The following is a 144,179-nucleotide window of genomic DNA, read 5'->3' as shown; positions in this document are numbered from 1 at the left end:
TATTTATGTTAATAATCTTTATTGTGCTTGTTTATGTTATCACTCATGATTGTGGAACCCCCACTTGTTCTTTAATTATAAATGGGAATCACCAGGACATTCTGCTGGTTCCTCATGGGGTTCACAGCGGTTGTGTTTCCTCCTTCACCAGAGTTCCTGTTAGAATCATCCACTGTGTAGGTGTCAATTCCCTAAAGCTGAGTGAAGCTTCTTGCCTCCACTCTGGCACCCTCTGCTAAGCTGTTTCTCACTGTGGCTCTGAGGTCCCTGCAGTCTCTATCACCACCCATCACAGGAGCCTCTGCCAGTGCTACCCCACCTGCTATTCAGTATTTGTCTGTGTCTCACTCGAGTTCATATGTTGAAATCCTAATCCGCAGTGTGATGGCAAATGGTGTTGGGGTTATTGGTTAATTAGGCCACGTGGGTAGACGCCCTATGATGGGATCAGTGTCCTTGTAAGAAGAGACCGAAGAGCTCATTTCCTCTCTCTCCACCATGTGATGAATAACAAGGAAGAGGGCTCTCACCAGGAGCCGAATCCACCAGCACTCTGATTTTGGGCTTCTAACCTCCAGAATTGTGAGATTTAAGTCCCTTTGGGTTAAGCCACCCAGTCTGTGGTATTTTGCTACAGCAAACTGAGTCTGCAGGGCTGCTGCAAGGAAAAGAGGAGGCTGGGCCCACTCAGAAAGGGCCCTGCGAACAGCAGAGTATTCCCCTGGGGTAAGCCCGGAGAATGTTGAGATCTCACCTGTGTCTTTGTCTACATGTTACCCAGTACTTCCTTTCACTTCCTAGTTCTTCCTTTCTTAACCATGTAGCCTTTCTCTGCTTGTCAAAAAATAAGTTAGAAGAAGAACAAAAAAGCATGATGAAGCTACAACTAACCTACTGGTCTAATGGCTAATAGTGGCCTTTTTTTGAAGTTAGTTATAGATTTCCATCATCAATGTTTTTTCTAACCCTCTTTTTACAAGAAAAACAATAAAGTTGGTTTTATTCTTTTCCACACAAAGCATATGTAATACAGCAGAAGTAGAATTTTAAATGATAATTTCACCATGGAGGTCTCTCTGATGTTTAGTTCTTCTGGAAAAACCCACTGAAGGCAAGGCACATGAGGGCTTAGATATATACAAATTGCCAGCATCAAGAGAGAACCTAGAGGCTCATATGATCTTGCTTATTTGTGGTATTATATAATTTATTGTACTTTTCAAAAATGTGCCAGCCTTTTAGATTATCTTCATTTCACTGTAGAAGCTGCACTGTCACTTGCTCTCTTGTACATAATTCTCTTTTCTGTTTTCATATTTATGAATTTGTCCTCCTGAAAAATATCAAGGTCAAGTTCTGCCATTTTTTGCAAAATGCAGAAGGTTTAACTGAAGGTGATGTTTATTATGCATGAATCCAAACATAGATCTGGGTAATAAATATTTATTTAAAAACTGAAAACACTTAGATGGGAATACATATAAAGGCACAAAGTAAACAAATAAAACAAAAAAAGTTAAATGAAATATGTTTTATTAATTCTCGGTGTCAGGCTGTGAGAGACACAATTAAGTAGTCCCTGCAAAGACTTGACTTTTGGTTAATAATAACAGTTTACAATGAAAATTCGAATGTAATACATAATAGCTAACAAATTAAGTTTTCAAGCAAATAAGAGTTTTTATTTACTTGATGTTTTGCTCTTCTGGGGATGTACATTTTATTTTCTAAGAATAAAAATAATGAATCTAATTCCAAAGCAATTTTGAAATGAAGCTAAAAAACAAAACAAAGAAAAACAGTGAAAACTAAAGATAATGAACAATTTCCTGAGCTCTTTTTTATGCAGTCAGATTATAGTTCTGGAGTTCCAACAATTTCCTGGGAACAGCAAAGAGCAAAGGATCAAACTAGCAGACTAGCAAGGGTAAAAGCATCAGTGGATGGTATTCACCAATGGGATTATTAATTTTACAAATATAGTGGAGCCTCAATTCTCAAACTTAATTTCATTCTGGAAGGCATCTCAGAAGTAATTTGTTTGAAAACTGAATCATTTCTTCCTATTATATATTGTGTAAAATGAATTAATCTGTTTCAGACCCCCAAATGATTCCCTGTTTTAACCTTTTTTATATATAATGAATGTCTAATGTATTGTTTATAAATAAACAATTATTTTCTTAAAGTTATCAAACCACTCCCTACTGTCATTAAAAGAATCACTTTCAGACTCATTCCAGGGGTATCTTTCCGGTCAGCATACAGCATTTTTGCTTATTCATAAATCAATGCCTCTGAAATGCTGCCACTGGTTGGTTGTTTTTCACTTATCCAAATTAACAGGTTTTTCTACCTCTTCAATTGCCTGTGATCATTATTTTTTTTACAACCTTAGCAACAGTAGCATTCTTGATGGCCTTGTTATGTTTTAAAATTATGCTAATCATTGATTTCTCCAGCAATAAAAGCATTCCCTCCTTTGTTTGTTGCCTGAGAGATGCTTTTTGTCATGCTGCATGACAAGAAGTATCAGCATGACGGAGATGGGTTGTTCCAGATGGAAGAGGTTCGAGAAATGAGGTTTGACTGTATATGTATATGGAGACAATCTTCAAGTTAGAAATCAAATCAATAAAACCTGAGAGACAGAGATCATATATAGAAGCTGAGGTGTGATGAATCAACTGGAAAGCATTGACTTGGATGTCAGAAGCAAATGGAGAAATGCCTAAATGTCTTAAGGAAAACTAAACTGCAATTCAGTGAAGGGCAAAATAAAGACATGTTGGAACATGGCAAGGAATCATAAGATTTAATACTTACATATCTTTTCATAAATAATATTACCCACCAAAACAAGGGAGTAACTCCAAACATACATTAAGAAAGGAGTGGCTCTAATAATAGAGCTGGAAAGGGAAGTCCTTGGATGACACTGTGTCCCTGGAGATAAGTACAGCCACATTAGAGAAGAGGAAGGGGGACCCAGGAGCAAGATTTCATGAAAAAGGAGGACATGGGAGGGTCACATAACTTAAACAATTTTTTAAAGATTTGACTCATTTTGGTGGCACTATTATTTTTGTGGTAAAATATACACAGCATAAATGTAGCATTTTAATTATTTTTAAGTGCACAGTTCTGTGGCATTAAGAACCTCATTGTTGTACAGCCACCAATTACCATATATCTCCAAAACTTTTCCATCTTCTCCAACAAAAACTTTCTTCACTATACATACTACATAAGGCCACCCAACCGATATTGGAAGACAGAAGATCTACCTAATACATACAAATGAACAAGAAGTGGCAGCCCTAAAGGAAAACAAATAAACAGGCCCCAAATGGAAGAAGAGGAGGAATATCCAGAAAAAGAGAAAATGAAATGGAGACAAGCAAATTATCAGATATAGATTTAAAAAAAAAAAAAAGATTATGAAGATGCTCAAGGAACTTAGTGAGAACTACAAAAGCATAAAAAATATATAGAACCAATGAAAAAGAAGAGTCAGAAATGAAGAATACTATATCTAAAATGAAGAATATACTGGGAGAAATAGAAGTAGGTTGGGTGAAGTAGGTTGGGTGAAGTAGGTTGAGTCAACAAAGTGAGATGTCTGTCTGGATGGGTAGAGTAGTAGATATGTCATAAAATTAGAGTAGTAAATGTTATTGGTAGACTTTATGAGATGAGTAAACCTATATATTTCCTGTAAAACTGTTTCAACTGTGCTCTATGTTTAACATTTGCCACAATATAATGGTGGAAAAATGTTTCTCAAGAAGCTAGAAAGTAGGTGACAAAGGTAAAGCAATAAGGAAATTTGGTAAGTATTATATTGAAATTGATCATTTCAAAACAGAAAAATAATAAAGTTAACAAATTCAAAAGTTACATATTAAAAAGTAATAAAGTATATACATAATTACCTAATTTAATAAAGAAAATAAGTATTAAGGAGAAATACATAAAATAAAAATGTGATAGAAAATAAGTATAAATATAAAGGCTTCCACAGAATCATAGAAGAATATTTCAATTATCTGAAATAAATCTGGAAACTGAAATGTAATGTATGATTTTTTATTAAAATAAAAATTTATGTAAATAACACCAGAGGAGACAGAAAACAATGAATTTTTAAATGTTTCTATTATTTCACTCAACATTTTTATGTATCTGTAATGAGAAGATATTTTCAGAGATATAATTACCATATTTTCATAAATAAAAGCTTGTGAAAGTTTCTTAAAAGTTAAACTATGAAAATTTCACATATATAACATATGAAAAAAGAAAAACTACAGGCTTTGCTAATTTATGAATATCGACTAAAAATCTTAAATGAAATATCAGCAGACTCTTCCAATAATGGCCAAATCATTCAATATTTTTTTTAAAAATCTATTACTATATCACTATAGATCATCATATTACTTAAAATAGAAAACATATTATCATATTCACAGATGTTCTAAGACCTTCAATAAAATATAATATCTGTTCAGATAAAATAGTTAAATACTAAATATATCTTCTTCACATGAATTACACCAAAAATATAATATCTAGCTAGTATATATTTAGATACAGAGATATACAATTAGACAATAGAGAGGGGGGGAAAATAGAGGTGCCTTGGCAGGTTTGGCTCAGTGATTAGAGCATTGGCCAGCAGACCAGAGGATCATAGGTTCAGTTCCTGGGCTAAGCACATGTGCCTCGGTTGCAGGTTTGATCAGGGTATATGGGGGAGGCAAACAGTTACCTCTCTCTCTCTCCCTCTCTCTCTCCTTATCTCTTTTTCTCATTGTCTCCTTTCCTCTGTCCCTTTCACTCTCAATTAAAATCAGTGGGAAAAAATATCTTCAGGTGAGGATTAAAAAAAATAATAATAATAGAGGCATAAAACTTAAAGAGGGAATATTATTTCTGCAAGTGATATGATTATTTTTCTGAAAATAATTGTTTGCTCTGAAAAACCCAAGAGAATCATCTAAAAAAGAGAAAATAAATAATAAGAGAATCCAGTAAAAATAGATACAAGCAATAACCTAGTAGATGATGTATTAATGAAAAATAGGAATAAGCCTATTACAAAAACCTTAAAATGCTGCTAAGGGGCATAAACAAAGGCTAAAACATGCATACAATCAAATCTTGAATAAGAAGATTCAATATTATAAAGATGTCAGTCTCCCTAAGTCAATATATTCTAATGTAATTTATCCCCAACAAAAATGCAAACAATATTTAAACTATATAAGCTGATTTTTAGTTCATGAGAAATTCCTGAAAGACATAAGTAGTGAGGAAAGACAGAACCTTGCAGATATTAAAACATATTAAAAACCTACATTAATTAATTCATGCATACTAGATTCATGATTCGTGAAGAGTAAAAAAAGCAATGGGAAAATATTGCAAAGGCCAGAAATACTAATAAGTAGAGAAACAATCATAGCTAATGTTATTTAGACTTTATTATATACATCAGCCTTGCACATCTGAAGATTCCATATCAGCAAATTCAACCAACTGGGGATCAAAAATAAATTTTTAAAAGTTACATTGTCGCTGATGTGTACTATGTAGTTAGGTCTAGTTTTGATTTGTCTGTACTGAACATGTACAGCCTTTTTTGGTCATTATTCCCTCAACAATACAGTGTAAGAACCATTTAGATAGCACTTACATTATACCAGATGTTGTAAGTAATCTATAATTAAAAATAAAGATGATTTAAAGTATATGGGAGGAGCCTGGCTGGTGTGGGTCAGTGATTGAGCGCTGACCTATAAAACAGAAGGTCATGGTTCGATTCCTGGTCAGGGCACATGCCCAGCTTGCAAGAGGCAGTCGGTCAATGATTCTCTCTCATTATTCATGTTTCTATCTCTCTCCCTTCATCCCTGAAATCACTAAAAATATATTTTTTTAATAAATAAATAAAGTGTATGGGAGGAAGTGTACAGATTATAAGCAAAAACAGTGGCACTTTTAGATAAGGCACTTGAGCATTCATAAGTTTTGGTATCCATGGGGGTCCTGGAACCAATCTCCTGGGAATACCAAGGGATTACTGTATCAGGCGATATGTTAAGCATTGTACAATATTTGCCTTTCATTGTGCTATCAGTAATATAGTGGAACTGTTACTATCTTTATTCTTACTTATTAGATGAGAAAATCGAAGCAAAGAGATTTAAAAAATTTTATTCAAATGGAAATCATTAGTTAGTGGAGGAGCTAAATTTCAAATCCAGATTGCACCCTAAAATCTATGATTTACTGTCTGAATACATGAGATAATTGAGTATATGATAATAATATATTTCAAATTATTGGAAAATTTTACATTATTCAACACATTATAACTAGTTATAAAATAAGGTTGGGTCCCTGCCTCATATCCATTACAAATATCGATACCAGGTAGATAAAATATTTAATATTTAAATAACCAAAAATTAGAAGCAAAGAACAAGTATATCATTGCAGCATTATTTGTGACAACAAAATCAAAATATCCATTAATTAAGGACTGGACTATAAATTAGAGTGAATCCATACTATGGAATACTATACAGTCATTTAAAATATTGGACATTGTTTTACCTCAGCTATGGAATATTACACATCATTGAGTATAGAAATGAAGGAACAGAGCACTGTAAATAGTATGCTATAGTTTCTTTTCAGCATAAGTGTGAGTAGTCTGAGTGTATAGGCATGAATTCTATCTGAAGCATGCACAAGAAACAAGTAACAGGGATTGCCTCCTGGGAAGAAAAATTGGAAGACTAAGGTCCAGGGTGATAAGGAGACTAAATTTTCACTATATACTCTCTTGTACCCTTTGGATTTTTTACAGTATACATGTTATCACCTATTCACAAATAAAATTTAAAACCAACAACACAAGTAAGGATATTTTAATCAATATCTGCATAATACTAAGCAACTTCTGTGAAAATACAAAGTGGAACTATAAAGTTTAAGAGAAAAGGAATTAGGTGAGAAAAAAAAAGTGGTTCAATAAATGTATCTTTAGGGTTTAATTTTCTTCAGGTTATTCTATCTTTAGACAATCTACAAACACTAAAGTCACTTAGAAAATACACATTTAAAACAAGAACATGAATAATAATACCAACCACAACAACAATTGCTAATATGTGTACTTACAGTTTGTCAGACATTTTGAGTATATTTATCAGATTAGCCGGTAGAGCAATCTTGTGTGTTCTGTGTACGTATTATTATCTGTATTTTTCCAAAGAGTACATCTGAGTTTCCATTTGGTGAATACCTCACACTTCCATTAAGAGTTATAGAGTATAGTGTACACAAAGGCAGATGACAAAACCATCTGTCTATGTTTCTACAAGCCAGGCAGAATTTTCTGAGGTATCACCACCTCCCACACCTGAAATCCAGAGCCACAAGGTCCTGCATATGTCACAAGATGATGATGATGATGATGATGATGATGATGATGGCCCCTAGGGTGGCCTGACCTTGAGCAAGTGTCAATATTCAAAGACAATGGTGCTGATGGTGCAATTTCCTGCTTTGAATGCTCCACATTCCTGAGCATTCCCAGTGAGGGCTAGTATAAAGATTTATCCAGGATCATCTACTGCGCATCATGTGGTGACTGACTTGTGACAATAAAGAAGGCAACTGGACAGTCTGCCTAGAGCTGATTATTGCTCAGTGGTGACAGTTGTCACAAGGGGAAAGCTTTCAGTATGGCATTTTGTGAAAATCTTACTGCATAGTATCTTTTCTGCACACCTCTGTCCTAAGTGCCTGAAATTCCACAAGGAAGCATTTCTGTCTTCACTTTTTCTATGAAATAATGCATGTATAAATATATAAGTAAATATGGAGAGAGAGCTTGCACTAAGTAGAAGAGTGAATTATTTTAAAAGAAGAAAAGCACAGAAGTTAGTGTCAGATATTTGTTCTAAACTTTAATGTACCTCTTAATAAGTCTGTGCCACCAGGCAAGTTTACTTAACCTGAGTTTGCTTCCTCTTCTTTTCAATAGAGCTACTAATTCCCATCTCAGAGGGTTGTTGGTAAAATTAAATACGGACACACATACATTCCACATGATAAAGACCAGTTAAATGTTCCACTAACAGCAGTTTCCTTCTACACTTTCCTACCCAATTAACCCCGTCTTCTTGGCAGGCGATTCAAGAGCACTTTGCTGGAACCAACTTGAACACTGTGCCTAAAACTGCCTTTTGTGCAGGGACCACCCACAGTTTTTTGTTCATTCCACTCCCCTGATCCTTGACCCGATCTACTCACTAAAGTTCACAGCCTGGTAAGCCAATCTCACAATGAAAGGAACATTTCCTACCTTTGAAAACATGGGCAGAGAACCAGCAGACTTGTGGTGCCTTTCATTTCCCATCTGTAAATTTCTCAAAATAGTTTCCTGTAAGCAATCTCTAGGGCCCATAATGTAATTAATAATAATGTGTCTCCATCACCTTTACTAGTTCGGATAAAATATTATAGTATCTTAAGAACAAACAGTAGTTGAATTATGAATGGGAAGGAGGTAAAATGTCTGCCTTCTTTCTATCCACCTGCATGCTAGACTCTTTGAGAGTCAAACACTTTTGCCTGAATCCAGCAATGAATGAACGGTGCTGCCATAGGTAAAATCCAATGTTACCTCTAAAATTAGGAGGCTTTGATTCAGCAGGCTTAAAGAGAATGGGCATCACAGAGTGCTTTTCCTGGGAGCACTTTAAAACATGACTCAGTTTCACGTTTGTCCAAAATTTTGTAACTGTAAAGTCGAATTTTAAAAGTGCGAGTATATGTAAGTACAATATTCTCTTTGCAAAACCTCTTTCAACATCACCCTATTGGGGCAGCTGTGATTTATCCAGAGATGTGATTTTTAAACTGTGCCTCCTCCCCTCCCCCTTCCCCATCAAACACTGCAGGCTGCCACTGTCATCATCAGCGCCACAGGCCTTTTTAAGCCCCACTATTCTCCCGCCCCATGGCAGGCACATTAAAGCAGGCAGGGCCAGTGCTCCAGCCGCCCTCTTTATCGGCCTTCACAATCCTTCCTCTGCCATCACGCCACTGCAGAGGTCTGGACCAGTTTCCGGTAATCTGGGAAGGGAAAATGTCTCCCTTATGAGCCTAGCTGTTTTGGGTAAGCGATTTCCTCCTCTCTTCTACCAGGAGTTCATACAGCTTTCTTTGCTCAGCCTGCTGACCCTCCTGCAGCAGTAAGGACTCTCTCTGCGCCCCAGGATTTCAGCCTGCTTCTCCTTTTCCTGCTGTCAGAGCGCAGGATTTCCTGAGCCAGGGATGTAAACAGAGTTCAGGCACTGCTGAGCCCTACCCTGACCACACCTCCCAGGGATCATCCTCCTCTCTGTTCAACACATTGTGTTTATAACCCAGGCACTGAGGTCAGTCCCTACTTTGATATATTATTTCCTTTATCCTCCAGTACAAGAACTGATTTAATTTGAGGGTGGTCTTATTACCTCAATCCCTATGTTGAAGAATTTAGTATTAAGGATAAACCAATAGCTAGCAAAATGTTGCATGAGATATACTATTCCAGCTGAAATCTCTTCTGAGCACACTTAACATTTAAAACATTGAACAATTTGAAAATAAAAGGATTCATACATATAACTGATTAGGATCGCTCTCTGATCCTTTTTGTTTCTGGTAGAGGGCTGTAAGTAGACAATTCTAACAATTTGAAGTATGTATTGCATATATGATAAAACTCCCAAACAGTAACTAGAAAATGACTATGGAGATAAGTCCATTTTAAATCTGAGAAGGTGACATTTACCAGTGGAGACCTAAAATAAAATACTAAATTTATCAGGTGGTCCAATAGCAAGAAATCCAGTCCCTTTAGTTCCTACCATCCCACTTCCAGTCCCCACCCCTGCTCCCTACCATATATCCTGATATAGCCCAGGATTCCCAAGTGCTTACTAGAATTCAAAGGAATTTCTCAGCTCCCCAGCCTTACCACGGGACGAAACTCAGGTGCACCCTTTCCAGCCACCTTTAGTGCTGCTGCAAGCAACCATGCTGCCACCGGATGATCCAAAGAGGTCCTCGGGTGGCCATGCATGGCCAGGATGCTGAAGCACATTGTAGCTGGTCACGACCAAAGCTGTGTGTGGCCTGAGACTGGAAGTGGGATGATAGGAACTAAAGTTTATTTATTTATTTATTTATTTATTTATTTATTTATTTATTTTTAGGTGATACTTATTTTATTTTATATTTTTTACATTTTTTAAATTAAATTATGTTAAAATATGTACACAGATAATAAAGTTTATTTATTTTTTTAAATATATTTTTAAATATATTTAAAATATATAACTCCAAGTTCTCCCCAGTCCATGGCAGTTCATCAAGTTCAACTCCTTCTTCCCAGTATGATGTTCATACAGGGGTGCCCACAACCAAATGAGACTGAGTACAACATGTTAGCATTTTCACATTCATTTTCTCAGGCACTTCCTGGGGCCATCAGACACCCCCAGGGGTACACCCCACCTCTCACACTCTGGGGGCTCCCAAAGCACCATCCCCCCTTCAAAAGCTAGTTCAGGGTAGAAGGAAGCCCACAGTTTCCTCCATTTCTACCTTCTTGAAAATTTTATTTGGAAAAACTCGCTGTTCCCTCCTGTCCCTAGGCTGTGGTTAAGGACACCATCTTTTTTCAGACAGGTTTCCTTAACTTTGAATCTTTGAAAGAAAAGGAGTTGGAAATCTTGTAGGCATGTGGACAACTGCTATATAAATTATTCACTCTCTCACAGTAAACTTAAAATTCTTATTATTTAGTGAAGAGTCTATTGTGTTCTATACTGTGCACTCCCCGAAAGCAGTCTTCTTGACTTCTATGTGCAATGCTTACAGCCCCTACAGCAAACCACATGCTCAGTAAATCCTAGTTGGTTGGCTGTGGTGCCCAGAGGCCACCTTCTCCTTGCAGGGGGCTGTGCTCTCCCCCAGCACTCTGCGAGGGTCTCCCAGCTAATCCACGCATCTACTTCTCTGGATTCAAAAACCCATTTCTCACAGCTGTTCTAAGCAGCACCTTTCCCTTTCAAAGCATGTTTTCCTGAAGGTCCCACATCTGCATCATTATTTGCAGGTGAGGTCAGCTGGCCTAGGCAGAGGGATGCTTACAGGTATCTCCTAAGAATTCCATGAATACAAGCTCCTGGTTGACCATAAAGGTACCAGCAGCTTTTCCACACGTAGCCTGCTCTTCGCCATTCTTCACGCTAGAAGCCCAACCTGAAATGAACCAAATTGCACCAGTGAAGTCACTGAAACCAGCCTCCTCCCTGACCACCAGTGTCATTCCTCACACTTCATGCTGTTTGGGGCCACCTCCAGCCCAGCTTCTACTTCCTCTAGGCTGGTAAGAAAAATGATCTCACTTTTTTACCTTTATTTCCAAAGGTTTTCAACAAAAAAAGGAGTGAAAAATTCCTCTCAGTAAACTCAGAAGTTGACCTTGTATATGACAAATGTATTACTATTGTGTGTGGCTACTCCTAGCTCGAGGGAAACCTGGATGAACAGATAAACAGGGGTCAGATGTTGTGGAATTAAACAGAGATATATATATTGGGTCATTTGCTGGTTTGAAGTCAGAGTCCAAATTGGGAACCATATTTCATATGTGGATGAAAAGGGGCCACATGCTAACCAAACTAGCTCAAGGAAGGCCTGCATGGCAGCCTTGCAAACTCAGAGACCTAAAAGTAACCATATAGAATGGTCTGTAATTAAAACTTTGTAAAGTGAAAAGCAGTTTATGGTGAGTAGTCATGTCCTAGGCCAATATCTTCCCTGACAAAGATCAATCTTTAATTTAAAATTGTCTCTTTGGAATGTCAAAGTAACGTTTCTTTTTCCCAGACCCTTGAAAGCACAGGCACTGCTCTGCAGAGACCACAAGTTCCCTCGTTGTTATTATATTAAGTTAATCATTGACTGTTAACTATCTTTCACCCACCTGTGTAAAAGAAGTGTGTGTCTACCATTTTACTTTTTATCCAGTTCCAGAGGTTTTCCTGCTTTTTCTTTCTCCCACCTCCCTAATCTGTTACCAGTGGATTTCATGTAACCCACTTACATCTCCTCTTTTGATTGTAATGTATAAGACACAGCTCAAAACTGCCATTCTCCCGAGCATTATCTCTGCCAATTGAGATTCTGCTTCCCAGCATTTGCCAACAGATTGGGTCATATAAACTCACAGCCCTAACCGGTTTGGCCTCAGTGGATAGAGCGTCAGCCTGTGGACTGAAAGGTCCCAGGTTCAATTCTGGTCAAGGGCATGTACCTTGGTTACACCACACCAGTCGGAGGTGTGCAGGAGACAGCTGAATGATGTTTCTCTCTCATAATGATTCTAACTCTCTATCCTTATCCCTTCCTCTCTGTAAAAAATAAATAAAACCAATAAAATATATTTTTTAAAATAAAATAAATTCACAGAAATTCTTCCCAGGTTTGAATGTTTCTTATGTTAACACATGATATCAGGTATTTGGTCCGTCAGCGTAGTTTGAGTTGGTCTGTAGTCTAAGAAGACCTCTAGAAAGTTTTGTTCTTTCAATATCACAAGCACATGCAGAGCACTGCTCACTGTAACATTATTTTAAAACAGAAAAGACAGTTTCTGACTCTAAGAATTTCACAGGAAACAGAAAAGAAAGTAAAACGGTTTCGGAAATAAGTTATTAGGTTCACTCATGACATTAAGAGTAAAAAAAAAAAAAAAAGAAAACTAAAATTAAAAAATAAACAAATATTATTTACACAATAATTGAAAAAGCCAGGTTTTTATATTGCTGAGCATAAGTAAGTTTCTTTCAAAATGCCACCCTACTAATTCAGTGACCGCCATGCTTTTGTCAATGAGAATATTTATTTCTAATGTAGAAGTAAAGGTTTCCTAACAATGGGCACAGGTTTCAATGATAAAGCTTTGTCTCCACCTGCAGGAATGAAGAGACTGAATTCTTTCTTGTTATTTGAAAATATGTAAGGCTTCCAGTATCACCATTAAAAATATTAAGTATAGTCAGTATTCAAGCTTTACTTCTATAATAAAGTAATAATTGAATAAAAACAATATTGATTTTTATTAAAAGGCATAATATGTTAATTTTTATAACTCCTATTGAGCAACATATATAATAGAAAATGTCTCAATCATTAATTTACATCTTGATAAACTATCACAAAATAAACAAACTGGAAACCATCATCCAGATCAAGAAACAAGACATTGGCACATCCTAGAAGCTTCCTCATAAATTGCACATATTTTTAAAACTCGGATTCAAACCCTAGTCTTTTATCTATCCATCATTATATTCCAAAACAGAAAGGAAGCCCTAGCCGATTTGCTCAGTGGATAGAGTGTTGGCCTGTAGACCAAAGGGTCCCAGGTTCTATTCCAGTCAAGGGCATGTACCTTGGTTGCATACTCCTCCCCCCATCTGGACCCTGGTCAGGGTGCGTGCAGGAGGCAACCAATCGATGTGTTTCTCTTACATGGATGTTTCTATCTGTCTTTCCCTCTTCCACTCTCTCTCTCTCAAAATCAATGGAAAAAATATCCTTGGGTCAATATTTTAAAAAAGAAAGAAAAAAGCAGAAAAAGAAAAAGAAAGGAAGCCACAGGCTGCAGACAGATGCTTGCCCTATAAGCATTCTGGCCCAGGAGCTGCCCCCAAAAAGGTCATTGCCAGCCCTGCTGTGATAGAGAGGGGGAAGCAGCTCTCTGACTTCCTATGGCTTCTGTCTCTCTTACATGGCTACAAACATGATCAGCTCACGTTCATGTTGAAGGATAGATCTAGCACTCATCTTCATTAAGCTAAGATCTATAATAATAAAAATGTAATGTGCAAATTGACTGAGTGACCAAACAGCAGAATGACCATCCAGACAACCTTCCTGACAACCATGCTATGACACCTACTGGCACCATCCAACCAAAGCAGGTGCGATGTGATTGGGGGCTAGTCATCACCCCTGATTGTCCTGCAGAGGGAGGCCCAAGACACCAGCCAGTGTGGGGCCATCAATCAATCAGGGGGCTCCAAGATTTCCCCAAAGAGGGAGACACAGGCCACTGACCAGAGAGCTGCAGGGGGTGGGCAGAGCTTCCCTCTGCTGGGTGATCCATTGTGGAGTCCTGGCCAGGTGGGCAGGGCCTACCTCTTTGGGGCAATTGATTGCAAAGCTTCCAGACTGTGAGAGGGTATAGGCAGACTGAGGGACCACCCCCACCACCACCACCGAGTGCACAAATTTTGTGCCCCGGGCCTCTAGTTCTATCATAAGGCTCAATACAGATGAAAATAAAGAATATTGAGGTTTGGCTTCAACAAACCTATTTCTCATGTAGTTCTTACAAAATGAAGTATTTAGGGAGAACTCTTATTTTATCTGACCCAGATAAGAATGGGGATACCCACAGGTTACACAATAGTCATGTCAAACATTCTATATCCACACCATGTAAGAAATTACATAAGGACTAAAACCAAGCTGGCAGCAAAGGTAAACATTTGAACTGACTTTGCACCTCTTTAGAGATCCAAAAGCCAGTGTGCCCAGTAATCAGAGTGAGACCATCCAAATTACAACTCTTCGGATTCATAAGAGACACACTTAGGGAGCAGAATCAGTGAGCGTCAAAGCCCCACTGAAACAAGTCTTGTCTCATAAGGGTGTCTCCAGCACAGAAGTTCTTCCATCATAGATACAACTGATCCTCACTGCCAATTGACCTGGAGATCAATTTCTCCCAGTGATACCAACAACAATCAAGGCTTAACTACAATAAGACTGTACACACATCCCACAAAGGGGTGAACCAAAAGTGTCCACATCAGGTAATTAGGGAGGCTGAGTCACTGGGCCCTATAGGACACCTATCACACAAAGCCACTCTATCAACACAGAGAAGCAGCCAAAATGTGGAGACAAAGAAATAGGTCACAAATGAAAGAAATTGAGGAAAGCAAACTACTAGATATAGAATTCAAAACCATGGTTATAAGGTTACTCAAGGATCTTCTAGAAACCTTTGAGAAATTGAGACCCTCAAGGATAGAAAAAAGAACCAATTAGAAATTAAGCATACACTCACTGAATTAAGAAAAATATACATAGACCCAACAGCAGACTAGAGCACATGTGTCAAACACAAGGCCCGCGGGCCAAATCCGTCCCGCCAGGCCTTGCAATGTGGCCCGCACCGCGCTGTCATCACTGCACTCCGCTGTGTTTCCATCACAATGACAGTTTATGACTGTTCAGTAAACCATTCGGCCCGTGATTTAGGCTGGATTTTAGATTTTGGCCCCTTCTCTGATTGAGTTCGACACCCCTAGACTAGAGGATCGCAAGAATTAAGTAAAAAAATTGAAATATGAAGAAGCAAAAAACACACAACTGGAAAAGCAAAAAAGAAAATTAATCCAAAAATAAGAAGATAGTGTAAGGAGCCTCTGGGACAATTTCAAGCATACCAATATCTGAATTATGGATGTGCCAGAAGAAGAGAGAGAACAAGATACTGATAACCTATTTGAAGAAATAATAACAGAAAACATCCCTTACCTGGTAAAAGAAATAAACTTACAAGTCCAGGAAGTGCAGAGAACCCTAAACAAAAGGAACCCAAAGAGGACCCCACCAAGACATATCATAATTAAAATGCCAAGAACAAAAAACAAAGAGAGAATTTTAAAAGCAGCTAGAAAAAAACAAAACAAAAACAATTACCTACAAGAGAGTACCCATATGATTGTCGGCTGGTTTCTCCACAGAAACTATGCAGGCCAGATGGGAATGGCAAGAAATATTCAAAGTGATGAATAGCAAGAACCTATAACCAAGATTACTCTACCCAGTAAAGCTATCATTCAGAATTGAAGGTCAGATAAAGAGCTTCAGAGATAAGAAAAAGCTAAAGAATTTCATCACCACCAAACCAGTATTATATGAAATGCTGAGTGTATTCTTTAATAAGAGGAAGAGGAAGAAGAGGAAGAAGAAGAAGAAGAAGAAGAAGAAGAAGAAGAAGAAGAAGAAGAAGAAGAAGAAGAAGAAGAAGAAGAAGAAGGAGAAGAAGAAAAAGAAGAAGAAAAAGAAGAAGAAGAAGAAGAAGAAGAAGAAGAAGAAGAAGAAGAAGAAGAAGAAGAAGAAGAAAAAGGTAAAGATAAAAATTATGAACAACAAAGTGACAGCAAATACAAACCTATCAACAAATGAATCTAAAATCAAGTGAATAAAAAATCTCATGAACAGAATAAACTGGTGAATATAGTAGAATCAGGGGCATAGAAAGGGAGTGGACTGACAATTCTTGGGGGAAGGAGGTGTGGAGGGTGTGGGAAGAAACTGGTCAAAAATATGATCATATCCCTATGGATAAGGACGGGGTGGGGAGGGGACGGGCATAAGGACAGAGGTGGGGTGGGAACTGGGTGGAGAGGAGCTGTGGGGGGCGAGAGGAAAGAGGAACAACTGTAATAATATGAACAACAAAGATTTATTTAAAAAAATAATAAAATAAAATAAAGAAATTACATATGGCCCAAACTACAACTTCTAACTAAAATAAAGTTACATCCTAACCTTCCTATTGTTCAGTGTCTTAAAATTGTTTCATATAGTGTGTGTGTGTTTAAGTTGGGCTGTTTCAAACAGGAGAGTATATACAGTCCTTATTACTCTATCAAGGCTGGAAGCAGAAATCTAACAACTTACATGCTGACCTGAAACAGTAATGGTCACTTGGAGGTTTCTATTTCTAGAAATACAAAGCATTTATTTGAGAGTAATATGAACCCCTGACCTGAAACAGTAATGGTCACTCTGGAGGTTTCTATTTCTAGAAATACAAAGCATTTGATTATTTTTATGCTTTGCTATATAATGGGTTCTAATTTTTCTTTAAAAATGTATTTGGACATTTGTCACTAAAGAGTTAAACCAGACTCCATGGGGGTGGGGAGAGCTGAGGTTGGCTGCTGACCCTGCCAGGTGCCTTTGGTAAAAAGGGAGGTAACAATGTGTATCCAGTACAAACACACTGTGGGCACATTTCAGCTACTCAAACCACACAGAGGAAATGGGGGAAGGGAGGCAGAGAAGGGATGGAGTTCAGAGAATGAATAAAAGGAGAAAATAGCCCAAAACTCTGCTATGGCTCTTCATGGGATGAATGCCTCCATTGTATGAAGCTGTGAGTCAAAATAAGGTTATTCAGTTATTTCAGTCCACATATTAAATATGAAATAGTTCTATTCCAGCTGTTTAACTTCTCACATTACAAAAAAAAAGTCCTCTGCATTAGCTATCATTTTTTTTCTATGGTACAACTTCATTTCATACTTTTAGAGGAGGGAGAAATAACTTTTCAAAGCTTCTCTAACCTCACATGAATTGGCATGTTCCAGTGAATTAGAGTGTTTTCACCTAATTTTATGTTTGCCATAAATCCACCAACCCTCTAATAGGTGTCCACACATTATGTGGAAGCAGCCCTCATCTCTCCTTCCCTTCTCTAAAACAGCTCCTCTCTGTGTCCCTATCCCCACTCCTGGGTCCTTCACTGCCATCTATTTTCCTTGGATGAGAGCCTCACAGTGAATAGAAAACATTTTTGAGAAGGGAGAAGGGGTTGTGAAAAAGACTTGGAAGCCAAACGGGGCCCTTGGAGGAAAATTAACTCAGAGTGTCTGATATAACTCAAGTGCAGTCAGTGTTGCAGAAAGCAATGAACATTTCATTTAGCAGCAGCTCATCTAGTGTTCCAGTCTAATCGAAGATCATTTTCCAAGAAGATAAGAAGGGTGTGTGGTTTACAGCAACCATCTGTATACGGTGGCTTTTCCTATGTAGGCTTTTGTGCAAGGAAAAGACTCATCTTTGTTTCTCTGTCTGATTCCTGGTGTGGCATTCTTTCATAGGAATAACAGAAAGGGGAAATAGATGACTTGCAATCCACTTTAAAAAGGTAAATTTTGAGAGAAAAATATGTGCTATACTTGATCATAATATTCTGTAACTAAATATCCTCAGATCTGCCTATGTAACTGAATATATATAAAATATACAAATATTGATCTGTAAGCTGAGTCTTCTATCAAATTAGCTGAAAATGTAATACCTTGAGAAACCACAGAGTCTATTTTTTCATTTATTTGAGAGTAATATGAACCCCTGACCTGAAACAGTAATGGTCACTTGTTGTATTAAAATATAAATAAAATAAAACTTATAAATTACTTCTCCCTGGATACTGCCTTTGAATAGAATGGGCCTTTCTTTCCAGGAAGGGTCGGCCCCTAGGCCTTGGTTGACAGAGGGGTCTCATTCTTCCTGGTGGTCTTGCCTTCCATGGAGCCAGTCATCGTATTGCTTTATGCATTTAAAAGCAAAGTACTGAACTGTTAACATAATTTGGTTAAATTTCAGGAATAAGGATATTTGGCTACCATATGGGAGGACCAACAACTAGCACCATGTGCCCCCAGGTAAGTCAGCCAACCTGGAATGGGTCCTCCTGCTCCAGTCAAGCCTGAAGATGAAGGCATCCTCATGATAGACTGTGAGCTAGCTAAGCCACTTCTAAATCTCTGACCTACAGAGATTTAGAAGTTTTATATATATAGGTTTATATATGTATATATAGGTTTATATGTGTATATATAGGTTTATACACATATATACATATATATAGTTTTATATATATAGTTTTATATATGTATATACATAGTTTTATATATATATATATAAAAGCCTAAGCAACCGTTAAGGACAGTCGACCACCCAACTAGTCAACTGGTCGCTATGACTCCCACTGACCACTACGGAGATGATGCTCAATGGAGGAGCTGCTCCCTGGTGGTCAGTACACTCCCACAGTCAACCTCCCATGACTGGCCAACCTCCCGCAGTCCCTCCCCAAGCTGGCTGGGTGGTCAGTGCACTCTCACAACCTCCCATGGTCCCTCCCCCAAGCCAGCCAGCCTTGCCCCAATAAGGACTGGGCAAGAAGGCCCCAACTGCCCTGATTGCCAGCCAGGCTGTGCATGAATTTTTGAACCAGGCCTCTAGTCTATATAAAAGGCTAATATGCTAAATGTCTAACCATCTGACTGGTCACTATGATGCACACTGACTACCAAGGGGAAGATGCTCAAGGCAGAAGCTGCTGTGACACACTGGTCATTTACAGAGAAACAGCACCACGGACCTGGTGCCCACAAAGCAACACTTGGCTTCCCCCAAATGGGACACAGGCCCCACCACCACCCCAGAGTGACACCCCACCAAACTGTAGCCAATGCTGCTGAGACCCCCGTGGTGCAAAATGTGGACCGCAGCCCAGTCCAGCCTGGAAAAGGTCGCTGTGGGCACCAGATAATGATGTCACGTAGCAACAGCCGGCTTTCTTTCCATAGGGATGATTAGCCTCCTTACAGTTTCTTCAGCCCAGGAACATGACTTGCTTTATAGCCAGATGCAAACATTTCACACTTTAATCAAATGTCTGTGAAGAATTTTCACGTGCCTCATCTCATTTAATGCTCACAAAAATCCTGGAGTAGGTAGATAGGAGAATTAGTGCAATCCTATTTTCTTTCATTAGCCGGAAAATGAAGATTTAGAAAGCTTAGAAACTTGACCCAACTGAAAAGAAGTAAGATATTAGTGGACCTTGAATGACTTCAGGTTTTCTCAGTGTGCAGAATATAGTCAAACACTACTGTAGTTAAATATTTTACTCTGTGTGATCTACAATAATAATCTGCTTTGTGTTGATATTTACTGCTGTGTTCCTGACAATTACTTGAAAGAGAAGTTGGAGTGCTTCACTGGGCTGGAAAAAGTTTGGCTAAGTCAGAAAGCAGGTCTAATTAAACAAGTTTATTCTATATCTATAAAAGGCTAAGTTGACTCACACAGATGTGATAAATATAAAGCTCTCACTGCTGCCAATCGCAGGGGTGTGTTTCAATCTGTCACTGTTGATTGTGAATTTGATTAGCACTTCTATTATAGAGAAAGGATGAATAGCAATATTAAAATATTTCTTCTAATTAATTTCCTTTCAATGTGCACAAATCCATGCACCAGGCCACTAGTGAGATAACAAATGTTTATTGTTCTGAACTGCTAGGTTTAGGGTAATTTGTTATATATCAATATATGACTAATTCACATAGCTTTTAAGTGTCAGAGCCAAGATACCAATCCAAGGGTCTGAAATCAGAGCCAAATTTTCCACTATACAATTCTGCCTTTACTAATTAAAAGGATATATTTGATGAGCTCAGATTATTTTTTAAAAAGATGTTCAGTAATTGGAAGAACTCTTTCATTCAAGCTGCAGAAAATTCTGAGGTACTTTAGATCAGTGTTTCCCAACCTTCTCTCATGATGAGAATCACCTGGTGGAGTTGTTAAAACACAGATTCCTGAATCCCAACTAAGAAGTGCTAAACTAGAATTTTTGGGAACATATAGGTAAAATTGTATACTTAACTAGTGCTCTAAGACAGATTTTATATACAGAGCACTAAGTTAGGTATGCAATTTTACCTATATGTTCTCAAAAATTCTAGTTTAGCACTTCTTAGTTGGGACTCAGGAATCTGTGTTTTAACAACCCCACCAGGTGATTCTCAACATGAGAGAAGGTTGGGGAACACTGCTTTAGACACTTAGAAATCCAATGATGGCAATGTACATGTTAGCATACAATCATTCCTTTCCTTGGATGTTCTGAATGAATGAATGCTGGTCAAGGTCTTTGGTCCTATCCTAATTTTTCTGGACTCCAGGCAGACAATACATTGAAGTAATGAGCACATTACTTCAGACCTTTCTGTTACAATATCATTCATCAGATTATAGCTTCCTGTAATGACATTTCTATCCTGAGAATACATCATAATCATCTTAACCAAATTGGATCAGTATCAAATCTATCAGCCTATTGTGTTTTAGCCCTTTTTAATAATCTAGTTCTTTTAGTCTTGGAGGAAAAAATAAACATTTAGATAAACTCACTTCTGCAAATTTACCATTACATGCTGATTAGGACAGCTTAACCCTCAGAAGATTGAATCTCTGCTGCCACCTTGTTGAAACAATAAAATGTTAATGTCCATAGCATCGGGCTTTACACAGAGTGGATACTCATTGGTGATTCTTGTCTCTTTCCCATCACTCCCCACATATATTATTAAAAGAATGTTAGTCTTTCTCAAAAATTGTTAGATATTTGTCAGCAAATAATTATCATTTGACATAACCCCACAGGCTGTGGTATACATGTGTTCCTGCTGTTCAGTACCAAGGTACCTAGAACATCCATTCAGATATTCAGGAATATACTTAGTAAGGAATTGAATAATTATTTAGAATCAAGAGAGACAGATGACCTTAAAGATATTCCAAACAATAAGAGCTAACCTGATTCAGGAATCTCAACACATTGTCTCTCATCTGGAGAAGTGCCACAGTTACAATCACTCTGCCATTATTCCTGTATGTTTTCTACAAAGCAACCATATCAATCCTCTGCCTAAGATCCATTACAAAACCCAAGTTTCCCACCACAATAGAACTTCCCACAATCTGACATTGGCCTATCTTATTTCCCAAAAATCCTCATATTTTTCAACTTAATAACATTGAACTATATAGAATTTCTTGAGCAACTATCCCCTTCAACTGCAACCCCGTTTATATATCCTTCAAGTCTTGGCCTAGAATTTATCTCATCTAGGATATCATCCACCCCTTCCACCTGGCCTCTGCCCTTGAGCCTTCCTCTCCACTGCTGAAGTGGAGCTTTATCCTCCATGCTCCAACAATACTCTGAAGATAGCGCCATGCACTCAATAAGCTATGTTGACATTATCTATTTGAATGCTTGTCTCATAAGCTCTTTGACAACTGCAGGATCATATTTAACTTTACATTCCTGATAACTGGGAAATAGTAGGTGCTTAATAAAAGGGGTAATGTATACAAAACATGCAGCTCAACACCTTACATAGTAAGTGATCCATTCGTATTGTTATTGTTAATTTGTTGAATGAATTCAGTGATCTCTGCTCACATATCTACAAGCAAAAATTTGTTTGCTTTCTTCCTGGCAAAACTAAACAGACGAAGCTTCAACGAAGGAAAGAGAAGGGGAGGCGAGAGAAAGGAAGAAGAGGGAAGGAGAAGGGAGAGAAGGGGAGGGAAAGGAAGGGACCCCTTAGGGAATGTCCAGCTGCCAACAGTCAGATATCTCTCTCACTAACCAGGACTGCTGACTCCTAATCACTTGCCTGACTGCCATCCTGATCATCCCCTAACTGCTCCCTGCCAGCCCGATCTCCCCCAACTTTCCTCTCCTGCTGGCCTTATTGCCTCCAACTGCCCTCCTCTGCCGGCCATCTTGTGGCAGCCATCTTGTGATGACATGGGGGCACAAGGACCGCCTAGGCTTTTATTAGTATAGATTATTTACTTCGTGTGTTTCCAAATTGGCACCCAGAGAGAAATATGAGCAGAACTGTGTTGGCACCCATTGTAGTTGTTCATGTCTGTGAAAGTGAACCTGTTATTGAGAAAGGTGTTGGTGGTCTTTCCTCGTTGCCAGTGGGAGTGGAGTTTTTGGGGTACCATTGGAATAGGCATTTCCAGAGGCCTCCATGAGAGGATGAAATGTGGTAGGAAGCTTTATTTCTATGAAATTACATTACTGGGTTTCCAAGGTCCCATCCTTTTAGTCCAGTTTTAGAAGTGTTTCAGTAAAGCTAGAAGCATAGTCAGAGTCCAGAGTTTTCTTTTCATAGTGGTGCTGAGTCCAGTTCAGCATCCGGCTAGTTACAGTCCATTAGTACATTGTGTATGGGATCCACATGGTTGCAGACCACTTGGACAAATGCAGGGGAGTGCATCCCAAGAGCATAAGAGGAACCAAGAGAGTGGATTCCTTTGTTTAGGGACTTAAATAATATCTCAAATTTCACTCCCTTGCAGTGGCCACACCCATTCTAACCAATGACCTGTTCCCAGGTGTCATTGACAATACGCACCTTTGCTAGTCCCCCCAAATTTACTGGGCATGCATCTACCTTCCCTTTATTTCCTGTTTTTAATAACTAAGTTAAATACAACAGTATCAAAATTGAAGAGGAAGAGAAAACAAAAACAACAGAAAATTACCCAGACAGGATGCCCTGAACTTCCAACCCCAGACCTTGATTGCCAGGTGCAAGCCACCTGCCATCCTGGGCCTCAGAAGGAGCCTGGTGTCCACCGCTGCTGGTGCATTGTTGAGAACAGTGTAGGGAGAGGAGGAGGGAAGTAGAAGTAGTGTGGAGACCAAACCTGCACTGTGGACATGGTAATATGAAACAGAGGCTGATTTTACCTGGTCAAAATTTTAACTGTTATTCTCAACAGCACTTTAAAGGATTTTAGCCCCCAACATGTGGCACCTCAACCATTTTTAAACAGTAGCAAATTAGCAAATTAGGAAAAATGGCTCCCTCCAACAATATGTATTTCCATGATTCCGTGTAGTATGGTGTACCCAAAAAACTAAAACTGTAATTAACAAGTGCAATTGCATTTTTATGAATTTAAAAGTAGTGTTAGAATTGTACTAGTCTAGTGCTGGTATTTTTGTGCTACTATGATACCTCCTAACTAAAACTCTTGATCAAAGATTAATTGCTATTCTGTATACATGAAATGTTTTGCATGAAAATAAACCTGAAATACAGATTAATTCATAAAAAGTATTTTTTCCAAGTAATTTTTTCTTTGGCATTTGGGAAGAAATGTCAGGTTCACTTTTGACTATCAGAATCAAATAACACAAATCTGTGTGCATGTGTTCTTTCACTTGGAAGTCAGAGGGAAGTGAATCACACATTACTGTCCTCATGCGTCGTCACTCACAGAGAAAGAACTACTAGTCCTATATTGAAAAGGGGACATGTGGCCAGTGAGTCTGACTGATGATGGCTAGGTGGCTACAGCAATCTGCCATTTGTGACCATGTTGTAGCCTGTAGCATACAGAACTGTCTTCAGTCACTGGTTGAGTTTTTCTATGCTATACATATTTGTGTGTGTCATCTGCAGACTTTATATTAGAAAAGATAATATTATTTTATGAAGATCATTTTAAAATTCTTCATTTAAACATTTTCACCTTGCTTTGAGAGGAAAGTCAGATATCCTCCACTTCTGTGAATTAGGGAAAGGTGGGGGAGATATTTAGGTAGTCAGACATTTTTGGTGAAAATTTTCACCCTGGTTTCACAATAGGCGTTTTCCCTAAAACAGAATTGCTTCTTGCTTACATTTCAGAGTGTATAGTTGAACCTCATGAAATAGAAGCAAACATCTTTAACAATTTGGGATCTATTGAGACATTAAAGTCCTTTTTATAGAAAAGTCTCATACCTAAATGCTTTGTTTTTGGTCTGGTGGCTGTGCTGATTCTCTGCTCACTCTGCTGCTTTCTTACTATGGCAAATGTCTGGAGTTCCTGGTGTATATGGGAAGGGGTTACACATATGACCTAAGGGAGTTTGGACTAATAAAGAAAGGAAAATGCAGAAATTCAGGCCATGGTGCCTCTACATTTTTTGGTAACATGTTTTTGTGGTTTAGATGTTCTTATTGTGGTAGAATTTATTTCTGAGGACTTACACTATATTGCAAAAAAACAAATCTTGTGTATTTTCCTTGTTCTGAAATACTCTAAAGTGATAAACCATTCTATTTGTATGTATCTACTACTGCTAAGCCTCAATGGAAACTCAGTTAATAAGCAATTTATTCAATTTAAATCATCATTTGACAATTTAACTGATAGCCATTAAAGTCAGCATTTTGCCAGTTTTTTATCTTATCTTGTTTCATTAATTTATCATTGCAGAATGGATCCTGTAAGCCAGGAAATCTACATACTTTCAACAGTTGGGGGGTTTTAAATTTCCTTTTAGGAATAGTTATTCGCTGTAATTTCCTAAGTGGGGAAAAAAACATGATATTTTATTATTTGACTTTACTTTCATTCTCTACCTTCCAGTTAAATAATATTCTATTCCTAACATAAAGTTAAACTTACTTTAAAGGTCAACCAGTGTGACTTACTTTTTTAAAAGAGAGAGCATTGAATAAATTAGTTTAAAAAAAAAAACTTAAAAAAATACTAGACCAGACACTCCACTTAATAGTGTACATCAGTAGACAGTCAGGGTACTGGCTGGTTACTGCTTTTTTTTTCATCTTTAATTTCTCTGATTTATAAAATATTAATGGAAGGCTGCACATTAGTTATATTTTTCCTCATTTGTTGGTCTTCATTTTTCTGAGGGAAAGTGCACACTATTAATATTTACTTAGTTCACATTACCAAGCAAGTAGACTGTGCAAGCCCAGAGTGGCTTATATTTAACAAAATAAAATAACATTGGAAAAGATAAAGAGTGGCATTTTTCTGCAATTTTTTTTAACACAACTTGATTAGGTCTATGTTAGGAAAAAGTTCTTGTGGCAGATTGCTACTGGATATTTTATTTGCTTGTTATTTGACTAAAATTAATCAGAATACATTTTCTTAAAATAACAGCCATGGAGACATACAAGTTGTACTTTATTTCTCTTGCTCCCTCACCACCTCCTTTTCCTCCTGCCTCTTCCTGTGCCCCTCTTTTCATCTAACATTATAGTTCCTAGAAACAAAGCCAGACTCCAGGATAAAATAACTGATATTATTATTCTTTTAAATTTTGTTTGTTTGTTTGTTTTTAGCTTTTGAAATATAGTCGTATTTTTCCAGTTCTTTGTTGATCAGACTTTTGCTGAAAAACACCTTTCAGAAGTATCTCTAAAAGATTATTTTAGAGTAATTCCAAGTTTCACTTTAACTGGCATTTGGATGCTTTGTCTTTGTTTAGATATATTAAAATGTAATACTGCATTAAAAATAGTTCAGTTATTATGATTTTGAAACACTTTAGCATGATCTTAGGATATTAGAGGTGAATGAAAACAGGGAGTGTCCAACACAGCATTCTCATTTTAGTGATGAGGAATCCTAGTCCCCAGATGTACCGTAGGGTGACAAAGCTAGTAAGTCAAGTCCAGGACAAAAATCAGATGTCCTCATTCTCTGTTTAGAACTTTTCCCATTATAACTAGACTAGAGGCCCAGTGCACAAAATTTGTGCGTGGGGGTGGGTGTTCCACAGCCCAGCCTGCACTCTCTTGAATCTGGGACCCCTGTCTGACTCACAATCCCGGTCCACTGGCTCCCAATGGCTCACCTGCCTGCCTGCCTGATTGCCCCTAACCGCTTCTGCTGCCAGCCTTATCGATCTCTAACCACTCCCCTGCCAGCCTGATAGACACCTAACTGCTCACCTGCCTGCCTGATTGCTCCTTACTGCCCTCCCCTGCCAGCCTGGTCTCCTCCTTCCCAACTGCCCTCCCCTGAAGACCTTGTCCCTCCTAACTGCCCTCCCCTGCAGACCTGGTCACACCTAATTTCCCTCCCCTGCTGGCCATTTGTGGTGGCCATCTTGTGTCCACATGGAGGCGGCCATCTTTGACTACATGGGGGTGGCCATCTTGTGTGTTGGAGTGATGGTATATAGGATTAAGTGAGTAGTGACAATTGATTTGTATCTTTTTCTTCTTTTATTCCAATATAAATTTGCTATTATAACTATAATAAAAATAAGAACAGCTAACATCTAATGAATACTTTTTGGGGTCCTGCATTATTCTATGCTTTTTACGTCTCTTAATTATGAATCACAAAATCATTATCCCCACCTTACAGGTACTTGAAGCACAAAAATACTTTGCTACTTTCCCAAGGTAACCTACTTTAGATAACATATGACAGAGGCAAAAAGGGACTCAAAGCCGGGAAGCCTTTTCACCAAATGGCCTTACAGAAAAGTAGTCTTCTTCCTTTGTCTGAGTTTGATTTTTCATTGATATCAATATCATTTTTCTGCTTTGCATCTTAATAGCCCCTGTTCTACATAATCATTAATAATGAATTAACAATCTCCCTCAGAATTTTTTTTAATATAATCACATTGATTTTGCAATAATGTGAAAATATGAACTTTGCAAATTTTGCATCTTTGTAAACTACCTAGATGTAAAAATATTAACATTTTTACCCCAAACTACTGATATAAGTAAAATAATTATAAACAAGATTTACAAAGGAATCAGGATCAGAAGTGAAAATTTTTTTCTTATAATTCAAAACCACATCAAATAAGAGCTTGGAAGTTGAACGAAACACTAAATGAAGTTCTCAGATTTTTTTCAAAACTACATTAAATGAGTATCTTCTATTCTGTTCTAAACAGCAGAAACAACTATTCTAACAATTCATTAAAAAATGGCTTTCTATTAGCAAAAAGAAGCCTTCAAAATGTACATTATATTTATAAAGTTTAAAATTGTATGAAGTTTGGGAAAGAAAAGATCAGGTGAAATATTTTAAAAGTCACCACTGAGGTTCCCTTTGGAAAATGAACTTGGGGCTTACTGGTGAGCATTGTACAGACAGTGTGCTCTGATTTGCCCTGTTAATAGAGTCAGGGAAGCAGTTAGCTGGACCCTTTCCTACAATTAAACAATCCTGCTCTGAATGAGGGGACTGTTCGAAGCTTGTGCAGTCAACACACACACACACACACACACACAACACACTCATACACACTCCACCCATCTAGTTTACACTAATCTACCTAACTTAATCTTTTGTTTGCGTGGTTAATTTTTAGATTCATTACAACCAATAGATAGAAATCATGTAACAAACAGAATTGTCAATAGATTTATGATCGCCATTTCCATCTGGACTATAATAATTAGTAAACATGATGTTATACACAGGCTAACACAGCATTTCTTATTCTAGAGAATGCATTTATTTTTAAGTAACATGTAGCTGATTATTAGATGATGGAACTTAAGTCATAGGAAATAATTAACTTATTTACATAAAACTAATAGCCTTAAAAGACTCCTTATTGCAGTAAGTCTGAGGCAGAATTTGTACATTCCATTACTATTCTACTCTACGTATCTGGTAAGTGATAGTGGCCCAGCTCTTTTACTGACTGGGCACTGTCACTCTAAAATGAGACAATCTTCAATTCAGAGTTTCTGTGCTGTTTTTTCTCCTATTCTAACCAAAGCAGAGGTAGTAACAGGTAATTTAATTATTAAAAATCATGGTGTCTGGCCTTTTTCATTATTAGTAGAAAACTCTGTCTATTAGGAGTCTCACAAACTATTTTTAGTGCTACAGGGGAATCTCACCTTTGGGGGAATCTAGATCACATGAAGATCTCTCCCTTCAAACAGTCATGGTAGACCATTTGGAAAACGCTCACTGCTGCTTCAATCTAGCCTTAAGCCTCTTTCCAAGAAATAAGTACAGCTGATTCTTGAACAATATGGGTTTGAATGGTGTAGAACCACTTATTGAAGATTTTTTTCAATTAATATATATATGTAGTACAGTGATTGTATTTTCTCTTTCTAATGATTTACTTAATAACTCTTTTCTCAATAGCTTTTTTCTCTAGCTTACTTTATTATATGAATACAGTATATAATATATATATCATATAAAATACTAGAGGCCCAATGCATGAAGATTCATGCAAGAATGGGCCTTCCTTCCCCTGGCTGCTGACTCCACCCTTGCTCCTGTCACTCTGGTCTGAAGCCTTTCTGCCTTCCTACATTGCCCAGAGTCCTGGAGCAGCTGGGGTGGTGCAGAACTCTTGCAGCATTGCCATGGAGACAATGCAAGCATCCCACCCCACCTTGGCTGCTCAGAACCTGTGTATGCAAATTAAACCTCCATTTTTGTTAGGTTAATTTGCATACTCACTCCTTATTGGCTGGTGGGCATCACAAAGATAGTCAATTTGCATCTTACTCTTTTATTACTGTAGATGTGTTGATTATAGGTAAGTTTTGGGGGAGTTAGAAGTTATACGTGAATTTTTGACTGTGCATTATCCCTACCCATGCTTTGTTCAAGGGTCAACTGTATATGTAAATATCCCAAATAAGCTGTACCCAAGGAAGATTAGTCTCCTTCCTCTGGTTGCCTTGGAGATGGGTTTGCTATTTTGCCCTTCCTGACATCAGGATGGAGAGAGAATGGATAGGTAAGAAAAACATGGAGTGGACAGAACTGGTTATAATCTCTGCTCTGCTGCTGGGGAAAGTCTCTCAATCTCTCAGACCCTTTAGATTCTTATAAAAATAAAAAATTAAAATTAAAAATTAAAAATTAAAAAAAATAGTGGCCCAGTGCACAAAATTCATGCACATTAAAAGGGAATTAATTAGAGGAAATATTTTAATATTGCTATTTGCCCAATCTCTATAATGGAAGTGTCAGAGATGAAAGAAAATTAGTAAAACGTATATGAAAATCTTGCTGTCAGAGTCTGTGGCACACTGCAGGACCCAGAGTCAAGTCCCTGCCCACCCACGTGCTCCTCAAAATCGCACCAGATGGAGACCTGGCTGGCCCCACCCCATTGGGCAAGACCCAGACCCAACCACCTGACCCCATCAAGCCCTGCCAGGTGGGGGGCACAGCCTCAGGTTTCCTGTCAAGCCCCACTAGGTGTGTGTGTGGGGGGGGGGGAGACGCACGGTCCCTCATCAAGCCCTGCTGGGGTGGGGAGCATGGCTTTAGGTTTCCCAGCCCAGCACCAGGGCAGGGGATATGGGCTCAGGTCTCCTGTCAAGTCTCACCAGGGCGGGAGGCAAGGCCCCATTTCTCTGATGATCAGTCGCCATGGTGTCATGACAATTTGCATATTAGCCTTTTATTATGATGATGATAGCAATGCCAATGTCTGCCTTGTCAGACCGATGTGAAGATAAGACAAAACATATACAGTGTCTGGCCTCAAATGGATGATCCAAAATGATAGGTGTATGGAAGGGACAGTGACAGGAGTGCTAGTAGTGACTGCTCTGAGACTAGAATCTCTACCTAGAGTACTTTAATGCTTCGGGAAACCTTTTATTTCCTCAACAGAGGAAAAAGAGCTCAAAGTAATTAAAAGAAGGACATTTTTCTATTTTCTAAAGAGATCAGAAGGTGAGTCAGGTTAAGAACTGCACTGCTTTACTTGATCCTTCTGTAAGAGGTCAGAAAGAGGAATCTTAGGAGGGTCCCTGAGTCAGGAAATAACTGTAACATCACATATCATTTATTTATCGTGCATATTGAGAATGCCCAAGACTTTTAACAACTAAATCAGTTTAATATTCAGGGGCTGATGTACATGGAGAGAACACAAACTAAGGCCTAGCTCTTGCCTTCAAACAATGGAGAGTCGAGGACATAAGAACTACAAGCTCCTGAGGGCAGGAATCATGTCTGTAAAGAAAGAAAGAGCCTGTGAGGTTGAATTTACCCCCTTGAGGGAGTGAAATCATTATGACTGTCCTGCACTCACAAAAACCTGGGCCAGTGCACTTCCTCCACACCTGCTGCAGGGTCCAGCCACAAGCTCACTGTGATGCCAAGTGTAAGGACAGGGCAGCAGGACAGGCTCTCACTGAGGAGATAGGGGGAAAGGCTGGGGCTCATCCTCACACTATCGCCCCACCTGGGCACCTCTGGAACAAATGTACCTGGCTGATTTTATCTAAATCAATTCAGTGTACAAAGAAGTGCTTGGAAATCTTGAAGTATGACTTGAGTGGGGCAAGTGCCTTATGATATTTATTGAAAATAAGCCAGAAAAACTGTTGGATCTGTTTCCTGCTGACTGATAGTAAAGGATGAGCTCACAACTGCCCTCCTTTGCAGGCCGGGTCCCTCCCAACTGTCCTCCCAAGCTGGCTATCTTGTGGCAGTCATCTTGTATCTACATAGGGGCAGCTATCTGTGACCACATGGGGGCAGCCATCTTGTGTTGCAGTGATGGTCAATTGCATATTACTCTTTTATTAGATAGGATAGAGGCCTGATGCACAGGTGGGAGCCAGCTGGTTTGCCCTGAAGGGTGTCCCAGATCAAGGTGAGGGGGTCCCTTGGGGCATTTGTAGCCTTGAGCAAGGCCAAGGCAGGCCTGGGGTTGGGAAGCTTGGCATCCTACATTGCCATGGGGCAACCCAAGCCTCCTGCTTGCTCCAGCTCCCTGGCTGCTGCCATCTTGGTTAGGTTAATTTGCATACTCACTCCTGATTGGCTGGTGGCATGACTTGTGGGTATAGCAAAGGTATGGTCAATTTGCATAATTTTATTTTATTAGTATAGATAAAAGGCTAATATGCTAAGTTTCTAACCATCTGACTGGTCGCTATCATGTGCACAGACCGCCAGAGGGCAGACACTCAATGCAGGAACTGCCAAGCTGCAGTGACTTGGCAGCAGCGGTTCTCAGGTGACGCACTCAGAAACCAGAGAGGAGGGAGCCCAATTCTTCATGGGGCTGCGCAATTTCACCTTCAGCCATAACCCATGTGTTTGTCCTGAATCTGTGTTTTCTTATGGTCTTAGGCTCTACAGCAATGGTTCTCAACCTGTTGGTCCTGAATCTGGTTTACTGCACAGTTGCATTTGCATTCCACATCCTGTATGACAGCAACTTTGCAGAGTGCTCTCTCCCACTCCAGGACCCCTCAGGGAATGTCAGAAAGCCATTTTTGGCCTGATCCCTGCAGGCCAGGCAGAGACCCCACCTGCCAGAAGAACCTTTCTGACTGCATAGATGCTGGAAGGGACTTTGGGAGGTTGGTTCCAGGGCGTGTTTGGCTCATCTCACCCAGTCCTGACCCACCTTCTAATTAATTTCCTTTTAGTGTGCATGAATCCGTGCACTGGGTCATTAGTAAATATATAAGTTTTTTGATTTATCTCTTCTTGTCACCCTAACCCCACATCGATGTATATCAATCTATTCCATGTCTCCCTGTTTCAGGTCTTATTTTGTTGGTCAATTCCTTTTGTTCATTAGATTCCACAAATAAGTGAGATCATGTGATATTTGGCTTTCTTGGTTTGGCTTATTTTACCTAGCCTAATACTTTCTAGCTCCATCCATGCTGTCCCAAAGGGTAAGATAGCCCTTCTTTTTACAGCTGCATAGTATTCCATAGTGTAAATGTCCCAGCTTTTTTACCCATTCATCTTATGATGGGTACTTGGGTTGTTTCCAAATCTTAGCTATTGTAAATAATACTGCTATGAACATAGTGGCACATATATTCTTTCTGATTGGTGTTTTGGAGTTTTTAGGATATATTCCCAGATATGGGATATCTGGGTCAAATGAAAGTTCCATTTTTAATTTTTTGAGGGAACTCCATATTGTTTTCCATAGTGGCTGCATCAGTCTGCATTACCACCAGCAGTGAGCTAGTATTCCCTTTTCCACATCCTCGTCAGCACTACTTGTCTATTGTGGTTTTTTGTGGTTTTTTTTTAAATGATAGCCATCTGACAAGTGTGAGATGATATTTCATTGTGGTATTAATTTGCATTTCTCTGATGGTTAGTAACTTTGAGCATTTTTTTCATTTGTTTCTTGGCTATTTGTTTTCCTTTGGAGAAATGTCTATTCAGGTCTTTTGCCCATTTTTTAATTGGATTAATTTGTCTTCTTTTTGGTGAGGTTTATGAGTACTTTATGTATTTTGTATATTAAGCCCTTATTGGATGTATCATTGGCAAATACGTTCTTACATATACTGGGTTCCCTTTTCAATTTGATGATTGTTTATCTTGCTGTTCAGAAGCTTTATATTTTTATGTAGCCCCATTTGTTTATTTTCTCCTTAAGTTTCCTTTGCCCTAGGACAGTGGTTCTCAACCTTCCTAATGCCATGACCCTTTAATACAGTTGCTCATGTTGTAGTGACCCCCAACCATAAAATTATTTTGGTTGCTACTTCCTAACTGTAACTTTGCTATTGTTATGAATCATAATGTAAATATCTCTGTTTTCTGATGGTCTTAGGCAACCCTGCTAGCAATTCTCAACCTGTGGGTCAGGTTGAGAACCATTGCTGTAGAGCCTAAGACCATAAGAAAACACAGATATTTACATTATGATTCATAACAGTAACAACAAAAATAATTTTATGGTTGGGGGTCACTACAACATGAGGAACTGTATTAAAGGGCCGAGGCATTAGGAAGGTTGAGAAACACTGCCCTAGGAGATGTATCCATAAACATATTGCTATGGCTCTGATTATCCCAGTTTGTCTTTCTGGCCTCTCCAAGTTACAGGGATACCTGGGGCTCTGGGGCCCAAATAAGCAAGCCATTATAGCAAAGCAGATGAGGAAGATCTAGGCTGCCCACACAGCGATCAAGAGCTTCATTGCATGAGCCAGAGATTGCAATTCTCCCTGGACTGTTGCAACACTAAGCCACCTGTGGAGAGCAGCAAGGGCAGGAGTGCCAGTGGTTCAATGTCCAGGCCCAGTGCCTAGCTGCCTCAGGGGCCAGAATGTGAGTGCCAGTGAGACATCAACACCAGGCACTCCAGCTGAAGCAATTTATGTGAGTGGATAATGGCATATAATAGAGTTAAAATATAATTGCCTCATTAAAGTGGGTCACTAAATCTCACTGTATGTGAGTATGAAAGAGATAGAGATGTGTGTTATATTTCAAGAGAATGAAATTGCATACATGAGTGTAAGTGGGAGTGACCTGAGAGCTCCCTGCTGCACCACCATAGTGGAGGAGACCTTGGTGACTGAAGGAGTCTTCTGAACGACTTGTGGATCCCACCATTTTCGGCTGCTCTCACACAATGATGGCTCAGAGTTGAGGCTGACTAAAGGTAACCAGGTTTCACCTCCTGCTGAGGAGTCTCCATTTTGGAAGATAAAACTCTAGTCTTGTATCAGAAGGCTCTTTTTCTGTCCCTTCACTGTCTCCAGTGTTCACCCTAGCAAGACTACTGAAGCAAGCTGGCATGTCTGGTTGCTCTCATGGCAGAATTCAGAGTTGGAATTGGAGATGCCTAAAAATCAGAGAATAACTACATGTCCCAAACAACAGCACAAGTCCTTGCCATTCTGTAAGGAAGCCCATCCAAGTGACATCTCCCGCTGCTCCCCTGGACTGGAAGTATACACACAACCAGGCTTCTGTTAGTTCAGAAATGTCTCCCACCATTAACACACAGTGAAATAATTGCATCAACTACAATGCTTCCTTCTGCTGCCACCCCCAAATCACCAATTCCCCATTTAAGAGCTCTAAAGGGAGAAAATCACAGTTTTAAGAAAAAACAATTTCTCCTGAAAATAACTGAGCTCTTATTAAACCCAAGAGTCACAAGTAGTCATGCCTCACTATGGTCTCAGTTCCTAACATGCACTCAATCTTGCAATTAGCATAACACAGTCTGGAAGAAACAAAGTTAAGTTTTGTGTCAGAACCCTCACACATTAAAATGTCAAGACCAATGAGGTATTTTCTTTTCAGTATTAAAAAGTAGGTAAACGTTAATAATCTGGTGTCAGTGTCACTAACAAGACTCAAAACCTGTGTGAGAACCCCCAAGTCTAGGAGTGGTTACTGTAGGCACAGCTTAGGTAGTGGTGGAGAAAGGAAATAGAGGAGGGAAAGGAGAGATAAATGGGTTCAAATGTCAGCCCTCACCTGTGTGCAGAATACGATGCCCTATGGCCTGCACCAGTATATATGATGCACTCTGCTGATAAGCTCCTGAATTCAAATTCAGATTCACGTCCATGGCAGATTTGTTTTTATGTATGATTAAATATATTCTTGATTCCTCAGCTAAGTTCAGAAGTGAAAAAGGAGGAGGATAAGCTTTTTAATTACAAGAAGTTCAGCCTGGCAAATAGAACTCTCAACCTGTCCAAGTCCTGGACTTTTGAACCTTGCCAAGATTCCCATCTGCTTCTTCTGTGGGGATTAGAAGGAGGTGCTGATTCAAGTTCCCACAGAATTAGAAAATCTTGGACCAAATTCTTAGCTGTAACAAATAAAGAGCCTCAGTTCTGGATAAGAGTTGCTAAGATATTCCACTATTCTAGTGTTTTGTTTTGTTGGGGGATAGGGGCAGGTTGTGGGACCAGAGGGATGGGGGCAGGTTGTGGGACCAGAGGGGAAATTCATAGCTCTAGTCTATAGAACCAGATTTCAGCTCATCTTGATTATAAAGGCTACTCCTGTTTTCCCAGATATTTTTAGGTGCAGGTCTGGGGAGCCTGGACGTCCATAGTCCCTTGAGTGGCTCTCCCTGTCCCACGCTCATGCCCTGTTTTCTTGAGTGCCAGTTTTTTTCAGAAGCCTCTGAATGGAGCCCCTGAAATGTTATGAAACAGGCATTGGCAACACTTTCCTTTCAAACTGCCAGTCTGGAGAAGGGGCTGTATATGTGTGCTGCGGGGGGTGGGTAGGGGAAGCGGCGGCACTGTAAAGAAGAATTCAGTGTGTCAGATGGATGTTGTCAAGACTCAACCTGTGTGGTGCCCCCAACTGTGCACCCACTGCTCAAGTGGCAGGCAGATGGAGGGCGGATGGGCAAGAAGGGTGAGGGCAGAGGCAGCTTTGAGGAGAGGACCCAGAAGCTAGCAGTGACCAGGTGGCAGCTGCTGAGACTCAGCCAGGCTGGCACACATGTCAGAAGCCTGTAGTGCCACTCTCTGGTAAGTGAGCCAGAGGCCCGTGGCTAAATCCTGTAACAGAACCCTCCCTACAGGCACTTGGCATTTGAGCTATAATGGTTTGGCACTTGGCCTAATTGCTCTGTTAGAGAGCAATTCCTTCATCACATTCAGTACGTATATGCACACAGCCCAGAAACTGTGATATTTTTATTCCAATAATTCGACCACCAAAATTCTATGAAAAGTTCTCAGAAGCTACTGAGTATAAACCAAACTGAGTTTTGCATTACATTTATACTTTAAGTTATAGTTTTATAAACAGCAGAATAACCACTAAACAAGAAAAATGCCTCCTTGAAGGAATGTTGCAACATTCAGTGATAAAAAGGATTCACATTTTTCTGCCTCAGAAACTGGAAGCTGGAAAGCAATGTGACATACTTGCTAATGCTTGTTATCCTGATTACATACATAATTCACTTTGAGATAAGGCCATTTCAGTTAATGAAATCAGATTATTTCTAGTACCTAAGATACCAACATCTCCTAGAGATTAAAGTCATTAAAGCATTTACAACAAAAACAAAAACAGAGCCAAAAGAATCCAAGTCACCCCACCCAGAACTTGAGAGAGTCTAGAAGTGCTAGAAGTGAAGAATGTGAATGCTGTCTCAATATGCTGTGAGGGTTTAGCTGAATTTATCATGGGACCAAAGCAATTGATGCTGCCAATACCTCACATATCAGTGACTGGATTAATTGGTAAGTCTATGGTTTATTTTTATAACTAGAGTAGGAAAGAGAAAAAGGTATATTAAAGGGGCATGTATAGCAGAAGGAAATCTACCCTTATAACTGAGTACTCACTTGCTAAACACCTTAATAGAAAATAATATACTTCTTTAAGTGGATAATGCTTCAAAAAAATGTCACAATTAATAAAATTTAAATATCTAAAAATAGCCTTAAAACATATAAAACAAAGACTGACAGAACTGAAAATAGATATTTAAAAAATCCACAATCAGCACTGGTTGGGTGGCTCAGTTTGTTGGAGTATAATTCTGGTAAACATATATGCACCCAATACAGGAGCACCCAAAAACATTTGAAAAAAAGAAAAAAAAAAGAAAAAAACAAAACACTTCTGGAAGATATCAAGGGAGAGATCAAGAGCAATACAGTCATAGTAGAGGACTTTAATACCCCATTGACACCACTGGATAGATCCTTTACACAAAAATCAGCAAAGAAACATCAATCCTAGATGACTCACTAGATCAGATGGAATTAATTGACATATTGAGAACCTTTCACCCCAAAGATACAGAATATATATTCTTCTCAAGTACACATGAGACATTTTCAAAAATAGGCAAAGTCTCTTCAAACTCATAAAGATAGAAATCATAGCAAACATCTTCTCAGATTACAATGGCATAAAATTAGAAATCAACTATAATAAAAAATAATGAAAAAAAATCAAACACTTGGAGGCTGCATAGCATGCCATTAGACAATGATTGGATTACCAAAAGAGACCAAAGAAAACAAAAAGCATCCAGGTAACAAATGACAATGAAAATTCAACAATCCATAATCTATGGTGAATTTCAGTGAAAGCAGTCTTCTGGGGGAAGTTCATAGCTCTACAGGCCTACCTCAGAAAACAAGAAAAAATGGTAATAAATTATCTAAACCTACAACTCAAAGAATTAGAAAAAGAGCAACAAAAAAAGCCCAGATTAAGCAGAAAGTAAGAAATAATAAAAGATCAGAGTGGAAATAAATAACAGAGACCAAAACAAACAAACAAACAAAAAAACACAATACAAAGTATCAATAAAACCAAGAGCTGGTTCTTTGAAAAGAAAAACAAGATTGATGAACCTCTAGCCAGGCTCACCAAGAAGCAAAGAGAGAGGACCCAAATAAACAAAATCAGAAATGAAGAGGTGAAGTAACAACAGACACCACAGAAATACAAAGGATTATGAAAAAGTACTATGAAAAACTCTATTCCAACAAACTGGACAACCTAGATGAAATGGACATATTCTTAGAAAAAATACAAGCTTCCAAAACTCAATCAGAAAGAGAGGGAAGAAAAAACCCTGAATAGGTTGATAATTACTGAAAAAATTGAAGCAGTAATCAAAAATCTTCCAGCAAACAAAAGCCCTGTTCTGGACAGCTTTATAGGGGAGTTCTACCAAGCATTCAAAGAACTAACACCTATCCTCCTCAGTCTATTCCAAAAATAATCAAGAAGAAGGCACTCTTCTGAGCTCTTTCTATGAAGCCAGCATTACCCTAATTCCAAAATCAAATAAAGACACCACAAAAAAAGAGAACTATAGGCCAATATCCTTGATGAACACAGATGCTAAAATCCTCAACAAAATTCTATCAAATGGGACCCAGCATTCATTAGAGAGATCATACTCCATGACCAGGTGGGATTTATTACAGTGATGCAAGAATGGTACAATATATGCAAATCAATAAATGTGATACACATCATATAAACAAATTGAGAGACAAAAATCACATATCAATCAATGCAAGAAAAGCATTTAACACCCTTTCTTGATAAAACTCTCAGCAAAATGGGAATAAAGGGATAAAACCTCAGCATAATAAAAGCCCTATATGCAACCCTACAGCCAACATCATACTCAATGGGTAAAAACTAAATCTATTTCCCCTAAGAACAGTAACAAGACAGGGATGCTCACTCTCACCACTCCTGTCGGACATAGTACTGGAAATGCTAGCCATAGAAATAAGACAAGAAGAAATAAAAGGCATCCAAATCAAGAAAAAAAAAAGAGAAAGGATGCAAATAAATGAAATCAGAAATGAAAAAGAAGTAACAACTGATAATACAGAAATACAAAGGATTCTAAAAAAAAAATAATAACAAATCTATGTATACAAAAGCCAGTGACCATGATGACCAGAACAACTGAAATGACCAGTCAATCAGTCACTATGACATGCACTGACTACCAGGGGATAGATGCTCAACACAGGAGCTGCCCCTTGGTGGTCAGAGCACTCCCACAGAGGGAGCGCTGCTCAGTCAGAAGTTGGGCTCATGGCCACAGAGTGCAGCTGTGGTGGTGGGAGCAGCACTACTGAGCACTGGTGGCCAGGGTGGGGATGAGCTGTGGCACAGCATCTGGCCCTGGCTTTGGCTCCTCCCTGGCTGCCTGCTGCTTCAGCACTGCTACATCCCTCAGGGGATGTCAACTGGGCCCTGCAGGGATCAGGCCAAAACTGGCAGTCTGACATCTGAAGGGTCTCAGATTTTGAGAGGGCGCAGGCCAGTCTAAGGGAGCCCACCTGTGCACAAATATCATGAACAAGTATGTGCCAAGAAATTGGACAACCAGAGAGAAATGGATAAATTCCTAGAAAAATATTACAATCTTTCAAAACTGAATCAGGAAGAATCAGAGAACCATCTTTTGTAGCAATATTTTTGCTAATGTATCTCCTCGAGCAAGAGAAACAAAGGAAAAAACAAACAAATGGGACTCTTCAAACTAAAAAGCTTCTGCACAGCAAAAGAAACAATCAACAAAATGAAAAAATCCAGATTAGTCAATGATACATCTGATAAGATGTTAATTTCTAAAACATATAAAACTTATATAAAACCAGGAAGAAAAACAACCCAATTAAAAAATGGCACAGGACCTGATATACATTTTCCCAAAGATTACATACAAATGGACAATAGGCATATGAAAAAAATTGTCCAAGGTCACTAGTCATCAGAGAGATGAAAATTAAAACCACCTGCCTGAATGGGTATCATCAAAAAATAAACATACTGCCTTCACCAGTTCGGCTCAGTGGATAGAGCATCAGCCTGCAGACTAAAAAGTCTTGGGTTCAGTTCAGGTCAAGGGCACATGCCCAGGTTGCAGACTCGATCCCCAGTGAGGGGCATGCAGGAGGCAGCCAATTGATGATTCTCTCATCACTGATGTTTCTATCTTTCTCTCCCTCTTCCTTCCTCTCTGAAGTCAATAAAAATATATTAAAAATAAATAAAAAACAATCAAGTGCTGGCAAAGATGTTGAGGAAAGGGAACGCTTGTGCATTGTTGGTGAGAAGGTAGACTGGTGCAGGCACTGAGGAAAACAGTATGGAGATGTCTCAAAAAATTAAAAATAGAACTGCCTTATGACCCAGTAATCCTACTTATTGGAATATATCTTAATAAACCCAAAACACTAATTTGAAGGAATACATGCATTCCTATATTCACAGCAATATTATTTATAATAACCAAGATCTGCCATCAACAGATGAGTGGAATAAATACTAGTAATTGTGATACACAAAGAACATATATGCATATATGCATAACTCATGGACACAGACAATACTGTGGGGGATGGCCTGGTGTAGGGTGCAGGATGGGTGGAAAGGGACAAGAGAGGGTTGGGGGCATCTATAATATTATAACAATAAAAAAAAACTGGTACATTTACACAATGTAATTTTATGCGGCCATTAAAAAGAAGGCAATCTTACCTTTTGTGACAGCATGGATAACCTTAGAGATTATTATGCTAAGTGAAATAAGCCAGTCAGAGAAAGACAAATACCATTTGATTTCACTTATATGTGTGATCTAATGAACAAAATAAAGTAACAAACGAAATAGAAACAGAGGTATGGATATATGGAGTAGACTGACAACTGTCAGATGGGAGGGAGTACTGGATAAAAGGTAAAGGGATTAGCCAAAAAACATATATACATAACACATTAGACACAGAAAACCTTGTGGTGATAGCGACAGGGAAAGGTGGGTGGGGGCTGGGTGGAAGTCGGCAGAGATGGAGGTGTTAAGGATGGAAGAGATTTTGCTTGGGGCAATGAGTGCCTGATGCAGTATGTAGATGATGTTTTATTGAGTTGTACATTTAAAACCTGTATGGTTCTGTGAACCAGTCATCCCAATAAAATCAATAAAGAAAAAAAAAGAATCATTCTAGGGAACAAAGTTTAACTTTGTGAGGTAATGGATGTTAACTAAACTTATTTGATATATATCAAGTCATCATGTTTTAACCTTAAACTAATATGTGATATGTCAATAATCCTATATAATAAAGAGATAATATGTAAATTGACCCTCACACCCTCACAAGATGGCTGCCTACAACCAGGTTGGCAGGGGGTTTAGTGAGGGATAACCAAATGACTGAACAGAAAGCTTTGTGAGGCGACCAGTTCAGCAGGAGCAACAGTAAGAAGTGAGCAGACTGGCAGCAGGGGCGGAAGTTAGGGGCGATCAAGCCAGCAGAAGGGGACAGTTGGGGGTGACCTGGCCAGCAGCAGAGGGCAGTTAAGGGTGACCAGGCTGGCATGGAGGGCAGTGAGGAGCAATCAGGTCGGCACACAGAGGCAGTGAGGGGCGATCAGGCTGGCAGGCAGGTGAGCAATTAGGAGCCAGCAATCCAGGATTGTGAGAGGGATGTCCAATTGTTTCAGGGGTCCTCAAACTTTTTAAAGTGGGGGCCAGATCACGGTCCCTCAGAGAGCTGGAGGGCCGGACTATATGAACTACTAATTCCTACTGTAACACCTCGGCTGCGCTCACTGCCCAAAAAACCTGGCGGGCCGGATCACACTCCTCTGCGGGCCGCATGTGGCCCACAGGCCGTAGTTTGAAGACGCCTGGAGGATCAGGCCTAAACCAGCAGTCAGACATCCTCCAAGGGGTCCCAGACTGGAGAGGGTGCAGGCTGGGCTGACATCCCCCTAACCGCCCCCCCCCATGCATGAATTTCATGCACTGGGTCTCTAGTATATCAATAAAACTGGAAAAAAAGGGAAAGTAACATGAAAAGTGGGAAAAACTCTCAGATAAAGAAATGGAGCATATGATTAGGGCTATATTGAGTTTAAAAATTGAATCTGTAATTTAAATCTTTCCCATAGTCATCTCTAGGTAAATTGGCATCACTTGGAATTCTTCCAAATGTTTAAGGAAGAAGTAACAACAATCTTATGTGAAACTCAGATAATAGAAAAGTAGAGAATATGACCTATGAGGCCAGTATAACCTTGTTACCAGTATCAGACAGGGGCATTAAAAGAAAGGAAAATTACAGGGCAATCTCTCTCATGAACACAGATGAAAAAATTCTGAATAAAATATTGGTAAATCATATGATGAGATATATATAAAATTTATTTCAAGAGCTGGGACCGGTTTGGCTCAGTGGATAGAGCGTTGGCCTGCGGACTGAAAGGTCCCAGGTTCGATTCCGGACAAGGGCATGTATCTTGGTTGCGGGCACATCCCCGTTGGAGAGTGTGCAAGAGGCAGCTGATCGATGATTCTCTCTCATCGATGTTTCTAACTCTCTATCCCTCTCTCTCCTCTCTGTGAAAAATCAATAAAATATATTTAAAAAAATTATTTCAAGAATGCAAGGTTGTTTTGCCATTTGAAATTTTCCAAATCTATATTAATAATAGATGAATATGCAAATTGGATGGGATGATGTCACATAATGACCAATCAGGATGAGAGTGGGGCCACAGCAGAGAGCTTTCAGCACGCCTGCGCAGGGGTCCGAAGGGCACAGAGAGGGAGAGCAGATAGGCAGTTAGGGGGACCAGACCAGGAGGTAAGAGCAGAAAGGCAGTTAGGGGGATCAGGCTGGGAGTGGAGAGCAGATAGGTAGGTAGCAGGGGAGGGCAATTAGGGAATCAGGCCGGCAGGGGGGAGCAGTTAGGCAGTTAGGGCAATCAGGCCAGGAAAGGAGAGCAGTTAGGGCTATGGGGCTGGCAGGCGAGCAGATAGGGGCATCAGGTAGGCAGGCAGGTGAGCGATTAGGAGCCAGTGGTTCTGGATTGAGAGAGGGAACTCAGATTGAAGAGGGTGCAGGCCGGGCTAAGGGACCTCTACCCATGCACAAATTTCATGTACTGGGTCTCTATTTAAAGAAATAAGGGGGAGGGAGACTATATGGTTATCTAAATAGATGTCTATGTTATAAAAACCCAGTGGCCGTAAAGCCATAAGGACCAAAGACCGGTCACCAGGAGGCTGTGTGTGCGGTGAGACATACGTGGGTGGGCGGTGCTGCATGTGCAGCGGGTGCAGGCATGTGGGCGGGGACTTGATGCTGTGTTTTGTGGCTCTGGCAGGCCTTGACGCTGGGTCCCACAGTGTCGGCAGGACTTGATGCTTGGTCCTGTGGCATGCCATGTCTGGGTCTCATGTGATTTCTCGTGCTGGGCCACTAGTAGAAAATAGTTTTGATAAAATTCAATACTCATTCATAATTTAAAGCAGAGGTGGGGAATTTCCAGCCAGCAGACCTGTGAAATCATTTGGTCTGTTAAGGGGCAAGTTAAATGTTTGACCAAGAGGGTGATGCAGGCTCATGTTTTAGAGGAGTAGGTGATTTCTCCCCAGAACCTGTGGATGCTAGATTGGATTCTGAAGAACAGGTAAGATGGATGGACTGAGAATGAAGCATTCAGAGGTGGACGGAGCACCCATAGTTTCCATCAGAGCCACTGGAAACCATCACAAAGAAACCTTCAAGCTAAAGGAAAAAAACTTGACACCCTTGGCAAATGTAGCAGCTTCAAGCATTTTACAGGCTTGTGTCAAACAAGATAGTCTGGGCCAAGCATTTTAAGATGCTTTTGGCATACTGAGGCAACATTCTACTGGTGATCTTCAGTACCCGCCAGATTGCAAACACTGCGTGAATTTCATCAACCGCTATTCTCATGTCAGAGGACATGCGAGCTACTATGGTATGCTGCCTCCAGAGCAACCTGTCTGTAACTGGAAAACAGTAATAAAAATCCTGTGGACCTCTGTCTTGAAGGGAATATTCATCAATCTCTGCAGAACATCCCTATATACCAGGTGGCACAACCTCCTATTCTCCAGCAAAAGGGAGGAAAAGGCAGGAAGAAGCTCTGTTTGAATACATTCATGAATTTCTGTGTAATCCCAGATGACATCTTGTATTCAGTGGATAGATAAAACCAAAGGCTTTTGGTTTGTATCAAAAAACAAAGAAAGCCGAAATCGGTTTGGCTCAGTGATAGAGCATCGGTCTGCGGACTGAAAGGTCCCAGGTTCGATTCCGGTCAAGGGCATGTACCTGGGTTACGGGCACATCCCCAGTGGGCGGTGTGCAAGAGGCAGCTGGTCGATGTTTCTCTCTCATTGACATTTCTAGCTCTCTCTCTCCCTTCCTCTCTGTAAAAAAGTCAATAAAATATATATTTTTAAAAAAACACACACAAAAAAAAACAAAGAAAAACTTGCCCAACTTTGGGGCAAAAGAAAAGGCAATTCAAGATTATCTGAGGAATACAAGAGTGATTTATCATCAGAAAAACTATAAATGTAATTTACCACATTAACAAATAAAAGAGGAAAACCACATGATCATCTCAATAGATTCTGAAAGTCATTTAATAAAACTTAATACTTAATAATTAATAATTAAGAGCATATAATAAAAAAAAACTTCCCCTCTGGTAATATACTAAAAACCTACACGAAACATAATTCTTAATGATGAGATATTGGGAACATTACCTTTAAAATCTGAATTAAGGAAAGTATCCATTAACTGCTATTAGTTAACATTTTGCTAGAGGTGCTAGCCAGTATATTAAGACAAGAAAAAGAAATAACGGACACAAATAGCAAAGAAAGAAATAAAATTGTTATTCAGTCCCAAATAAATATAAATGTCTTTACAGAAAACTCAAAGCAAAATCATTAGGAGTAATAAGCTGGTTTGAATAATGCTTGAATCTATTATAATAAATATATAAAAGTCAATTACATTTCTATATACAGCAAGAAATAATTTTAAAATGTAATTAAAAATAGATACCATTTATACCATGAACAAATAAGTTCTTTAGGAATAAATATACTAAAATTACGTTAGATTTATATGGAGAAAATTATAAAAAAATAATGGACACTGCAACCTTAATTTAACAGGGAACATTTTACATGTTAGTGATCTGAATTATTTAATATTGCAAAGAAATTAATTCTATACAAATTGATATACAGATTCAAAATCATCCTGACCATATTCCCAATTGCTATTTGAGAAAGATAAGTGATACTTAAACCTAAGTGGAATAACAAAAAGCAAAGAATGCTTGAGGCAGTCTAGATGAAAATAAAATGGAACATCCTACTAGATATCAAGACTTACTTTAAAGCTATAATAATTAAGACATTTGTTATTGGTGTAGGAATAAATAAATTTATGAGTAGAATGCAAAAAAGATCCAGAAATGTATCCACATGTTTGAAAATTTGATTTATGACAGAAAGCACTACATTCCCCACCAGTTATCACACACAGAAGATAGGGAGCAGTACTGATTCTGCACCATTCCCAGAGACCTGCAGTTACCAAGAGCCACACCATGGCTAATGACTTACCACTGGCAAAGGGAGTCTTTCAATAAATCATAAGAGTGTATTTGTACATGTTTTAGTACATGCATAATCTATTATGGTTTATTATTATATGATTTATTACATTAGTAACTTGTTAATACTCAGTGAATAAGTAATTTTCTTATTTGTAAGATTCAGAATAAAGGCAGGGTACTTTGATATGCTGTTTTTCTTTTCAACAACAGCTTTTTGTCTTTAAATGCTTGCTTTGCTTACATCTCTATGAAAAGGAACTAATACAGTTTTTAAGCAAAAAATTCCTGGTCTGCTATTAAATATACATTGCAAGTCTGTGGAATATTAATTAAATCTTGGTGTTTTTTTTTTTTAAGATTTGGCTTCTTAAGCCAAATGCATTTTTCTACTTCAGCTCAGCCCTCATTGCCATTTTACATTCCATTTGAGGCAGCCAGTTCTTTCTTGTCTGAATCCTGCAAACTATGCTCATATACATAATACCCAAAGAAAGGCTCAAAGCATTTCAACACAGGAGACCCAACTTTTGATGCTGGCTTGCACAAGAAAAAACATTCTTGTTTCTTGTCATTTTTATTTTTGTAGGCCAAAATCTAATGCTTCCTCCACTGGAATTTCAGGTCTTGACACTGTGGGAAATATAATTTAAATAAATTTCCTGGTAGCAAAGCTGTAAATTTTGAAAATCCTGCATTGGTTTGGACTTTCACTGTTTAAAATACACAATGACAAAACACTTTGTCAAAAATGGCATATGCCCTCAAAGCAAGCACAAGTATTTCATATGAAAATCTTCAGCCCTATCAAAAAATTTCCCCAATTCAGCTCATTTTTATAAGCTTAGTATCAGTTACTTTTACTGATTAAATCATCAGTGCTAGAAAAATTTTTACTTTTAACATTCATTGGCATTAATGTTAGTTGAATTTGATGGATTAGCGTGCTGTTATGAATATGGTTATTATATTAACTTCTTAGCTGATTTATAGTAATTTTATATTTAGATCTATAAAAATATATAATTATATTATCTATCTTCAAAAGCACATTCTCTCTGAGGAGAAATAAATATGTATTTTCAAGCTAGTTGTGCTTAAATACAGTTGTAGCCTCCAAATAACCATATGTAGGCCTAGCTGTATTTTAATCGTATATTTAACTAAACATGAAAACTGACTTGTCAAGTTTTTAGCATTATTATGTGACTCTGCTTTTTACTTACATATTTATTAGAGGCCTGTTGCATGAAGATTCGTGCAATAGGCCTTCCTTTCCCTGGCTGTGGGCACTGGTTTTCCTTTCCTCTGGCACCTGGGACCCAGGCCTTTGCTCTGGCCACTGCCTTCCATCTTTGCTTTGGCCGGAGTCTTTGCTCTGGTTGGAGCCTTCAGTCTTCACTCCAGCAGGAGTGCTGCTCCTGTAGTTCCCTCTGCCGCCTGCCCTCCCCCTCATTGCCTGGCCACTCAGCGACTGCATGCATGCTGCCCAAAGGACCAGAGTAGCTGGGGGGCGGGGCTGCTGCCATCTTTGCTGGGTTAATTTGCATACTCGACTGGCTGGTGTGTGTCATGAAGTGATGGACAATTTGCATATTTCTCTTTTATTAATGTACATTTTAAGCTCATCCTATATAATAAAAACCTAGGTGGTGCCGAAACCAATTTGGCTCAGTGGATGGAGCATCAGTCTATGGACTGACGGTTCCCAGGTTTGATTCCCGTCAGGAACATGTACCTTGGTTGCGGGCATATCCCCAGTGGGGCGGGTTCAGGAGGCAGCTGGTTGATGTTTCTCTTTCATCGATGTTTCTAACTATCTATCCCTCTTCCTTCCTCTCTGTAAAAAATCAATAAAATATATATTTTTTAAAAGCCTAGGTGGCAGTGGATGATGTCATCACAATATAGCTGCCACAAGATGGCCAACACAAGATGGTTGACAGGGGAGGGCAGTTGGGGGCGAGATCAGGCTGGCAGGGGAGGGCAGTTGGGTGTAACCAGGCCTGCAGGGAAGGACAGTTGGGGGCCATCGGACTGGCAGAGGAAGGCAGTTGGGGCGAGATCAGGTCTGCAGGGGAGAGCAGTTGGGAGCAAGATCAGGCCAGTAGGGGAGCAGTTAGGGGGTGATCAGGCTGGCAGGCAGGAGTGGTTAGTGGCAATCAGGCAGGCAGGCAGGTGAGCGGTCAGGAGCCAGCAGTCCCAGATTGAGAGACAGATGTATGACTGTTCGTTTAGGCTGACAGGGATTGGGCCTAAATGGGCAGTCAAACATTCCTCAAGGGGTCCCAGGTTGAAGAGGGTGCAGGCCGGGCTGAGGGACACCACCCCCATGCATGAATTTCATGCACTGGGCCTCTAGTATTACCTAAAAGATGAAAATTGATTGCCCAACACAAGACCAAAAGATTTACATCTGTTTCCTTCTGTTTTATAATTTTTATAAAAACTTATATTTAAATCCTTTATCTATTTTAATTTTTGTATACAAGTATGACATATGGGTCCAATTTGAATTATTTTTTGAAATGTAATTCTACGGATTTCAGAGAGGAAGAGAAAGGCAGAGAGAGAAAGATCAAAGATGAGAGAATACTATTGATCGGCTGCCTCCTGCATGCCCCCCACTGAGGATCGAACCCAAAACCCAGGCATGTGCCTTGACAGAAATTGAAGAGTGGCCTTCTGGTTAATAATAGGTCAATGCTCAATCACTGAGCCATGCTGGTCAGGTGGCAACTTGAATCTTTTGCTTGTGAATTTCCAGTTGTTTTAGTGCCATTTGCTAAAATGACTATTTCTCCCCCAACCCCCATTAATGGTCTTGACAGCCTTGTGAAAAATCAATTGACAATAGCTATGTGGGCTTATTAACAAAACAATTCCATTTACAGTAGCACCACAAACAACAAAATAGTTAGGAATAGATTTAAGCAAGGAAGTGGAATACTTATCCACTGAAACACTGTTGAAAGAAATTAGAGGTGAATAAATAAATGGAAAGACATTACATTGTTGATTGAAAGACTTAATATTAGAAGATTTGATAAGGATTAATATTATGAATTCTTTAATCATTTTGCAGAATTCACCAGTGGAGCCATCTGATCCTGAGCTACTTGTTGTTCAAAGTGTATAGATTATTAATTGAATCTCTTTGCTATAATTTAGAGTCTCTATTTCTTCTTGAATCAGTCTAGTTTGTGTTTTTATAGGTATGTGTTCATTTCATCTGAATCATCTAATTGTTGACATTATTATGTATAATTCTGTTATCCTATGTGTTTTCAGAGTAATCTCTTCTCTTTCACACCAGATTTTAATAATTTGAGTCTTCTATGATTTTCTTGGTTAGTCTAGCAAAAGGATAGTCAATTTTTTAAATCTTTTAAAAAATACTTTCCTATTCTATATTTTTACATATATATTTAAACAACTTTCTACATGTAATGCTTAAAGGTCAGAACACCCAATAACTGAAATAACATTATTCTCAAAATGACCGAGAAGGAATCACTCCTAGAAACATCGTCTTACATGTGTCTTTAGACACCTGTCTGAATGCATGACATAATGGACTGTCCAGGCTACACAATCTCAGAAATAGCCCTTCTCAATAGGCTATGTTAAGAAAAAATTTTAAACATCTTTTTTACATAGATGTGTTCAAACATCTGTATTCAAGCACATCTTCACATGTGTTGCACAACGGTTAGCACATCCACTTGATAAAATATTTTTCCACTCTATATTTTCTCTATGTCTGTTATAATTTTATTATTCCTTTTTTCTTTCTGCTTCTTTTGCTCTTCTCTAGTTTTTTAGGGTGTAAGATTATGTTAACTTATTTTTCTTTAATGCAGGCTACACATTTCCTTCTGAGTGCTGTGTTTTGCTGCATCCTACAAGAACTGGTATGCTGTTTCACACCAAGCTTTCATTCTTCTCAAAGTATTCTCTAATTCCTTTGTGATTTCCTCTTTGACCCACTGGCTATTTAAGTGTCTTAATTTCCATACATTTATGCATTCTCAAATTTTCTCTTTGCTATTGATCTCTCATTTCATGACATCCTAGTAGAAGATACGTGATATAATTTTAATCTTTTAAATTTTATTGAGAATTAGATTGTGGCCTAATATGATCTATCTTGGAGAATGTAGCATGTGTACATGAGAAGAATGCGTACTCGGCTATTGTTGGGTAGAGTGTTCTACAGACATCTATTACTAGTAGTTCTGGATATTTTACAGTGTCACTGAAGTCTTCTGTTCCCTTACTATTCTTTGTTTTGTTTATTCTAGTTATTGTCTAATAGCCATTCATTTCAGCCTCAAGGATTCCCTTCAACATTCATATAGAGAAGGTATGATAGTTTTTATCTGGGAATGTCTTGATTTCACCTATAATTTCATAGGCAGTTTTACTAGATTTAGAATTCAAAGTTAACAGTTTTGTTTTTCAAACATTTTGAATGTATCATCCAATGCCTTCTGGGCTCCCTTATTTTTTATGGTAAATCAGGTGTTAATCTTATTGAGAATCATACATGATGGTTAACTCTCTCGTTTTCAAGATTCCCTCTTATTCTTCAGCTTTTGATAGCTTATGATATGTATCTGTGTATCTCTTTGAGTTACTCTACTTAGAGTAAGGTGAACTTTTTGAATATATATATTAATTTTTTAAAATATAATTTGGAAAGTTTTCTGCCAATATTTCTGCAAATATTCTTTTGGCCCCTTTCTTCCTCTTCCTTCTATTATGTACTTTTTTCCATTACTTTTTCATTCTGTTCCTCAGACTAGACAGTCTCAGTGATCCACCATCAAGTTTACTGATTCTTTTTCCTGTCTTCACAAATCTGCTGTTGAGGTCCTATAGTGAATTTTAAAAATTTCAGTTATAATTTTCAACTTGAACCTTCAGTTGTTCCAGTAAAGGCCCAGAGAAAAAAATAGCAAAGTTCAAACACATTTTACCAGGTAAATATCGTTTCTCTCTGAAGGAAAGGCTGGCATGAATTATCTAAGGTTATACTTATGCCACATCAGAACAGTTCAAAATCCAAATTATGAAGTATATGGAAAATAAAAGTCACACTAATGGATTAACACTTTTAATCTCTTATTTTTACTTAGCTCTTAAAATCATATTGATACCACATTCACATCAGCGTCCCATTGGTTATCTCAACTTGACCCTATACTGTACTTAACTTTTTATTAATATACTTTCTAAAAATACTTTATTATAATTTTTAATATATTTTATTGATTTTTTACAAAGAGGAAGAAAGAGGGATAGATAGTTAGAAACATCGATGAGAGAGAAACATCAATCAGCTGCCTCTGGCACACCCCCCACTGGGGATGTGCCCACAACCGAGGTACATGTCCTTGACCGGAATCGAACCGGAATCTTTCGGTTCACAGACTGACACTCTATCCACTGAGCCAAACCTGTTTTGGCTAAAAATACTTTAATAAAATGTATAAAAATATTGAAAAGAGCCAATCTAGAAATAGTTTAGTATTTTATTTCAGAAAACTAGGCAAAAGGTCAAAATATGCTCTTTTTTATTTTTTAGAAAACAAAAGAATTCACTAATGATAAGGTAGCAATCTTTTTTCTCAGTAAAAATAAATTACATAAAATTAAAGTTCTTGATTTACATCATAATTTATTTTTTATCTCTTATATATCACACAGTTATTAAAAGAAAAAGTCTGAAAATATATAAAAGAGATGATATATAATCTTCTTGCTCCCAGAGAATCACTTAATATAAATAATTATAAATTTCAGAGAGGTGAATAGGCTATGTACTGCAAATACTAATTTGTTATATACATTTTAATATAAGTGTTAATTTTATCTTACTACTTTTCGAAATATCTTAACTTAGTCAACTTTTCCTTATGCTTTGGTTTTCTAATTTATAATTCAAGATTTCTTTTGGTTGATTTACCAGAAATTAAGACATTTTGCTCAAAATCTTACAAAGCAAGGTCACATGAAACACTGAAATTTATTATTATTTTTTTTAAATACACAGTGATTTTGAGTATTACTCATAGATAAAGCTCTAAAATGAGAACCCAAATCATCTTGGTTAAGGGGCCACCATGGAGATAGATATCAATTAATGTCAATTAGCAATTGCTACTCTGGCATTTTTCTTCCACTGTTAGAATAGATCATTATTTCTTTGGTTTGAACATCCGACAAAATTTGTACCTGGTTGAATTTAGAGCTCACATTGTATAACAAATATCTATCTTTAAAGACTAGAGTTTTATGCAGTACAGAATGTCTACACACCTAAACCCCATTCTAAGTGCTAAACTTCACACTGAATTAAGCTCAAGGCATACACAGAGTGGAATCCACACAGTTTAAATTATTTCTTTCCCTGCCTGCTTTTGCTGAGTGTACATTCCTGCTCCTCAATGTAAGTGCACCTACTCACATAACTAATGAGAAAGCAAACAAATCTTTAGGTAAAGTGACATTTCTTAGGTCATATCCTCATACTAATTCTTAAATCTATTTTTTTAGATATAGTTAATTTAAAACTGATCTTGTAAAAAAAATCCCTCCAACTTCATCTACTCCTTTTTCCCCGTACAATCATATTCCAAAATAGAGGGGAAACGGCAGAGCTGGAGAGGTGCAGATAACAGAGCTTCTCTACATGGAGAGTAGAAATAGAGCAACACTACTTCAGGTCAACATAAGTTCCTTACTTCCACAATACTGTGACCAAAAAAAAGTAATTATTGGGACTTACAATCTTTTGACACAAAGAAAACTGTATCTATCAAATTTCAAAGTAAAGATTGACCAACTAAATACCAAGAAAACCTTCAGTGTTCTTGGAATGCAATATTTTGCTAACATTCAAATAATATAATCAGGAGAGAAGTGTCTGCACTTGCTGTGGCGATCGGTGTAGAATGGTCTCTGGATCTTTGTATTCATTGACTGGATTCATCACAGCAGTATACACCACACCATAGGCTCTACAGACTAATTCAGTAGACTGTTTGATGATCTGCTCTCTATTGGTAAACAAACAAAATATGAAAACATAATTTAAAAATACTAAGAATTGTAAGAAAGTTTCACATTTAAATCAATGCATTTCATCTTCATAATTATCATACCGATAAAAAATCATTGTACTGCTACAAGTCACCTATCTTGGTTTTGAAATAAAAAACTGTTTTATATTTATTATTTCTTTGTTAAATTTTCCTGATTAGTATGTAGGTTTCAGGAAGGCAGGGACTGTATTTTGTTCTCTGCTTTATATCTTTTGGCTGGAACAGTGGCTGATATAAACAAAAAACAGAAACTGTGACCCACCATCAATGTATTGATTTTGCAAACACAACTGATAACACATTAAAGAAAGAGGCTTATAATTACTCAAACTGATTAATACTACAAATCTCAGAATAACATTAAAATAAACTGCTTTTTCACTTATACTAACAGACTTTGTTTTATTGTGTTTTACTTCACTGTGCTTCATAGATATTGCTTTTTTTTTTTATAAATGAAGGCAAAATCAACTCTCTTTATTGTGATATTCTTTTCATTGCAGTTGTCTGGAACTGAACTAACAATATCTCTGAGGTTTGCCTGTAGCTCCTTCACCATCAACTACATCTAGATTTCTCATCTATCTGTTTATATTACCAGGCCAAAATAACCTGACGCTTGCCTATAACAAATCATAGCATTGTCACAAATATGTGTTTGTACATAAGCACATAAAAATAATAGAAATAGTTTTAAATAAACTAAAGCAAATATTTTGAAAAATATTATCTGGCCAGGAAAAAATACTATTGGGCTCATTAAATATGCATGAACTCTCCCCAGGTTTTCATGGCATTTATTTCTTATCATCCCCAGCTACTTTTATTTATGTAACATTTTATGAAAACTACTGACACTTTTCCCCCCTGATTTTTATATCTAAATTTCAAGCTTTACTCCAAAACCTACTTTTTTTTTTTTTTTTTTTTTCCTATTTTTTATTTCTGTCAATCCATCACCTCAGTTTAGACTTTAATGAACTCTCACCTGGAGTACACAGAAAACTCCTATCTGGTCTTTCCTCTTCTAATATTTTCCACATTAAATTTATCACAAGCACTTCTGTCAATCTTTCTAAAGTGTATCTTTTATCATGGCTCTCCTTTCCCAGGGCCTTCCTTCAGAGAGCTTTAATAGCTTCTTCGGGTTTCAGAGAAGTCACAATTTCTTACCCTGTCATTCAAAAATTCTTAAAATACTTTCTATATTACTATTGTAATTCTGCAGTTCAAAGAAATTCCTGAATGTCTTCTCTGCCCTGTTCTTGCTGACTTCAATTCTTTTGCTCACATTCCTTCATTTGCCTGAAATGCCTACCTCTCAAGCACCTTTAAAAATGCCCTTAATTCTCAGTAATAATAAATTATCTACAAAGTCTTATCTGATCCCCAGAGCTAGAAATAATTACTCAGTTTTTGGAATGTCCACAACCAAAACAATACATTTGTAAGACGTCTGGTGCATTGAAGCAAATTGATTATTTCCTGCAAATTGGTAAAGCTTCCAAAAGGAGAGTAGGAAAAAATGAAAATATGCTGAGTAAATTCTCTGAGCAGAGTGGGTAATGCCACTAGTTATACTAACCTTTGTTGGAAGAAATAATGGTGAAAACTGGTTTGGAAATTTGTTTAACTGGATGAGGCTTTACAATATTTTTTGATCTATTAATTGATGATCATTCCTAATTCATAATTGATTGAGCTTAACATTGAGTGCATCAAGAAGATGCAAAGAGCTGAGAAACACTATAAACTGGTATTTTTTAAATGTGTGAAATATAAGATATATTTGATACCCATTTTGCATCAAGTCAAAGAAGATATTTTAGATACAGCACTTAATATCATTTAATATCATTTAATATCATTTACTTATAACAATTAGGACAAACTTCAGCAGATATATACTGATAAAGCATTTATTACTTTCACTTCATACTCTAAAATCTACACTCAATCTAAATATAGTGTATATTTAAACATATTCATAAAAACACAGAGTAACAAGGCTATTCCTTCTCACCAGTTTATAATCAGAATATGGTACAATAATGAATAAAAATACTATTATAAAAAATCTAGGTAACTGGTAAATGTAGAATGAATTACTGAATATTTTGAAGTAATACATTTTAAATTTTACCTTCAAGTACAAATGATGACAAATTTTAAGTTTACTTATAACTCAGGGCACATATCTACTTATAAATTAAACTGGATCATATAGAGCTTAAGAATGGTGGCAAAGTAAGTGGAAGCTACATTGACAATCTCCCAGGACCAAACTGGAAATACAATTAAAATACAGAAAAGCCATCCTGAAAAATCAACTGAAGACTAGCTGGAGAGAACCCTGATAATCAAGGACAGAAAGTAAAGATCCCAGAGACTGGTAGGAAATGTGGAGATGCTAAAGGGGTGGCTGGGCTAGATAGCAGCTGAGGTTCCTGAGGGATATATGTGTGGGGGGCCCTATCTTTATAGAGCTGTGGGGCTTCCCAATGAGAATCCCAGCTTGGCTCCCCAGCCCAAAGCACATTAATACCTGGCTATGAAAAGCAGCAGGGTTGTTGTCTGCCAGGGAGAGATGGCTGGAAATGCAGGCATTCTCTTAAAGGGCCAACACACAAAATTTCATGTGCAACCATTTAGCTTGGGCTCTGGCAGGGGGAAGGCAGAGTGGACTGAAGCTGTGTGAAGAGAGTACAGGGTTTGGGGCTCTATGGTTGGAGCTTGGAGGGTAGCCACCCTGGTTTCCTGTATTGATTCATTCTTTCACTACTCAGCAGCAGCAGACAAGTTTCTCCAAAGGACCTTTGCTATGCAGATGGTTTTGCCCTGGGGGAAAGGCAATTGCCACACCCTGTTGGAAAACCTCTAACTCCACCCTGTGGTTTGATAGTCTAAGGCGAATCTATGCTGATAACAATCAGACTGTAGGCAGCAGACAAGCTCTGGAGGCTTTGAGTCTTTGCCTGATCTCCATGCTAAGCCCCATGCTAAAAAAGCAGTCCATGGTGCACATCTTGGTCCTTTCCAGGAGGCACCCAGCCTCAGCACAGGGAGGCATAAGCTGTGGATTGCTGAAAACAGGGTACTCAGGGCCAGTAAAAATAGTACCTGACACTGTCCTACAGTAGAGATTGGAATCGTAGCAGATCTACTTTAATACATAGATACAAACCCAAACAGGCAGCCAAAATGGGAAGACAAAAAAAAACAAGCCCCAAATGAAAGTACAAGAAAATTCTCTAAAAGAAGAGCTAAACAAAATGAAGGTAAGAAATTTACCAATATAGAGTGAAGATTCATGATAGTAAATAAGTTCAACATCATGAGAAAAGATATAGCAACTATTAAAAAAGAACAGTTGCCAAAACTGGTTTAGCTCAGTGGATAGAGCACTGGCCTGCGGACTGAAATGTCTCAGGTTCGATTCCGATCAAGGGCATGCGATACCTTAGTTGCGGGCACATCCCAGGTAGGGGGTGTGCAAGAGGCAACTGATCGATGATTCTCTCATCAATGTTTCTAATTTTCTATCCCCCTCTCTTCCTCTCTGTAAAAAATCAATAAAATATATTTTTAAAAAATAATAAAATAAATAAAAAAGAACAGTTGGAAATAAAGAATGAAAAGCATAATAAAGACTAAATTGGAAGAAATACACAGCAGATTAAGGGAAGTCAAGGATGGGATCAGTGAATTAGAAGATGGTGTAAAAAAAAAAAAATCACTCAATCAGAGAACTGAAAGGAAAAACAATTAAAACACAGGAGGACAGCTTAAGGGAGCTGTGGACCAATGTGAAATGCAACAATATTCACATAATTGAATAGCCAGAAGGAGAAAAGAAAGAGTAAGAGGTAGAAAATAATTTTGAAGAAATAATGGCAGAAAAACTTCTCTAACCTAGTGAAGGGAAAAATCAAACAAGTCCAGGAGGCACGAAATTCCAAGAACCCAACTAGGCCCATGCCCAGACACATTATAATTAAAATGCCAAAAATTAAAGACAAAGAGAAAATCTTAAAGGCAGCAAAATAAAAGCAACTTGTTACCTACTAAGGAGCTCCCATGAGTCTGTCAGCTGATTTCTCATCAGAAACTCTATAGGCCAGAAGGGAATGGCATGAAATTCTCAAGGTAATGAATAACAATGATCTGAAACCAAGATGACTATATCCAGGAAGGCTATCATTCAAAATAGATGGTTAAATAAAGAGTTTCCCAGACCAAAAAAAAAAAAAAGAGTAAAGGAGTTTAACACCACCAAACTAATACTGCCAGAAATGCTAAAGGAACTGCTGTAATGAGAATAGAGAGAGAAACACAGCATAAGGAATTAGAATGGCAATAAGAAAGTACCTATCCTACCCAATAAAAAAGTAATATGCAAATTAACCATCACTCCGCTCAACAAGCAACACCACCAGCCGGGCCCACCAACCAATCAGAGCATGTATGCAAATTAACCCCAACCAAGATGGCTCTGGCCACAGAGGCTTGGGTTTCTCTGGCAACAGAAGAAGCCAAGCTTTCCGCCTGCCCTAACAGGCCTAAGCCTCCACTACAGACTACAAAGCTTCAGTTAAGAAGGTAAACAAATCCAAACAGAAATGGCTGCCACCATGGAGCAAGCAGGAGGCTTGACTCCAGGCTACAAAGTTTCAACTGTAGAAAAGTAAATATATCCCAGATACTAGGGCCTCCACTTGGGTCACTGGGGGGCATGGCCAGCCTAAAAACCACCACAGGCCCCTCACTCAGGCCACCCCACACCCCAAAGGAACCCCCACCCTGATCTGGGACACCCTTCAGGGAAAACCAGCTGGCCCCCACCATGCACCAGGCCTCTATCCTATCTATAATAATAAAAGAGTAATATGCAGATTGACCATCACTCCAGCACAATATGGCTGCCCTCATGTGATCAAAGATCCTGCCCATATGTGGATACAAGGTGGCTACCATAAGATGGCCAGCAGGGGAGGGCAGTTGGGAGGGACCAGGCCTACAAGGGAGGGCAGTTGTGGGTGATCAGGCCAGCAGGGAAGGGCAGTTGGAAGGAACCAGGCCTGCAAGTGAGGGCAGTTGAGAGGGACCAGGCCTACCTAGGGAGGGCAGTTGAGGTGATCAACCCTGAAGGGAAGGACAGTTAGGGGTAAACAAAGCCGGCAGAGGAGGGAAGTTGAGGACAAACGGGCTGGCAGGGGAGCAGTTAGACATCAATCAGCTGGCATGGGAGTGGTTAGGGGGTGATCAGGCTAGCAGGCAGAAGCAGTTAGGGGCAATCAGGCAGGCAAACAGTTGGGAGCCAGCAGTCCTGGATTGTGAGAGGGATGTCCAACTGCCCAACAGGATTGGGCCTAACCAGGAAGTCAGATATCCCTCAAGGAGTCCCAGATTGGAGAGGGTGCAGGCTGGGCTGAGAAACAACCCTCTCCCCCCTCCCCCTGTCCCTGTGCACAAATTTTCAATAATAACCTTAAATGTAAATGTGTTAAATGCTCCAATCAAAAGACAAAGGGTGACTGAATGTATACAAAAACATGACCCAAAAATGCTGTCTACAAGAATCCCATTTCAGAAAAAAAGACTCACACAGCATGAGAATGAAGTGGTGGAAAAAATTTTCCTTGCAAATGTATACCAAAAAAAGCTAGGATAGCAATACTTGTATCTGACAAAACAGACTTCAAAATGAAGGCCATTACACAAAACAATAAAGGTCACTGCATATTTCTAAAGGGATTGATCTAACAAGAGGATATAACCCTGGTAAACATATTAGTATATACACACCTCATATAGGAGCACCTAAATATATTTAAAAACTTTATGGAGGACCTTCTGGTAGAGATTGACAGCAACACAATCATAATAGGGGATGGTAGCACTACACTGACTTCACCGACTGAAGGCTCGCCAGAACAATGGAAGTCAGTCTTGCAGTCAGTGGGGGCGCAGCAACCCAGCATTGACTGCCGAGGAGGCTGGAGATCAGACCCAGAGAGAGGCCCAGAGAGAGAGCCAGGGTCTAATCTGCAGCTTCTGTGGCAGATGTTGATTAGCCATTGCCTTTCTCTTTCTCTCTAGACTAGGGGTGTCGAACTCAATCAGAGAAGGGGCCAAAATCTAAAATCCAGCCTAAATCGCGGGCCGAATGGCTTACTGAACAGTCATAAACTGTCATTGTGATGGAAACGCAGCGGAGTGCAGTGATGACAGCACGGTGCGGGCCACATTGCAAGGCCTGGCGGGACGGATTTGGCCCGCGGGCCTTGTGTTTGACACATGTGCTCTAGACTTTGCCAGCAGCCACGCCTCTGTTTCTCTCCAGGCCTCTGTGGGGGGGCTGCTGATCAGCCCTGCCTCTCTAATCAGGCCCAGAGATAGGCCCAGAGACACTGGCTGGCATAGAAATTGACCAATCAGAACCAAATCTGAGAGAATTGTGAGGAGCCAATGGCAGCCTAGGAGGCAGAGCTTTTGATGCTAACTGGCACAGAAATTGGCTAGTCAGAACTAAATCTGGATCAACTGTGAGGAGCAAATGTCTGCTTAGGAGGCGGAGCTTTTGATACTGAATGGCATAGAAAATGAAGAATCAGAACCAAATTGGCCAGCAGGGGAAGGCAGTCGGGGGTGAGATCAGGCTGAAAGGGGAGGGCAGTTGGGGGCGAGATTAGGGCAGTTATGGGTGATTAGGCAGGCAGAGGCAGTTGGGGGTGAGATCAGGCCAGCAGGCAGTTAGCAACAGTTAGGGGCGATCAGGCAGGCAGGCAGAGAGGTTAGGGGTGATAAGTCAGGTAGGCAGAGGGGTTAGGGGCAATCAGGCAGGCAGGTGAGTGGTTAGGAGCCAGGAGTCCCATATTGCGAGAGGGATGTCCCACTTGGCTGAGGGAACACCCTCTCTGTGCACAAATTTTTTTTTTTTCTTCTCATTAAACTGTTATTTTAATGGGTCTCAAAATTCTGTGACAGATTTTTGGTCATGTTGTTTCCATTAAAAAGTACTGATTTTAAAAACTAATAACTTAAAAACTGTCACACACACAAAAGAAACAAATGGCCCACAAAACATTCTTCTTTCCTTCTGAAGGTTTAAGGTATATTGTAACCATTAACCAGTCTTTTACTATTAAACTTAAATGGCCAATTGAGACAAACAGTTCTGAGACCTTCTTCCACCACTGATTAAGACTGGGATGGCAGGTGTTGGAAATAATATTCATTTAGCCTTCTGAGCTTTCTGGGCAGACTTGGTGACTTTGCCAGCTCCAGCTGCCTTCTTGTCCACTGCTTTGATGACACCCATAGCAACTGTCTGTCTCATGTCACGAACAGCAAAACAGCCTAGAGGAGGGTAGTCAGAGAAGCTCTCAACACACATGGGCTTGCCAGGAATCATATCAACGATGGCAGCATCACCAGATTTCAAAAACTTGGGGCCCTCTTCCAGCTTTTTCCCAGAACGACGATCAATCTTCTCCTTCAGCTCAGCAAATTTGCAAGCAATGTGAGCTGAGTGACAATCTAGCACAAGTGCATATCCAGCACTGATCTGGCCTCAGTATAATCACCTGAGCTGTGAAGCCAGCTGCTTCCATTGGTGGATCATTTTTGCTGTCACCAGCCACATTGCCACCGCGAACATCTTTGACAGACATGTTCTTAACGTTGAAGGCCACATTGTCCCCAGGAAGAGCTTCACTCAAAGCTTCATGGTGCATTTCAACAGACTTTACTTCAGTTGTAACATTGACTGGAGCAAAGGTGACCACCATGCTGGGCTTGAGAACACAAGTCTCCACTCTGCCCACAGGAACAGTACCAATACCACCAATTTTGTAGACATCCTGAAGGGGCAGACATGGGCTTGTCAGTTGGGCGAGTTGGTGGCAGGATGCAATCCAGAGCTTCAAGCAATGTGGTTCCACTGGCATTGCCATATCTATGGGTGACCTTCCATTCCTCAAACCAAGGCATATTAGCACTTGGCTCCAGCATGTTGTTACCATTCCAACCAGAAACTGGCACAAATGTTACTGTGTCAAGGTTGTAGCCAATTTTCTTAATGTAGGTGCTGACTTCTTTAACAATTTCCTCGTATCTTTTTCTGGCTGTAGGGTGGCTCAGTGGGATCCATTTTGTTAACACCAACAATCAACTATTTCCACCCAATGTGTAGAAAGGAGGGCATGCTCACAGGTCTGTCCATTCTTGGAGATGCCTGCTTCAAATTCACCAACACCAGCAGCAACAATCAGGACAGCACAGTCGGCCTGAGATGTGCCTGTCATCATGTTTTTGATGAAGTCTCCATGCCCTGGGGCATCAGTGATGGTCACATAATACTTGCTGGTCTCGAATTTCCACAGGGAGATATCAGTGGTGATACCTTGCTCCCATTTGGCTTTCAGTTTATCCAAGACCCAGGCATACTTGAAGGAGCCCTTCCCCATCTCAGCAGCCTCCTTCTCAAATTTCTCAATGGTTCTTTTGTCAATCCCACTACATTTGTAGATGAGATGGCTGGTAGTGGTAGACTTGCCAGAATCTATGTGTCCAATGACGACGATGTTGATGTGAGTCTTTTCCTTTCCCATCTTGGGTTTGAGTTAATGGTGGTTTTCACGACACCTGTGTTCTGGCAGCAAACCCGTTGCAAAAAGCTGTGCACAAATTTAATGCACCAGGCCAATAGTCTATATACATAAAAAGCCAGCAACTGGAATGCTGAAAGGACGGACTAGAACAACGAGTCTCTATGATGCCCACTGTGGCCAGGGAACTGGCCCGATCGGGGTATGGGGCTTGCTGGGGGGAGGGCTCTGGGAGGTTGGCCAGCTGGCCCCACCCTTGATTGGACTCTTCCACCCTATCGAGGGCATGGTGGCTGGCCAACCTTTCCCTGCAGCCCTTCCCCCTGACTGGCCTGCCCCACCCCAACTGGCCCACAGCCCAAATCCCTGGTCAGCCCTGCCCCCAAAGGGCCCCCACAACCCCAATTGGCCTGCAGCCCCTCCTCCCCAGCTGGCCTCACCCCTGATCTGCCCCTCTACACTAATAATAGGTGGGGCCAGTTGGCCAACCTCTTGCAGCCCTCCCCTAGGCACCCCTATCCCTATCCCCATGGCCCCTACCACCCTGATTGGCCTATAGCCCCTCTCCCAGCCAGCTCCACCACTGATCGACCCCCCAACACTAATCGAGGATATGGCTAACAGGCCAATCTCCAGCCTTCTTCTCCTTATGACAGGCCCAGCCCCAATCCACCGACTGGGGCCAGGCTGGCCAGACCCCACCCATGCACAAATTCATGCACCGGGCCTCTAGTAATAGCATAACATTTTAATGTTTACAATTCTTTATCTTTAATGTTTACACATTCCTGATAAATATATAATACTGAACAATTTTATAATATATCTATGGAAATTGTGTAGGTCCAAAACAGTCTATAAAGTAGTTATCTGCATGACATAATGAATATTCCATGACATATTCCAAACTCTGACATGTTTGTTAACATATGGGAATTTGGTTTTATGGTTACATAGCTCCAATTATATGCATGTTAATTTAAAAAATAATTCACTAAATAGAGATTTTTGGAGTTATATGCATGTAAGGAATAAGTACAAACAGGGTAAGGTCTGCTCTTTTAGAGGTGTTGAGGCAGAAAAAATGGTTGAGAAATATACATCTTCAACAGTAAGTTTCCTATTAATGAAAATAATTTTGTTTCAAAGAAAGGTGCTAAATATTTAAAATTATGTGAATCTTTATCAACTAATTGGAACCAAGATATACTTACTTTACTGTGGCACTGAGAAGGAAGTTCAACTGTGGCATTAACAGGTTGTCTGGGGCTGACAGGTAACGATCAAACTGCACCTAAATAAAACAGAGAAATGTAAAATAAAGTTCATATATTTCCTAATAGACAACTCAAAATATATTACCGTAGCTTTTAAGGGTTAAATATTCAGCAAAATCCCACATTCCAAATAACAAGTTCATTGTGATCAAAATGAGTTACTTCCTTAAACATTCTAACTAAACTCCCTAAAAGTATCAGCTTTTTAATGTAGTCATAACCAGCAATGTCTACTTATATATTTTATTGATTTTTCACAGAGAGGAAGGGAGAGGGATAGAGAGTTAGAAACATCATTGCAAGAGAAACATTGATCAGCTCCCTCCTGCACAACTCCTACTAGGGATGTCCCCGAAACCAAGGTATATGCCCTTGACCAGAATAGAACTTGGGACCTTTCAGTCCACAGGCCAATGCTCTATCCACTGAGCCAAACCAGTTAGGGCAGTAATACCTACTTTTAAAATTCTGAATCTTAGCCATTAATTTTCATTTCCCTCACCAAGCTTTTGAGCAATAATATTAGCAAAAAGTAGTCATTGGATTTCAAATCTACCTTACTTTTTAAAATCCATTGTATTTGTTATTTGTTCACTCAACTAATATTTACCAAACATCTACCATTAGAAACACACTATATTAGGTAATGCAAATATAATGGTAAATGAAAGAGGACAGTCCCTAGCCTCATAGAGCTAATAGCCTAGTAAAGAAAGGTAGTAAATAAATAATAATGTAAGTAGATATATATTTACAAACTGTATTAAATGGTATCGAATAGTAAGAAAGAAACCAAAGTACTATAAAAGCATAAACAGGAAGGACAGACCTATTCTGTATGTTTGACATTTTAAGTAAGATCTTAAGAATAGACATTAACTGTGTGTATGATGGGGGATTCAGGGAGTGGGATGGCATGCATGGAAACAAGGACAGAAAGAGAATGGCTAATAGTTAATGTTCAACTTGTATGCTTTTTTAAAGGATTTTAATTCTGACTGTAAAAGCACTAGGAAACCACTGAAGCAAGGGAATAACCTGGCTATTGCAAGAAGAATGGATGGGAAGGTTGTAATGGTAGTTGCAAGTACAAGAAAGAGAGAGCTACATCCTTCTGGACAACCTTCCAGATGAAGCCGGGGTTGCGAGGACTGAGGCAAGAATGACCTTCCTGAATAACCAGTGGTCAGGGGGCAGAGCCAGTGATCCTGTGCTGCCAGGACAGCCATGGCAGTCCCAGCACCCCCTTCCACAGAGGCGGTGGGAGAGGCAGTGGGATAGGCCTGTGCTTTCTGCAGAAGCGGTAGGAGAGGGGACAGCATGGTCCCAGCACCTCACAGAGGTGGGATGGGGCGTGACCATGGCGCCTCAATCTCCCGTGGCCCCTCCCCCATCTGGCCCGGTCCCTAATTGGCCCCCCTAACCAGTGGGTGGGAGGCAAGGACAGTACTAAGGAACAGCAAGCCAACTTCTGGTTGAGCAGCACTCCCTCCCACCTGTGCTCAGCCAGAAGCTGGGCTCACAGGTGTCGAGCACAAGGAGCAAGGGGTACCAGACTATGAGAGCCCTGAACTGCGAGAGGGATGTCTGAGTGCTGGTTTAAGCACAGGGGTATTGGGCCTAAGCCGGCAGGTGGACATCCCCCATGGGGTCCCACACTGCAAGGGGGCACAGGCCAGGCTGAGGGACCCCCAAGAACCCAGTGCATGAATTTCGTGTACCAGGTCTCCAGTAGAGCAATAAAGGTGAAGAGGAGAGAAAAATTTGAGAGAATTAAAAAGTAAAATTATCAAGATTTGGTTAGTGATAGGATGAAGGGATTGACTCTCAAATTTTGCATCTGTATAATTTAATTTACAGTATTATCACAAATCATAACTATATAATTTAGACATTTATTTAGTTGTGTAACAGCTGCATCCTTTACTAGATTGTGTGTCTTTTCATCCCAATTTTAGTATATTGCCTAGAAAACAGCCGATACTTGGTCAGTAACTATTGATATAATAAATGGCTAGATTCTCTTTCCATTGTGGGCCCAACAGCTTTTGCATATGAATGGACTGTCTTTTCTCAGCCTGGCTACACAGGTGGGTCACGTCTGAGCATTTCCAAACCCAATAAAAAGAGAAGGAATCTGCAGAATTCTCACGCTGGGCGATCCAAGGCAGTGGCTGACTTTGCACCTCCCTCCAAGAGCCAGTATACCCAATGGTCAGTGTGAGATCATACCAGATTACAACTCATCACATCTGTAAGCGACACACTCACTGCACAGACTCAGTGAGCACCAAAGCCACACTTAAGCAAGTCCTGCCCATAAAGGTGTCTCCTGCCCAGCAGCTCTTTCATTGTAGGCACAGCTGGTTCTCACAGCCAATTAGCTGGAGGTCAATTACTCACAGTGATATCAACAGCATAAGGCTTAAATACAGCAAGACTATGCATACAGCCCACAAAGGGGTACAACAAGAGCATCCACCTCAGGTGACTGGGGAGGCTGGGCCACTGGGCCCTATAGGACACCTACCACAAAAGACCACTCCATCAACTCAAGGAGACTTAGCAGCTATTCAATACATAGAAACAAACACAGGGAAGCAGCCAAAATGAAGAGACAAAGAAACATGACACAAATTAAAGAAATGCATGAAAGCAAACTACCGGATGTAGAGTTCAAAACCACAGTTGTAAGGTTACCCAAGAATCTTCTAGAAACCTCCAAGGAACTTATTGGGACCTTCAAGGATCTTAATGAGAATGCCAAAAAATTAGAAAATAACCAGTCAGAAATTAAGCATACACTGACTGAAATAAAGAATAATATACAGAGATTCAACAGCAGACTAGAGGATCCCAAGAACCAAGTCAAAGATTTGAAGTACAAGGAAGCAAAAAACACCCAACCAGAAGAGCAAAAAGAAAAAATAATCCAAAAACATGAAGATAGTGTAAGAAGCCTCTGGGACAACTTCCAGCATACAAACATCCAAATTATGGGGGTGCCAGAAAAAGAGAGAGAGCAAGATATGGAAAACCTATTTGAAGAAATAATGACAGAAAACGTCCTCTACCCGGTGAAAGAAATAGACTTACAAGTCCAAGAAGCACAGAGAACCTCAATCAAGAGAAATCCAAAAAGGACCACACTAAGACACATCATAATTAAAATGCCAAGGGCAAAAGACAAAGAGAGAATCTTAAAAGCAACAAGAAAAAAAGATAGTTACCTACAAGGGAGTACCCATATGATTATGAGCTGATTTCTCAACAGAAACTATGCAGGCCAGAAGGGAGTGGCAAGAAATATTCAAAGTGACGAATAGCAAGAACCTACAACCAAGATTACTCTATCCAGCAAAGCTATCATTTAGAATTATAAAAGAGCTTCACAGACAAGAAAAAGTTAAAATAGTTAATCACCACCGAACCAGTATTATATGAAATATAATAGAAGAGGACAAAAAAGAAAAAGATAAAGATAAAAAATTATGAACAACAAAGTGACAACAAATACATATTTATCAACAAGTGAATCTAAAAATTAAGTGAATAGAAAATCTAAAGAACAGAATAAACTGGTTAATGTAATAGAATCAGGGGCATGGAAAGGGAGCAGAGCAAACTGACAATTCTTGGAGGGAAGGGAAGCCGTCCAAGAAGAGATTGGACAAAGAGCTTACACCTGTGGATGAGGACAGTGGGGAGGTGAGGGCCTAGGGTGGGAAATGAGTGGCGGGTAGCTACGGGTGGGGAGGGGAGAGGAACAACTGTAATAATCTGAATAAAGTTTAAAAAAAAAAAGTTGTAGTACATATATACAATGATGTGTTACTTGGCCATAAAAAAGAATGAAATCTTACCATATGCAAATGGATGGATTTCAAGGATATTATGCTAAGTAAAATAAATCAAATAGAAAACAAAAAATACCATATGATTTCCCTCATACAAGGAATTTAAAGAACAAAATAAATAAACAAACAAAACAGGAACAGACTTGTAGATACAGAAAACAGACTGATGATTGCCTGAGGGGAGGGGAATTGAGGGGCTGGTGAAGAAGGTGAAAAGTACAAACTGGTAGTTACAAAATAGTCATGGGGATGTACAAGTACAAGAAATTGTAATAACTAGTTATCATGTCAGGTAGGTACTTGAAATAACAGATGGAGTATATGATTGTCTAATCACTATACTGTACACCTGAAACTAATCCAAAATAACATTGAATGTAAACTGTAATTGAAAAATAAAATTAAAATAATTTTTAAAAAATATATTTTATTGATTTTGTACAGAGAGGAAGGGAGATAGAGAATTAGAAACATCGATGAGAGAGAGTCATCGATCAGCTGCCTCTTGCACACCCGCTACTGGGGATATGCCCGCAATCAAGGTACATGCCCTTGACCAGAATTGAACCCGGGACCTTTCAGTCCCCAAGCCGACGCTCTATTCATTGAGCCAAACCGTTTTGGCTAAAATAAATTTTTAAAAAGAATAATGTTACGTAAGAAAACCTATATTGAAATCCTTTATTATGAACTTACCATTGCAGCCTTCAGTGCCACAGAATCTAGGTTGGGAAAATTAGCCAAAGGACCCTAAAATAAATAAATAAATAAATAAATAAACAAACAAACAAACAAACAAACAAACACACAAACAAAAAAGAAAAGGAAACAAGATGCAAAAAACATGCAGTTCATTTATAAAATACTAAAGGCCCAATGCCTGAATTTGTGCACAGGTGGGATCTGGCCAGCCTGGCCACAATCAGGGCAGATTGGGACTGGGCCTGTCAGGAGGAGTCATGTGAAGTTGAGGAGAGGGGCCGAGGGCAGTTGACTGGTGGTCCCCACCCTTGATTGGGGTTGGAGGACTGATCAAGGTTCGGCAGCTGGGGGAGGGGCTGTGGAGGTTAGCCGGACTACCCCACCCCTGACTGATGTATGTGGGTCCAATACAGAGCTGGCTGGGAAGAGGGGCCTCAGGAGGTTGTCCAATCAGCCCTGCCCTTGATAGGTTGATAGGGGCCTATCAGGGGCGGAGCCAGCCGGGTGGGGGAGAGGCTGCAGGAGGGTGGCCAGCTGGCCATATTCCCTATTACGTGTGTGTGGGTGATCAGGGGCTGAGCCAGCCAGGGGGAAGGGCCACAGGGGCAGGAGGTTGGCCAGTCATCCCACCCTCGATCAGGGTGGGAGAGGTCAATCTGGGGCAGAGCCAGCTGGGGGTAGGGACCCTGGGAGGTTGGAGGCTGGCCCTATCCCAGATTGGGCCAGTTCATTGGCTGCAGTGGGCGTCATAGCGACTGGTCATTCTAGTCATTCCAGCATTCTGGTCACTGGCTTTTTATAATATACACTGAGTGGCCAAATTATTATGATCTCTAAATGCCTAATAATCTGGCCACTCAGTGTATATCCTATGTAATAAAAGGCTAATATGCAAATTGTCCCCTTGACCAGGAGTTCTATCAGCAGGCAGGGCAGCCAACTGCCCACGTTTCCTCCCCCTGGCCAGGCTTGTTGGACCCCACCTATGCACCAATTCATGCACTGAGCCTCTAATATACTACACAAACACACACACACACACACACACACACACACACACACACACTGAGTAGCCAGATGTGTTCAAAGATCATAATAATCTGGCCACTCAGTGTAGATAGTCCATTAGTGAATTGCCTACATTTGGAAATTTAGCTTATTACCAAAGAACTCGTGTCATCTCTTCAACCTCAATTATAACAGGGATCATGATATGTTCATTTTATATAAGTAGCAGAAAGGTACTCAATAATATTTGTTGGAGAGAGTAAAATGTGCATATTAACAATGGAAAAATCAGGATATCTCACATAAGCAAAAAATGAAAAAATGCAATCAGGCAGTTAGAGAATGGCAGTGAGACATGGAGTCTTTAAGTGTTAGACTTTGACAACTTTATCGTAGCTAATAAAAGGATAATATGCAAATCGACTGTCACTCCAACACACAAGGTGGCTGCCCCCATGTGGACACAAGATGGCTAGCAGGGGAGAATGGTTGGGAGGGACCAGGCCTGCAGGGAGGGCAACTGGGGGCAACCAGGCCTGCAAGGAAGGGCAGTTGGGGGTTATCAGGCCAACAGGAAGGAGCATTTAGGGGCAATCGGGCCAGCAGGGGAGCAGTTAGGTGTCAATCAGGCTTGCAGGGGAGTGGTTAGGGGCAATTAGGCAGGCAAGCAGCCAGGCAGGCAAGCAGTTAGGAGTCAGCAGTACTGGATTGAGAGGCATGTCTGACAGCCTGTTTAAATGGGCAGTCGGACATCCGTAGAGGGGTGCCAGATTGGAGAGGGTGCGGGCTGGGCTGAGGGACACCCTTCCCTGTACACAAATTTTGTGCACCAATCCTCTACTATAGTATAAAAATACAACAGTGTTGGTTCCTTAGGGAAGAAATTTGCTTACTGCTGTATCATAAGAGAAAACTTAAGATTTTTTACAGCTTTATTTAAGAATTGCTGGGATATAAAATATTCCTTTTTTTCTTTCTTAAGATATTACATGTGTCCTTCTACCCCCATTGTAATATATTCTTCATGTTAACATCATTTAAAAGAGCCCTTTGCTTTTTTAAAGAAAGATGCTTACTTACCTAATTTTCAAGGGTTTCCACCACTCCATTATGAATTTCTATTGGAATTCTATAACTTAATAAGATTATATACTGGCTTCATAAGTATATACTTTTCTAGAGTAATATACCATGATTTGCTAAATTAAAAAAGAGATGACTGCTATTCATATAGTAATGTCTGAGTTCAATTAACTAATAATGATATAGGGCTCTAAAATTTTTTCCAGGATATTCTTTATATATTTTATACTAATTTTTATATATTTTCATTACTTTTAACCCAAACCGTCTATAATAAAAAGATAATTCATAGAACCATACATGTAGGTATTATCTCATTTACTCTAAGACCAACCCTTTGAAGCACATATTATTACCCCAATCTACAAAAGAAGAAATGGAGATACGTCATTTTCTTAGTGAAAAACAGCTATTAAGTGGAAGAGCCAAGATTCAAACCAGAGTCTAATTATAGAATCCATACTCTAACCTGATGTATTTCTCTAATTATTAGTAGGTACATCCACATGCTTACCTGTTCAGGTTTATGTTGCTGTATGGTGTTATAGATGTAACTCAATCCTGACCTAGTTAAAACGTAAGAAGCTTGCTCATTTATAAGTGTGTCCAAATGTGCTTCAACCTAAGATAAAACACAATAAAAAGAAAATATTTTAAAAGACTTATAAGACCGATGAGAGTAGAAGTAGACTATCCTGCAGTCTTAGTTCTTCACCATGGGGCTGTTTCTTGAAGTAGTTATGATACCAGACTGTGGGCACAGGGACTGCTTCTGTAACAAAGGCACTTTCTTCCCCTGAAGAGGAAGTCCTAAGGAGAAAAAGCCTTACTTTCAAAGACATTTAAAGAGGATTCCAAGACTAGCCACTAGTCCAAAATTTTGAGTTGCTTTTCAGCTCTTTTAAAAGCTGGTAATAAGCCCTAGCTCAGGCGTCCTCAAACTTTTTAAAGTGGGGGCCAGATCACGGTCCCTCAGAGAGCTGGAGGGCCGGACTATATGAACTACTAATTCCTACTGTAACACCTCGGCTGCGCTCACTGCCCAAAAAACCTGGCGGGCCGGATCAGACTCCTTTGCGGGCCACATGTGGCCCGCGGGCCGTAATTTGAAGACGCCTGCTAGCTGGTTTGGCTCAGTGACTAGAGCATCAGCCTGGGATTGAAGGGTTTCAGGTTCCATTCCAGTCAAACCTGACTGCCCAGGTTGCAGGCTCAATTTCCAGTAGGGGGTATGCAGGAGGCAGCCACTCAATGATTATTTCTCATCAATTATGTTTCAATCTCTTTCTTCCTCTCCCTACCTCTCCGAAATCAATTCTGGGAAAAGTAAGAGCCTGATGTTCTTAACCTCCTCACTCCCTCGCCCTCCTAACTACCTAGCCTGACTCCAACACTCAAATATGCCAACTGGAAAAGCCTGAATTAAATCCCATTAGGGCTGAGGCAGTAAGTTCTCTGAGGAGAAAGCAGATCTGTGACAACAAGAGGAGAGTTGAGGAAGGTTAAAGATTTCAGACTCAAGAGCTGCCTAAGACCCAGGTAGCAGAAATGACTTGTATGTGCTAGCTGCTTTGTGCTGTGTTTGGGAAGCCAGAGGCAGAAGGCACAGAAGGGAACTACCCTACTGGGTTGAAATATTCCCTAGTGGGAAGAAATCTGCTGTTCCCTTATTTTTACCAGTATAGGCCTGAGAGTCTGGAGGTCTTCTTCTATTCCTCACAGGAAGTTCCCTCAGTTTTACCAGTTTGTTTGCCAGTAATACAGTACACTACTAACTGCTATTACCATCAGAATGCTTGCCACTGACTTAAGTAACTCCAATAGGAGCCCCTTTTAAAACTTAAAAATGATTTAAAAAGAGGCGAGTAGCTTCTAAGAGAGAACACATCTGAATAATCAGAATAGGTATCTCTTCTCTAAGTAACACTACTGAAAGACACCAAGTACTTTATTTTTATTTTTTTAAGTGAATCCCCAAGAAAGTAAAATGAGTCCTTACTAGATTTACTGGGAATCAAAGAAAAACAAAATGTGCAAATGTAAACATTTAATGAAAGAGTTACTGATAAGATCCAAATTAGTATCTAAAAGAAAAATGGAAGAAAAGTAACATGGAATAAACATCAAAGAAATAGATTACAGAAATTAGAATATAGACTCAATAGATAAAGTCAAATAAGTACTGGAGTTTCAGATACAAAAATAATAGATGAAGAATAATTAAAGATAATACAAACTTTATTGAGAAAAAGAAAGGGTTAAATCTTCAGACTGAAATGGCTCTGGAAAGTTCAATATAAAAATAAGGGAAAAAGAGATATACCAAAAAATATTCTGAGGAAATATATGAACTCAAAGGAACAGCCTCACAAGTTTCCAGATGGATAAAACAGATTGTCACAAACAAAAGAGAAAAAGACTAGCCTGGCATTTTTACTTGAAACACTAAGTAAAGCTGAGTCAGAATAGAAAAAGAAAAGGTCTGACAATCAAGGAACTTTTACTCAACAAAATAAACTGCTAATTTTCGGGGCCTGATAAACCACATCTTCTAGTATGCACATCCTTGTATAATCCGTTCACACACTATGGGTTGGTCCATGCCACTAGCACCAGCCAGAATGCAAGTGCACACCTAAGCACTTACACAGTGGGGCCTGCTCTCTTGAAATGCAAAATAAATAAATAATAAATCTATGAATATTTAAGAAATGCAGGTAATTGGTGATAAAACATTGATAAATACCTGATATACTTAAATACCTAAAAAAAGATTTAGACAAATGAAAGAATTTGAAATTGAAATAATGATAAGTACAGTAAAAACTAATATGCTTAAAAATAAATTTACTAATTTTATATAAAACTATGCAAGAAAGGAAAATTAATCATACTTCATTATATTTCTTTTTAAATAGAAAATATCATTAATTTAGAGGGAGCACACTCATTCTTCAGAAAACCACAAAACTTTACAAATAAATGTTTACTGTAACCACTGCCAAACTGTTCATATATTTGTGATAACACAACATTCAGGGTTTTAAAAAATTACGTATATCTACCAATAATCACTATTTCAAAATCAGAATTCAAGTATCTGGTAAATTTTCTACAAGGCTTTTTTTAGCCATTTTATAAAATGCTAAGTGATACCGTTTGGATAAGGAAGAGAGTGATTGATATAATAAATTGTAATGTTTTACCTAACATTGGTTTATACACCTTCTGCACTTGCCACACCATAGCATATTCAGTTCAGAAACTAAAATCTGCATACAGAATAAATGTTCAAATTAATCAGAAAAGCTTTATTCTACCACTACATACTGTATATACTATCTACTCATAACATACTCTGACTTCTCCAAAGCAAAACTAAATGATTGCCCTGACTGGTTTGGCTCAGTGGATAGAGCGTCGACCTGCGGACCGAGGGGTCCCGGGTTCGATTTCTGTCAAGGGCATGTACCTTGGTTGTGGCAGCTGATCAATGTTTCTAACTCTCTATCCCTCTCCCTTCCTCTCTGTAAAAAAATCAATAAAATATATATAAACAAACAAACAAACAAACAAAAAACCCTAAAATGTGTGTGTGTGTGTACGCGCACGCAGCTTTTCATCAGACTATAAGGAAGAGTTTATAGGAATTAGGGCATAAAGCTAGTAACTGAGATTATATACAGAAAAATGATTCCATCAGAGTGAAGTCATTTTATGGCAAAATTAACCTGAAACTGTAGCATTTCTAGACGTCTGTCAGTAAATTCAAACAGAGCTAATGTTGTCTTCATCATATACAGTGAATTGACCATGAAAGTTGCCATGTCAGCTGTGCCTAAATTGCTGGCTGACACAGTACACATCTGAAGGAGAGGATCCAAGATACACGATAAAACCTGTAAATGAAATATAAAATAAAAATTATTCTTTAATTCCCAATCAGTGATACAGGCCTATACAGAATGCTAATGGTTAATGGCACTTCAGAATGAAAGTCAAACTAATTTGAAAGGTGCCAACTTACAGAATCACATAAGAAAAGATTAAATGGTATAATCAGAATACTTTTTCAAATGAGCATAATGGTATGAGTATTTTTTAAATTAAATTAAAGTATTTTTTAATGGTATAATCAGAATACTTTTTCAAATGAGCATAACGGTATGAGTATTTTTTAATATTTGAAAAAAAATCAATGAAAAGGTTTGTCAAACTATATGGATCATAAAATACCAGAATTTCAATGGAATTTACAATAGAAGAGTAATAAGCAATAATTAAAAACAAATTTACAACATACCTGCACAAAATCAGCTTGACGGGCATCTAATGGTACAACTGAGGAATCATGAGATGACAAAACTTCACGCAACAACATGAGTGTCTGATTTAATGCAGAACTTGGTCCAAGATCAGGTGGTGGGAGTTCAACCTAAAATAAGGTATGGTTTAGCCACTGCTTTAACTTTAACGTCGCACACTCTCTGAACTCAAAAGAAAGCAACTTATAAATTACCATGTGCGAAAATGGGTTCAGGTAGGAATATGCCTACTCTGTTTAGAGTTTGTCCTTGTGATTTATTAATAGTCATTGCAAATGCTGGCATCATAAGAAACTGTCTTTGAACTAATTTAAATGAAAGGCCAGTGTCAGAAGGGGACAAATCAATTCTTGGAATCAGACCAACATCTCCTTCTACAGATCCTGTGAATATTTCAGCTTTGATTATGTTAGATTGAAGCCTTTTGATAATAAATCTAGTAGAAATCTTAATTGTAAATGGGGTCTTTGTGATGATTGCACCTACTTTCAATTTTAATTTATGACACAGCATTCCCAAAGGAGTTATACTACTAAAAAATTCGATGGGAAATTTTTGCTTTTCAACATTATCTGTTGAATCAATGGAATTATCACTTAAATACATGTGAAAATCTCCATCAAATATATATCCGAAATTTCTTCATTTAATTTTTGAACATGCTCATTTTTTGGTCAAAGAATCACTGATTTAGATACATTTTTAATATTATCTATAGATATAGTATTTCCAAAGATTGCTTCAATAATAGATCCATTACAAATCATTTCACAGGGGATTTCAGTACTATCCATTCCTAAATAAAAACTGCTATCAAGTTTGCCATCTCCATGTTTTACTAATCATTCACTATAAGCAGAATATTCTGATCTCATATTTGTTTTAACAGACAATTTTCTGAAACATCCCCACACATTACAGTACTTTAAACTCGTTTGTACTATGGCTGATCACATAGCATGGGGCACAATTCTGAGACATTGTCAAAAATTCCCTCCAAGAAGGAGAACTTTTCCACCAAATGCAACATTTAAATTCATAATTTCTCTTAGTAATCTGTCTATGGTGCTTATAGCATGACTGAATAACATGGTGCATTCATCAATAAGAAGTTGGGCCTTTTTAATGGTTTTAGCAACTTCACTCTTTATATCAAGTCTAGAAATTGAAGTTTCATTTAATGGAATTGGTAATTTATATTGGTTCTTCCACCAAGAAGTAAATTCACAGCAATTCATGTAGATGCTGGGGGCAAAATACTGAATAGTACCACAAGCTCTAATATAATGTATTAAAACTTTATAAAGATACTAGAGGCCTGGTGCACAAAATTTTTGCACAGAGGGGGGTTGGGGGTGTCCTCACCCAGCCTGCACCATCTCCAATCTGGGATCCCTCTCACAATCAAGGACTGCTGGCTCCAAATGGCTTGCCTGCATGCCTGCCTGATTGCCCCTAACTGCTTCTGCCTGCCAGCCTGATCATCACCACTCCCCTGCTATCCTGATTGATGCCAAACTGCTCCCCTGCAAGCCTGATTGCCCCTAACTGCTCCCCTGCCTGCCTGGTCACTCCTAACTGCCCTCCCCTGCTGGCTTGGTTACCCCTAACTGTCCTCCCCTGCTGTCGCAGTCACCCCTAATTGTCCTCCCCTGATGGCCTGGTTGACCCTAAATGCCCTCCCCTGTTGGCCTAGTTGCCCCCAACTACCCTCCCCTGCAGGCCTGGTTCCCCCAACTGTCCTCTCCTGCAGGCTAGGTTGTCACCTACTGCCATCCACTGAAGCCCTGGTTCCCCCCCAACTACCCCCTCTGTAGGCCTGGTCACCCCCAACTGTCCTCCCCTGCAGGACTGGTCTCTACCAACTGCCCTCCCTCCCCCGAATGCCCTGTCACCCACAACTGCCCTCCCCTGCTGGCCTTGTTACCCACACCTATCCTACCAAACTTGCCCGATCGCCCACAACTACCCTCTGCTGCCTGCCATCTTGTGGTGGCCATCTTTGACTACATGGGGGCAGTCATTTGTGCAAGTGTGTGGGTCAATTTGCATAATATATCTTTATTATATAGTACACATGAGTCTATTTGAACTCATCTTATTTAGAGGTCCTTGAATTATTTCTTTACTTGTATCTTTAATCAAACATGGGAATTTCTTAGCTATTATTCCATCAAATATTCTCTCTTCACTTTTCTCTCTTCTTTTTCTAGCATTTCCACAATATACAAGCTGATCTGATTAATAGTACTCCACAGGTCACTTAGGCTCTGTATTTTCAACTGATTCCTCAGACTTGAAATTTCCATTGAACTATCTTTAAGGGCATTAAGTCATTCTTCTGCCTGCTCAAATCTTTAATTTTTTTTTTATTAAAGTATTACATATATGTCCTTATCTCCCTATTATCCCACAACCACCCTCCCATTCATGCTTTCAACCCCTTGTTGTCTGTGCCCATCAACTGGTAAGGCTTATATGCATGCATACAAGGCCTTTGGTTTATTTTTCCCCTTTATCTCCACCCTCCCCTACCTTCCCTCTGAGGTTTGAAGGTCTAAAAGATGCTTCTCTGTCTCTAGATCCATTTTTGTTCATCAGCTTATATTGTTCATTATTTTCCACAGATGACTGAGATCATGTGATAGTTATCTTTTTCTGATTGGTTCATTTCATTTAGCATAATACTCTCCAGTTCCATTCATGCTGCTGCAAATGGTAAAAATTCCTTCTTTTTTACCCTAGCATAGTATTCCATTGTGTAGATGTACCATAGTTTTTTAATGCACTAATCTGCTAATGGGCACCTAAGAAGATTCCATATCTTAGCTATGATAAATTGTGCTGCTATGAGTGTAGATGTGCATATATCCATTCGATAGGTGTTTCTAGTTTCTTGGAATATATTCCTTGAAGTGGGATTACTGAGTCAAATGGGAGTTCCATTTTTAGTTTTTGAGGAAACTCCATACTGTTCTCCACAGTGGCTGCACCAGTCTGCATTCCCATCAGCAGTGCACAAGGGTTCCTTTTTCTCTGCAACCTCGCCAGCATTTGTCCTTTGTTGATATGTTGATGATGGCCATTCTGACAAGATGAGATGTGTCTGCATTGTTTTTTTCATTTTCATCTCTCAGATGATTAGTGACTTTGAGCATGTTTTCAAATATTTCTTGGCCTTCCTTATGTCTTATTTTGTTGACCATTTTTTTATTGGGTTCTTTGTCTTCCTTTTGTTAATTTGTATGAGTTCCCAGTAAATGTTGGAGATTAAACCCTATTGGAGATAACATTGACAAATATGTTCTCCTATGCAGTGGGCTTTCTTGTTGTTTTGCTGATGGTTTATTTTGCTGTGCAGAAGCTTTTTATTTTGATGCATTCCAATATGTTTACTTTTCCCTTAGTATCTATTGTCCTTGGAGCTGTATCATTAAATATATTGCTATGACAAATGTCTGCTATTTTGCTACCTATGGCTTCCTCTAACATTTTAATGGTTTCCCATCTTAGGTTTAAGTTCTTTATCCATTTTGAGTTTATTTTTGTGTATGGTGTAAGTTGGTGGTCAGTTTCATTTTTTTTTTTGCATATATCTGTCCAATTTTCCAAACACCATTTATTGAAGAGACTGTTTGACTCCATTGCATGTTCTTGCCTCCTTTGTCAAATATTAATTGAGCATAGTGGTTTGGGGTGATTTCTGGGTTCTCTATTCTATTCCATTGGTCTATATGTCTTTTCTTGTGCCAGTACCAGGCAGTTTTGAAAACAGTGGCTTTGTAATACAGCTAAATAGCTGGCATTGAGATCCCTCCAACATTGTTTTTCTTTCTCAGGATTGTTGCAGCTACTCAGGGCCTTTTTTTTTTTTTTTTTTTTTTTTTTTTTTTTTTTTTAATTCCAGATGAATTTTTGGAGAGTTTGTCCTAGATCTTTGAAATATGCCATTGGTATTTTGATAGGGAGTGCATTGAATGTGCAGATTACTTTAGGTAGTATGGGCATTTTATTTATGTTGATTCTACAAATACATGGACATGGTATGTTCTTCCATCTGTTTGTGACTTTGAGCTGAACCCAATTTGATAGAATTTTGTTGAGAATTTTAGCATCTATGTTCATCAAGGATATTGGCTTGTAATTCTCTTTCATTGTGTTGTCTCTATATGATTTTTGTATTACAGTGATGCTGGCTTCATAAAATGAGCTTGGAAGTGTTCTGTCCTCTTGAATTTTTTGGAAGTGTGAGGAGGATAGGTTTCAGTTCTTCCTTGAATGTTTGGTAAAACTCCCCTGTGAAGTCATCTGGCCCCAGGCTTTTGTTTGTTTTTGATGACTGCTTAAATTTCTTCTACAGTTATTGGCCTATTGAGATTTTTAGATTCTTCCTGATTGAATTTTGGAAGGTTGTATTTTTCTAGGACTATGTCCATTTCATCCAGGTAGTCTAGTTTGATGGATAAGAGTTGTTCAGAGTATTTATTAACAATGTTTTGTTTTTCTCTGGAACTTATTCTTTTACCTCTTTCATTTCTGATTTTATTTGGGTCCTCTCTCTTTGCTTCTTGGTGAGCCTGACTAGAAAGGTTCATCAATCTTGTTTATCCTTTCAAAGTACGAGCTCTTGGTTTCTTAGATCTTTTGTATTGTTTCTCTGGACTGTATGTCATTTATTTCTGCTCTGATCTTTATCATCTCCTTCCTTCTGCTCACTCTGGGCTTATCTTGTCACTCTCTTTCTAATTCTTTAAGTTGTATAGTTACAGGACTGCTTTCATTGTTTCACAGATTTTGGATTGTTGTGTTTTCATTGTCATTTGTTTCCAGCATGTTTTTAATTTCTTCTTTGATCTCTTTGGTAACTCAATCATTGTTTAATAGCATGCTATTCAGCTTCCAAGTGTTTGAATTTTTTTATTGTTTTTATTGTAGTTTATTTCTAATATTATGCTATTGTCCTTTGAGAAGATGCTTGATATGATTTCAGTCTTCTTTAATTTGGAGAGACCTTGCTTGTGACCCAATTTGTGGTCTAACTTTGAAAGTGTCTAATGTGCACTTGAGAAGAATGTGTATTTTCTGGCTTTGGGGTGAAATGTTTTGAAGATGTCAATTGATTCCAACTGGTCTAGTGAGTTATTTAGGATTGCTATTTCTTTGCTGATTTTTTGTCTAGAGGATTTATCCAGTGATGTCAGTGGTGTATTAAAGTTTCCTACTATGATTGAATTGTTGTAGATCTCTCCCTTAATATCTTTCAATCATATATATATATATATATATATATATCAATATATCAATATATCTATATCTATATCTATATCTATATCTATATCTATATCTATATCTATATATATATATGCTCCTGCATTGGGTGCATATATGTTTATCAGGGTTATATTCTCTTGTTGTATCTATCCCTTTAGTATTATGAAGTGGCTTCCCTTATCTCTTGTTATGGCCTTTATTTTGAGGTCTAATTTGTCAGATATAAGAATTGCTACCCCAGTTTTTTGGGGTTTTTTTTTCATTTCCATTTGCCTGAAAGATGTTTTTCCATCCCTTCACTTTCAGTCCACATGAGTCCCTTTTACTGAGGTGGGTCTCTTGTAGACTTCATATACATGGGTCATGTTTTTTCATCCCTTCAGTCACTGGATGTCTTTTGATTGGAGCACTTAGTCCATTTAAATTTAAAGTTGTTATTGAAAGGTACTTGTTTGTAACCATTTTTATTTTTTGTGGCATTCCTTCTTACGTTTTTTTTTTCTTTTTATAGCATTCCCTTTAGCATTTCTTGCATTGCTGGCTTAGTAGTGATAAACTCCCTTAGCCTTTTTCTTCTTGTTAAGCTCCTTATTTCCCCTTCAATTTTGAACAGCAGTCTTGCTGGATAAAATATTCGTGGATTCAGTCCCTTGCTTTGCCTCACTTTTTAAATTTCCTTCCATTCTTTTCTGGCCTGATGTGTTTCTGTTGAGAAATCATTTTATAATCTAATGGGAGATCCCTTTGTACCTAACTTTCTGTCTCTCTCTTACAGCCTTTTAAAGATTTTCTCTTTGATCTGAAGGTTTGCCATCATAATTAGGATGTGTCTTGGTGTGGGTCTTTCTGGCTCATCTTGTTTGAGATTCTCTGTGCTTGTGTGAATTTTTCTTCTCCACATCAGGAAAGTTTTCTGATATTAATTCTTAAAATAGGATTTCTAACCCTTGTTCCTCTTCCTTTTATTCTTGCACCTCTACTATTCATATGTTGCTTCGTTTCATGTTGTCCCAAAGCTTCATTAGGGTCTCCTCCTGTCTTTTCATTTTTTTCTCCAATTGTAGTTCAGTTTGGGTGTGTTTTGCCTCCCTGTCGTCTAATTTGCTAATTTGGTCCTCCATTTCTCCTAGTCTACTGTTGAAACTTAACCATGGTGTTTTTTATTGCAGCTATATCACTCTTCATTTCTTCTTGATTCTTACATAAGTTGATTTTTTTCATCCACCTGGTTTATGAACTGCATGATTCTAAATTCCTTGTCTGACATATTGCACGCCTCTGTTTCATTTAGCTGCTTTTCTGGTGATTCCTCCTTTTTCTTTCCTTTGGGAGTTTATCTACCCATTTTTTCTCACCAGGGTACTTAGGTGTCGAGCTGAGCAGGGGCTGCCCCTTCGGTGGCAATGGCTCCTCATGCAGCGGCTGCTCTTCAGTCGCAGCAGCAACTACTCCTCAGTTGGCAGTTGCGCCTCTTGTAAGCGCTGTTCATAGCAGTGGTGGCTCCTCTGGTTGGTTGGGGGAGACTGCTCCACAGCTGTTGCTCTTCGGAAGGGGTGGGCTGTTCATGAAGCTTCTCCTCCTTGGGCTGGGGTGGACTGTGCGGCTGCTGCTCCTGGGAGGGGGGTAGGCTACTTGTGTTGCTATTGCTCCACTGACAAGGGCAGGCTATTCACAGGGATGCTACTCCTTCAGTGGGGCAGGTTGTACGCAGCTGTTGCTCCTTGGAAGGGGGCAGACTGTTTGTGTGGCTGCTGCTCACAGGGTTGCTGATCCTAAGATGGATGCAGGCTGCTTGTGCAACTGCTGCTCCTGGGATGGGGGTAGGATGCTCACAATCTGCTGCTCCTTGGATGATGGCAGTCTGCTTGAGGGGACTGCCTCTCATTGGATGGGCGCAGGCTGCTCGCAAGGCTACTGCTCCTTGGACAGAGGCAGGTTGCTCACAGGGGTAAGGTCATCATTTCCCCCCCCATTATTTTTGTGCTTTTTAGGTTCTCTAACTCTTTGGTATTTCCAACCTGTTCATACACTGTTTTCTTACTCTCCATATTCTAGATATTTAAGATTAATACCAATATTCCTCAAGTGGCTATCTTTGGAATTATTTTTGACCCCTCCCTATAATTTGCTAAGATCCAGTCAGTCATCAAGTTAGGAAAATTTATATTTACCTTTCAAGAATCTATCCTTCATGGCTCTTCCTAGAAGCCTTCGAGCACATATTTCCATTAAAATTACTTCGTTAGTGCCCTAATTAGCCAATTTGCAACCTAGCCTTTCTCCTATTTATATGGCATACTACTTTCCAAGTGATATTTTTATTAAATGAAAAATTTTTTTATTTGTGACTCAGAGCTTGTGTTCTTGCATGTTTCATTTATTTCCTCTACTCAGGATGATCTATACTCAGTCCTATCTAAATCCCCCATAACCTTCAAAGTTCAATTCCTTTATGTCCCTCTCAGAAAAGCTCCTCTCTGCAAAGGAGTATATGAAGGTATACTCTTCTTAATATGTTAAGAGGCCTTGAACACACACCTTTCAAAAAACGTGATTCTGTAGTAATCACCTATTTATTAGACTATTTTCTGCTAAAGGAGAAACAATTTGAGGCAAATAGACCTTGATTGTTTGATTTTGAATTCTCATCACCTAGCACATTTATTCATGTTTAAAGTTTTTATCATATATAAATAATTTCTTTAAAATTTTATCAAAATAAAAATGCCTATAAATTATATACATAACCAGAATTGTTAGTAAACTTTTTGTGTAAACAAAAATACATAAAACAGAAAAAATATAAGATAAATATTCCAGTTCTACAAATTCATGCTGCTTTTACAAAAGAATTTGAGTCATGTATGGGGGTCACAAAGAAAACTCCTTATTAAGGCTTCTCTGTGTTCAGGAATGTAAAATTTGACAAGATACTCTAGATTGCTACTGACTGTCATACACTATATTATAAAACCTGTGCCTAATATATCCAGGCTATTAGATACAATAACATAGTTAAAAAGGAAAAGAAGATGCCAGCATAGTGACTATAATGCATCCTTGAAAAACTTTAGACTTTAATAACTAAAAGAAAAAAATTTAATCACTATAAACCCATTCCTTTAGGTCCTGTCACAACACACTGCTCAATTTAAAATATTAGTTCTCATAGGATTCTTCCAGGTTTCTGTTGCTGTTATTTATTTGGTTTTATTTCTTGGGGAAGGGGTTATTATCATGTTTATTTCCATAATAAATTATAGTACTAAATTCAAAGGAGCATACATTTTATAAAGACAAAGCTGGACCACCAGAGAGTAAAATCACAATAAGCTGTTTTAAAAAACATTAAGTAAGAGTTCCAGTTTTCTAAGTAGTATTTAATTTTAGCCCTGACCTAAATACAGTAAGATTGATTTAGTTACAAAATTTTGGTTATAGAAAAACGGTAGTGAAACTAGGGCTTAAGATCCTATCTCCAATTATGACTCAATGTTATGCTGTTCCAGGAATACAGGCTATAAGCATCCAGTAAGCATCTCAAAATGAATTTTGTTATTCATAGGAAGAACTCAAGAAAACATTTTATGGAATGAGAAAAAAAATCACCCAGTGTAAAATCAGCAAAACATTAAATGTGAAAGACACACATTCAAATAGTTTAAAAATTGCATTTTTCAAACATACCTTGTCCATTAATTTACTTGCATGAAGACTCAAGCTATTGAAGAATATTTTTTTGCTTAGCAAATGCATTTCTTCAATGGTAGTCAACAATGTGGTTGCACTATTTCCAACAATGCCACTAAAAGCAAAGAACATTTCAGGTTGTTCAATTCAGTTAATTGAATAAAATTATTTAGAAAGATATAGATTTAAATAAAAGTTTATTTTATTACATTTATTGGGATGACACTGTTCACAGATTGCAAGTGTACATTCCTATAATAAATGAAGTGTTTATTGCATTGTGTGCCCACCACCCAAAGTCAAATAGAAAAAATGTTTTTATATATAATAGAAGATTCATAATGGTATAAAAATTTACATCAGTAACTGTGAATTAAAACCAATTACTCTGGTTTCACATAAAAATGAGAGTTGGTGTATTTTTTATCTTTGTTTTTTCATTTTGAGTAAGAAATGAAGAAATGAAAATAAAGTACTATACTTTTTTCTCTTTTTCTTTTTAAATATATTTTATTGATTTTTTACCGAGAGGAAGAGAGAGGGATAGAGGGTTGGAAACATCGATGAGAGAGAATCATCGATCAGCTGCCTCTTGTACACCCCCTACTTGGGATGTGCCCTCAACCAAGGTGCATGTCGTTGACCAGAATAGAACCTGGGACCTTTCAGTCCGCAGGCCAACGCTCTATCCACTGAACCAAACTGGTTTCAGCAAAGTATTATATTTTTAGTACATCATAATCTCTTAAAAAAAACAAACCGTGGGTTAGAACAGACTCATAATATGCAAACCTATATTTCTATTTTTCCACTACTAACATAAATACATGACTTGTTTATCCAAGAATATATAATTTTAATTGTAGGAAAACCATTCCATCAATAGTTCTATGATATAACATTTAAACTTAATACTGAGTTATTCTTTGAATTAAAATTGTTATACCATATCAGTAACACACCTATGAATTACACTTTCTCAAAAATGTTAAAGCTACCTAAGTGATAGATATATATTTAGACTAATTATGAATAATGTGATATTTTGAAATAATAATCAGGCCATCTGCACTTCTCAATTTACCATTACAAGAATATTTCTTTAGACCCATTCAATGCGGTTTCCCATTTTTCCCAGGATATAAGACAAGCATGTATATAAGAAAATTCCCAATTTGATTTTCCTAATTCATGTACTGAAAGTGATTTTAAAATGTGTTTTTAGGAGAAAAGGGTTTTTGTTGATGCAAAAATATACTGTAATCCTGAAGGGAATAATTTCCACAGGCAAAATAACATATTACTTACTATACTAAAAAATGTTTAGATTACTAAAAATACATATAATGTTATTAATAAATAACAGTAGATAATAAACAAAAATACAACAAATTGACTGAGAACTGACACACTACATATGTTATAAAATACTAATACTATATATTTTAATATATTCTGAAATGAAAATATGTTGGGATAAACTTTTAAAGTTAATGGAGACAAAGCAAATTATCAATTTAAAAAATATATAAACAGTAAAGTAAAAGCAGATTCCTAAATAGGGACGTGTAATATTGTACTTTTTGAAAATTAAAGTATCTCAGTTAAAAATATTATAAGCTAAACACCAAAATAAATTGAAATTTCCACATATACCTAGCTATATAATAAAAATAAGTATGCCTCTTAATAAAAGTATAATACATCAAGGGAAGAGAAAAGAAAATTAAATGGATATAAAAAGAAACTGATATTTTAGTGAAAAATTTGGAGAGAACAATATATATATATTTACATCATTTATTTTTAAAAACTTGAGTTATCAGCCATATTTTGCAATTACTCAGATCTTGAATTTACTAACGTTTACTAAGTAATCACTAGACATCAGTAACCAGACCACATACTTGTAGATGTTTTTCTGTTTTGTTTTTTCTTTAGGCTCCCTGCCTGAATTTATTTGGATTCAGAAACCAATTTCCATTGAGCCCACTCTGGTTTCTTTAAAGCCATCAATACAAAGGCTAATCCTTATTATCATAACCTCTCAGTCATTATCTAGCTTGTCATATTTTGAAGACCAATTCATAGTTTCTAATCACTCACTTTTTCTCTTTTCTTATTTCTTTCCTCCTTCCCTTCTTTCTCTATTTCTTTTTTCCTTATTATAAAAGTACAATTGACCTATAATATTATATTAGTTTCAGGTGTACAACATAGAGATTCAACATTCACTTCATATTTCTACCCAATTTTTCATACTCTTATTACTTAATTTTTCAATGTTAGGTATTACATACAAATTCCCTGATATAGAAGATGAGAGCTAAATTCTCTTATACAATGCTCCTCCTCCAACTCAATACATGAACCTTCATCTTTCCCAGGCTTCCTAATTGTTATACCATAGCACTCCAGTAAATAAATATTCAATGTTTCATTATTACAAGCAAGTAAATACTATTCAGAGCTGACCAAGGAATCAGGGAATCCAACACAGGGAATTAGCAGGCTTATGAGAAGACAAACCCTAGGGCAATGTCCACGCAATAGCCTAAAGAACAACTAGTTTAGATTGGAGAAGTAGAATGAGGGCTCTGAGAGGGATGTGGGGAAGAGAAAAGAGGAGGTAAGTTGCATGTTCTTGAATATATGGTAAAAAATGCAGAGTCTACTTAATAGTTTAGGTCTAAAACAGTGATAAGGACACAGAAAAGTAAGCAAGTATAAAACCAAGCAGTTATTAACTACAGAAAGAAAATGTTTTATCAGAAAGAAAATGCAACAAAGTATACTGAACTCCCTGTTTCCTGGATTTCAAATCTTCCCTCTTTTGGTTTATTCTTGCATTGTGATAGAATCTATATTCTCCAGCAGTTTTAATGTATAGGAGAAAAAAATTGGGGGAACTTGCATTATCTCCTATTTTTTCCCAACTTCAGTGCCTATATTCTTTCCCAGTTTTCTTTGGGGTTTCTTCTCTTCTTAACCTCTAAATTAATAAATATTACAAGCATGTAACTATTCAGAGCTGACCTAATCTAGTTCACAGATATGTCCTTCTAGCTATAACATCAAATATGTCCAAAACCAACAACTTTCCACCACCTCCAAGACTATCACAAACTGCTTCCTAAATGCCTTCTTTGTTTCCCTTTTGCCCCACTATATTATCTACAGAGTACTCAGAGTCAAATTAATCATAAATCAGCTCAAGTCTTTCAAAACTCTCCCACATCTTCCCTAACCCACTCAGCATAAAAATCTAAAACTTGGAAAAATGGAGACCAAATAGGCAGACGTGCTATGCACCTCATCCCCAGGACAGGCGGAAATACAACTAAATCGGAAAACAACCAACCAGAATTAACAAACTAAGAACAGCTGAGGAGACAAGGTACAAAAAGGAAGGGCAGAAAACACCTAGAGACCACTAGGAACAACAGGACGTGGGTCTGAGAGGGCTGGCAGGCCGAGAGGTAGAGGAAGAAGCTGCATTACCAGAGTGCCAGCTCCCTCAGAAGAATAGAAACCATGCCCAGGCTAAGCACCAAAGCTGCATCCCTTGGCAACAAGTTTAACATCCAAATGTGTAAAGAAGAAACAGGCTGCTACAGGGGGAAAGCAGCAGGATGCTGTGAGGAGAGAAAGCTAGGATTTCCTTCTTGTTTTTGGTATGTTTTATCTTTGTTTTTACTCTTTAATCCCAGAACACAGGACTTTTCAATTGCAAACACTCTCCCGAGGCTGGGGCGCACAGAGGCAGGCGTGGACTCCAGGGCCTGAGGGGAGGCTGAGGACAGAAGCAGGGCAGGGAGACTTGGCAAGGAGCCCTGCATCTGAATGCTCTTAAGCTTCCAAACCTCAGCAGCCATATCCTCCAGAGAAGCTAGCCCTTCCAGTAACCTCAGGTGATATAGCCTGCCACACCCTATATTCCAAGCTTTAGAGAAAGAAACAAAGGCAAAGGCCAAGCCTATGGGTCTCAATAGGAGCCCTTAGTGATTGCACTGGAAGAAGAGCCATCAGCCCTGCTACTCTGGGAACCAGACTGATAAAAACTCCAGGTTTTCAGCCAATATGATTCCTGACAAACCAAGGACAGGGTATATTTTGGGCAACTCATGAAGGAGTAGCTCTGTATCAGGAAAAAGCATCCATCTTATTCCCTGAAAGTGAAACCACTAACTGCACCTAAAACCCGGTCAGAAACAGATGCTTGAGTGATTAAAACTGACAGCTGGCAGACAGGAAAAGAGGGCAGATTGGCCCTGCCCGTTTGTAGCCAAGATCTACAGAAACTGACATAAGCAGAGGACTTGTGGATGGCTTGGATTCAGCAGGATGCTAAAAGCCAAAAGGTAGTGCCTGGCAGTGGCCAGCATTTAAGTACCTAACAGGAAGCCCAGAATTAGCAGACAGACAGAAGAGCGGGGTCCTAAACCAGCTCCCATGGGTTTATTTAAGGTTATTTACATAAATAACTTAGTCATTTTACTACTGTTGTTGCATAATACAGCGTAAGCTATGTGTTAGCTGCTTTCAGCTCTTAAGTATGTATCATTCTCTTACTAGAAAGCCTATACCTTACAACTGAAATTAATTTCTTGCTTTTGAGTCATGGCAAGTGATGAATTTATATCTAAAATTTTTGAGAACCCAAATCTTATCTCTGATCAGCTTCATGGTTAGTTTTATTTAAAAATCTACCAATAAGACAGGAAATCAATCTCTTAGCTGTGAAGTTTTGGATGGTTAATCACTGTCATTAGAATGTAGATAACATCATTGCCATAGTCTTTTAGTGATTTGCAAACTAGTGATTCTTGCACCTCTCTAGGATCTATTAGTTATAATAATTATCTTTGATTTTAACAATGAACATTCTGTTTCTCATACTGTCATACTGAGTAAAAATTATTTTAAAATCATTTTTAATGAATATGGAAACTATCAAAATTGTTTGAAAAGACAGTGTTTTAACCTAACAACATATATAATATAGACTTAAGGTAACATCCTATATAATAAGGAGCTATTATGCAAATGGTCTACATGCCACACCCTGTAACAGCTCAGACACTCAACACTGGGAAGAAATGAGGACCAGCCAAGCACAAATGAGCTCACCAGAGAGAAATGGGGACCAGCCAGGCACAAATGAGCTTGTGAGAGAGCCAGGCTGAGGCCCCGAAGAGGGACAAGCCGACAACCTGCCCAACCCATGATCCTGGGTGCCAGAGGCTGAGCCTGCACCTGTGGCTGGGAGAGAGGGAGAGAAACAAGCTGCCTGCCCTGTGGTTCCAGACACCAATGCCTGCACCTGCGGCCTGGAAGAGGGACCAGCTGCTTGTGCCATGGTCCCAGGCACCAGTGGCTGCAGCCCAGGAAAGGGACAAGCTGCCCACACCATGGTCCCGGGCGCCTGCGGCTGCAGCTCAGACAAAGCCACCCACCCACAGTTCCTTGAGGGTGCAGCCAGACTGGGCGAAGCCAGCCCAGATCCTGGGTACCTGCAACTGGCTGAAGGAGAGAATCAAGGAGAGAATCCTGGGTCCCAGGTACGGGAGAGGCAGAGATGGTTAGGGACAATCAGGCAGGCAGGCAGGAGAATGGTTAGGACCCAGCAGGCCTAGATTGTAAGAGGCAGTTGGACATCCCACAGGGGTTCCCAGATTGGAGAGGGTGCAGACTGGTCTGAGGGACCCGGCCCCTGTGCATGAATTTCTTGCACTGGACCTCTAGTTTACAAATAATGTTCAGATATAGGTGTATACCATCAACACACACACACACACACACACTTATATATATGTGTTGCATATATATATATATATATATATATATATATATATATATATATATGCAAAGCTAAAATGAATGCAAACTTTGGAATCAAAGATTATATTTTAAACTAGAGGCCCCATGCACAAATTTGTGCACCGGTAGCGTCTCTTAAGATCAGGCTGAAACCAGCTCTCCAATATCCCCCAATGGGTCCCAGATTGCAACAGGGTGTAGGCCAGGCCAAGGGATCCCACCAGTGCACAATCCAGACTGGGAAGGGATGTGGGAGGTTGGCCAGGCCAACCATAGGAGGGCTTCAGGGAGTGTCCGGATCATCTTGCTCAGTCCTGATGGGCTGGACCCCAGCAGCAAGCTAACATATCAGTCAGAGCATTTGCCCCCTGGTGGTCAGTGCAAACCACAGTGACTCGTCAACCGGTTGACTGTCTGCTCCTTGATGGTCAGTGCATATCATAGCAAGCAGTTAAGTGACCAGTCAGCTGTTCACCATAGCAATTGGTGAACAGCTGACTGGTCAACTGGACACTTAGCATATTATGCTTTTATTATATAGGATAAAACAAATGGTCCCTAACCAGATAAAAGTAGGTTTTACTTAGAGACACTAAAGCAAGTTTTATGTAGAGATGTTAAAGTAACATTATTTAGAGAAGATAAAGCTATGGTTTTGTTTTGTGACTAACAGAAAACTAAATGGTAAAAAAGAATTTATGTTATTTACATCCAGAATAGAATATTTTAACTTATGCCTTATTCTGAGTATAATATATTGTGCTTTGGGTGCTATAAATCTATTTTACTAGTGCATTTACAATGTTATCTATGTATGTAAGCATGTATATAATTTTGTTTGTAGAATAAAAGCAAATGGAAACAATAGACCTAAAAAAATAACATAGATAATTATGCATATGTTCATTCATTCATGTGGATGAATGCAAACAATGAAAATTAAAAAAAAAAAAAATCTTACACTGTTCTAACTGAAATGAGGTATCACAGGATTTAACAAGCACATTTAACCATTCCACTTACCTGATTGTATGGTGGTAAAATTTTAGGAGGTTAGAAATTTTATATAATAAAACCGCTCCAGGTTCAGCGACTATTACTTGTTCAATTCGAACCTATTAAAACATGTGAGAAAAATATTAAACATTTTTTAAAAGCTTAACTTTTCTTCACTAATCATGTTTACAAAAGCATTATAATAATAAAACTTAGTGGCAGAAATCACAAAGTTCCTCCTAAATAAAGGATTTCTGAATATTAAATCATAGGGGATAGAAAAATAACAAAAAATAACAGATATACTCTACAAAAAAATAACCGCTAGCTCTAACCAATTTGGCTCAGTGGATAGAGTGTCAGCCTGTGGACTGAAAGGTCCCAGGTTCAATTCCAGTACCTTAATTGCAGGCACATCCCCTGTAGAAGGTGTGCAGGAGGCAGCTGATTGATGTTTCTTTCTATCCCTCTCCCTTCCTCTTCATTAAAAATCAATAAAATATATTTTTAAAAATTAATAGCTGAAAACAATAATTAGATGAAGAAGTTAAGAAGGTAGCAAAAATGCTATTTATATAAAAAAATAATAACTGATGTATAAAATTTGTCTCAAAGCAGTTACTACCAGAAATCATCAACAGAATAATGAGCCCAGCCAATGTAGCTCAGTAGTTAAGCATTAGTCTAAACCACTGAGGTCAGGGTTTGATTATCGGTAAGAATAAATCATGAAACTTCTGGATTTCAATGTCTATAAAGTAAATTGAAGTCAGTCTACAAGGAAAAATAAACCAACAATTGCAAATTACTCTTTAATAAAGAAAAACAACATCTGTTTCAGGCCTTGTAGAAGCCAAGAACTATATACTTCATCTACAGTTTTCTCAGTTCAAGCCTATACCCCTTGATAGTAGATATTTTTATATACAGGTTCAACATGATAAAATCAAGGTGCAGAAGAGTTAGACAATTTGAGTAATTGAGCACAACTAAGTTGCAAAGTGGGCATTCTAATTTTGACTTCAAATTCTGTTTCTTGTACTATAAATAGTATTGTTAATAACACTTTTTTATCCTTGGATTTATCATTTATTGCTATCAGAAAAGTTTACTATACTTGAAGCATTAAAATAAATGGAATATGTTGTTAGTAAGTCTGTAAAGTACTCAGAAATTAGTTACTTCAATTCAAGTGATTGACAAATTACTATTAGAAACATAATAGGTAAAAATAAATAAAAAAATGAAAATTAAGGATGTCTCAAATTTTCTTAGACAGAAAATTGACAATAATTATTTTTAAATATATCTCATTATCTACATTACTGTGTCAATTTGACAAAATTACAGCTTTAATTCAGGCTAAACTCATAAGAATAAGAATATAATTTAACTAGATACCATATGACATACATAAAAACAAAATATTTTACCTTTAGAGGCCTGCATACCCCCTCAGTGATATGCCCAACAACTTCTTGAATATTTTCTTCAACACCTACAATTAATTATAACATAATTCAAAAATGTTTCCATATTATACTTCACTTTCAAAAAACTAAAAAAATACTACATATGACTAATGAGTAAAAAACATTTGAAATAAAAATCATTTTATTAAGTTCAATATCCCTTAGGCCATTATTAATTATGTTAACATGTGAGTTTAGAGCCTTGTCAATTCATTGGACTAACAAATTGATTAATTTAGTGATTGATAAAGTGAATAAAATTATTTTGTGAAAAAGTAAATGAGAGTGTAAAATATATTAATTGAAGGAAATACTGTGAAGATTTATTAGCATTTGTTCTCCAACCACCTTATTCTAGGCAATGAGAAAATGGAAACCATACCTTGCAATCTAATGGAAAAGCTAACATTTACTAAGTACCATTTATCAAGCTCTGTCCTAGGTACTTGACATTTACTGCTTATAACCACCTTCATTTTTACAGATGGTAAAACTGAGGCTTAGAAGAATTAAGCCATTCCCATAAAATAACCTACTTCATCTGACTCCAATCTATTTTCTTCCCAGGTCTTAACATTGTCTCTCATATTAAGTTTTCTGAAACATTTGTAAGAAATATATTCTCTTAAACCGGGTACTTTGGATAACAGAAACCAACTTTAAAAAGTTCAGACTTTGTGTCAATCTAACAAATATGCTGGTCTAATCATAATCAGAGTTAAAAATGAGGTTAAGTCTTGTCACCAATTTGTACACTGGCCTCTTGTGCAGATCATGTGCTGAACCAAAATAATGAGGGGCCAAGCTATGCAAAACAGAAGTGATTCCAGTGATAATAATTATCTTCATTGCATATCAATAATAAAATAGCTTAATTATCCATTAGCCCCCACTATGACATTCAACTTCAGGTAGTCAAAACAAAGATCTGAACTTCTGTGAACAAAAGACTTTCGCAATTCAAAAATAGTAATTTTTCTTCCTTGAAATTGAAACCAAAACTTTAAGTACATTTAGTATATAGTTAATTATGCAAAAATCTTTAAAACCACACAAGAATGAAAAGAGTTGGTTAGTAGGAGTCAAAGATTTAGCAGCTTAATGACCATAAGCAAGGCACTTAGCTTACTCACACCTAAACTGCCTTTAAAGTGAAGTGACATGGAAGATCTGAGTTAATGTATGCTAAAGCAATGCCTTAAAAGAAAAGCAGAGAACTCGGGCTCAGTATGGAAGGTTCCACTATAAAGGTGTGAACAGTTGTGTGACAGGATAAAGGGGATAGAGAAGAAAGTTTATTAGCAGAAAAAGAAAAACAGGAAGAGGAAACTTAATTAGGATGTTTATTGTACCTTGTAGGTGAGAAAAGTTTATCCCCTTGAGGAAGTCATCAGTAAGTATAAAAACAGAGAAGTCTTGTGTTATTTATATATTTAGACATTAGCAATATCAATTAGAGGGCCTACCTTGTGTAGTTACATGCTTTAAGAGAGCTTCAAGGTGTTCTTTTTCAGAAGCAGTAGCTTGATGGAGCCAAGCCAACATATCTCCTACATATCTATGAACACAAATAACTAAATGTTAGTAAAGATTCCCTTTATAAAACCATCAAATAGCCAATATTGTCTGATTACCATACCTTAAAGGGTCATGGGAGTGCATTTCAATGGGTCTAGGTGTACCTCCTGGGCCCCCTCTAGTAAGAGCATCAATAAATCCACGGACAACTGTACTTCTTCTAGCTGTTCCAAATTCATCTAAGGTATACCTAGAAGTAAGTAATATAAAAAATAGTTGTTTTCTTCCTACTGGTTATATCAAACTATTCATGCAATTCCTAAGATAAGCAAGACATCTATAAAGCTTCTTTACATAACTCTCTTAAGCAATATTGTTTTTAAACAAGGGAAATATAGGAAATACATTATCACAATAAAAATTCAATCTAAAAGTACACATTTTCACTACCCTTAAGAAAGAATGCTGGAATGTGGGATTAATCACAGGGGCAGTGGCAATAAAATAAAATAAAATAAAATAAAATAAAATAAAATAAAATAAATAAATGAGCCCCAGCTGGTGTGGTTCATTGTCCTGTGCACTGAAGGGTTGCCACTTAGATTCTTGGTCAGGGGACATGCCTGGGTTGCAGTTTCAATCTTGGGGGGGGGGGGGGGGGGGGGGGAAGGGGGGCATGCAGGAGGCACAAAATTGATGTTTCACTCTGACATTAATGTTTCTTTCTCCCTCTACATCTCTCTCTAAAAATCAATAAAAATATTTTTAAAAAGAAAAAAAAGTAGTGAATTAGGTTAAAATCAAGATTAAGGTGGAAATCTTGGACTATTCACATTTCATTATCCTCCTAGTCCAAACATGTTGCTCCACTGTTCACATTAGGCCATATTATCTAATTCTCAGGGCCAATTACAACCTCCCAACCCAAACTACTTTTCCTTCTACATTAAAAACTCTCCTTTATACATATTATCACAACTCACCACCAAATTTGTCCAAAACATACTATCCACACTGAAAAGCTTATTTTGACTCCACTAATAAAAATGTTTTTTTAAATTTACAGATCCCCTTAGCATACACAGCAAATAACTTTCTTTTACGTGTTTACATGTCATCAATTCTAGCTGAAAGAAGGGGGAAGTCTTTCTAAGGTGAATTTTTAGAGAAGGAAAATTTTGAAATGGAAGATCAAACAATTTGGGATGAAATTGGAGGATGGCTTGCAGTTGCCACAAGTACCCACTTCTTTATTAAAATCTCTCTGTTTCCCATTATCACTATTTTTCCTTACCCCCACCACCCAAATGAAAGTTCTTTCTTTTTTAAAAGTACACAGAAGAGCCGAAACCGGTTTGGCTCAGTGGATGGAGCATCGACCTGTGGACTGAAAGGTCCCGGGTTCGATTCCGGTCAAGGGCATGTACCTTGGTTGCGGGCACATCCCTAGTAGGGGGTGTACAAGAGGCAACTGATCGATGTTTCTCTCTCATTGATGTTTCTAGCTCACTATCTCTCTCCTTCCTCTCTGTAAAAAATCAATAAAATATATTTAAAAAGAAAAAAAGAAAATCAATACTGTACTTATTACATTCTTTATATTTATTTTCTGAAGGTTTATCAAAGAAAGAAGACATCTTTTTTTTTTTCATTTCCACATATAATAAATTTCATTTTGAAGAAATTTCAAAAGTTACAAATGAATTAGCATTCCAGTTATATATTACTAACAAAAACTGAATATGGCAACTTTCCCTAAGTACTTCAATAACTGACATTTTTCTTATACATGATACCTACACATTGGAGTCACAATAATGAAAAGTAAAGCTAATATACATTACTTAAATAAAGTTCATATAATGCCATCTGGTGGTTAACATGATACATTAAGTTTGTGCTAAATTTAAAGAATCCACCACTTTGAAGATACATTATTACTTAATGAAAGGCCAATTTTCTTTTTCAGCACTCATCTTATGGTAATCAACTCGTCTTAAAATCCTACCTTCTCACTCATCTTCCTCACCACCCCCCCCCCCTCCTCAGCATGTCCCCCTCAGAGAAAAATCACCTTTCCTCTTGATTACAGTTCTACTAGAGGCCTGGTACATGAAAATTCATGCACTGGAGGCGGGGGCCCCACTGCCCGGTCTGCCCCCTCTCACAGTCCGGGAGCCCTCAGGAGCAGGCGGTGACCTAGTGAAGGCAATGCCCCATCACACCTCTGCCGCTGCAACTTACAGCAGCTCAAGCCTCAGCCGGCCCTGAGCCTAGGGCGGCCCAGGGTGGCTGGGCACCTGCTATCCCAGGCTTGCCTGTGCCTTGAGCCGGCCCTGGGAGGCAGGAGGGCTGAGGGGACTGGGGGACTCCAGAGGCAGGCGCACCTTGCAGTGCACCTGCCACTCTGGCGGGGCTGAGGAGACTAGGCACTGCCATCTTGTGGCTGTGAGTGCCACCATCTTTGAGGGCATGACAGTCAATTAGCATAATTCCCACTTTATTAGATACTAGTGGCCTGGTGCACAAAATTCATGGAACAGGGGGGAGGGTGTGCCTTAGCCCAGCCCGCACCCTCTCCAATATGGGACCACCTCAAAGGATGATCTACTGTCAGTCAGTTTACAGGGATCGGGTCTAAACCAGCAGTCGGACATCTCATAATCTGGGTCTGCTAGCTCCTAACCGCTCACCTGCCTGCATGCCTGCCTGATTGCCCCTAACCACTCTGCTTGCCGGCCTAATTGCACCCCAATTGCACAGCAGGCCAGATCACCCCCAAATGTCCCCATTGACAGCCTAATCACCCCCATCTTCCCCCCATGCCAGTGTGCTCACCCCCAAATGCCTCCTCTGCTGGACTGCTTGCCCCCAACCGAGCCCCCCTGCTGGCCTGCTCTTCCATACCTTCCCTCCCCACTGGCCTGTTTGTCCCCAACTGCCCCCCTGCTGGCCTGCTCACTCCAAACTGCCTCCCCCTACTGTCCTAATCTCTTCCAACTGATCCTCACTAACAGCCTGCTCACCCCCAGTGGCCCCTCTGCTGGTCTGCTTACCCTCAATAACCCCGCCCCCCCAGCCTGATCACCCACAACTGCCCTCCGCTCTTGGCCTCTAACCACCTCTACCTTGGCCCTGCCACCATGGCTTTGTCCAGAAGAATGTCTGGAAGGTCTTCCAGTCTAATTAGCATATTACCCTTTTATTAGTATAGATAGAGGCCTGGAGTACGGGCGGGGACCAGCTGGTTTACCCTGAAGGGTGACCAGGATCAGGTGGGTGCCTGGCCAGCCTGGGTGAGGGGCTGAGAGCTGTTAACAGGCTGGCCACAGACCCTTCAGGATGTGGAGGTCCTGCTGGGGTGCCTGGCTAGCCTGGGTAAGGGGCCAATGACCATCTTCAAGCTGGCCATGCCCCCTCTCCCCCAAGCTTCCAGCCCCTCCTTTTTTTTTTTTTTTTTTTTTTTAGTGCCTCCTTGAGCAGGGCCAGGGCCGCTGGAAGCAGGTATCTGGGATTTATTTATCTTCTATAATTGAAACTTTGTAGCCTTGAGCAGAGGACAGGGCCCGCCAAGGTGGGTGAGCAATACAAGCCTCCTGATAACTCCAGCTCCATGTCCACTGTCATCTTTATTGGGTTAATTTGAATACTTGCTCCTGATTGGCTGGTGGGTTTCGTAGAGTTATTAGTGTACATGATTCTTTGTCCTTCAAGCTTTTGCCTGGCTGTCATGGAGACCCTAAATACATTCCTGTTTGGTTGACAACTTTGTAGTTTATCTCTTTTCAAAATAAAAATAATAGCTAATATTTAGTGATGAGTATAAGGTGTATTATACTAAACACCTTATGTAAAAAAAATAATTTAATCTTCCCAAGAAACTAAAAAATAGGTACTAATATTATCTTCATTTACAGCTAAGGAAACTGAAGCTTATAAAGGTGCAGTCTTCTAAAAAAATGTAACTCAGAACACACAACACCTTCTAAGCCATTATATAGTATTGCTCCTTTCCAAATGTTGATAAAAAAGCAAAATTTAGTGAAAATATATTTATAGAAGTCAGTTGACCTTTTCAAATGTCTGAAATACAATGGCATTTTTGTTTAAAGAAATGTTAACTTGTGAACAAACATGAATCTATAGATAATGAAACACTTATTAAAATCAAACATCAAATGTCAGATACTAAATGATTCATAACCAAACATGAATAACTTAAAGTGAAGATTATAGGAAATAAGTTTCAAAGTAAATATAATCTGAAGAGATGGTGACCCACACTGAACATTAGCTGATCACATGTACATGCACAAGATTTATGGCTTTATGATCCAGCTTTTACTATTAACCCCATGACCAGTGCAAGCTGTTGCAATTATTACTCAAAGTTGAATGTTCTTCCTTAATCTGCATCTTGGCAGCTGCTTTTCTCTCAACCTAGGATGTTCTTTGCTCCCATTATTCCTAGAAAATGCCTATTAAACCTTCAGAACTCACTTTACCTAGTTTCCAAAGGAAACTTTCCCTACTGTTTATCCCTATACCTATCACAGAATACTTGAGACATGACCCCTAGAACAGCAACTAGTCTACACTTATAAAAGAGAAAGATTCAAATTGACCATACCTTCGAGATGGCCACCAGTTAATCAGGAGTATGCAAATTAACCCAACAAAAATGGCGGGTTGATTTACATATGAAGGCTCTGAGCGACCAGGGGTGGGGTGGGACGCTTACATCATCGCCATGGTGACGATGCAGGTGTTCCGCACTGCTCCAGCAGCTCTGGGCTTCTGGGCAACATGGGAAGGCAGAAAGGCAGCTACATCCAGAGTGAAGGCAGTGCTGCAGCCAGGGGAAGGCAGGGCTATTCTTGCACGAATCTTCGTGCATCGGGCCTCTAGTATATTCATAAAATGGATGTGTTTATATCTGGTTTCATAAACTGAAGCAATTTGAGAGCAGTGTTTTATTGATGTTGTGTCTCTCTTATAATTCTGCTTTACACAAGAGTAGAATGACATTTTTACACAATTGTCCCAGCATTTGTGTTCTAGAACTTTATTACAAGCTAAGTAATGGTCCAATCAGAAAGCAGATTAATGGGAAATCTTATAAAATATTACTAGCATTTGAAAGGCATGACTCAGAGTAAGATTCAATGTCTGGGTACAATTCCACTTCCTTTCTGTCTCCTGAATTATAACTCCTTACTTTGTCTCCCTTTTTTCATATTATTCCAGTCATCTATATATATAAAAGCCCAGCAACTGTTTTGGCAGAATGACTGGAACAACCAGAACGACCAGTCACTATGATGCACACTGACCACCAAGGGGCAGAGGCTCAATGCAGGTGCTTCCCCCTGGTGGTCGGTGCGCTCCCACAGTGGGAATACTGTTCAGCCAGTAGCCGGGCTCATGGCTGGCGAGTGCAGCGGCGGTGGCAGGAGCCACCCCAGCAGTGCTAAGGAGTGGCGAGCCAAGCAGTAACGAGTGAGCAGGCAGGCGATAAGGAGCGAAGGGTCCTGGATTACGAGAGGAATGTCAGACATCGCCCCAGGGGTCCCGGATTGCCAGAGGGTGCAGGCTGGGTTGAGGAACAGCCTTCCCCTGTCACAAATTTTGTGCATCAGTCCCCTACTTAAAAAGTATTTCCTTTTATTTTATACTAGAGAAACAGTGCATGAAATTCTTGCACTGTGGGGAGGGCCCCCTCAGCCCGGCCTGTGCCCTCTCACAGTCTGGGAACCTCCATGGGATGTCTGCATGCTGGCCCTGGCCAAATGGGGCCTCTCGTAGTCAAGGACCCCTTGCTCCTTACTGCCTGCCTGGAGCGGAGGTGGGAGAGGCTCCCACCACTGCTGCTGTACTCACCAGCTGAGACCCTGGCTTCTGGCAGAGCAGTGCACCCCATGTGGGAGCACACTACCAAGGAGAAGCTCTGGTGTTGAGCGTCTGCCCCTTGGTGGTCAGTGCATGTCATAGCGACCAGTCATTATGCTGGTCATCTAGCCGTTGGGTCAATTTGCGTATTAGGATCTTATTATATAGGATGAGAAATAAAATAAAATTAAAATGAAGAACAAAAAATATGTAAACAAGTTAATGCATAAATTCTCCTTATACATTATCATTTATCTCTTGGGTGGCATAAATTACAGAATCAAAGATCTAAACCCTTTTTTCACTTCTCAGTCTTCTATTTGACCTGACCTCCCTCTCTCTAAGATAGTGTTGCTACAAGAATCTTAGTCACAATTCCAAGGTAGTTAATAAGATGACAGAATGGGGAAAAGCCTCTTAGCCTCTACATAAATATGAGGTAATCCATGTAGGAACATCTGGATTTTCCCCTCCATATTGCATTCTTTAGCATATAATATACAAATGAACTGATGCTAGCATTGATATAGACATAATGAGATTAAAATGTTATTATAAGTATTAAACTATTGTGTTTAATATTACCAAAAGCTACAGTGTATTATAAAAACAAAAGTAGGAAAAAATCACCTACTTATATAAGACAGGTCTATCCTGCAGGGCTTCCATTGCCTGAGTTAATACTGGAGATATGTCACATGATTCTTGTGTCAATGTTCTGCATTCACCTGAAAAGTAATTAAGATATATACAAATAATTTATATACGATATAAAAAATTTTATATAAGATACATATAAATAATTATATCTGTTGTACAATCACCGTCTAAATTCTATAGCAAATATTGCATTTTTAAAGTGCTTGGAAAAACCTAGAAAATATGTCTATCAAAAACTGATTTTTGCTGTCAACCAAACTAAAAATTTAAGCTTAAGTATTTATATAACTTTAAATGACCACATATGCTATGTGGTATACCCCAAACTTATATTTTATTATTATTTTAAGAATTACATTTCTATAAAATCAATCAATGAAAACTTATTCACTGAATAACTGCTTTATACACAGTAATGTTCAAGGCAAGAGGGGAAGAGTATGAAAAATACTCAAACACAGACACACACATACACACAATATATAATAGAGTCCTTGTGCATGAAATTTGTGCACGGTGGGGAGGTGTCCTTCAGCCCAGCCTGCACCTTCTCCAATCTGGGACCCCTCAAGGAACGTCCAACTGCCAATGGAATCAGGCCTAAACTGACAGTCGGACATCCCTCTCATAATTTGGGACTGCTGGCTCTTAATCACTAACCTGCCTGTCTGTCTAATTGCCCCTAACTACTTCTGCCTGCCAGTATGAATACCCCTAAAGGCTCCCCTGGCAGCCTAATTGATTCCTAACTGCTCCCCTGCCAGCCTGATTTTCTTTAACTGCCCTCCCCTGCTGGCCTGATCTCTACCAACTGCCCTCCCCTGACAGCCTGGTTGCCTCCAACTGCCCTCCTCTGCAGACTAGATCACCCCCAACTGCCCTCTCCTGCAGTCCTTATCTCAACCCCACCTGCCCTCCCCCGCAGGCCTGATCTTGCCCCCAACTGCCCTCCCCTGCTGGCTTGATCTCACCCACAACTACCCTCCCCTGCTGGCCTTGTCACCCCAACTCCTCTCTCCTGATGGCCTGTGCACCCCCCAACTACCCTCCCCTGCCAGTCATCTTGTGATAACGTGAGAGCGGCCATTTTATAACAACATGGGGTTAGCCATCTTGTGATGACGTGAGGGCACAAGGGCATAAAGGCCACCTAGGATTTTATTATATACTAGAGGCCCAGTGCATGAAAACTCAAGCACTGAAGGATGGGGTCCCTCAGCCACCTGCCCCCTCTCACAGTCTGAGCCCTCAGGGGCAGGAGGCAACCTGGCCATCAGGGGAAAGCAACACCCCATCACACCTCTGCTGCTGCCATTGCCGATAGCACAACCCTCAGCCATCCCTGGTTACCTGAGCCTTAGACTAGCCCTGGGCAGTTGGGCAGCTGTCATCTGAGGCATGCCTGTGCCTCAAACCAGCCCTGGGTGACTGGAAGACTGAAGGGACTGGGGGGACTCCAGAGGCAGGCATGCGGAGCATCCAGGCCCACCTGAAGGTGGCCCCAGCCTTACTGTGTGCCTGCTGCCCCAGGGGGCTTGAGGGGACTCAGCGCCACCATCTCGTGGCTGTGGGTGCTACCTTCTTTGAGGGTTTGGCAGTCAATTAGCATACTCTCTCCTTATTGGCTGTGGGCAGCACCGCCATCTTTGAGAGTGGGGCAGTCAATTAGCATATTCCCTCCTTATTGGCTGTGGGTGCCACCATATTTGAGGGCAGGGAAGTAAATTCTCATATTCCCTCCTTATTGGCTGTGCTTGCCTCCATATTTGCAACAGTATGAAGGTCAAACTTAGCATGTTCCTTCTTTATTAGATAGGAAATATATATACATGTGTATATATGTATATATGTATATATATATGTAATTATTACAAAGTTCCTTCCCTTGGGAGTAATCTTTAAGTGATATACTTAAAATGTTTATATAGATAATATATAGTAATATCATTATCATTTTAAAAGTTTAAACTTTAACATTTTAAAAATCTCTACACCAAATTTTCTTTATTTTACTACTAGGGACCTGGTGAACGAAATTCGTGCACTGGGGTGGGGCGTTTCCTCAGCCCAGCTTGCACCCTCTCACAGTTTGGGACTCCTCGCTCCTTACTGCCCGTGGGCTCAATGATCCTCAGCTCGCTGCTACTCAGCGCTACTGTGGAAGTGGGAGAGGCTACCTCCAATGCTGCATACTCACCAGCCATAAGCCCAGCTTCTGACTGAGGGTGCTCCTGTACTGGGAGCTCACTGACAACCAGGGGGCAGCTCCTGTGTTGAACATCTGTCCCCTGTTGGTCAGTGTGCATCATAGCAACTAGTCGTTCCACCATAATGATTGCTTAGGCTTTTATTATACAGACTAGAGGCCTGGTGCACAAAAATTCATGCACGAGGGGGAGACGGGTGTCCATCAGCCCAGCTTGCACCCTCTCCAATCTGGAAACCCTCGAGGGAATTCTGACTGCCTGTTTAGGCCCGATCCCAGTAGTATAGTGCCTAACGGGCAATCAGACATCTCTCTCACAATCCAGGACTGCTGGCTCCCAACTGCTTGCATGCCTGTCTTCCTGATTGCCTCTAACTGCTTCTGCCTGCCAGCCTGATCACCACCTAATCATTCCTCTACCAGCCTAATTGATTCCTAACTGCTCCCCTGCCAGCCTGATTGCTCCTAACTGCCCTCCCCTGCCAGCCTGATTGCCCCTAACTGCCCTCTCCTTCTGGCCATCTTGTGTCCATATGGGGGCAGCCATCTTGTGTGTTGGAGTGATGGTCAATTTGCATATTACTCTTTTATTAGATAAGATAGAGATCTGGTATACAGGTTGGGGCTGGCTGGTTTTCCCTGAAGGGTGTCCTGGATCAGGGTTCCCTTGGGGAGTGGGACAGCCTAGGCGAGGGGCCTGGGGTGATTTGCAGGCTGCCCACACCCTCTGGCAACCCAAGCAGAGGCCCTGGTATCTGGGATTTATTTATCTTCTATAATTGAAACTTTGTAGCCTTTAGCAGAGGCCAAGGCAGGCCAGGAAGCTTGGCTTCCACCATCGCTGGGGACAACCCAAGCCTCCTACTCTCTCCAGCTCCGTGGCTGCAGCCATTTTTGTTGGGATTTATTTATCTTCTATCATTGAAACTTTGTAGCCTTGAGTGGAGTCCAGGGCCAGCCAGGGTGTGTGGGAAGCTTGGCTTCCTCAATTGCCAGGGAAACCCAAGCCTCCTGCTCACTCTGTGGCACAGCCATCTTGGCTGGGTTAATTTGCATACTCACTCCTGATTGGTGGTGGGCGTGGCTTATGGGTACAGCACAGGTATGGTCAATTTGCATATTACTCTTATTAGATAGGATTCTAATCTTATCATTAAATACTTATAAAGAGTCTACTATGTTTAAAGAACTTCAAACTTTGTTTCAGAAATTCAAAACCTTAAGATATGAAGACCTCACACTAGCACTGTATTTTTAGCACTCATATATATTTCATACTTATGCAGGTACAGATATAGAGACATCTGAAAGTTCCTAGGAGCCAAAGGCCCACAGTTTGGAATTACTATGTTAAATGTCATGAGAGCACAAAGGAATTTGAGGCCTTTGAAAAAGAAATCTAAACTAGAGAGCTAAAATATACATACACAAAAAGTAATAATAAAGTAGTAAATTACTGAATGCCAAATAAATATTTTCCAACGGTGTTCAGAGATGAGGAAAAGTCACTGTGAATAAATGTAGCCATGGAGAATTCCAGAAAGTTATAAAACCTAAACCTAGCTTTGAATATTCAGGTAGGACTTGTATATAAAGAAAGAGACAACACTCAAAATAGGAGTAAACGGTGCAAAAAAGGAGAGGCAGAAAAAGAAACACATTTTGGAGTAAATCATCTGAACCAGATAAATCATCTGAACCAGGTTTTCACAGTACAGTAACCAGTTAAGGAGATTTAATCCCAATTGCTTCAATAGTCAGTTGGTAACACCTATTAAAATCTCTGTTCTCCTATTCCATTCTTGCTCTTAACCATCTTCTTTGATTTTAATAGGAAATTTTGAGAACTTATTGAGACATTTTTAAACAAAACTAATGCAAATAAACCTCTTGTGGTAGGCAAAATAATGGTCCTCCAAAGATTCCTAATTCCTGGAACTTGTGATAGTTTACTTCACATAGCAAAGACACTTTGCAGATGCAATTAAGAGCAATTTCCCCAGATTTCCTTAGTGGGTCCAAAGAAAATAAGTTCAAATGTAAAGTTTGTTCTTTTTAAAAGTACTTTTTGATAACTAAAATAAAAATACATGAAATAATGATCAAGAGAGATAAAAAATATTCTAACACTAACATTCACAAATCCAGACCACATGAAAGAAGTCACTTACTTTGAGCCCATCGATAAAGTCTTTCATAAGCTGTTTCTTGAAGCAAGGCCATCTGTTCCATAATTTCTAAACTAAAAAAAAATAAAGATTAAAAAAATGCATTATAATTTAAACTTTTATCCAACAGCTACATCTAGGCACCTAAATATTGTTTAATTACAAAATTATTTGATTACATCACGTTAGTCTTTTATCATTTTATGGAATGATTTTTCAATTTTTTAAAAATTAAACAAATGTCAAATTTTATTACCATCACTTTGTTACCCAATTGCTGTTTTATTCTAAGGACATCAGGATATAACTCCCTCCTTATCCAAGGACACATAAAGATTAAACTTTTTCAAAAAGAACCTACAATTTTTTTAATTTTGGAAATATAAGAATCAATGCAATTATGAACTGAAATGGTTACTCACCCTGCTGTTTGTTGGTTTGTACGCAAGAGGACTTTGACATCATTATGAATCTGTTTTACTCTTCCCAATCCCTTGAAAAAAGCCTTTAAAATTAAGAATGCAACCTTAAAATGTCCATGTTTTCAGGTAAAATTATATTACTCTAAAATGAAATATCGCTACATAAGAAAAACAAATACTTTCTCCTACTCTGATCCTTTCTATACTGATCTCAATCTTCTCTAAATGTTTATGTAAAGTGTAAGAGATTTATTCAAATTTCAAAACATATTAATTCAATGTCTACTATATGCCAATTGTCTGCTGCCATCAATGAAAATTTTATAAAGACAAAAGTCTATGTTCCCAGGAAATAAAGAGTCTAGTGAAGAGAAATGCAAAACTAAAGATTATTACATAAAGAAAAATGTGCTATTAGTGAACATCTTATAACTTAGTTAAATCATGGCTTTCTTGTCATTAGGATGGTGTTTTATATATATTTTATATACCCACTAGAGGCTCAGTGCACGAATTCGTGCACCAGTGGGGTCCCTTGGTCTGGCCTGCATCCCCTAGGAGGATGTTGGATAGTCAGTTTTGAACTGATTCCCACAGACCCAATCCAGATAGGAGGGAGTCTGATCCTGTGCATTGAGCTGGTCAAGTGGTTACTTGGTTGTTCGATTGCTTAGGTTTTTATATATACACTAGAGGCCCAGTGCACAAAACTCATGCATGAAGGAGGGGGGGGGTGGGTTCCCTCAGCCCAGTCTACACCCACTCCATTTGGGGACACCTCAGAGGACATATGACTGCTGGTCAGACAACCCTCTCACAATCTGGGACCACTGGCTCCTAACCACTCACCTGCCTGCCTGATTGCTCCTAACCCCTCTGCCTCCCTGACTCATTGCCCCTAACCTCTCTGCCTGCCTGCCTAATCGCCCCTAACTATTGCTACCTGCCCGCCAGCCTGATCTCCCCCCAACTGCTCTCCCCTGCCTGCCTAATTACCCCTAACTTCGCTGCCTTGCTGGCCTGATCTCGCCCCCAACTGCCAGCCTGGTTGCCCCCAATGGCCCTCCCCTGCCGACCTTATCTGGCCCCTAACTACTCTCCCCTGCCAGCCTGATTGCCCATAACTGCCTCTGCCTTCCTGATCGCCCTTAACTACCCTCCCCTGCCGCTCTGATCTCAGCCCCAAATGCCCTCCTCTGCCAGCCAATTTGGTTCTGATTGGTCAGTTTCTATGCCAGTCAGCATCAAAAGCTCTGCCTCCTAGGTAGCCATTGGCTCCTCACAGTTGACCCAGATTTGGTTCTGATTGGTCAGTTTCTATGACAGTCTGCGTAAAGAGTTCCACCTCCTAGGCAGCCATTGGTTCCTTACATTCACCCAGATTTGGTTCTGATTGGTCAGTTTCTATGTCAGTCAATGGGGACTGATCAGAAAGACAGGGCTGATCAGCAGCCTCCGTGGAGGCCTGAAAGAAATGGAGACACAGCTGTTGGCCAAGTCAGGAGAGAAAGAGAGGCAAGTTCTAATTAACAGCTGCCACAGAGGCTACGGATCAGACCTTGCCTCTCTCTCTGCAGGCCTCTCTCCAGGCCTGATCTGCAGCCCCCTACACAGTGCTGAGTCGGTGCCAGCAGTGGCCCATCAGTGCTGGTCCAACACAGCAACCCAGCACTGACTTCCAGTCTGATTGAGCCTTCGGTTATAAAGGTTGTTACAATGGTGGCTCTTTATTATATAGCCTAGTGGTCTGACGCACAAAATTCATACACGGTTAAGGTCCATAGACCCTGCCTAAGATCAGGGCTATCTTTCCCAGATGCCTACAGTTGGCTCCACCACCCACCCCGGGTTCCCCGTTCATCACTGTGTGATCAGTGGCTGACAGCCACAGGAACAGCTGTTCCTGCCCACATGCTGGCTCCTCCTCTGTAGCAAGTGGCCATCAGGCGATCAGAGCTTGCTGGCTGAGGAAACAGACCAAGAGGTGTTCATTGCACCTCATAGTGTCTGGTCCAGCAGTCGTTCTGGTCATTCTGCCATTAGGATCAATTTGCATATGACCCTTTTATTATATAGAAGAGAGGCCTGGTGCACAGGTGAGAGCTGGCTGGCCTGCCCTGAAGGCAGCCCCAGATAGGGGTGGAGGGTCTTTGCTTGGGGGTAGGGTTTTCAGGCTGACCCCACCCCCAATCAGGGTGGGGGTCCCCACTGGGACGGGCAAGAGTCTTCCGGCAGTTTGCAGGCTTGTCACGCCCTGACAGGGTGGTGGTTCCTGATGGGGGGTGGGCCCAGCCTGGGTGAGGGGCTGCAGCCAATTTGCAGGCTGGCCACACCTCTATAAGGGTGGGGGTTCTTGCTGTGTGGGGCCAGCCTGGGAGAGGGGCTAAGGGTGGTTTGCAGGCTGGTCACACCCCCATCGGGGTGGGGGTTGCTGCTGGAGGGCAGGGACGGCCTAGGCGAGGAGCCTGGTGCAGTTTGCATGCCAACCATGCCCCCAGCTTTGTCAAGAAGGATAGGATATCGGGAAGACGACCCTGTCTAATTAGCATATTACCCTTTTATTAGTATAGATACCATATTTTCCGGTGTGTGAGATGACCCCCTAATTTTACAGTTAAAACATAAGTTTAGGCCTATATTCGCTGTATAAGACTACCCCCCACTTCCGAGGCAACAAATGTTCTTTTTTTAATAGACCGCCTCTCTGACTCTGGCCAATCTGAGTCGTCTTATACACCAGAAAATACGGTAGATTCTTGTCCCCACATCTAAGAGTAGACTGCAAAGTTAGATATATAAAAGATGCTCAATAAATATTAAGAGTTGACAGATACTGAACTCCAAGATATTTTTAATTTAGAAAAACATATTGGAACCTTAGTTTACAAAAACCAAACAATGTTCTAAACATGAAAATAATGAATGTGTTACTTTTTTTTGATGAATTCAATTTAAATAAAAAATATCCCCTCTAGCCAAAACCGGTGTGGCTCAGTGGATGGAACATCGGCCTGCAGACTGAAGGGTCCTGGGTTCAACTCAAGGGCATGTACCTTGGTTGCGGGCACATCCCCAGCTAACTGATGTTTCTCTCTCATTGATGTTTCTAACTCTCTATCCCTCTCTTTTCCTCTATGTAAAAAATCAATAAAATATATTAAAAATATACCCTCTAATAGTTTATTTCTCCCAAGTAGCGAAAAACATGAGATGTCAAATATTTAAAATGTGCAATGTTCCTCAAACCTCAAGGACTGATAAGTAGTGTCCCTACCCACAGGTAACTTCTTACATTCCAACCTGGACTGTAATATGAGGAGGAGGAGGAGGAGGTGGAGGAGGGAGAGGAGGTGGAGGAGGTGGTGAAGGAGGTGGTGGTGGAGTAGGAGGAGGAGGAGTAGGGAGGGAAGGAGGGAGGGAAGGAGGGAGGAAGGAAGGGAGGGAGGGAGGGAGGTAGGGAGGGAGGAAGAAAGAAGAGAGGAAAGAGGAGAGGAAAGAGGAGAGGAAAGAGGAGAGGAAAGAGGAGAGGAAAGAGGAGAGGAAAGAGGAGAGGAAAGGAAAGAGGAAAGGAAAGAGGAAAGGAAAGAGGAAAGGAAAGAGGAAAGGAAAGGAAAGGAAAGGAAAGGAAAGGAAAGGACAGGAAAGGAAAGGAAAGGAAGGAAGGAAAGGAAAAGGAAAGGAAAGGAAAGAAGAAAGAAAGGAAGAGAAAGAAAAGAAAAGAAAGAAAAGAAAGAAAGCATTTCCCTGTTGTTTAGCATTTTGAGAGGTTTTATAGTTTTATGTCAGTTTGAAAAGAATGGCATAGGTTAAAAAGTTAATTAGATAAAAATAAGGAATTTTCAAATCTAAAAAAGGCAAAGTTAAAGAACATGTAATCATTGTAATGTTATTAAAATGGAAACAGAAAATGCCATGATACTGTACTGTGAGGTTCCAAGGAAAGAATGTGTGCGTGTATGGGGGGTTGGGGCTCAGGGGAAGAGGCTAAATCCTCATACTTCATGTTAGAAAATCAATGAAAAATAGTTAACACAGATAATTAAAACATATTTGTTAAATAAAAGAATATATAGTTTATTCTTTATAATTGATCTAATATCCTGTACACCCCCATCCCCAGAATAATAGACACTAAATTTAGTGCAAATAATTATTAGTAATCTTTAAATGAATTTGATTGGATAACTTACTGCCTTTCCATCCCTACTACATTGAAAACATATTCTTTTTAACAATAGCTCTAGAATATAGAATTTACAAAAGCAGCTATTAACAGGTTTAAAATGGTTGACAAAAGACTTAGAGATAAGGAGTGGAAGAGGTAATATAGGTTTCCTTTATAAGCCTTGTCCCTTTAAAAAGGACATGTATTGCTTGGGGGGGGAAAATAAAACAATTTAAAATACACATCTTAATTTCCAAATTTGAAAATATTTTCAAATCAAACATTTTTTAAATGGTAATATAAAGCCTTAAAATTTTCTCTATGACATCTGTAACTGTAACACTTGAAATAAATATAACAAAAGCAAGATACCTCAGTAATAGGTCCTTCTCTTGTACCTCGGAGAACACTCATTTCATCAGAAGTTAGTTGGAACTTGGATAAGAAAGCATCGGCAACTTGTGCTCTTATTTCTAATCTTTGACTGTAATAACAAAAAACAAAAACTTAATAAATATCAAATACATTGTGCATTTGCAAAGCTTTAAAACAAATTATGGTCTAACTTACTAACCTTATAAAATAAAGATGTGAAAGACTCTCAACCTCTTTGAAAGTACAATTTCTACGTCAAATATTGGAAGCTCATCATGTATGTAGGTGATAAAATTAGCTGATAACATGCTACCTCAAATACTTGCACACAGTAAAAGGAGTTAACAATTATAAAAAAGAAGGAAAAGTTCACAGATGGTCCCTACCAGTACTTAAATAATTCACATTGTAATAGTAAGGTTATCTTACAGGAGAGCAATATGCCCATGTTCAACTATTTTCTTCTCAGTATTAAAATTCCTAAGCTTTGAAGTTTTCACAACAACCAAAAATCAGGTATAGTGTTTTTTAGTTTTTTAATTTTAAGTTAGAGCTAGAACTCCAAAACCCATTTACTAATTCCTTATAAATCTATAGTCATTTCTCACTTTTGCCTTCCTGGCTTTTTCAATATATACTATGGTAATAAAAATTAAAAAAAGCCTTTTAAAATATTTTAAATTATTGCAACCTATTTAGACTAATTGAAAATTAGGAAAAGGCAAGCTCTAGTCTGGAATGCAACTTGCCAGGACCTAAAGGACTGAGCAGAGTGACCATCTAAAGGCAAATTAGGAATGCAAACCACCTGAGCAGAACCACAACATTCCTGGCTTCTGTATCTTAGCTTTGAAGATATATACGGTAAATAAAATTCTAAGTGCTTCTTTAGTAGTATTCACAGTCTAATAATACCCCCCAAAAATGAACAAAGATAGATATTACCACTATTTGTATAGACAGTCCAATGTATCTATTATCTTTGGTTTGTACTCTTGGATTGTGAGGTTTTAAATTCACAAAGTCAAATACTACTGTTGAGTAACATAAAAATCTAAAGGGAAAATTCTTGTAGGATAAAAAAATCTGGTATATTTATAGCAAATGATAACATAAATCACCTAGTTAAAGATATACTAGTAGATTTAAACGGCATGTATACTAAATCATCGTATTACTAATTATGAACATTTACCTTAACAGATTTTGTTTAATACTTTAAAAAATATTTTGTATTTCACATTAATATATTAACTGGATTTTTGGTCAAATAACTAGGGAATTCTCTTTAACCATCTCCTCACTTCATGGCAGTCCAAGAGCAAATAAGAGTACATTTGAATGCATCCAGGAGCACCTTGCCAACCAGGCATGAAGCTTAAAGGGAAGAGAGCAGGCTGAGGGTCTGCCAGAGGTTGTAGTCAGCACACACCCATGTTAGGTCCCAGGGGTCAGAGGCATTTGTTCCAGACCACCCACCACATCCCAAATGGCATGCTGGACAGCCATGCTTCTCCAGTTCCAGAAGCCCCTTCGAAAGGGGAAAGAGAGAAGGCAATGGGAAACAAATTCCGGAAATACTATCAACTAAATATTAAAGGGGAAATGTTAAGCTGCGGTTCTATGAAGACAATTCTACATTGAACTTTACTTGCCAGAGCATCAGCTGTCACAAAGACTGACCCTTTTCAATGCTGGTTAGAAAAGTATTCATATCCTTTATACATTTACTGTCTGAATGAGGATAACATGTTATTCAAATAAGCCCACTGAATTTCTATTTCTAAAGCTAACTACAATATTTAACAAATTTTCTTGTTAAAAATTTTTTAGCCAAAACCCATTTGGCTCAGTGGATAGAGTGTCGGCCTGCAGACTGAAGGGTCCCGTATTAGATTCCAGTCAAGGGCATGTACCTTGGTTGCGGGCACATCCCCAGTGGGGAGTGTGCAGGAGGCAGCTGACCAATGTTTCTCTCTCATTGATGTTTCTAACTCTCTATCCCTCTTCCTTCCTCTCTGTAAAAAATAAATAAAATATATATTTTTTAAAAAAATTTTAATTTATTTAAAAATGGGGAAAACACCTCTCTGCCAGCTCACAGGAATTTGTTATCATAATTTCTGCTATGTAATTTTCCTTAGATATAGTCACACAAAATCCACTTGGTACATTTCTATAGCTCTTGGCATACTTGAATGTCACAAATTTTCATTTGCTAAAAGTATATCACGCCAAAACACTCTGATAGGCTTACTAAAATAGTAAGCAAAACTTTACTTAGTTTTGAGAAAATATGAACTGAAGAAAAATGTTCTAATATTTCTTCCTGAAGATGAATCGGAATCCCATATATGTTATGAGCTGCAATACAATGCTTATTTTTCAGTTTTTATTTTACCTTCCTTCTCTAACGTTATAATAATTGCATCCATGCACTCAAAATTCTTTTTATTGTTATGCACTGGAGACACAAGGAGAATAAGAAATTGTCATTGTTCTCAAGGAGCTCACAATTTAGTAGGAAAAAAGATACAATGAAACCAACAATAAATTACAGAAGACTATAATACACACTACAATACATGACTCCATATTGTATTGACTAGGTCAACAAATATTAGTATACCTATTTGTAAACCACTCCAAGAAGAATTTATGCAATTACTTCTTGAATATACCAGAGAAAATAAATCACAGTTAAAACAAAATAGGAAATTATTGTAAAAAAATTTTTTTTAAATATTGCCCAACTTGGAGTGTCAACCTATGAACCAGGAGGTCATGGTTCAAATTCTTGGACAGGAAACATGCCTGGGTTTGGGGTTCGATCCCCAATAGGGGGCATGCAGGAGGCAGCTGGTCAATGATTCTTTCTCATAATTAATGTTTTTATCTTTCTCTTTCTCTCCCTCTCTTTTCCTCTCTAAAATAAAAATATATATATTTAAAATATACCTATATTTTAAATAGCAATCATTTTTAATTCTATAGCTAACAATAAATAACACATTGTCAACTCAAAAAAAAAAGGGATAATCCCTTAACCTCAATATCAAGTTTAATGTTGGACAACAATTGAAACCTCATATGTTATAACAATCTTGAATCATGTTTTTTATTATTTTGTTTTAAATTTGAGTTGGCTTCATCTATAATTTTCTTTCCACTTAATCTCCAAATTAATGAAGGGGTGATTATATATATAAGAAGAACTTACCTTTCAGCTTGAAGCTTAGTGGTTTTTACTATCAAATCTTGAGTTTGTTCCTTTGCTGCCTAAAATTATAAATATATCTGGTATCAGTACATTTCAATTTTGTTATACTTCAAAAAATTAACACTACCACTTACTGGAGTTAGACCTATGACAAAGGAGATCATACTCCAGAACTCAAAAGTTTATAAAAACACCCGAGTTATAATTAAACATAAGTTTTAAGGCTCATATACTAACTTTAGCAAGAAGAACTCACTCAATGCTATCAAAACATACATCATAGTAAGGCTTACAAAAAAGAAAAAGATATCAGGATGCTGACTAAGGAATTTAACAGTTCATGATGCTTTTTGTGAAACAGAAGCACTGGAAGAGCAAGTTAAGGATGAAGAATATGACTTGTTTTGCACATGGTGAGACAGCATGAGACCTCTAAATGGAGTTGTAAGTTAAGTCACTGAAATACTCATCAGATAGGGCCAAGATGGAGATAAACATTTGGGAGTTGAGATATACAAACTATCTCTCATATAAAATTTTGGTGAAGATTAGAAACAAAAGACACAAGCTGCTCCTGACCGAGTTCCATACCAAGCAGTCCCCCCTCCCACAAGCTAGAGTTGAAAGTATCAGGAGCAAAAACCTGAAAAATAAGGTGTTCTATCCAAGAATAGGCAAATATTTATAAAGTGGATTAAGACAAAATACAGATGTGGTCAATCTGATTCTCTCAAAGACCTGAAATAAGGCACTTATTAATAAGGGAAGAAACAAGTGGTTGTAAGGCAAAAAAAAAAAAAAAAAAAGACCGAGGGTCTAGGCCTTGATGGGATATAGAGTCAAAAGTATCCTATCTAATAAAATAGTAATATGCAAATTAATAATCTCTCCACTACACCCACAAGCCACGCCCACCAGCGAATCAGGATCTGGTATGCAAATTAACCCCAACCAAGATGGCTGCAGCCACTGAGCAAACAGGAGGGAGGCTTGAGTTTCCCCAGGGATGGAGGAAGCCAAGCTTTCCACACACCCTGGCAGGCTTCACTCAAGGCTACAAAGTTTCATTTATAGAAGATAAATAAATTCCAACAGAAATGGCGACAGCCATGAAGCTGCAGAGAGCAGGAGGTTAGGATTTCCCCCAGCGATGGAGGAAGCCAAGTTTCTGCCTTGGTCTCCACTCACAGCTACAAAGTTTCAATTGTAGAAGATAAAAAAAAATCCCAGATACCAGGGCATCCTCTTGGGTCGCTGGGGGGTATGGCCGACCTGCAAACCACCACAGGGCCCTCGCCCAAGCCGCACCATGCCCCAAGGGAACCACAACCCTAATCTGGGACACCCTTCAGGGAAAACAAGCTGGCCACCACCCATTCTCCAGGCCTCTATCCTATCTAATAAAAGAGTAATAGCAGATCGACCATCACTCCAACACACAAGATGGCTGCCCCCATGTGGTCAAAGATCCTGCCCCCATGTGGACACAAGATGGCCACCACAAAATGGCCAACAGGGGAGGTAAATTGAGAGGGATCAGCCCTGCAAGGGAGGGCAATTGTGGGTGATCAGGCCAGCAGGGGAGAGCAGTTGGGAAGGAGCAGGCCTGCAGGGAAGGAGCAGGCCTGCAGGGGAGGGCAGCTGGGGGCAATCAAGCATGCAGGGGAGGGCAGCTGGGGGCAATCAAGCATGCAGAGACAGAAAGCTAGGGGTGACCAGGCCAGCAGAGAAGGGAAGTTGGGAGTGAGAAGGTCTGCAGGGGAGGGCAGTTATGGGTGACCAGGCCTGCAAGGGGGGGCAGGCAAGGGAGCAGTTAGGCATCGATCAGACTGGCAGGGAAGAGGTTAGGGGGTGATCAGTCTAGCAGGCAGAAGAGGGGCAATCAGGCAGGCAGGCAGACAAGTGGTTTGGAACCAGCAGTCCTAGATTGCGAGAGGGATTCCAACCGCCCATTTAGACCTGATCCTAGTGGGCCTAAACGGGCAGTCAGACATTCCTCAAGGGTTCCCAGATTGGAGAGGGTGCAGTCTGGTCTGAGGGACCGCTCCTCTCCCCCGTGCACAAATTTCATGCACCGGGCCTCTAATATATACATACAGTCACTAGTAAATGAAAATTATAAAGTACTAGCTCTATATCCCAAGAAACTACAATAGAAACACTAATCAGAAAGGATATATGCACCCTTATGTTCATAGCAGCACAATTTGCAATTGCTAAGATTTGGAAATAATCTACATGCTCATCAGCAGATGAGAAGATTAAAAAACTATGGTACATCTACACCAGAGGTCAGCAAACCACATGCTATATGGGGTTCTTTGATCCCTTGAGTGTGGCTCTTCCACAAAATGCCACATGCGGGCACGCACGTACAGTGCGATTGAAACTTCGTGGCCCATGTGCAGAAGTCGGTTTTCAGCCAGGGCGAGTCTATTTTGAAGAAGTGACGTTAGAACACTCAAGGGGCATGAGCCGCAGTTTGCTGACCACTGATCTACACAATGGAATATTATGCTACTATAAAAAAGAAGAACTTTTTCCATTTACAATATCATGAAAGGAACTGGAGAGCATTATGCTAAGCAAAATAAGCCATTCAGAGAAAGATAAATATCACATGATCTCACTTATATTTGGGATGTAATGATCAACATAATTTGATGAACAAGAACTGACCCAGAGACAAATGGCAGCGGAGGGGAGGATTAGAGAGCAGCCAAAGGACTTGTATGCATGCATACTAGCATAACCAATGGACACAGACACTGGGGCGGTAGGGGCTTGCCCAGGGTGGGAATGGCTGGGGGTGGGGTCAATTAGAGAAAAAGGAGATAATGTGTAAAACTTTAGACCATTAAAAAAATTATAAAGTAGACAAAAACACATAGTGAAGGGCAGTCTGTTAAAGAGAGAATACCAGAAAAAACACTGGAAGGAGGTTGGGGGTCATTTTCATGCTGGGTCAGTAAAAAGAAAACAAACTTCTGCTGCTAATGTTTCTAGAGCTGCATTAGATCTAAAAACACCCCCAATCACCACAAAGTTCTGGGTTCTTAAAGCCAAGTCCAGATTATCAATGACATTTTCTCTGACTGGTTATCTACCTCCTCTCAGTCATTAACAGAGCCCCACCCTAATCTCTAGGGAAGTTATTTTGAGTCTGTTTTCCTTACAACCAAATTAAGTGCCCAAGAAATAGTAGATATTTTTAATAAAATAGATTTAAACCTAGATAATTCAGCAGATCATGAACTTTTAATGAATGGTGCAAAACATGATAGCTCCCATGGTATTTTTCTAAAATTACTACTCTTTAAATCCAATAACTTTTTCAAATATTTATCTTTCCTAGTGTCATTTTGCTTTAAAGATCTACTTCAATCCTTTATCTTGCCTTGTACAATTTTTTAAATATATTTCAATTCTAAAACTTATTAGCATCCTATCTAATAAAGAGGGAATATGCTAATTGATCCTCAGGCTATCACAAAGATGGTGGCACCCACAGCCAATATGGAGGGAATATGCTAATTGACTGTCATGCCCTCAAAGATGGGGGCGCCCAGTCCCCCTGCCCCACCGGGGTGACAGGTGCGCAAAAGGGCTCCAAGTGCTTGCTTCCGGAGTCCCCCAGTCCCCTCAGTCCACCAGCTGCTCAGGGCCAGCCCTGAGGCGCAGCAAGCCGTGCATGTTGGCTGCCCAGCTGCCCAGGGCTGCCCAAGGCTCAGGTAACCAGGGCGGCCAAGGCTTGAGCTGCCAGCAGTGGCAGCACCAGAGGTATGATGGGGCGTCACCTTCCCCTGATCACCAAGTCACCTTCCACCCCTGAGGGCTCTCAGACTGTGAGAGGGGGCAGGCTAGCCTGAGAAATCCACTCTCCAGTGCATGAATTTTCATGCCCCAAGCCTCTAGTAGTATTTTAATATTTATGAAAAAAAGAGTGCTTCACAAAATTAATATCATAAAATGCTTATTAGCTTCTTTTTAGCCTTAGTAATTATTAAATTAAGTGTATCTTATAAACACCACCATCAATTAATCACTCAAATATTATACTTGTGTAAAATGTTATGCAATTAGAATTTTTGCATTATTTCCTGACTCTTCATTTATAAATTGTGGTAATAATTGCAAATTAATGTTTAATAATACTTGTAAAGATTATTACCCTAAAATAATTTTTACTCAATTTATCTTCAATGTCAAAGATGATTACTTCTCATTAAATAATAAACATATGACTACAAATATAAATTATTAAAGTATAACCATAGCCAAAGGGATAAACCATAGCATACCAAAAAATTTCTGATTTAATTTCTAAATATATCTCATAATATCAATTTCTAAACTGTCCTAAATCCAAAGCATTTTAGAAAAATTAATTAACTAATTATAACTATAATTTAATTAGTTAATTAATTATTTCCAAATTATAAGGTGTTAAATGACTTATAACTCCATAAGTCATTTAACACCTTATAATGTAAAAGAGAGAGGATTTACCAAGAAATACTTCTTTTTATAAATAAATGAATTGAAAACATTATTCTAGAGTTGATAGTATAAGTGGGTACTATTAAGATTATAACAACACTATATCCAAATAAATTAGTGCCAATAAATAAGTTTTCAAAATCATATATCTAACACCTACTAATCTAAGAATAAAAAATGAATGTATTATACATGAGTGAAATCATATGGTTCTTGTCCACCTAACATTTCACTTAGGATGGTGAGCACACATGCAATGCAGATGATATATTATCAATTTGTACACTGGAAACCTATAAAATGTTACTAACCAATAGTACCCCCAATAAATTAAATTGAAAAATAATGAATGTAAACAATAAGTAGTATATAATATTTTTAAATATTCAATATAAAAAGCTATGAGGAAATTTTGCAAGTCTGGAATGAAAAATCAAACAAAATCAATTACTATGCAACAAAAGCACAAAAAAGTGAAAAGGCAACAATTAGCAGTTTATATGATTATTTAGATACTAGAGGCCTGGTGCATAAAATTTGTGCACGGGGGTAGAGGGGAGGGAGGTGGGTGATCCCTCAGCTCAGCCTGCACCCTCTCCAATCTGAGACCACTCAAGGGATATCTGACTGCCTGTTTAGGCCCGGCAGTTACACATCCCTTACAATCCTAGACTGCTGGCTCCCAACTGCTCACCTCTCTGCCTTCCTGATTGCCTGGTAGCCTGATCACCCCCTAACCACTGCCCTGTCAGCCTGATTGATGCCTAACTGCTCCTCTGCCAGCCTGTTTGCCCCTAACTACCCTACCCTGCAGGCCTGGTCACCCCTAACTGCCCTCCCCTGCAGGCATGGTCCCCCCCCCAACTGCTCTCCCCTGGGGGCTTGTCCTCCACAACTGCTCTCCCTGGCAGGCCTGGGTCCCCCACAACTGCCATTCCCTGCAGGCCCAGTAACCTCCAATTTCCCTCTTCTGCCGGCCTAGTCACCCCTAACTGCCCACCCCTGCTGGCTTGATCGCCCCCAACTGCCCTCCCCTGCAGGCCTGGTTCCTCCCAACTGCCCTTCCCTGCTGGCCTGATCACCCACAATTGCCCTCCCTTGCAGGCCTGGTCCCTCCCAACTGCTCTCCCCTGCTAGCCATCTTGTGGTGGCCATCTTGTGTCCACATGGGAGCAGGATCTTTGACCACATGGGGGCAGCCATCTTGTGTGTTGGAATGATGGTCAATCTGCTATTATTCTTTTATTAGATAGGATAGAGGCCTGGAGCATGGATGGGGACAGCTAGTTTGCCCTGAAGGGTGAAACCAGATCAAGGTGGGGGTTCCTTTGGGGAGTGGGGCAGCCTGGGCAAGGGCCCTGTGGTGGTTTTCAGGCTGGCCATGTCTCCCCCCCCCCCCCCCCCCCCCCCCGGCAACCCAAGCACAGGCCCTGGTATCTGGGATTTATCTTCTATAATTGAAACTTTATAGCCTAGAGCAGAGCCAAGCCTTCTGCTCACTCAGTGGTGGCAGCCATTTCTGTTGGGATTTATTTATCTTCTAATTGAAATTTTGTAGCCTTAAGCGGAGGCCAAGACAGGTGAGGGCTGCAAAAGCTTGGCTTCCTCCACCACCGGAGGCAACCCTGCTCTCTGTAGCTCCATGGCTACCGCCATTTTTGTTGGGATTTGTTTACCTTCTATAATTGAAACTTTGCAGCTTTGAGTGGAGGCCTGGCCCTGCCAGAGTATGTGGAAAGCTTGGCTTCCTCCATTGCCGAGGAAACCCAAGCCTCCCACCTGCTCGCTCTGTGGCCTCAGCCATCTTGGTTGGGGTTAATCTACATACTCACTCCTGATTGGCTATTGGGTGTGACTTGTGGGTGTAGCAGAGTGATGGTTAATTTGCATATTACTCTTTTATTAGATAGGATTGTATAATTAACAAAGATCTAAATATTAAAAAATAAATATACCAATAATATTTTATGTTATTTAAAAATAAAAAAATTAGATAAAACTAGGAAATCTAAAATTTTAGAAACAGGAAATTGACTAGTTCTGCAGACAGATCACACAAGTATCAACTATTCTGTGGAATATGCATAGATTCATGATTCTTCCTATAATTGTAGCCGACAATAGGTCCAAGAGAATCTTATAGATACAAGTTTATAATAAAAATGTGAAGGTAGTAGAAATAATCATGACTGACTCTTAACTTAGGAAGAAGCTATTCCACATGACTTAGGATAATTAAGTTAAATGCTAACTCCACAACCAAAACAGAGGTTCAGAACAGTTTTAATATACAGGCTATGAGTAAAATTTAATATATTTTCCTGAGATTTTTTTTTTTTTTTTTTTTTTTTTTAGGCTAAGCACAAATCATAATTAAGCTTGAGTTTGAACTTACTCCTAAGGCTTTCTATTAAGAAATTATTACTGACTTTCGGCATATATATGGGATTGAAAGGTTTATCAAAACTCTATACAGTTAGTTCTGTACCAGCCAGATAAAAATATAAAGGCTTCTGGAGCTAACTGAACAATATTACAAACTTCCTATAGGGCATGATGTAGTAGATATCCATACATTTTGTAGACCTCTCTAACATACCTCTCTGTACCAGGAACTATGCTAATATCAAGCCATTATACAATACCTGTAAGCGACTTGTCATATCTTGACAACAGCTGCTCATTGCTTGAACATCTTCATTTATGCTTTCAAGTTCCTAAAAGGAGAAAAGTTAATACCATAAAATATACTGTTAAAAAAAATTGCTCTTCTCTTAAGCCAAATCCTGATTTTCAACCCATGAATTTTTTTTTTCCTAAAACATAACTAAATATCTCATATTTAAGACTAGAAATGATTTTTAAAAAAACATCTAGTATTAGAAAAGGTGTAAAATAAACTAGTGAAACAAAACACAGCAAATACTTGCCCTGACCAGTGTGGGTCAATGGTTAGAGTGTCCGCCCACACACAGAAAAGTCAAAGGGCCATGGATTTGATTCCCAGTCAAGAACACATACCTGAGTTGCAGGTTCAATCCTTGGGCCAGAGCCCAGTCAAGGTACTTCCACGAGGCAATCAATCAATGTGTCTCTCATGTAGATGTTTCTTTCTCTCTCACTCTCTCTCTCTCCCTTCTCTCCCCTTCCCTCCCTGTCACCTCTCTCTCTCTCTCTCTCTCTCTCTCTCTCTCTCTCTCTCTCTCTCTCTCTCTCTCTCTCCTTCCCCCCCCCCTTCTCATTCACATCCCCTCCCTTCACTCTCTCTGAAAATCAATGCAAAAAAATGTCCTTGGATGAGAATTAACAGTAACAACAACAAAATATGGCAAATGTTTTAAAAAATATTAATACCTCTTTATTCAGAAATTCTAATACTAACAATTTATCTGTAGAAATCCTATCTGATAAAAGAGTAATATGCAAATTGACTGTCACTCCAACACAGGAGATGTCTACCACTATGTGCTCAAAGATGGCTACACCATGTGGCACAAGATGGCCACCACAAGATGGTCGAAAGGGGAGGGCAGTTGTGGGCAATCAGGCCTGCAGGGGGGGGCAGTTGGGGGCAATCAGGCCTGCAAGGAAGGGGAGTTAGGGGTGATCAGACTTTCAGAGGACAGTTAGGGGTGACCAGGCCAGCAGGGGAGGGCAGTTGGGGGACCAGGCCTGCAGGGGAGGGCAGTTGGGGGGGACCAGGCTTACAGGGGAGGGCAGTTGGGGGGAACCATGCCTGCAGGGGAGGGCAGTTGGGGGTGGGGGGGACTAGGCCTGCAAGGTAGGGCAATTAGGAGAACCAGGCCTGCAGGAGAGGACAATTAGAAGCAATAGGGCCAGCAAGGGAGCAGTTAGGCATCAATCAGACTGGCAGGGGAGTGGTTAGGGGGTGATCAGGCTGGCAGGCAGAAGCAGTTAGGGGCAATCAGGCAGGCAGGCAGGCAGGCAAGTGGTTTGGAGCCAGCAGTCTTGGATTGTGAGAGGGATGTCCGACTACCTGTTTAGGCCTGATCCCAGTGGGCCTAAACGGGCAGTAGGACATCCCTCGAGGGTTCCCAGAATGGAGAGGGTGCAGTCTGGGCTGAGGGACACCCCCCCCCCATGCATGAATTTCGTGCACTGGGCCTCTAGTTAATCAATTAAGTGTATAACAATATACTTAAGAGGATAACCAACACAGTTGCCTAGAACAATTGGAAAATGTGAAACACTTCCAATCACACAATGGAAATCTGTGCTAAACATTAATACTGATTGTGTTTCTGTGTGTGGTTGTGTGTGTGCATGCGTGTGTGCATTTACTAACGTGAAAAAAATGTCTGTATAAGATTTAAAAAGTATTATGAAACAATATATAATATCTTCCTATTTTTTAGAAAAATACATATTTAAGTGCAAAAGGACATAGAAAGGGCCATAGAATAAAATACTAACAATAGTTATATCTGAATAACAGGTTCACAAACTAACAATATAATGCCTCCTCTTACCTTTTTGAAAGTCACATATTAGATCATGCCACAAATCTGATAATTTTCTCAGTAACATTCTCTCCATATGTATTTCCACCTCTAGCCCCACCCCAAATATACTTGAATTTAATGGGTAACTAATTCCTATCATTTATACCCCTAAATGTATACATCTTGTCCATTTCCTTTCTATTATCCAAATAACTACTAATTTAGTTGAGGTCCACTGTTCTCTCTCCCATGGAATTATTTTTTTTTTTAAGTCTTCTACAGCTTTTCCAGGCTCTATACTATTTGCTAAACCAACCTCTAGGCTTAACTGAACCAATCTCTTACTATGAAAATATGATGTCTCAAAACCACATTTAGTAGCTTCATATTTCACTGTTATCTTCTTTTTCCCAATTCAATTCAGTGTCTCATAACAGAAAGATATGCAAAGAATGAAAGTTTCAGTGGTAGACTGGGTCTTACTGTCTGGCCCCTTTCAACACAATACCCAGACGGACGTTCCAGTACAAACTGCACAGTTTTAGGAAGGGGTGGGCCAATTGGGGGCATCAAGCAACCAAGCCCTAGCCAAGTAGCTCAGCTGGTTAGAGTGTCGTCCTAAAATGACAAGGTTGCAGGTTCCATCCCTGGTCAGGGCACATACAAGAATCAACCAATGATGTGGAAAAAGAGAACCCTCATTCAGTGCTGATGGGAATGTAGACTGGTACAACCACTAGGAAGTCTGGCAATTCCTCAAAATATTGAAAATTAGAGCGACCATATGACCCAGCAATCCCTCTTTTGGATATATACCCAAAATTATCAAAGTCATGTATTCACAAAAATATATGCAACCCTACGTTCACTGTAGCATTATTCATGGTGCCCAACTGCCCTCCCCTGCCAGCCTGATCTTGCCCCCAACTGCCCTCCCCTGCTGGCCAATTTGCACAACCAAAGTACCCTGAGACAGAGAACTGGATAAAGGCGATGTGGTACACATACACGATAAAATACTACTCAGCCACAAGGACAAAAATACTGTCACTTGCAACAACATGGATGGAACTTGAGAACACTATTCTAAGTGAACCAAGTCAGTCAGAAAAAAGTCAAGAACCATAAGATTTCACTTAATTATGGGATATAAATCTGAAACTTGTGAACACAAAGAACAGTGTGGTGGATGCCAGAGGGAAGGGGGTGGGAGGAGAAGGCGGTCCTAATATAAGGTGATGGGAGAAGAATTGACTTTGGATGGTAAGTACAGTGCAATATATATAACTTGTAACATAAAAACTCACACCTGAAACCTATGTTTATGTTGACCAATGTCACCCCAATAAATTTAATATAAAGAAATAAGTAATTGTTTTCAAAAGAATCAATAAATGCATAAATAAGTAGAACAACAAAAATTAATGTTTTTCTCTCTCTCTTTCCCTTTCTCACTCTCTCTCTCTAAAATCAATAAATAAAAATTTTTAAAAAACAGCCAAGCAGGGCTATAAATAAAACATGAGAATGAACCAGAATTAGGAAGTCACTTATAAGAATACTAGAGGCCCAGTGCACGAAATTCATGCATGGGGATGTGTGTCCCTCAGCCCAGCCTGCATGTTCTCCAATCTGGGAACTTTTGAGGAATGTCCAACTGCCCATTTAGGCAGTCAGACATCCCTCTCACAATCCTGGACTGCTCACCTGCCTGTCTGCCTTCCTGATTACCTTTAACTGCTTCTGCCTGCCAGCCTGATCACACCCTAACCACTGCCCTGTCAGCCTGATTGATGCCTTACTGATCCCCTGCCAGCCTGGTTCACCCCTAACTTCCCTCCTTTGCAGCCCTGATCCTTCCTCCCCACCCCCCCAACTGCCCTTCCTTGCAGGCCCAGTTGCCCTCAACTCCCTTCCTCTCCCAGCCTGGTCACCCCTAACTGCCCTCCCCTGCAGGCCTTCTTGTTGTGGCCATCTTGTGTCCACTTGGGGGCAGTATCTTTGACCACATGGGACAGCCAGCTTATATGTTGGAGTGATGGTCAATCTGCATATTACTCTTTTATGAGATAGGATAAGCATAAATCTCAGTTCTAGAATTAAGATTTTTTTCCTTCTATTAAGTACTTTATATTATAAAAATTATAGCACCAGATATTTTTAAATGCTACTTTTCATATTTGTCTATAATCAGTATGTAATTCAAATTACTTAACTAAGTTCTAAACTGTTTTCATGTAAATAATAAAAGCAAGTATAATTGATATTAGCAATAGCAGATACATAAATTCATCTCACCATTCCCTTAAATTTTACTGTATAATATAAAAATAATAGTACTATGACATTATCAGTCAGTTAGGTCAAAAATAACTTACACCTAATATTTACTTTAGCTACCATATTAAATGGGTTTGCTTTGTAAAATAATAGAAATTACATCTCTCAATATATGACTTAAATGTAGAGATTTGCTAAATTGTAATTCAAGGGCCTTTTACACTGTAAAGTCTTTGAACTTAGAATAAACTATCTTCTTTTTTCCCCTAATTAAATAAAATTATAGGTTGTGAAATAAAACTAGAGTATGAAAATTCTTTAAAATCTTTTTTGTTATATAGAATTTTCAAAAATATCCAAAATTTGAGATACCATGAATGCCCATGTATATATTATCTGGTTCAACAATTACCAACTTGTGACCACATTTGTTTCATCTCTCCCCACTTCCTTCCTCTTTCCTACTCAATTTCTCCTTTCCCCACAAACAGAATCATTTTGAATTCGATATCTAATTTCATTCATAATCATATCCATATGTATTTCTATGAGGACTCAAAAAAAGACACGATGCTATTTGCATATCTAATCAGTGGATAGAGTGTCAGTCTGCAGACTGAAAGGTTCCAGGTTCAATTCTGATCAAGGGTCTGTACATTGGTTGCAGGTACATCCCCGGTAGGGGGTATGCAGAAGGCAGCTGGTCAATGTTTCTCTCTCATCAATGTTTCTAGCTCTCTATCCCTCTCCCTTCCTTTCTGTAAAAAAAAATCAATAAATATATATTTTAAAAAACAAATTTCCCCAATTGTCTCAATTTTTTACCAATTTGTTCAAATGAGGAACCAAAGATTCACAAATAGTAATTAATTGAATATTTTTATTATTATTATTATTATTGCTTAGAGAGAAAGAGAAACATCAATTTGTTGTTCCACTTATTTACTCATTCATTGGTAGATTCTTATATGTGCCCTGGATCAAACCTGAAACCTTGGCGTGTCAGGAAGATGCTCTAATCAACTGAATTCTCTAGGCCCTCCTCCTCCCTCCCACCTCCCTCTCTCTTTCTACCTTTCTCTCTCTATCTTGTTTGTGTGTGTTTTTACAATTTATTTGTTGAAGAAATCAGTTACTTTGCCCTTACAGTTTCCAACATTCCCGATTTTGCTGACAGTCTTCATGCTATTAATATACTCTTCTGTTGCCTACATTTCCTATAAACTGCAGCAGTTAGATCTAGAAGCTTGATTATATCTAGTTCCATTTTCTGGCAAGAATTCTGGTGTTGTATACCTTTTCTGGAGGCCCAGTGCATGAAGATTCGTGCAAGAATGGGCCTTCCTTCCCTTGGCTGCCGGCACTGCCTTTGCACTGGCTGGGCAGCCTTTCTCTCCAGCCCAGAGCTGCCTTTCTGCCTTCCCACGCTGCCCAGCGGCCAGGAGCAGCTGGAGTGGTGCAGAATCCTGCCACATAGCCTTGGCAACGACACAAGCATCCCACCCTGCCTCCGGCCGTGCCTGTGTATGCAAATTAATCCAACACCTTTGTTGGGTTAATTTGCATATTCACTCCTGATTGGCTGGTGGGCATTGTGCAGGTATGGTCAATTAGCATGTTACTCTTTTATAAGGTAGGTTAATAGTCACATATATGGTTTTTCCTCTTTCTGGGAGGGTAGCAACTAGTGATGAACAAAGGCTTGATCAGTGGCTCTCAACTGGGGCAGTTTTGCTCTGCAAGGGGGCATTTGGCATTGTCTGGAGACATTTTTTGATTGAAATAATTGGGGGGGAATGGTGCTACTGGCATCTAGTGTTTAGAGCAGGCGTCTTCAAACTACGGCCCGCGGGCCACATGTGGCCCACAGAGGAGTCTGATCCGGCCCGCCAGGTTTTTTGGGCAGTGAGCACAGCCGAGGTAGGAATTAGTAGTTCATATAGTCCGGCCCTCCAGCTCTCTGAGGGACCGTGATCTGGCCCCCACTTTAAAAAGTTTGAGGACGCCTGTTTTAGAGGCTAGAGATGCTACTAAACATTCTATATTGCAAAATGTAGAATGTTGAAAAACCCTGAGCTAGACCTATATATTCAAGAGTGCTTATAACTTCTAATCTAAGTCTACCATTTCTTCTTCATTTATTAGATGGAATATTTCTATAAAGGTTTGCCCTGAACAACCATATATAATTGATATAAAAGATGGGATTAATGTTTAGTAATTCTTTCCTTTTATTTAAAAGTTTTCAAAATAATAAGTTAGTTCCCTTATATCCACCAAAGATAACTAATGAGGGTTTTGTTTGGTTTCCAATATCATTATGAATTCACAGACTAAACATGTTTGATAGGTTTCAGTCCACTAAGTTATTCTTACTGATGCTCACACAGTCCTACGTTTTGTCAGTAGAAGCCTTTTCAAGTAGCTCCAGTCTTTCTGATACTTTCCCAATAATCACAGACAGCTTTCTTGCTTTCTGGTACTGATAATATTGTTTCTTTCAGTGGGAAAGGGTGTCTAGAAAGCAAAATCTGGATGACCTCATTGCTACCAGTTCTTCCTATTTTGGTGAACATCACTTTATTTCCATTTAACCTTCCAGATTACTAGTCTTTACTCAATGAAAACCTACAAAACTGTTTAAAATGTTTTTATTAAGTACTCATTGAAACCACTTATCACTCTCATACCACTCACACAGAAATATTAATTATGTAATATTATGTCATATTAACATAATTAACAATATGCTACATAATGAAAACAGACCATAAAAAATAAAATTTATTTTACCTGATGATGAGTAGACTGCTCACTCAAGTAAGATAAATCATTACACATTGAAGTATTCATCTTAATTAATTTGAAATTTTCATAATTTATTTTTTTAATATATTTTATTGATTTTTTTACAGAGAGGAAGGGAGAGGGATAGAGTTAGAAACATCAATGAGAGAGAAACATTGATCAGCTGCCTCTTACACACCCCCTACTGGGGATGTGTCCACAACCAACATATATGCCCTTGACAGGAATCGAACCTGGGACCCTTCAGTCCACAGACCGATGCTCTATCCACTGAGCCAAACTGGTTAGGGCTGAAATTTTCAAAATTTGAAATGTATTAAAGGAATTCAATTTTAATTACCTCCAATGGGGAAGTGGTTATCCAAGGGAGATTTATTCAATGAGGGAATATCTCTATTGGAAAACTATTCAGAGAAATGTTATTTATTATTATTATCATTATTATTATTATTATTATTGTTTAAAAACTAAAATTCCACAGAGAATATCCTAGAACAAATGTTACAACTTTTTAAGAACTAGCATTAGTGGAAGTCACAGATTCAGAAATCACTCTAATCCAAAGACTAAGATGCTTCTGGAGTAAGTAGTTAAATTTTCTATTTGAATTTGATACATGAATAGCAAATATGCCAACCTAATTAATCAAACTACAAAGTAGAGAGTCAGGCATATAGTAAAATTTCAATAAATGCTTAATGAAAAGAGTTTACATACTTCCTTCACTTCCTTGAAAATGCTTACAAATTCTTCATTGATGGCTAAACTTCTGCGTTCAATATCTCCACGTAAATTTCTTCGCGTCCGCAAACTATTTTCAACAAAAAAGGTTGAAAGTGCCTTGAGAGCTTCCAACATTTCCTAAACAAGTGATGATAGAAAAAAATTATTGGGATCAATTTTCAAATGTTTTCCTAGTCTCAAGCCAAAAATTAATAAAATCATTTTCAAATAATTTATTCTGTTACAACCCCCAAAATGTTGAATAACCTTCACATTACTAACAGTGTCAGCATTATTTCTGAAACATAATATGTATATACTTATTGTGTATTGTGGCATGTATACAAGGTTATTTACTTCAGAACTGTTTGTAATTGCAAAGATTAGAAATTACTCTAATGTCTATTTAAAAGGGGATTGGTTAAAGAAATTATGATACATCCATTTTAAAAAGGTGAAAAATCTTATATGCTTATTTAAATCTTTTTCTGGAAGGATATATAAAAGAAATAAATACCACCGGCAGCCAGCAGGCTAGGACCTGAGTAAATGAGAGCAAAATTAAAGAAACTTAGAGAGATAGGCCTCTTTGAAGTGACTTTTGAACTTAGGCCTGAGTGATAGGAAAGAGACATGACGTGGGCAAAGCCTTCCACAGACAAAGGAAATGAATACAAAGATCCTAAAGCAGCAGAAAGGCCAATGTGACCAAAGCTATGGGAAACTATTAGAGGTTTTAAACACAGGAGTATTGTAATATGCTTTACATATTTAAAAGTTTGTTCCAACTTTATGAGGATGGGTGGTAGAAAGGGCAAGAAAAGCAGAAAGTAGGGAAAAACGAAAATAATCCAAGCAAGATTTGATAGTAGCATAGACCAGTGGTCGGCAAACACATTAGTCAACAGAGCCAAATACCAACACTACAACAATTAAAATTTCTTTTGAGAGCCAAGTTTTTTAAACTTAAACTTCTTCTAACGCCATTTCTTCAAAATAGACTCTCCCAGGCCATGGTATTTTTGTGGAAGAGCCACAATCAAGGGGCCAAAGAGCTGCATGTGGCTCGCGAGCCGCAGTGTGCCGACCATTGGCATAGACTGGCATGGTAGTAGCACTGCAGGTGATATTTTTTTTCAAGGTAGAGCCTATAAGCCTTGCTAATGGATTAGATGTGGGATGTGAAAAAAAAAATGACAGGTATTAAACATTACTTACGTGCTTCTTGATTATACGGGTAAAAGATGATATTCTTTTCTAACAATAGAGAGATAACCAGTTTGGAGAAAAAGAGTTCTAGTGGTGTTCAGTTTTTATTATGTCGGTCAGGTATCCAATTGGAGGTGCCATATGGACAATTGATTGTACAAGTATGGAACTCCATAGAGATGTCAGAAATAGGATTATAAATTTGAGAATCATAATGCTTTTTGGTATTTAAAATTATGAAAGTAAGAGAGTTCTTCTATAGAGAGATGAACAGAGGAGAGAGGACAGAGGACCAGGCCTAAGATATGAAACAGGAACCTAAATCTTACATATATTAATTCCTTCAACCAAACTAACACACTATATAGTCTAACAGGCTTACCCTTCCGTGTTTCAGTTACAGTGTTATTTTGAAATACTGGCTGGATTGACAAAAATAGTAAAGCTATTTAAATTCAATTTAATACTTAAGAGAGAGGAGGAAAATACCTTTTTTGTCATTGCTGTCTATTACAGATATTCTCCATGTTCCCCTTTGCCACGCCCCCTCCCAGGCCTCTGCCACACTGTCTTAGTCCATGGGTGCTTTTAGGCTACAATTTTGAAATGACTTAGGGCTTGGCTCAAAGACATAGTCAGTAATTGTTGAATGAACAAAATCACACAGACTTGAGTGTAAATTTTAACTCCACCAATTACTAGTTATATGATGTAACTTACACTCTCTACATGCCTTATTTTTCTCATGGGTAAAAGGAAATAGTGTCAATTTATTGGAGTAGCTGTACTAAATGAGATAATAAATATCAATATTTGACACTGTTTTAAACACTTAATAAATTGTATGATAAAATTAACATTTAATAACAAACAGTAAGTGCCTGGCACTTGTCTGAGCACTTCACCTGGATTCTTTCATTGAACCCTCAGAGCAATCCTGATGTTACTAGAGATTCACAATTTAGAAATAATAAGACATAAGCTTAGAGAAGTTAATGGATTCACTTAAATCATAATGCATCAATTTGGTGGTTTTATCTAGTAAATATAATGAATAGTGACAGTCTTATTCATTATATTATGATGTTATTTTTTACACACAAATTCTTATTGACAGCTTGTTTTCAGTGACCTACAAATTTCTAAAAGCTCAGTGATATATTATCAGCCAATTTACCTAGAGACTCAGTGATAGAGCAGAGATAACCTGCTATGATGGAGCTAGAAAGTCCAATCTAAATTTCAGGAAATATTTGGGAGAGGATGTGGACAATCTATTTTGTACAGAAATACAGCTTGAGCCCACAAATCACAGGCAGTACTTAGACTAGTAAATATTATTTCATCTTAGCAGGTTCTTCCGTGTTGGCTTACATAAAATATAATATAAATAAGAAATAAAATAAATTATATAATTTCACATTTTAATCGTTTTAACTTGTCAATGCTCAATTACACCTAACCCTGTTCTCCCGAACCTCGTACCCCCGATTCACGTTGTCTTGTAATTTGCTCTTTTGCATCGGTTTCTCATCCTACCCTCTCAACCTCGGACCCTAGTCACTCCGAGGTTACAGAGGGACCCCGCGGTCTTCCTCCCAGATCCAGAGTTATCACCGAACCTTTTCAAATAGGAGCAACACCCCGAAACCTCTTTCCTTTCCCAGGGCTCCTCGCCTCCCCCGCCATCCTCCCCGCGAAGGTCCGGGTGTCCCCCCGGCGGGGGCCGGGGTGTCCTCCCGGCGGGGGGCGGGGTGTCCTCCCGGCGGGAATGGGTGTCCCCCGGCGGGGCGGGGTGTCCCCCCGGTGGGGGGCTGGGTGTCCCCCCGGCGGGGCTGGGTGTCCCCCCGGCGGGGGGCTGGGTGTCCCCCCGGCGGGGGGCTGGGTGTCCCCCCGGCGGGGCTGGGTGTCCCCCCGGTGGGGGGCTGGGTGTCCCCCCGGCGGGGCTGGGTGTCCCCCCGGCGGGGCTGGGTGTCCCCCCGGTGGGGGGCTGGGTGTCCCCCCGGCGGGGGGCTAGGTGTCCCCCCGGTGGGGGGCTGGGTGTCCCCCCGGCGGGGGGCTGGGTGTCCCCCCGGCGGGGCTGGGTGTCCCCCCGGCGGGGGACTGGGTGTCCCTCCGGCGGGGCTGGGTGTCGGACCCAGGCCGCCGGTCCAGGTTCAGCCCCGCGGGCGGCGTGTCCCTGGCCAGCAGCTCCGGTTACCTTGTCATTGTCCAACCGCGTCTCCAAAATCTTATGCAGCTTCCGCGACAGCGGGTTGTTGGGCTGCGCCGAGGTGCCGCCCGCCCCATTGCTGAGGCCGTTGGCGGCCCCGGACGCGGGGACCGTGACTGCCTCCCCGTTGCCCTCGGCCATCGCGCAGGAGCCCGCCCCGCGCCGCCGTGGCCGCCGGACCGGCAGCGAGGACTGCGCGTGCGCGGTGTGCGGCGCATGCGCCGGAGAAGGCGCTGCGGGGACCGCTGGTCAGCCGGGCCCCAGCAAAGCTACCGGGAGGCGGAGCCGAACCCTCAGCGTGAGAGGAGGGGGCCGATGTGGTCTGAACTGCGGGCAGATTTAGCGTTCTGGATTCACATTTGTGGGATTAAAAGGATTTCATAATTCTGAATCTATGAAGTATAAGCTGTATGTTACAGTCAGCCCCCTCTCCCCAACACCAGAGTAGTAAATGGGACAGCCCCCTAAATCAGTGGGAGAGAGCTGTTCCCAATCTGCATTCTTGTCTTGTCATATAGGTAAATGTGTTTAAGTGAGAGACCTTCATGCATTGTGAAAAGCCAATTTATTAAAGCTTTATTGAAAAAGCAAAGCAAGCAAACTGATATGTCTGGTTTACGAAATGCAGGCAGGCTTATAGCTCATTTGAAGAGCAGGTTGGGTGGGGATCTGAACTGTTATACTGTACGTATACCCTTTTGGTTATAGGCTTTAAAATTTCTTTGTTGAATTTTGGTATAGATTAATTTTCAAAGTTCCTTTTTTTTTACTTTGTTGTGGCCTTCCCAGAAATTATGAGAAGCACCTGGCAACTTTATCTTGCCACGCCTTAAAATTGTTGGATTCACTGTTTAAGGAGTAAAACTGCCCTTTATTTATTCCCCCTCTACCCTCCTTTTTCGCATTCTCTCAGTTGGGAGGTTTTTTAACCATTTGCTTTCATGTCCTTGGCTGGGGAAGATAATGGCTTGTTATTTACAAGCTGGCTGCAAATTGCCTGTACTGTTTGGCCTTTGTTTAACTTTCCTGTCTCAGTTTCCCTATTCCTTCTGCCCTGGAATCCTGTGACATAGGTATCAGGAAACACACTGAGACCTATGCCTGGCATTTAAATTCACTAAAAGTTAATTCAAATTTAATTCACCTTCCCTAAATGCTTTTCTTTCTTATTTTTTTTTCATCACCATTTATCCTCTCTATGCCCTCTACTACCTCCCCCTCTTTTTTTCTTTTTTTCTTTTTTTTTTAAGTATTTATTGAAGACATTTATGAGTCAGGTACTCTGGTAGGCATTGGAGGACCTACATTTTGTGTCTGAGACAAAGGACTTTAAAAATGTTATTGGACCATGATTAGTGCTAAAGGAAACGAAGTGCTGTTCAATGAAATAGCAATGGAGAGAGAGGCCTACTTCACCCAGGAAGCTCTGGAAAGTAATTGCCCATTAACAGATTGGAAGAATGTGAAACATAGGGTAAAATCATTCCTGGGGGAGAAAAGGTAAATACAAAGTTCCCAAACCAAGAAAGAACTTGATTGTTCCACAAATTGGCCAAAGCCAAGGTAGCTATAGAGTAAATAACACAAAAGAAATGAGTTTAACTAGATTAGAACTATATTCCTAGGAAGGTCTAGAAGACAAGCATCATTATTTCTATTCTTTTTTTTTCCCTCTCACTTTTTAAAATTTAGGTCAGACCCCACTGATGTGGCTCCAGTGGTTGAGCCCTGACCTGTGAACTAGGAGGTCACAGTTGGATTCCTAATCTGGGGGCATACTCGGGTTTCCAGCTTCGTCCCCAATAGGAGGCATGCAGGAGGTAGCTAATCAATGATTCTCTCTCATCATTGATTTTTCTATAACTTCCTCCCTCTGTCTTCTTCTCTAAAATTAATATAAATATATTTTTTAAATAAGTATTTTAAAATTGAAGTCAGAATAAACTCTCTGAATCTCTTGTGATGCATGTGTCTGCTTTTATGCCAGTACCATGATGTCTTAATTAATATAGCCTTATAGTATAGATTGATATCAGGTTCTTCTTTCTCAATATTGCTTTGGCTATCAGGGTCTTCTGTGGTTCCATATAAATTTTAGAATTATTTGTTCTACCTCTGTAAAAAAAAAAAGTCTTTGATATTTTAATTAGAGATTGCATTAAATCTATAGAGTGTTTTTGGATGGTATGGACATTTTTTTAAAATATATTTTATTGATTTTTCACAGAGAGGAAGAAAGAGGGATAGAGAGTTAGAAACATCGATGAGAGAATCATCGATCAGCTGCCTCTTGCACACCCCCTACTATGGATGCGCCGCAACCAAGGTACATGCCCTTGACAGGAATCGAACCCGGGACCTTTCAGTCCCCAGGCCGATGCTCTATCCACTGAGCCAAACCGGTCCCGGCTGTATGGACATTTTAATAATATTATTCTTCCTAACCATGAACATGATTTATGCTTCCACTTATTTTATCTTCACTTTCTTTCGTCAGTGTCTTATACAGATATTTTACCTCCTTGGTTAAATTTATTACTAGGTATTTTATTTTTCTAGTACAATTATAAATGGGATTGCTTTATTAATCAACCTTTCTGATAGTTCATTATTGGTGTATAAAAGTACAACAGATTTCTGGATATTAATTTTATAGGAGAGATAGAGAGGGGAAAAAGGGGGGGGGGGGAGGAAAGAAATGCTTTAAAAATGAAGAAATGGCTTGGCTGATGTTGCTCAGTGATTGAGCATAGACCTATGAACCAGTAGGTCATGGTTCAATTCCCAGTTGGGGTGCATGCCTAGATTGGGGCTCCATCCCCAGAAGGAGGCTTGTAAGAAGTGACCATTCAATGGTACTCTTTTATCATTGATGTTTCTATCTCTCTCTCCCTCTGCCTTCCTCTGTGAAATCAATAAAGGCAAATTCATCTTTTTAAAAGAAAGGAAATGCTTTATGTAATTTTTGCTAAAAATCCAGTGTTTTTTTCTAAGTGTGGTTCCTGGACCAGGAATATCAGCATTACCAGGAAACTTATCAGATAAGCAAATTCTAAGGCCCTACCCTAGACCCACAGCATCAGAAACTTTGAGGAGAAAGCCTGGTAATCAATGTTCTAATGGTCCTCCAGAACACTAAAATTTTGTGTTCTCTTGTACTGGCTTTATCACATGTGTTTTTCAGTGAATGTATATCCAAATATGACAGGTCCCAAAGAGAAACTTAATTTCTGCAATAATTTTGGGCGCTCTCTCTCTCTCTCTCTCTCTCTCTCTCTCTCTCTCTCTCTCTCTCTCATTCTCACAAATCTAGAGAGTTTATGAAAAAATAAATAAGAAGTGGAATTTGTATGTGGTTTTTGCATACATTCCTCATCAATGTCCTCGCTTATAATAAGACTAGACGTCCATTGCATGAAGAGATTCATGCAATAGGCCTTCCTTCCCTTGGCTTCCAGCACTGGTTTTCCTCCGGCACCTGGGATCCAGGCCTTCGCTCCTGCTGGAGTCTGCTTCTTCGTCTCTGCAGCAGACTCCCACTGGAGTCTGCCATCTTCGCTACAGATTCAGGCTGGAGTCTGCTGTCTTTATCTTCGCTGCAGACCCTGGCTGGAATCTGCCATGTCTTGGTCTTCTTTGCAGACTACCATCTTCATCTTCACTGGGACCAGAGTGCCGTTCCTATAGATCCCTTTGCCCTCACCCTCCCTCTCATAGCAGGTGTCCTGCCCCATCTGGCCCGGCCACTCAGCGCCTAGAACAGCTAGGCAGCACTATCTTTTTCCTTCTAATTTGCATATTCCCTCCTGATTGGCTGATGGGTGTAGCAGTGATGGCTAATTTGCATATTTCTCTTTTATTAGTGTAGATACCGTAAAGAACAGTGTTATTCATTTATATATCCCACAGCAGAAATTAGTATGCCTTATGCATTCAATAAATATTTGTTGATGAACAAATAAAACTTTTTTTAAATAAAAATTAAGATTTTTAAAAAAATATATTTTATTGATTTTTTACAGAGAGGAAGGGAGAGGGAGAGAGAGTCAGAAACATCAATGAGAGAAAAACATCTATCAGCTGCCTCCTGCACACCTTCCACTGGAGATGTGCCCACAACCAAGGTACATGCCCTTGACGGAAATTGAACCCGGTACCCTTCAGGCATAGGCCTATGCTCTATTCACTGAGCCAAACCAGTCAGAGCTAAGGTGTTTTGTGTGTGTGTTTTTTTAAATTTACACAGACATCCAGTTAGGATGGTGATTGTTTGTTTACTCTTTGGTGGGCACATGTTCATCTAATGTTACAACATAACATATGTGTTTATAGTTTAAACAGAGGAAATTAATTGCCACAATCAAGAAAAACAATTCAAACCAAATGTCATACTAATTTGGGGTAAAAAAAAAAATCAGATTCTTTGTTCAGTTTAGGTTATTAAAATATATTCAGTAAATTATGGTTAATGATGATAATATGCATATCAGGGTTAGTAAGCCTTTATGTAAAGACCTCACTGGAAAATTAGGTTGTCATTCCTGGCAACCTAAAAAACATTTATGCTGATTGTAAAATTGAAATACATATTCTAATAACCATACCAGAAAAAGCACATTAGATGTTATTACTGAAATATGAATTTTGAAAATGCTAAGAACATAAAATCAAACATAGGCAGTTAAAAGCAATTCTTTTATGATCACAGATTTATGGATTAGTTAATCAATATTTGAATTGTATGTGTGTTGCTCAATTGTTAAACCATTCCTCTTACAAACTATAAGTGAATATTAATGAGGAATTCCATGGCATTCAACAGCAGCATTCTGTCACTGTGTTAGGGCAATTGTCAATTTTAATTTTAAAAATTTATACAATGGAATTTTGGGAATCAGCTTGAAGCAGTAAATATACAGAAATAGCAAGACCTAAGTCAGGTAAGACTCTATCATAGGAGATTTAATAGCAAAGCTGTCAACAGGTTAGCAAAAATTGAATTGCTCTCCAGCAATTGGCATATGATTATGATTGATTACATTCTTCATAATGAATAGTTGACCTCTGTTGTTATTTGGTTTTCAGTGTTCGGCCAGCCTGTTCAAAGAGATGCCTGATGTCAAAGATGAAATGATTCATTCTGAACAAGAAATTCAATCATGAGACCAAGGAACAGAGCCTTCAAACCTAGCTGGCACTTTGTACCATGGAGAGAAAAGCATGGGGAGGAGTGACAATAGGCGGACAGCCACCTTTGTGAAGCACCAGCTTGGTGTGAGAGGCCTGATAAAATATGCACTGTGAATTATTGAGGCCAGCCCTATTCCTTAGTCTAAAAGAGTAAAAACAGTGTGCTGTAGTAATCTCAGAGGAGAGAAGACAGAGGAAGACTCTTTAATTAATATGAGATGACTCCAGCCCTAGCCAGCTACTTAATGGTTAGAGCGTCAACCTGAGGACTAAAGGGTCTAGGGTTCGATTCTGGTCGAGGGCACGTACCACAGTTGCGGGTTCATCCCCAGCCCCTGTGGGAGGCAACCAATCAATGTGTCTTTCTCATAGCCATCGCGCGCGCTCGCTCTCTCTCTCTCTCTCTCTCTCTCTCTCTCTCTCTCTCTCTCTCTTCTCCTCCTCCTCCTCCTTCTCTTCTTCCTCCTCCCTTTCACATTCTTTCTTAAATAAATAAATAAATAAATAAACAAATAAATAAATAAATAAATCCTCAGGTAAGGATTAACAAACAAAACAAAAAAAGAAAGAAAAGATGAGATGATTCCCAAAGCCTAATGAACAGAAATGCTGCAAACAAAAAGTATCCAGATCCTGCCACCCTGGCAGGATCCTCAATCCAGACCCAATCTCAGACTTAAAAAACGTATCAGATGAGTGGTGCTAACAACAAGCATGTCAAACTCAAAGGTTAACATAGGCCATATATACAAGGTTTAAGTTTATGTGGGCCACAAAAACAAAAAAGCTTCCATTTCTATTTTCCGTAGGTTTATTTTGATAGAGACATGCTGAATACAAAGGGCTGGGGGGAAAAATGAGTAATTGTTAACATAAAATAATAGAGCATTTTAATAAAAATTAATATTTCTTCTTGAACATTAACTTACTAGACACTGAATAACTGCACAAATTAATAGGCATAATGCAAATAAATTATTTTTCTTGTTCTCTGAAAGCGAAATATTTCCTGTCACACACACCAAACAAGTCAGTGCAGAACTAATGATGTGGCAATTGGCTGCTAAAATATTAGTGGAGAGAAACAGTGAGCCTGCGCATAAGGGAAATTAATGCAATGTGATTATAGTAATCATCATTAGTGAACATTGTAGTTCATTATTAATAATTATGTATAACAGGATATTATAAAAATTAAGTTACAAAACTTTTTATTAAAACATTTCTTACATACCATTATATTGGCTGGGCCACAAAAATATTCATTGTCGGCTGCATGCAGCCTGTGGGCCACGAGTTTGACATGCTTGCAGTGTATAAGGAAAAATACTCTCTTTCTCTTGTATAACTGCAGGATGGCTCCTCAGAGTCTTGTCTCTAAAATCTATTTTCTATTTTTTTTTAAGTAAAGGATAGGTACTATTATTATTTCTGACTTATAAATGACCTGCCTCTGATAGAAAGTCGGCATCAAATAAAAATTACTTATTAAGTATATCTCTACATATTTTGCCATGCCTGACACAAATTTATGATGATGAGTTTTTCAATCAAGAATTTTTTAAGGTCATTGAATTAATGTTTCTTATTCCTGCTTAACGTTATCTATATAATAGAAGCCTAAGCGACCATAGGGCAGAATGACCAGAATGGCCAGTCGCTCTGATGCGCACTGATGACCAGGGACAGATGCTCAATGCAGGAGCTGCTCCCTGGTGGTCAGTGTGCTCCCATGGGGAAGTGCCACTCAGAAATTGGGGTCACAGCTGGCAAGCGCAGCAGAGGTGGCAAGAACCTTACCGGCCTCCATGGCAGCGCTCACGAACAGTGAACCAAGTGGTAAGGAGCAGCGAGCAGGCAGGGGGTGGTAAGAAGTGAAGGGTCCCAGACTGTATGAGGGCACAGGCTGGGCTGAGAAACACCCCCTCTCCCCTATGCACGAATTTCATTCACCAGGCTTCTAATAAAGAGATATAAACTCTTCGTAAACTCTAAGGATGCTAATATTACTTTTTCTTTAAAAAAAAAAAAAAAAAAAAAAAAAAAAGCCATAGCTCTGGCTGGTGTCCCTCATTGGTTAGAACACATGTGTCAAACACAAGGCCCGCGGGCCAAATCCGTCCCGCCAGGCCTTGCAATGTGGCCCGCACCGCGCTGTCATCACTGCACTCCGCTGCATTTCCATCACAATGACAGTTTATGACTGTTCAGTAAACCATTCGGCCCTCGATTTAGGCTGGATTTTAGATTTTGGCCCCTTCTCTGATTGAGTTCGACACCCCTAGGTTAGAACTTTGGCCGGCACACTGAAGGGTTGTGGGTTTGATTTTCACTCAGGAGTTGCAGGTTCTATCCTTTGCCCCTTTTAGAGTGCACATGGGAGGCAACCAATCGATGTGTCTTTCTCTCCATCAATGTTCCCCCCCTTTCCCTCTCCCCGTCTTACCCTTCCTCCCACTCTCTCTGAAAATCAATGGAAAAAATATCTTCCGGTGAAAATGAACAACAAAAAAGCCGTAAAATATCATTGAGTTTATTTTAATTCCATGTTAGTTAGCCATGACTTCTGAAGAAATACATGTCAATATATAGGGTAATTTTCTTCTTTTTTAAAAACTTTATTTTCATTTATTTTTTGTTAATCCTCACCCGAGGATATTTTTCCATTGACTTTTAGGGAAAGTGGAAGAGAGAGGGAAAGACAAAGAGGAATATTGATGTGAGAGAAATACATTGATTGGTTGCCTCCTGCACAAGCTCTAACCAGGTCCTGGGTCGGGGAGGAGCCTGCAACCAAGGTATATGCCCTTGACTGGAATCATCTAGGGTCAGGGTAATTTTCTTCAAAAGTGTAAAGCAAAGTTAATTATTTGTTGAAATTATGATATCCTCCAAGAGGTAAGAGATCATTTAAAATTAAGTGTAGTGAAAGAACACCTAGTTAACGGCCATAATTTTTTTATAAGCAACAACATTAATGATTTAATAATGAGGATTTTCCCCACCAGAGAGAAAGGAATAAAATGCAAAATAGTAGACAGAAAAAGTAATGCATATTATTGAACTTAACATTTCCATTGGCTTCTAGTAGGTGCAAACAATATATCCTGGTAGTCTTATGTTTAATTCAAAGAAAGTACTTTTTCCCAAAATGCCTTAAGTAATACTATTTAAATTGGGATGAGAACTAAAAATACTCACACTTTTCCACCTTTAGCATGCTGTTTTTAAAATAGCTATGTATATTTGTATAATATTTTGAATGTGTACTATTATATATTGAGCTTTGATTATTAAATGTATGAAAGTCCTACATTAAGTATATTTTGGGATTAAAAGAGTATAAATAGTAAAAAAAATTAATAATAAGTATGAGAACATTCACAAAATTGTTTTAATCCTCACCCTAGGATATGCTTTCATAGAGAAAGGAAGGGAGAGGGAGCGAGAGAGAGAGAAAAAGAGAAACATCAAACCGAAATCTGGGTATCTGCCCTGACTGAGAATTGAACCCATTCCCTATCCATGTATGGGGAGGACACTCCAACCAACTGAACCACAGCGACCAGGGCAAGCATGAGAATATTAATACAAATAAGTTTTATACATTTTAATGTAAATTTTCATTTTTATACATAAATGATTGTATAGACAAACTATACATTTATAAGTAACAATATAAGTAGGGAGAAAAATACCAAATTTTCAAAAAATCAGAGAGATCATATGGGAGAACACAGAAAGATAAAATATTCATAAAAAAATGACAGTATATGTTCTTACTTATGTAAAATTTTTTATGTGAGGGTAGAAAACTTAGATATAGACATTCCAACAATAGAAAAGTCCATGACAAATTGTCTAATGAAAATATTAGAGTTTTAAGTCTATAAAGTTTGTTATATAATGGAAAACAAACAATGAAACAAAGAGACACCAGAGATACTTTTGAATAAATGATATTTGCTTTTTTTTTTTAACTAGGAAAATATATAAAAGGATGCATGCTGGCCTATTAGAAATGGATAATCCAGGGGATGTGAAAGCTCTTAGCATTTCCTTTACACCTCTTTGTATTATTACACTTACACAATAAACAAATGCTAGCATTTTTTTCACACTTAAATATTTTGTTGAAGTAAAATAGAAAACTGCATAGATCATGTGTTCAGCTCAATGAAGTATCACAGAATGAACATAACCATATTATTGCTGCAGATGAAAAAAAATACTGTCATCTCAGAAGCCCCCTCAGACCTCTAGAGTCAGTACCCTCAAGATCCATCTCTCTTACCTGTTCTATCTCCACAGATTAGTACCATTACTTTTCAACTTTATATAAAAGAAACAATGCACTATAGACATTTTTTATATATCTGTGCTCAGTAGTTTAACCTATGTTTATAAGATTCTTCCATGTTGTTTTATGTAACAATTCATTCTTTTTTTATTGCTACAAATACTCAGTTTATGAATACAATTTATATTCTACTATTGATGGGAGTTTTGTTGTTTCCAATATCGAGGTAATAGGAATAATACAAATACTGTCGCAAAAATTCCTGTACATGTTTTTACTGGACACACATTCTTTTCCTTTGGGATTGTATCAGGGTTCTGTTTGCAGTGAGCAACCTTGACGTATGAGGTAACGTTCTGGACAAAGATCAGGCTAGCTTACCATTTCCTATAAAACAGCAGGCTCCCCAAGTTCAATGTTTCTCCCTGTATTGCAACCCGCTGCACATGCAGGTACCATCTGCGCTCTCTGTTGCCTCCACTGGAAACGGGGAACAGGCACAGTGATGCTCACGCTGTTTCCTGTGCCAGGAGTAACAGAATACTTTGTCTCTGGCCCAGGTCTCTTCTACCAGCGTCCTTGAAACAGTAACAGGCTAACTGATTAGTTTGGAATAAAAGTAAAATAAAATCCCAACTCCACACCCATCACCCCAAATGCTTCATTGTATATTTTCCACAAATATAACCACAATAAAAACATCAAAACATTGAAAAAATCACTAGCTGTGTAAACTGACTGGCTCAACAACACCAAGCCCTTTGAGGACAGCCACCAGCACAAGCTGTGAGACCAGGAAGGGAGTGATGAATTCCAGAGTCGCCCTCAGGGCTTATAGGGAACCCTGTGATCTGGCTGCAGCTACCGTGGCTACTACAGTACATTCACTTCATCCTTTCATGGAAAGGTCAGCTGGCTCTGGCTCTGGCTCTGGCTCTGGCTCTGGCTCTGGCTCTGGCTCTGGCTGCAGCTGTCTGACACTCCGGGACCCTCAGAACCACTGTGCCCGGCGGCCCCTGGCGCTGGCACAGAGGGTGTCCTCCACAAGCGGGGTGGGTAGGGCAGTAGAAGGTGCGTGTGCTGAGTCTGCCAGACGGGGGCAGCCCAGGCTGCGTGAGCGCCCGTGTCTGTGGTCCAGGCTCTGCTAATCCAACCTGAAGGCCTGGTAGAACCTCGCAGGCGCAAGGCGGGTGGGAGGGTGGGAGCGGTAAGGGGAGAGGAGGGGCAGTTGAAGGGAAGAGGTGCGGACCGAGGAGCGCAGAGCAAAGGAAAAAAGGAAGTCCCCCTGAAGCGCCCCGCCTCAACTGATGGGGTCCAAGTGCCGCAGATTCTCCCACAAATGATTTGCAGTCTCTTCCAGATGCTCCAGCACCTCATCTGGTTACTTTCCGGGCCTATGGGACACAGGTGGAGTCACAGTAAATTATTTGATGGTCTTGAAAAAAAATGTCCTCAGATCTCTTCCAAGTTTCACTAAACACAAGAATCACAGATGCCTTTACTTATCACGTGTTTTTGTTGTTGTTTTGTTATTCTCAGTCTTGGACAATTTCTCAAACTTTCCTAACTTTTATGGCTGACACTTTTGAAGATTATATCGATAGATCAGCCATTTTAGACCGTCCCTTATTTTCACTTCTGAGCAGTTCCACATAATGAGATTCGGTATGCAGTTTTGGTAGGGATGTCACTGTAATGGATCGTGGGTTCTCTTTGCATCTTATCAGGCAGTGTGGAATTTTATTTTGTCTAATTCTGATGACTTTCATCCTGGTCATTTGATTAAGGTTCATGGGAAGTAATTTGAAATTATTTAAATATCCCATTTCTCATCAACCTTTGAACTTAGTTGTTTAGGTCTTATAGTTTCCCATTTTATTCAGAGTCATAATTCATTACTATTATTATTTATTTTTATGCTCAAATTGTCCCAGACTTTGCCAGTAGGAGGCCATCCACAGTGGCTTCTGTGTCCTTTTTAAACAATTTCACTGATTATTTGCTTGCATTCTGTCATAATAACATATTCCAGGCTCATCTCATACTTTTGGTGCTTACATATCCATCCACGCATTTTGAAAACCATGAGTTCACATCAATCCTATTTCCAATCAACACCTCAGGATTCATTTTCATTTTCTTCCTTTCTGGGATTGTAATTTCCTTCTTAATCAATAAGAAACTTGTCTTCCATTGTCCCTAAATTTTACTTATTTGTTCAATTACCTATATGTAACCTAGTAGAAATTGGGGAAAGAAAAAAAAAAAAAAGGCAGGCAACTCACATAAGAGAATATCTAATTGTCAATAAGCATAGGAAAAGGTGCTCAATATCATTAATAATCCAAAAATGCAAATTAAAACCACAACAAAATCTCATCAATACCCAAGTGGTAGAGAACATAATATTACATTATGCTAGTCAGGTATAAATTAGTATAACTACTTTGAAAAAGATTTTGGACTTCTTTACAAAACCATGATAGAAAAATTCCTCTACTAAAGTACATTCAAAGGAATTAATGCTGAAAAGGAATACTAATAGTAACATTATTTCATTATTAATGAAAACTACCTGAAAGTCCATAAAATTCTGAATACATGAATAAATTGTAGTATATTTATACAAAGAAATGTCAATAGCAATGAACATGAACAAACTTCAAGGGACATCTAACAACATAGACTAATCTCACAAAAAAACATTGAGCAAACGAAGAATGACCTTAAATGATGATGTTATATGAGGTTTAAGAAATAGCACCAGGCAGAACTAAACAATGTTGTTAAAATAGTGGTTGTAATAGTGAGAGTAAAACCTCTCTTCAAGAAAGCACTGAGGAGACATTTCTAGAATGCCAGAATATTCTGTTTGTTGGCTTGGAGCTGCTTTGTAATTTCTTGTTAATCTTTTCTTATACCTTCATTCCACTTTCCATAGACATATTATCTATATTATAAAAGGCCTGTGGTCATAACACCATAACTACCAAAAAACCAGTCACCAGGAGGTGCATGGAGCACCTCTCGGTCCTTCCCCCCAGGCCCCTGAGCCATTTGCCATGGGGGAGAGGGGAGGTGGTGGCAGTGGGGCAGGACTTGGGACAGTTGAGCAATGGCGGCCTGGGGCGGGGGGGAGTTTTTCACAGAACAGTCAGGGGTGGGAGGAATTTCACACAGCAGTGGCGGGGCAGGGGGAGCCTCATGGATCAGTCCAGGGACAGTGGCCACAAGCATCGCACAGTGTCCAGGGGTGAGGAGCTTCATGTAGCATTGCAGGTCGGCAGAGGCCTTGCAGCAGAGGTCAGGGTAGGCCTAGGGACCCTACTCACCCATGATTTTGTGCACTGGGCCTCTAGTATTTTATAGTTTTAAAAGGTTAAAATCAATTAGCCCTTCCTAGGTGCAGATAATTGATGTAAAGTCTTATTGTTTAATACATTGGGTTTAAATGCTCGGTTAGGCTTTTAATGCCTCTTACATAAGTCTTAAGTTATTTTTTCCAGACTTATCCCTTTGCCCTCTAAGATATTTCTTCTATAAAAACCGAGGCACAACAAAGAAAAATTAGGAAAAGTTAGGAACAAGCAATTCACCAAAGAAGAAATATAGATGAAAACCATTTAACAAAATAAATGTCATTACTAAATAAACACAAGTGTTTGATATATAGTCTTTACTTATCAGAATGGTAACATAATGACAGTATCCAATATGGTAATTGTGTGAGGAAAAAAGGACTCCCATTAAATTCTAGAGAAGGATAATGAAAGGCAAAGAGAATTTAATTGGAAGATAAAGATGTCAAGTGAATGCAATGAAGAAATGAAAAAACTATCTATGAAACAAAGGGGAGAACGAATCGTCCATACTAAAAATACATTTGCTTGGGAGAAACATCCAGATCATGTAATTCAAAAAACATGTAAACTGAATTTTTTTCCTAAAATCATAATCCTGTCACAAAAACTCAGGCAAACTTAAGAATGGCAGGCACAGGTTTGGTGGTTGGAGAGGTTATGGTGCATGGGCCAAGGTTATGAAATACCTTATGTACAGGAAGTAGTAGTGGTGTTGGTGATTGAGGCAACTCACAGACACTGATCAACTAAGAACTACTTGAGCTACCTAACAGCCCTGATTATTCTGCTTTTGAAAATGACAATATGAGGCCCTTGACAGGTAATTCAGTTGGTTAGAGTGTCGTCCTGATGTACCAAGGTTTAAGAGTTTCATCCCTTGTCAGGGCACATACAAGAATCAACCAATAAATGAATATTAAATAAGTGGAACAACAAATGAGTGTTTCTCTATCTCTCCCTTTCTCTTTTTCTCTAAATCAATTAAAAAAGGAAAGAAAGAGAAAAAAAAGAAAGGAAAGGAGGGAGGGAGGGAGAGAGGGAAGAAGGAAGGGAAGAAGGGAGGGAGGGAGGGAGGGAGGAAGGAAAAAAATAATAGATAAATTTAAAAGACTGGACAACCAATTGAATTGCTCAACATGAAACAATATTAACCTCCAGCTTCTTCCTTGGGTCAGAAAAATGAAATCACTGCATGACAAGAATATATAAACAATTCTATGGCCCAGTTAGAGCATCAAGCAGTACAAAATTGAGAACCTGAGACTAATGTCACAGAATGGATGCAATGCCTGGAAAGTATATAATGAAAATCTAATTCATGTGGTTGAACACACAGAAAGAGCTCCAGAAGTTAAGAAAACATGTTAAATATTTAAACTGACAAAAAAAAAATCATTCAATTCACATCTGGATCTAAATTAAGAGAAATGAAGTCAAACAAGGCATCCCTGATCAGTAAAAATTATGAGATTGAAAGGACTATTGTGCTATTAGAAGACAAAGTCTTTCAAATGAAGTGCCAACATGGAGAGGCCAACCAAGAAAACATTTGGCAAGACTTCTGAAAAGACAAAATTAATGCAATGGTGGCTGGGACTAGTGTACTTTTGATGGATTCTTCACTCATATCTGACACCTGGGCTGGGAGGATTCACACAATTGGACTCCAAAGGCATATGTCAGAGTCCAGAAGCTGTATTACCTTCTATGACTTGGCCTTAGAACTCAATGTTACCCTCCTGTTTTGCATTATAAGCACATCAGTGCAGCCAGCCCATACTCAAGGAGAAAGGAATTAGATTCCACCTCAAATAGAAATACTGTTGAAGTTTCTTGGGATATATTCCTAGGAGTGGGATTACTGAATCAAAGAAGAATTTGTGGATATATATTTTTTTTAAACTTGGACGTTTTAATACCCATCCCCTTAGGTGCAAAGTAGGCATCCATTTAGAGGGTGAGCCCTAACTAGATTCTGATAGGTGTCCTTGAAAGAAGAGAAGACACACAGATACACACACAGGGAAGACAACATGAA

At 39.3% G+C, this 144,179-nt stretch overlaps 1 protein-coding gene and 2 pseudogenes across 2 annotated transcripts; 1 reads left to right on the top strand and 2 right to left on the bottom strand.

Moving 5' to 3' along the window:
- Positions 1-51,105: 51,105 nt before the first annotated feature.
- Positions 51,106-129,506, bottom strand: COG6 (component of oligomeric golgi complex 6). 2 transcript variants are annotated; one of them, XM_036456059.2, is made up of 19 exons: positions 129,278-129,506; positions 125,863-126,006; positions 118,240-118,311; positions 111,095-111,153; positions 107,872-107,983; positions 103,335-103,417; positions 102,916-102,986; positions 98,513-98,606; positions 92,111-92,239; positions 91,938-92,029; positions 90,433-90,497; positions 89,027-89,118; positions 82,181-82,298; positions 73,201-73,332; positions 72,629-72,796; positions 69,412-69,519; positions 66,801-66,854; positions 62,185-62,264; positions 51,106-52,316 (listed from the first exon to the last, which is right to left on the bottom strand). In XM_036456059.2, exons 1-19 carry the CDS (start codon positions 129,428-129,430, stop codon positions 52,169-52,171), a joined length of 1,974 nt encoding a protein of 657 aa, XP_036311952.1. In that variant the 5' UTR covers positions 129,431-129,506; the 3' UTR covers positions 51,106-52,168. The 2 variants fall into 2 exon arrangements, with proteins under 2 accessions (XP_036311952.1, XP_036311953.1); XM_036456060.2 differs by lacking the exon at positions 66,801-66,854 and having other exon boundaries at positions 129,278-129,488.
- LOC118728941 lies at positions 59,303-61,045 on the bottom strand (annotated as a pseudogene).
- Positions 129,507-142,765: 13,259 nt separating the features above from the next.
- LOC118730711 lies at positions 142,766-143,706 on the top strand (annotated as a pseudogene).
- The last annotated feature ends 473 nt before the right edge of the window (positions 143,707-144,179 follow it).

Source organism: Pipistrellus kuhlii, unplaced genomic scaffold (assembly GCF_014108245.1).
Source record: "Pipistrellus kuhlii isolate mPipKuh1 unplaced genomic scaffold, mPipKuh1.p scaffold_m20_p_3, whole genome shotgun sequence".
Taxonomy (NCBI): Eukaryota; Metazoa; Chordata; class Mammalia; order Chiroptera; family Vespertilionidae; genus Pipistrellus; species Pipistrellus kuhlii.
Note: the sequence above shows the minus strand (reverse complement) of the source record. Positions and strands in the feature narration are given on the sequence as shown.

Bases quoted from the DNA above. Each gene is read 5' to 3' on its own strand.
- COG6 (XM_036456059.2), bottom strand. From the start codon at position 129,430: ATGGCCGAGGGCAACGGGGAGGCAGTCACGGTCCCCGCGTCCGGGGCC. The intron at 89,119-90,432 runs GTAAAATATTTT...ATGTTTTAATAG, and splicing joins GGGTATGCAGGCCTCTAAAG to GTTCGAATTGAACAAGTAAT. The intron at 72,797-73,200 runs GTATGTTGTAAA...TTTCATTTACAG, and splicing joins GTCAAGCTGATTTTGTGCAG to GTTTTATCGTGTATCTTGGA.